This window comes from Phascolarctos cinereus, unplaced genomic scaffold (genome assembly GCF_003287225.1).
Source record: "Phascolarctos cinereus isolate Bilbo 61053 unplaced genomic scaffold, phaCin_HiC Scaffold_2;HRSCAF=192, whole genome shotgun sequence".
NCBI lineage: Eukaryota > Metazoa > Chordata > Mammalia > Diprotodontia > Phascolarctidae > Phascolarctos > Phascolarctos cinereus.
Genome location: NW_027555625.1, coordinates 43,354,721 through 43,468,760, shown reverse-complemented (window position 1 = coordinate 43,468,760; position 114,040 = coordinate 43,354,721). Strand labels below are relative to the sequence as shown.

General features: G+C 46.5%; 3 protein-coding genes and 1 non-coding gene across 6 annotated transcripts; 3 read left to right on the top strand and 1 right to left on the bottom strand.

The window, feature by feature from the left end:
- Positions 1–8,302: 8,302 nt before the first annotated feature.
- Positions 8,303–44,826, top strand: FCSK (fucose kinase). The gene is given in 25 exon segments (XM_020963544.2): positions 8,303–8,356; positions 13,805–13,913; positions 17,365–17,516; positions 19,810–19,860; positions 21,392–21,517; positions 22,077–22,149; positions 23,210–23,307; positions 23,662–23,742; positions 24,382–24,501; positions 25,359–25,518; positions 27,437–27,549; positions 28,826–28,927; positions 29,802–29,972; positions 31,336–31,406; positions 32,081–32,445; positions 35,072–35,282; positions 37,024–37,190; positions 37,309–37,530; positions 40,173–40,316; positions 40,493–40,612; positions 41,907–42,094; positions 42,250–42,349; positions 43,018–43,209; positions 43,212–43,240; positions 43,442–44,826. Coding segments are annotated over 24 exon segments (3,225 nt in total). The 5' UTR covers positions 8,303–8,356; positions 13,805–13,831; the 3' UTR covers positions 43,529–44,826.
- Positions 44,827–45,074: 248 nt separating this feature from the next.
- On the bottom strand, positions 45,075–76,433 carry COG4 (component of oligomeric golgi complex 4). 2 transcript variants are annotated; one of them, XM_020963545.2, is made up of 19 exons: positions 76,252–76,433; positions 73,742–73,824; positions 71,425–71,539; positions 70,389–70,563; positions 69,429–69,622; positions 67,135–67,240; positions 66,440–66,597; positions 65,594–65,652; positions 63,522–63,655; positions 59,666–59,784; positions 58,727–58,893; positions 57,368–57,533; positions 53,414–53,476; positions 50,319–50,435; positions 47,996–48,088; positions 47,009–47,092; positions 46,795–46,896; positions 45,972–46,100; positions 45,075–45,703 (listed from the first exon to the last, which is right to left on the bottom strand). In XM_020963545.2, the coding sequence occupies exons 1-19, from the start codon at positions 76,411–76,413 to the stop codon at positions 45,569–45,571; spliced, it is 2,361 nt and encodes a 786-aa protein (XP_020819204.1). In that variant the 5' UTR covers positions 76,414–76,433; the 3' UTR covers positions 45,075–45,568. The 2 variants fall into 2 exon arrangements, with proteins under 2 accessions (XP_020819204.1, XP_020819205.1); XM_020963546.2 differs by having other exon boundaries at positions 73,742–73,820; positions 76,252–76,325.
- A 488-nt stretch (positions 76,434–76,921) lies between these two features.
- SF3B3 (splicing factor 3b subunit 3) lies at positions 76,922–110,178 on the top strand. 2 transcript variants are annotated; one of them, XM_020963532.2, is made up of 26 exons: positions 76,922–77,049; positions 78,157–78,296; positions 79,065–79,391; positions 80,586–80,758; positions 81,269–81,410; positions 83,705–83,817; positions 84,655–84,792; positions 85,226–85,329; positions 86,934–87,099; positions 88,281–88,376; positions 90,943–91,015; positions 96,684–96,835; positions 97,317–97,472; positions 98,294–98,449; positions 98,883–99,026; positions 99,788–99,910; positions 100,298–100,452; positions 102,824–102,998; positions 103,539–103,744; positions 103,838–103,994; positions 105,221–105,346; positions 105,920–106,132; positions 106,598–106,696; positions 107,870–108,013; positions 108,719–108,823; positions 109,568–110,178. In XM_020963532.2, exons 2-26 carry the CDS (start codon positions 78,227–78,229, stop codon positions 109,706–109,708), a joined length of 3,654 nt encoding a protein of 1,217 aa, XP_020819191.1. In that variant the 5' UTR covers positions 76,922–77,049; positions 78,157–78,226; the 3' UTR covers positions 109,709–110,178. The 2 variants fall into 2 exon arrangements, with proteins under 2 accessions (XP_020819191.1, XP_020819192.1); XM_020963533.2 differs by lacking the exon at positions 76,922–77,049 and adding an exon at positions 77,805–77,894.
- On the top strand, positions 80,055–80,136 carry LOC144456075 (small nucleolar RNA SNORD111). Its single transcript, XR_013484981.1, has one exon. It is a non-coding gene; the product is annotated as a small nucleolar RNA SNORD111 (small nucleolar RNA).
- Positions 110,179–114,040: the final 3,862 nt, after the last annotated feature.

Sequence of the window (114,040 nt, the reverse complement as noted above, 5' to 3'; positions counted from 1 at the left end):
ATCGACTCATTTTGCAATAAGCAGACTAAGGCTTAAATGACTTGCCCAGGGTCACACAGCTAATAAATGGGTGAAGTGAAATTTGAACTCAGATCTTCCAGACTCCTAATCAAGGATTCTGCCCACTACTCCACACAGCCTCTCACAGGCAGTTGCTGGTACAGTAGCTAGAACTCTGGACCTGGGGTCAGAAAGTCCTAAATTCAAATCCAGCCTCAGACATTTATGCACAGCTAATGTAACTGTCAGGGAAGCTAGGGGGTGCAGTGGATAGGGCACTGGGCCTGGAGTCAGGAAGATCTGAGTTCAGAACCAGCCTCAGACACTAACTAGCTGTGTGACCTTGGGCAAGCCACTTAACCCCTATTTGTCTCAGTTCCTCATCTGTAAAATGGGGACACATTAGAGAAGGAAGTGACAAATCACTCCAGTATCTTTGCCAAGAAAACCCCATGGTCTTTGTCAGGACTTTATCCATGGGAGCACGCAGAGTCTGTTGTGACTGAACAATAACAATAAGGTAACCCTATGCAAGTCATTTGACCTCTGCCTCAGTTTCCCCCTCACCTGTAAAGTGAGGGTAAGAATAGTACTTATGTCACAGGATTGTTGTGTAAGTGAAATAATATTTAATTTTTTTTTAAGCACTAGGTACAAGGTAGCCCAACTCCCCTGAAGTGATCCCAGCAAATTTACAGGACACCAGAATGGGCAGATGCCTAGGGGATTCAGGTCTCTGCCTTTCCCCCCCCCCTCCATCTTCCCTCTTCCCAGGTATAAATAAAGCAAAGTTATTCTTTAGGCCACTGGGCAAAAGCCCAATTGTCCTCTGAGTGAATCTGACCCTGACCACGTGGTTGATTTGGAAAGTTGTTTTCCGTTGTCCTGAGAGAGCCCTCCTCCTGGATGAAAGGGACATCTCTCTGGGAGGCTGGAAGACAAAGAGAAGCAGTCCCCATGTGTCTCTTGGGGTTTTTTTTTCTTTCTATAAACTAGCTGCAGATAGCAGCATTCCCTGCTTGGGTTTTCCTCTTTATCTGACATCTGCAGTTTCAAACCTTTTCTCTGAGAATAGCTAGGAAATAGCTTTCTGTGAACTCACACCTACTTCAGGAAGCCTTTTGTGCCTTTATTTCTCTTGGGACCAAGAGATTATACAATTAGAGCAAAGGTTCTTAACCTGGGATCTGGAAACTTTAAAAAAATTTTGATAACTTACTTCAACATAATTGGTTTCCTTGGTAATTCTATACATTTAATTTTATGAATTTAAAAATGTTAACCTGAGAAGGGAAGGGTCCATAGGCTTTCCCAGATTGCCAAAGGGGTCCGGGACACACAAAAATTTATTGGGTACCAGGTCTCATCTCGCAATATCCCCAAAGGTTAACTTGACTTTAACCAAGATTAAGACTTATCTCTTCACTATTCTCCAGATATGCTGACCTGGCATTCATGACAATGAAAAATGAGACTTGGATCAATCCATTAAAAAACAATTTTATGTACTTATTAGGCATCAAGCTTGTGCTGGGTACTGGGGAGGCAACGACAAAAAAACGAAACAGTCTTTGCTCTCAGGAGTGTATTCTATCAAGAAATAACATGTAGACATGTAAGGATATAAGAAATGAATACAAAATAATTTTTTGGGGGGAGGGAGGATAAAGAAAGTCTTCATGTAAAAGGGGATACACAGGCTGAGTTTTGAAGGAACCTTGGAATTATACGAGGCAGGGGTAAAGAATGAGCAAATTCCAGGCCAGGGAGACAGCCAGTGCAATGTCATGGAGGGGAAAGATGGAGTTTTGTGTGTGAACAGAGAGAAGGTGAGTCTGGCTGGACCCAAGAGTATATACATGAAGGGGAGCAATATAGAAGGCTGAAGAGATAGGTTGGGGAGGGCACCTAAGTGGCGCAGTGGATAGAGCACTGGCCCTGGAGTCAGGAGGACCTGAGTTCAAATTCGGCTTCAGACACATAACACTCACCAGCTGTGTGACTCTGGGCAAGTCACTTAAGCCCATTTGCTTCACAAAAAAAAAAGAAAGAAAGAAAGAAAAAAAAAGAAAAGGTAGGTTGGAAACTTGATTGTAAAGGGCTTTAAAAGCCAAACAAGCATGCTTTAGGAGCAATGAGAAGTGTAGGGGATACCAAGAAAGGCTTAAAAGATTGCCCCTACTCTTAAGGAGGTCACAATTTAACAGGAGTGAAAACATACAAAAAACAAAATAAAGGATAAATTAGATATTCTCCACCAAGGGAAGGTGCTAGACTTAAGGGGCATCAGGAAAGACTTTCTGTAGAAGGTGGGGTTTTTGCTTTGACTTAGAAGGACACCGGGGAAACCAGGAGATTAGGAGCAAGAGCAAGTTAGGCTAACCACAGAAAAGATCTGGATTGTAGAGTTGGAATGTCTTGTTCATGGAACAGCAAAGAGGCCGAGGTCTCTGCAGCACTGAGCGTGTAAGGAGACTGGAAAGGGGAGAAGGCCAGCTTGTAAAGGGTGTTCAGCATCAGAGGATTTTATCTTGGGTAAGGGAGCCACTGAAGTTTCATGAGTAGGGGATGATGTGATTGTGGAAGATCAGTGAGAAAGCTCTCCCAGTGATACTAATTCTAGAACTCAGGTTGCTTCCTATCCCTGAACTGCCAGCTGATTGGTAAGTATTTCTCAACTGTCTTCCACACGCACTGCCCTACGGTAGATGTTGTGGAAAATGCAAACGTAGAAAAGATCATCTTGCCTTCATGGAGCTTACAGTTATCAGAGACTAGAAGGACCTCAGAGATAATGGAAAGCAGAAAAGTGAATCTCAGAATAACAGCCCGCTTGCTCCAATCAATCTCAGGAGAAAGTGACCGACCTTCACATCTGAGCAATGACAGAGCCAGCCAAACGTTGAGACCAAGGTCACAAAACTCAGATGGCAGTGGTGGAATTTGAATCTAAGTCTTTCAACTCTAAAACTCCTATTCTTTCCACCAAATCTCACCGAATGAACTGTGGCTATCACAAATCATGAACCTTTTAATACCAGCCTTGAAGAAATCTGTCTTCCCCATTGTTCTGATAGTAAACTGAAAGCAGAAACAATCTTTTTTTTTTTTCCTTTTTGGTGAGGCAATTGAGGTTAAGTCACTTGCCCAGGGTCACACAGCTAATTAAGTGTCAAGTGTCTGAGGCCAGATTTGAACTCAGGTCCTCCTGACTCCAAGGCTGGAGCTCTAAAGAAACAATTTTCATAAGAGGCAGTAGTGGAAAGGTGAGGACTCCCTGCTGATGTGCTGGACTGAAGGCTCCATCTAAATTTAGGAACACCTGAGGTCTCTGACATTTACTAGCTGAGCCACCACGGCTAGGTCACTTACCCTCTCCTACACCTTAGTTTCCTTATCTGTAAAATGGGGATAATAACAGCACCTGTCAACCAGGCTTCTTGTAAGGGATTAAATGAGATGCTATTTCTCAATCTCTTTGCAAATCTTAAAAAGCAATATACAAAAGCTCGCTATAAGCAAACAGAGGTTAAGGAAGTTGTGCAGGTCAAACAGCAAGTATCTGAGACTAGATTTGAACTGAGGTCTTCCTGACTCCAGCTCTAGCCTCTTAGCTGCCTCACAGGGTTGTGGTGGAGCTCAGATAAGACTCTCACACCTTAAGGGGGCTATATCAATGCCAGTTATTATTTCCAGCTCTTTGCCTTGTCCTCAAATTTCTCAAAGAAGGTGAGTCAAACCCCCTATTTCCCACATGACTGCAGCCATCTGCTGTTTCCAATGGCCCCTTACTGCTCCAAATGCCTCCAAGAGTTGAAAGGTGCTAATTAATGGATAACTACACCGATAATGGGTCCTGGGAATGTTTGGGGCTTTGGATTTTCAGTCCTGAGTTTGTTAAGCCTGTATTTCAGTTGTTTAAAGCCAAAGAAGTTAATTTATAAACTCAAGAAACTGCAGACTTTAAAAGGGGCTTTTAGGTTGCCCAGTCCAATTCCTAAGCAACGGGCACCAGGAATCCCCTTTCTGAATGAGAAATCCCCTCCATGAGGGGAACCCCCCCCACACAAGGTTACGGTTTCTTTAATTCCTTTATGATCTCATGATGACCTCAACTATGGGAGAATGTGCTTTCCTAGTTCTTTATCCCACCCCCTCTCAATAGTCTTACACTGTTTCCTGCCCCCCCTCCCCCCAGGAATGACCTTTTGCCAATACCTTACCTCTTTGAGGAGCAGCAGTGTACAATGGAGAAGAACACTGTCTCTGGAGTCAGAAGACTTGGGTTGAAATCCTGCCCTTGCTATTTACACCTGTGTGTCTATGGGCAAGTCACATCCTTCCTGGGCCTCAGTTTCCTTCCCTGTAAAAATGAAAAGGTAGGACTAGGTGGCTTGTGAGATCCTTGCCAGGTCTAAATCAATGATCTTGCCTTCTGGAAAACTGTCATGAATCACAGGGTCCTCAGGTTGGCAAAGACCCCAAGAAGTCATCTAGACCATCTCCCACCACGGCCATAACATGAATGAGCAAGGACCACAAGGAATCTAATCTAAGATGCTCTTCACTTTGGAATGTCTAAGAAACCACCGGTTCAGCTGTTTCCTTGACTCACATGCAGATTTGTATCTGCAGACTTTTCCTTCCCTGTCCCCATTGCAATAAGGGTGCTGCATTGCTGGCAGCAGCACCCCAAATGACAGCATCTCATTTCCCCAGTGCCTCCTGGGGTTCTAATTTGGGAGCATGTGGGTAAAGGGCAAAGTGGAGGGAAGGTAGGGGAAGTTCAGGTAGGTGGAAGATGGAAGGGCTGGGGTTCAAGGAAAGAGTATAGGGTAGCTGAAGTGAGAAACACTGGGGGTCTGGGAGGGAAAGGCAGTGCTCTGGGAAGAGAAGCACCCTCTAGGACAAGGGTTCTTCACCCTTTTTTTGGCCATAGATCTGTTTGGCAGCCTGCTGGAGCTTATGGGTCCCTTCTCAGAATAATATTTATAAATACATAAAATACACAGGATTAGAAAGAAAATCAAGTTTACTGGAATATGGTTTATTGAGTTATCCATCTGTCTACTTATCCATCTACCTACTTATCTATCTATCCATCTATCCATCCATCTATCATCTATCTATCTATCTATCTATCTATCTATCTATCTATCTATCTATCTATCTATCTATCTATCTGCCTGCCTACCTATCCATCTGTCTGTCTATCTTTAAAACCAAGTTCACAACCCTCAAGTTAGAAATCTAAACCATACAGGCAGGCAGCTCCTCCACCCCCACAAAGTATTTTATACTGTACTCAGCTTCTCTGAAATCAGTTGCTAAACAATGATTTTTCCCTGCATAGCCTTTGCAGGTATCTGTTGATTACCCACAGATATACAGCTCTCTTAATCACCTGCTATTAGCTTCTCCTCCCACCTTCTGACTAGAATGACTCTCCTCATTCCCAGGGGTAAGTTGACACTTCCATGGTAAGCTCACCTGGAAGGGTGGAAAGGAATAAGGATTTATCAAGCACCTACTATGTGCTTTAGAAATATCTCATTTGATCTTCACAACAACTCTGGGAGACAGATACTACTGTTTAGTCATTTCAGTTGTGTCCAACTCTTTGTGACCCTGTCTGGAGTTTTCTTGGCAAAGACACTGGAGTAGCCTGCCATTCCCTTCTCCAGCTCATTTTATAGATGAGGAAACTGAGGCAAACAGGGTGAAGTGACTTGATCAGGGTCATACAGCTAGTAAGTGTCTGAGGCCAGATTTGAACTCAGGAAGATGAGTCTTCCTGACTCCAGGCTCAGCGCTCTAGCCACTGCATCATCTAGGTCCCTAATATACTATTATGATTCCTATTTTACAGTTGGGGAAACTGACATTAGTTAAGTGACTTCTTACACTCCAAGCCCAGAGCTGTATCCACTAAGCTACCTAAATGTAATCACCGATGCTCAGTAGATAGCTGTTCAGTAGTTTCAGCCCCATCTCACAACCACAGAATATCAGAGCAGGAAAAGACCTGTTTTAGAGATCTGTTTTAGTCCAACATTGTAATTTTGCAGGAGAGCAAAGTGAAATGGGAAGTGACTTTCAAGGTCACATAGTGGGTGTGTGTGCATGTGCTATTTGATGGCTTAGCAAGGACCAGAACCCTTGTCTTCTGACTCCCACCCATTCTAGGACTCTTCCCCCTAGACGTAGGTGGAGTTGTTCAATCTTATCTGCCTTTGTGACCCCATTTGGTGTTTTCTTGGCAAAGATATTAGAGTGGTTTGCATTTCCTTCTCCAGCTCATTTTACAGATGAGGAAACTGAGACAAATAGGGTTTACAGGTGACTTGCCCAGGGCCACACACAGCTAGTGTCTGAGGCTGGATTTGAACTCATGAAGATGAGTTTTCCTGATTCCAGGGCCAGTGCTCTATGCACCACCTAGCTGCCCACCTTTATGGAGACCAAAGGATAAACTGGAGCTGGTGTATTGTACCTGCTCTCTCTACACCCCCCCCAACACGGTTTCTACTTTTTTCTCTTAGCCAAATCAAATCCACATTACCATTGCTTCTTTAAGGGTGTGACCATCAGTTTCCCTATGGCTCCACGCATATCACCAGTGATTTGGAGGCTGAGTTGTTAGGCTGCCGAGGGCCAAAGACCCCTTCCCTGGATACTATTTTCTGTTCTCTGATACCCGTCTAGTTCATCCTATCCCACTCATCCTTTCATTATGTCCTCCCGAATACCTGTTATATTGAGAACAGTATGTCCTTCATGTTAGACTTGTGCCCTCCTTCCCCAAATTTGTGTGTGTGTGAGAGTGTGTGTGTATGTGTGTGTGTGTGTGTGTGTGTGTATGTATGTATCCTTACATGGGTGCATTCCCCAATAGAATATAAATTCATTGAGGTCAGGGATGTTTTTCTCCATTGTCTTTGTATTCCCACAGTGCCTGGCCTCAAGCAAGTGTTACTATTGAATCAAATCAAATTATAAAGAAGAGCTTAAGCAGATTTTGGGCAGCTAGGGGATTGAGTGCCAGGGCTTGGAGTTAGGAAGACTTGAGTTCAAATATGGCCTCAGACACTTACTAGCTGTGTGACCCTGGGCGGGAAAGTCACTTAACCCGGTTTGCCTCAGTTTCCTCATCTGTAAAATGAGTCCACTCGAATATCTTTGCCAAGAAAACCCCAAAATGGGTTTAGGAAGTGTTGGACGGGACTGCACAACAACAAATGTCATCAACATAAGGTGAAGCAGAGTCATAGTTCAAAGAAAAGTGTGTTAGGTCTGTTGTGTACAGATAAGAGTCGAAACCAGCTGTGCTAGCCAAGAACGGTTCGACTTGAGAATGAACCGGAGCTTTCTGCTTCCCTGAATAAATCATCTAAGACTGTGTGATTTGTGAGCGATTTGTGAAACCGGGTCACGCCCAAAGCGATTTGTATAAAAGTGGTTCTCTCAGAAGTAGGGGAGCAAGATTCTGAGCATTTCCACCCCACCTTTGAGAAGGACTGAGCTGTGACAAGAAGAGGAATCATTGGCTCCACAGATATGTTGCAGAGGAGAGAAATCTCAAAAAAATGTAAAATCTTTCCCCAACTTCCCGCCCCATTGCCTGTTAATGCAGACACTAGAACACAGGGCGTCCCAAAAGGCTCAGTGTAGTTTTAAGCTACTGAGGCTTAAATATTCCCTGTTTTCTGACCGAAATATTTCCAGTAAACGAATTTTGTCTTAACCACAGAGGCAGGGTCAGGCATTAACTAGAGATAGCGATAAATGGCAGTTTCGCAAAGCGCTTTACACGAGTTATTCCAGTTGATAAATTTCGTAAATAAACTTCCTAAAGCCCAAGAAGAGGGGACCAAGCGGGCCTTGGGAGCTCCCGTAGGCTTAAAACAAGGCAATGATTGTAACTGCGAGTTGTTACAATTGCAACCCCGGTATCGCGCAGTCTGTCTGAAATTGATTAGTCTGGGGGAAACGTGGAAGTCCCGGGAGCTCTCGGAGCGAGGGGGTGGAGCCTGGCTCTTCGCGATGCTCTGGACGGAGGCCAAAGGGCTTTCTGGGAGTTGTAGTTTCTTTGTCTGCTCCAGGGGTCCTCTCTTGCCCCTCTTCCCTCCGGGCAGGTTCTGAAGCCCTTTGGGAAGGGCACCAACACAAGAAAATACACCTTATTCCTTCTCCCCGTTCTGTCAAAGGTTGCTGTTTAAGGCCCTTGGGGAGTCAAGGTCAAGACCAGGGGTGGAGGAGAACTCCATTTCCCAAGGTGCCCCACGCATATCCTTTTGGGAGGGAGGGGTCGGACTGAATTAAAGGGCCACGTCTCCAAAGAGCCTGTCGGTGGGAGGTACGTGTGATGGTAGGGGGGTGAGGATAGGGGTGAGGATAGGGGTGGGACTCCCGGCAGCTGCCTGGAAGCGGCGAGGCTGGGACAGGGGAGTATCTACTGCTTGGGTCCCTGGGATTTTAGCCCTCCTCCCAACCTCCCCAGGACAGAACCTGGGTCACCTGCCTGGCCCCAGACCAGAAGTTTGCACCTGGAGGAGGGGTAGAGTGGGTGTGGGACGTACTGGAAGTATAGACGCTGAGCAGAGCGTTAAATCTGGACCTCCCTTCTCTGCCCTCTTACCCTCTGCTTCCCGATCTGCTGCCCCCAGATTACACCCTATCTTGTAGGGTAGGGGGTGAGCTGTCTGCCCACTTCCCACTTCCTGCTTTTCCTGGTCTGGGCTTCTGGCTCCTGCGGAGTACGTGAGTTCAAATCCTGACTCAGCCTGTCTGATTTTGGACTACAGCCGTCATCTCTCTGAGCCTCAGTTTCCTCATCTGTAAAATGAGAGGGTTAGTCTAGAAGATAACGTCTAAGGTCACTTCCAGGTTCATTCGTGATCCTATAACCTCACCTGGCCTCGAGCTGCAAAATAAACATAAAAGTTAGTTTTAGAAATCCGTGCACTATATTCCAAACCTTCCTGCAAAACAAGCAAACACATCCGTACAATAATGTGTACAATTAATAATCTGTACGATAAATTTGTACAAACAAATCTGTGCAATATTTTTGAAAGCCTACTATAAATGACTTTTGGGTTATTCATCGTTTAGCATTACCTGCATCGTAATGGCTAGTATTATACCGCAGTTTTAGGCTTGCAAACCATACAAATAAATATTAGCTTATCTGATCATCACAACATCCCGGGGAGGTAGTTATTATGATCTCCATTTTACAGTTTACAGTTGCTGCCTTTTGCAGTTGAGTTAAATAACTTGCTCCGAATCGTGCAGCTATTAAGTGTCTGAGATCACGTTTGAACTCAGGTCTCTCGTGGCTTCAGGCCAGGGGTTCTCACCCCCTTCACTACTTAACTGCTTATTGAAGCTGCAGGTTGTGAGGGAATGGGTCTTAGAGATCATTTCATCCACCTCTACTCATTTTACAGATACAGAAACTGACGCCTCTGGTGGGAAAGGAGATGGAAGTAACAAAAAGTAAAGATGAGATCGTCTCCATCCCTTGAGCCCTTTTTCTCTAAAAGGCCAGTGAAGATGTGGAGGTGTGTTTGGAAAGCCCCATTGAAAAGGGTGTTATTAATAGCAATAATGCTTGAGTAGTAATTGCAGCTATCCAAGGCTAAGTTGTTAGGAGCATTATTATGCGTGGTAGAAACTCCAGAAAAGAAGCTAGTGGCTTCTCAGTCCTGTGCTGCTTGGCTCAACCTTGACCTTGACCTTCTTTAAAAATGCTTTTTGGGCTTTCTATATGCTGTGCCTGCTCTCCGCCTTTCTCAATAGGATCCTGCTGAGCCACGTCTGGGAGAGACCCACTTTGTCATCAGGAATCTGACTGGCTGGGTTTTCCCCTCTCATTCCAAACATGGAGGAGCTGAGGGAGCCAGCCAGGTTTGTCTTAGTCATGCTGGGAATCTCCCAGTCTTCCCCTGTATCCTGAGAGCCCCTGGAACAAAAGAGGCATAGCCACGTCTTCACAAGATGGGTACATTTTATTCCATCACTCTCTCCCTCCTTAAGGAGTTCAGTGTCTAATGACTGAGTGGAGACCCAGACGTTTCCTACACTGTCAGAGCCAGAGGGGACTTTAATCATAGAATGCTGATCCTATGAAGTACCTTAGAACATAGACTATTGAGACTGAACTGGTTTGACTTAAATTCATTCTGCTCCTGTTTAAGGAAGTGGGGAACCGTTTCCAGTCCAGATTTCCATTTAAAAAGATGATTGGGTAATTTAAGGAGTTGGAGGGGACCCTGGGTCCTGAAAGGCAGCTCCTCCCAGGAGGGAAAGGGTTCAGGCACTTGCTGGGTCTGCTTTCTCTGGACCAGCCTCCCAACTTTTGGAAAGGCTAAATACCAGAAGGTTGGGCTACTAATTAGAAAAGCTGTCAAGGTGACTAAAGAATCCATTTGCTGATAGAGGGACTTTTCTTGACTGTGTATCAATTAGCTTCCCTCCCACCCCTACCCTCCAATTTGCACAAACATTTCCAAATAAAAAACATTTCTTTTTACTGAAAATGACTACATGACTTACAGCCATATACCCTAGGTACCTTGGGGGCAGCTGGGTAGCAAAGTAGATAGCACTCAGGACCTGGAATCAGGAAGACCTGAGTTCAAATTTGACACTTAATAGCTATGTGACCCTGGTCTAGTCACTCCACCCTGTTTGCCTCAGTTTCCTTATCTGTCAATTGAGCTGGAGAAGGAAATGGCAAATGTCTCCAGTACCTTTGCCAAGAGAACCCCAAATGGAGTCACAAAGAGTCGGTTACGACTGAAATGACTGAAAAACAAAAACAACACCGTAAGTAGAGGTTCTTAACCAGGGTTCTGTGATTTTGTTTTCAAAAATTTAGATTTTTTTGGTAAACATAGTTCAGTAAAATTGGTTTCCTTTGTAGTAATTTGATTTTATGCATTTCAAAATATTATTCTGTCTGAGGAGGGGTTTTATCAGATGACCAAAGTGAGCCACAATACAGGAAAGTCTAAGCCCCCCGGCCTAGTGGGTGAGATCATTATATTAGTTCAGTTATTTATCTTGAAAAGTTTCTCAGAGCATGGAATAATTTGCCTGCACCTTTTGAAACTTCAGCAATCTGGGGCAGCTGGGTGGCGAAGTGGATAGAGCTCCGGCCTTAAAGTTAAAAGGACCTGAGTTCAAATCCAGCCTCAGATACTTGACACTTACTAGCTGTGTGACCCTCGGCAAGTCACTTCACCCCGACTGCTTCACCAAAAAGCAAAAAAAAAAAAAGAAAGAAAGAAAGAAAAAAAGAAAACTTCAACCAGGAGAGGCCTGTAAGGGATTGGGCAGAGGAAGGGGTTCCTGCCCTGGGGGAATAATTTGGACTTGATGGGGTGGGTCCTTCCACTTCCATTTCTGTGATCCACAGGGGCCTGGAGAAGATAGAATATCAGAGCCAGAAGAGACCTTACTTAGAACACAGGATGTCAGAGCTGGAAGGAACCTTCGGGTCATCTGGTCTAACTCTCTCCCACCCTCTAGATTTTCCTGTCCCAACAGGGACAAGTGACTTGCCCCAGGTCACACAGAATAGGTGATTTCAGTGTCATACCATGAAGAATGCTGGATGTGAAGTCCGAGAACCTGAGTTCAAATCCTTTTTCTGCTACTTACTGCCTGAGTGACTTTGAGCCAATCACAACCTCCCTGGGCCTCAATTTCCTTAAACGTAAAATGAGAAAGTAATACTAGGTGACCTAGGAGGTCCCTTCCACCTCATGTTGGGTAGGGGAGCAGAGAGACCAGAGCCCAAGTCACTTCCATCTCTGGACCATTTTCCTTATCTTTAAAACTGGGCTGGGGTCTGGGCTAGACTTCTCTCCAGTCCTTTGCTGCCTCTCATCCTCCTGATTCTAGGTCTTTGGTGGATTCTTAGCTCAGTGTTCTTTCTCTTACTGCTAGCAATGATTGGGGACTGGAAGATCTGAGTTCAATCCCACTTACTAGCTGTGCAACTGTAGGCAAGTTGCATATTTCATCATTTGTAAAGTGGAGGAAAACAATAGCTATAATATCTGCCTGGGAGGGTTGCTGTGAGAACGAAAGGTGTTAACATGTAAGTCACTTTGAAAGCGTTCGTGCACTATATAAATGCTAGCCATTACCTTTACTGTTGTTATTGATATTTGTAAAGTACTTAGCAAAATTTAAAACATAAAGTGAGTTGTTATTATTGTCGCTCTTCACTGTTCCCTGTAGTTGTGAGAGAAGGATATTTATCGTGTGCAGAACTGTCTTCTCAGGTCAGTCAATCAATCCACTGGTGTTATCGTTCGATCGTTTCTGACCTCATTTGGGGTTTTCTTGGCAGAGAGGGTGGAGTAGTTTGCCATCTCCTTCTCCAGCTCATTTGACTGAGGCAAACAGTGTTCAGTGACTTGCCCAGGGTCACACAGCTAGGAAGCGTCTGAGGCCAGATTTGAACTCAGATCCTCCTGACCCTAGGCCAGTACCCTCTCCACTGCGCCACCAAGCTGCCCTTGTCAATCCATAGGCATTGATTAAGCATTTATCATGTTCTGGGCACTGTCTGTGCTAGGCATTGAGATTAAATAAAGGCAAACACAGCCCCTACCCTCGAGGGCTCCCTATTCTGATGGAGGAGGCAACATGTATACACATAGCATACACATAAGACACACGGATTAGGTAATGTAGTGGCAGGTAACCTTAGCACATGTATCACATGTATATCATGTATACATATAGCGTACACATAAGACACACAATGGTGGGTTGGCAGGTAACCTCAGCGAGGAAGGCACCAGCAGCTGGGAGGCCCAGGAAAGGCCCCCTGCGGAAGGTGGAATTTGAGCTGAGCCTTGCAGCAGCCCAGGAGACAGTTTGGACTGAGCTCAGACTTTGATCTCTCCTTCAGACACTCGCCTGCCTCCTCGCTGCCCCTTACACGCGCCCCTGCCTGGAAGTCTTTAGCTTGGGCAGGTCCCTGGTCATTCCCCTGGCCACCTCAGGCACTGCCCAAAGGACTCCGCAGGAGTCCAGGGCAGGAGTTACCTCATGGTGCCCTTGGCCATTTTTCAGTATTTTCCTCTAGGGAAACAGGAGAAATTCCATTCCCAGTGGAGACTTTTTGTAAGAACTCAGGTGAAGGGGGGCTGGTAAATGGAAGTATAATTTCAGCCTTCAGCATGGGTGAGATGAAGAAGAATGTCCTGTAAGAGGAAGCTGCTGCTTTCAGTCACCGGCTCCTCGGCTCTGGGCCAGAGCCAGAAAGGTGGATGGATTCTCCAGTCTCTGGCCATGACTCGGTCAGGGCTGCTGCCCTTCACCTCCTGATTCTTGACTCCTAGCAGAACTACAAGCACAGGACCTGTCATGGAGGTGGGGGCAGAAGGGGAGGAATAGTGATCTCAGTGCCTTCATCCAAAGCCTGGAGAATTCCCTAGAATCAAACCACACACAGTGAATTGGTGACGTTGATGGAAATAGGACTTTGTGTTTGGAGGGGGTGGGGGGCCACCTCCTAGGGACTGTGGGATGTTTCCAAGGTATCTGGGAGGTGCACTTGTTTTGGAGGCAGAGAATGGAAGTAGTTTGGCCTCTGAGCATTTGCTTGGCTGTGGTAAGGTAGCTGAGCCTGCCTTCGTCCCAGCCCTACAGTAGACTTTCCATCATTCGATTTGAGCTTCTTGGTCTTTGTTGATTTATTTCCTTAGCTCTAAAGATCCTGTTGCCAAGAAGCCCAGGGGAAGCTCCCACCTCAGTCCTGTCTCTCTTGTCTTCCCAGGTCACGCAGCCAGGGCCTGCAGCTGGGATGGAGTGTTGGCAGGGTGTCGACTGGACGGTCATTGTGCTGACGTGTCAGTACAAACGCAGCGTCTATGCCTTTCAGAAAGGTAGGTGGCTGCCTCCCACTCTGATTTCTGACAGCCCCCAGGGAACCAGCCCAGCGCCCCCATGTCCTTTGGAAGGGCCAGGGAAGAGGGCACCCCTTGGACACTTCACATCACCATGCAAATTAGAAACAGCGATATACACTTATGGGCGTTCGCATGTATGCAGAGCACCGTTCTAGGTACTGGGGGAGATACTGGGTTGACTTTACATTCTAGGAAGGGGGTCAATCAGTAAGTGAACATTAATTAAGCACCTACTGTGTCCCAGGCACTGTGTGTGCTGAGCACTGGGGATACAAAGAGGCAAAAGAGGGCTCCAGCCCTCAAGAAGCTTCCAGTCTAAGGAGGGAGACATAAACAGAACCGTATAGCACATGCCAAGTGCATCAGAGCAGTGTGAAGCTGCGTCCCCAGCCCCCTTAAGTGGGGGGTCTTCAGGGACGCCTGCTAAGCAGTCAGCTCTTCCTTTTCCCTTGGCTTGGGGTGGGGTCTCAGGGGAGCCTTTTTCCAAGGTTAGGTCTGTCTGTCTTCTCCCTAATGTCGGGGGTGGGATAGGGCGGAGCAGCCCCCGAGGGAGGCCTAGTTCTTCAGGCCTCCTCTCTCTGGCAGCAGTCAGCACATCCTCTCTCCCCTGGAGACAGCTTGATGTAAAGACAGATCCCACAAGGGGCAGCCTCACATGATGGAAAGAGCACCGGCTCTAGGGTGAGAGGATGTGGGTTCAGATCCTACCTCTGCGTGACCTTGGGCAATCCACTTGCCTTCCCTTGGGCCTCCGTGTTCTTATTTGTAACCTGAGGGGGCTGGACCCGACAGCCTCTGACGTGCCTCTCAGCCTTAGAGCTAGGTTGCTCTGTTGCTTCGTAGGAGGGTGGACCTAGCATTTGGCATTTACCTGTAGGGGAGAGTGCCCTTCATTTGTGAGGCAGGGGAGATGATGGCCGTAGTCCCTAGGTGCTCAGCCTGGAACCTCCCTGGACGCTTCCCTCTGAGAATTGTGACTGGCTCCCTGGGCTTCTGTCTGCCTGAGGAGATGCTGTCACACCCAGGCCCGGCCCGAATGGGCGCTAGGAGTCATTGCCGATTGGCTGTCGTCTTTTGGGTTACTGGCTCGTTCTCATTCAACATTAATTAAGAACCTCCTTCAGGCCAGTCTCTGTGTTTCTGGGTGGTAGGGGTAGAAAGATGGGTGGTGTGATGGCTAGAGTGCCAGGCTTATAGTCTGGAAGATCCGAGTTCAAATCCAACCTCAGACACTTAGTAATTGTGTGACCCTGGACAAGTCACTTTGCTCCTATTTGCTTCAGTTCCTCATCTGTAAAATGGGGACACACTGGAGAAGGAAATGGCAAACCGCTCCAGTATCTTTGCCAAGAAAACTGACCCGCTGACTGGACAATAACAATAGAGGGACAAAAACTAGACAGCCCCTGGCCTCAAGGTGCTTACATTCTGTTGGGAGGAAACCCTGTTACACTAATCTGCTCTGCTAAGGGATGAGCCTGGACCTCTGATTTCCCATGTGATGGAGGCCTGGTGAGCACAGCCCTTCTACCCATCGCAGGTCAGCGTCTTCTCTGCAGCTGCATGGTCTGCAGTGGTGGTTCTCAGACACCTTGGCCTCGGGACCCCTTTGCACTCTTAACAGTTACCGAGGACCCCCATTCCCAAAGACCTTTTGTTTATGTGAGTTATAGCTATTGATATTTGCCATATTAAAAAGGAAAATAGGGGCAGCTAGGTGGCTCAGTGGATAGAACACCGGCCATGAAGTCAGGGGGACCTGAGTTCAAATCCAGCCTCAGACCAAACACTTGACACTTACTAGCTGTGTGACCTTGGGTAAGTCACTTAACCCCAATTGCCTTAATTAAAAGAAAACATTTTAGTGTTATGAAAACCGTTTTAACCTCATGGTCCCCCTGAAAGGCTCTCAGGGAGGCCCCTGCATCCCTAGACCACTCTCGGACAACTGTTAGCCTAAAGGACTGAAAGGTTAAGAGGCTTGTCCAGAGTCACCCAGCTAGGGTGTGTGGGAGGCAAGGCTTAACTGGACTTTCCCTGGTTTGGAAACCAGCTTTCTTCATCCTACCCCCTGCCTTTTAGAGAATTAAATACAAAATATAAGCCCAAATACGTAAGTATGAAAATATACACAGATTCACTTACAGAGGAGTCTTGGGGTGGGAGGAGGGCACTCACTAATTAATAGACGGCTTGGAAGAGCTGCTTTGCTGCCAGCTTCTCTGGAACAGGTGACAAACGGCTCAGGAAGACTTAGGAAAAGAGGGTGGGCTTTGAAGTTAGTCTAGCAACAGCCACATGTTTGGGGCAACCTTAATGCTGGTGTCCTCCCTCCAGGCCAGCCTCTTGCCTCCATCTCAGCCCCATCCCTCTCACCCTATATTGCCTCATCTGATCCCATCCCATCCCATCCCATCCCACCCCACCCCATCCCATCTCATTCTATTACATCCCACCTCATCCTGCTTGCTTTCATCCCATCCCATCCCTTTCCATCCCACCCCATCTCACTCCATCTCATCCCATCCCATCCTACCCCATTCTACCCCATCTCATCTCATTTTATCACATCCCACCCCATTCAGCTTGCTCTCATCTCATCCCATCCCACTCCATCCCACCCCATCTCATCCCATTCCGTCTTACCCTATCTTGCTCCATCCCACCCCACCCCATCTCATCCCACCCCATCTCACCCCATGTTGCTCCATCTCATCCCATCCTACCCCATTCTACCCCATCTTATCCCACTCCATCCTTCCCCATCTCACCCCATATTGCTTCATCCCATCCCATCCCACCCCATCCCATCTCATTCTATCACATCCCACCTCATCCTGCTTGCTTTCATCCCATCCCATCCCTTTCCATCCCACCCCATCTCACTCCATCTCATCCCATCCCATCCTACCCCATTCTACCCCATCTCATCCCATTCTGTCTCACCCCATCTTGCTCCATCTCATCCCATCCTACCCCATCTCATCCCATCCTATCACATCCCACCCCATCCTGCTTGCTCTCATCTCATCCCATCCCACTCCATCCCACCCCATCTCATCTCATCCCACCCTATCTCATCCCATCCTATCACATCCCACCTTATCCTGCTTCATCTCATCTCATCTCATCCCATTATATCCCATCCCATCTCTCATGCTAGAAGGTCTGGGGCGAGAGCTTAGTCCTTTAGTTTTTTTCCATCAAGATTCCCTCCGATCCTGTCATAAATCTGAAGATTCACTCTCCAAACCAACAGACCTTCCTTGGGTGGAGTGGTGACAAAGATAAACTTTCGGACATTTTTTTGCTGCAGCACATTTTTGTGGGGTGGGAGTAGCCCTACTGGGAGAAGACGAGCTAGAGTGCTGCCTGGAGGGGGCGGGGCAGGGGAGGATGACGGGATGGTGCCTCCGTTTGGTTCCAGAGCTGGAGGTGCGGCAGAAGCGGGAGCAGGTGCCTCAGGGAACCGTCCTGCTCACGGTGGAGGATCCTGAGGCCCAAGTGGGCAGTGGGGGAGCCACGCTAAATGCCCTCCTGGTGGCTGCAGAGCACCTGAGTGCCCAGGCGGGCTACACAGTGAGTTCAACACTACCCCCAACTCCCCCCTGCTGCTGGTCCAGTGGAAGAAATCCTGGGCCCAAGTTTAGAGAAATGGGTTATGGTTCTGGTACCTCCACTTAGTCTATGGGAGACCTTGAACAAGACCAGTTCTTCAGTCTTGGACCTCAGCTTTCTCATCAGTAAAATGGGTATGACAGTCTTTTGCGACTTACCTAACGGAGATGTGAGTGTCAGTGAGATAATAGATGTGGGAGCAGCCCAAATGTGAAGGGGACGCAAATCCTAGGGGTCATTCTTGTAATGGGAAAAGTACCGACCATGGACTCAGGAGACTGGGTGTGAGTTCCAGCTCTGCCACTTAACTAGATGCGGGACTAGGCAAGTCACTTAAACTTTAGGCCTCATGTATAAAATGGGGACAATAATAATTCCTATTACCTCCCTACAGAGTTGTATTAGCATACCATCCTGTATATATGAAGGATGAACTGTCTTTATTTTTGCTGGTTCATTTCCATTCAATTCAACAAACATTTATTAGGTGCCTGATGTATATAAGGTACTGTGCTTGGCGGGCACTGAGAATACCAGATAAGAAGGGAACAGACCCAGTTTTTAAGGACTTCCACTCTGTGGGAGAGATACAATGTGTACGTATGTAAGTATATACAGAGTGATAGGAGATGAGAGGGAGAAAAGGAGGGGATAGGTGGGGAGAGAAGAGAGGAGAGGAGAGAGAGAAAACAAGGGAGAGAAGACAAAAGAGAGAAAGAGGGAAAGAGAAGAGAGGAGAGAAGAGAGAGAGAGAAACCAGGGAGAGAAGAGACAGAAAAGAGAGAAAGAGGGGGAGAGAAGAGAGAGAAAGCAGAGGGAAAGAGAGAGAGAAACAGAGAGAGAGAGAGAGAGAACAGAAGTAGTACTAATAATGGTGGTGGATGCCAATAAGAAAGTTCTCATGTAGAAGATAGTATCCAAGCTGAATGGACGCTAGGGATTCCATGCAGCAGAGGTAAGAGGTACATTCCAGCCCGGGAACCACTTGTGCAAGGACACAGATACAAGAGGTAGAATATACAGGAAATGGTTGGCCGGTCACTTTTGGCTGGAATGGAAGGTATGTCAAAGGGAATAAAATGAAGAAAGACAAAAGACTAGGAAAGTAAATGAAGGATTTTAACTGTCAAGTTGAGGATTTTAAATACCAGGCTGCAAGATTTTCAGATTTTATCCCAGAGGTAACAGGGAACCATTGAACATTTCTGAATAAGGATGACATGATTGGATCCATTTTGAAACTACCAATTCAGCGGTTGTGTGAAGGGTGATGCAGACAGGAGGGAGGTGGGGAGATGAATTAGTCTAGGTGAGAGAGGAGGGTCTGAACTAGGAGGCTAGGTGGGGTAGAGCAAGACAGATCCGAGAGAGATTGTGGAGGTAGAGTAGTTAAGACCTGGCGAATGTGACTGGGTGTGGTTGTGTGTTGGGGGGGGAGAAGCGAGGGACCATGAAAATTAAGAATGATTCCAGCCTTGTGAGATTTATGGTGAGGGCATCAACAGAACAATGGAGGACTTTGGAAGAAGGAAAAGCCTCAGGTGTCGAAGAATAGTCTGAGATGGAAATAAGGTGTTGAATTTGCAGCGCCGTTGGGACATCGAGGTGATACTCGGCAGGCAGCCCGTAATTTGGGGCTGGAGTTCAGCAGAGAGATTAGGGCTGGATGTATAGAGCTGGCAGTCATATGGCAGCATTTATAGAGCATTTTAAGGTTTGCAAAGCACTTTAACTCATTTGAACCTCGCAACAACCCAATGAGATGTTATCATCCCCTTCTTTCGGAAAAAGAGGAAGTGAAATGGTTTGGCCCAGGGTCACACAGCTAGTGAGGGACTGGAGCAGGGTTTGACCTTGGATATGCCTGACTCCACATCCGACACTCTATCACTGGTGGTACCAAGTTGCCTGGAGACAAAAATGGAACCCATGGGAGCCAGTGATACCACCAAGGGAGAGAATGTAGCAAGAGAGGAGAACAGAAGCCACTTGGGAGAAACTCACTCTTAGTAGGCAGGACGGGAGGAGAATCTGGCAAGAAAGATGGAGAAGGAGCGGTCAGAGGGCTTGGAGAATGAGGAAAGAGCAGTGTCACAGAAGCCAGGGACAAGTGAATGTCCCTGTGTAATTGCTCAGGCCTCTTGCCACGCTTGTGTTTGGGGGCCTCTCGGGGTGGGAGTGTCAAGTAGAAGTGGGAAGCAGTCCAAAGGTGAGGCCTGGGTCTTAGGCTCCTTGTTGATGTATTTTCCCATAGGTGGTCACTTCTGATGTCCTGCATTCTGCCCGGATCCTTATCATGCACATGGTGAGTGGTGGAGGAGAGTGGGAAGATGCCCTAGATTGGGGTGTACATTTATGTATAGATTTTGGGAGGTCTATGAACTTGGGTGGGAAAAAATTATATCTTAATTTAGTGTAATTGGTTTCCTTTTGTAATCCTATGTATTTTCATTGTATGCATTTTAAAAACGTTATTCTGAGAAGGGGTTCATTGGCTTCATCAGGGTGCCAAGGGGGTCCAGGGCACAAATAAGGTTGTGAACCTCAGGAATAGATGGCCTATAGATGGCCATTCTGGGCATAAGGAGAAGGCTCAGCGGTGTGATTGAGAGCTAGGGGAGGGCAGGGGGAGAGAGAGAGAGGGACGGAGAGGAAGGAGAGGGATGAAGGAAGGGAGAGAGAAGAGAGAAGAAGAAGGAGGAGGAAGAGGAAAAGAGGGAGGGAGGGAAAGAGAGGAGGGATGGAGACAGGGAATTGGGGACTTTGGCTTTTAGCCCCATTTTTCCTCAAGGTAGCCCCTGCCTCTTCTGTTTCCCTATCTGCAATGAGGGCCCTTTGAATACCATGCTGAGGCACACTTACAGCCCTGGGTGATTGAGGAGTCTTAGATGTGTTAAATAAAATGTTTTGTCTTAGGCTGGCTCCCCCTGCCACGTTGTACACTCCTGCCCTCATCGTCCTCTTGGGTAGAGAGAGGGCTTCTGAGCACCTGAACGGTCCAGATTCAATTTGATATCCACTCAAATAAGCCAGAATAAATAAAGTCTTTTGTCTTCCAAAGTGGGAAAAATAGACAACATTTCTGATACACACACAAAGGATTTTTGGATTATCCATGGTTCTGTGTTATCTATCCAGGCTATTTCTCTCCTCCATCCAGGGAATCAAGAGTCAAATATGTTCATGAAAATAAAGGCGCCAACCTTGATTGGCTGAAAATAATAGGGATTCACAGCCTGGTGCCTTAGTATTGGATTCCTCAAGGTCAGGTGGAGGCTGTTTGGAGCTAGGGGACCCTAGAACACAGGAGAAGGGACAAGGTCTCCTTCTTCCCCCAGCCTCAGAGGCCTCTTTGAATAGGCCTGGGCAGAACATGATCACTTGTGTGGCAGGGGTACATTTTTTGATCCAGACAGATACTGGCCTGGGCGTTAGGATTTATGTAACAGGCTGGTCTGGCCTGCCTTGCACTGGGGAGAAGAGCCCACTGGTAAAAGAGTAAGGGGAGAGATGTGAAAAGGGAATTAGTCAGGGACAAGGGTTGCAGGTAAATGATCCCAAAGAATTCTGCCCAAGAAGAAGGAGAGAGAAGAGGCTCTCCAACAGTTAGAGGAAAAGAGTTTGAAATCCCCACCAGAAATCTGGGTCTGAGGAGGGAGATGGCAGGAGTAGGGGGTTCCCTCTCCTGTGAAGAGAAATGGCCCACGTCGGGAAGTGAATGGAGAAAGCACTGCCTTCTTACTCTCCCTTCTGCCTTCCCTCCACCCAAAGGGCAACCAAGTCCCTCTCTGGACTCAGTCCTGCTTCCTCTCAGACTTAGCTCATTCCTTTCCCAGGGCCGAGACTTCCCTTTTGATGACTGTGGCCGAGCTTTCACCTGCCTCCCGCTGGTGGACCCCACAGCTCGAGTGGAGTCTCTCACCTGTAACCTGGACGTGCTGCTATACATCATGACCCACAAGGTGAGGCCTGGCTTGGGGTCAGACTCGTCAGTCTCACCTGAGTGCTCACCCCAAGGGCTTTCTCCCTCCCTGAAATTTCCCTGTACCCCCTGCCTCACGCTGTCATGAATCAGGGTGTAGGGGGCCCATGGGGACAGCTCCAGGCATACACCGTATTTGTAAAGTATTTAGAGTAATAGCCATGCCAATAAATTCTGGTTCTCTTCCCTTTCCACAAGGAGGACTTCATTGCTAGAGGACATCTAGGGTTAAGAGGTGGTTGGATAATCTGGTGCTGGCTTCCCTACATTTCATCAGATCTATGTGAAGTCAGGGGCAACTGGACTGGAGTTAACCAGTTTCCATAATCATTGGAGAAGATGGCTACTAGCAGAACTGGAAGACCTTGTCTCTTCTTTTGCCTTCTTCAAGGCCAAGGGCTAGAGTGGGCCAGAGTCCAAAGGTGGCTACAGTCAGCTGGGGATGGAGTGGGAAAGGAAGGAAGAGAGCGTTCATGGCCCCACCCTCCATCCTCATCCATTCGAGGCAGCCTGCCCATGAGCTGTGCTCTCTCTTCCAGCTGGGCCGTGGTTCCCCACCTGGAGTATGGGTCTGCAGCACAGACATGATTCTCTCTATTCCGACAAGCCCTGGTAAGTGGATTTTCAGGTTGAGATTGGCCTGGGGTCTTTAGCAGAGCCAAGGACAACACATTGCCCCCATCCCAAGCTATGGCTCTGCTGTTTTCTTCTCTTTCTTTACTCCCTACATTCTCAGCCTCATTACACTATCCCTATGGAGGAAATCCTCTTTTCTTTCTGAAAGGTACATGGTGGTATTACTTACTCATCCATCAGTGCTGGGGTCCCCTCTTTTACTGAGAATCTCCCCATGGGCCCAAGAGCCCTTGACTATCACTTCTCTTTTTTCTTTTGTGCATTTAAGTTTTATTTTCAGTTCTAAATTCTCTCCCTCCCTTTACTTCCTTCCCCCTACTTATTGAGACCATCACTTTTAAAATAAAATTTTATTGATTTTTTTTGTTTTTGTTTTTACATCACCTCAATTTCTCCCTATATCTCCTCCTGCCTCCCAGAGACCCTCATATCAAGCATGGCTTTATTATTTTTTTTCAATCAACAAGAATTTACTCTCTCCCTCTCACCTTCCTCCCCTTAAAAACACAAAGCTGAACACCAGCCACAAAAGAATCACATACCCTTACATCTATATGCATCATCAGGAAAAGCAGATCGCCACATTGACCGCGTCCGAAAACTCCTGTTTTCTTGTTGCATCTGGAGGCCGTCCTCTCTCTAATGGAGGTGCGTTGCTGGTCCTCCATAGAGTCCTCGGGCCTTGCTCACTTTCACTCTGCATCAGTTCATACAAGTCTTCTCAGATTTCTCTGAATCCATCCATTTTATCATTTCCTACAGCACAATAATTACATCCCTCTTTTTGGCCATTCCCCAATAGATGGGAACCTTTTGAGTTTCTAGATGATTATTTTGGGCTACCATTACTACTATTAGACTGGAAGCTCCTTCAGGGCAGGGATTTTTTTTTTTTTGGCTTTTCTTTGCATCCCCAGCTCTTGGCACATGGTAGATGCTTAATAAATGAGTTGACTGACTGTTGATACAAAAAAAAATCTGTGAATTCTTTTTGAACCATTGACATTACTGAATAGCCAGCTTCCCTTCCCCTTAGAGGTCTGCTGGGATGACTTCCGAGGAGCCAGGGTGTTCTCTCTGCCTGGGAGTGTGACCTATGCCCAGGACCATGGGGTCTACCTCACTGACTCCCAGGTACTCCCTACCCCCAGGATACTAGGGTGGACCCAAGGTTGTGGTGGGAGGAAGGAGGGCCCCCGGGGTCCCCAGCAGGACTTTCAGCCCGAGGCCTTCTGTCCATTTCTCTTGCCCCAGATCTGCCACCAGCCCCTACTGTGTACCCGTTATCCCAGAACCTTTGGGGGGTTTCTGAGAGACCATTTGCCCTCATTCCATACTCCTCTACCCCAAGGGTGATTTGCAAGGAGAGGGTCTGCCTGCCTCCGATTCTCCACCTTACACAGCATCCCATCTGCTTGGCTGGAGGCCGGGGGTCTGACTTCCCAGTTCTCCCCTGTCCCAACGCTGCCCCCTCTTCCTTTGATGCAGGGCTTGGTCCGTAACATTTTCTACCAGGGCTCAGAGGTCCAGATACAGCAGTGTGTGAGACCCGACGGAAAAGTGCCGCTGGTATGAGAGAGGACCGTCGGGCTTGGGAGTCTGGAGAGATGGGTTTGGCATCTCAGCTCTGACCCTCAACAACCATGTGACTGCTGTGACCCTCGGTTTCCTTATCTGCAAAATGGGGATAATCCTTGCACGGGTCTCAGGATTGTCGTGGGAGTTTGCGAAGGGCTTTTTGTACACTAGCCGCTAAGTGGCGCCATAGTGCACAGAGTGCCAGGTCTGAAGTCAGGAGGACTCATCTTCCCGAGTTCAAATTGAGCCTCAGACACTTCCTAGCTGTGTGACCCTGGGCAAGTCACTTAACCCTGTTTGCCTTAGTTCCCTCATCTGTAAAATGAGCTGGAGAAGGCAATCCAAACCACTACAGTATGTCTGCCAAGAAAACCCCAAATGCTGCCATGGACAGTTGGACATGACTGAAACAGTTGAGCAGAACAGAACAGCTCATTTCACCCTCACAGCCTCCAGAGGGATTACTATTCCCATGTCATAGGGGAAAAAACCAAAGCTTAGAGAGATTATCAGGAGCTAGTGCAGGCTGGCAATGAGGCAGGACCACCCTCCCCACCATCACCTGAGCTCAGTCCATTCCCCTTTTCCGTTTCCAGGGGGGTCGCTCATCAATCCCTGCTCTTCCTCCAGGTCTCTGGAATTGTCTTCTTCTCTGTGGAAATTGCTGAGCGACTCCTGGCTACTCATGTCTCACCACCCCTGGATGCCTGCACCTACATGGGCCTGGACTCTGGCGCCCAGCCTTTCCAGGTAAAGTCCCCGTGGCCCTGTTCCTCCATCTTCTGTATCTCTACCTTCTTCTCTTTCTCTGTCCCTCCCTCTCTTTTCTTTATCCTTTCTCTTTCTTCCTTCTCTCTTTTTCTCACCATCTTTCTTTCTCTCTCTTCCCCTCCTTTCTTTTCTTTCTCTGTCTCTTTTTTCTCTCTTCCTTTTTTCTCACCATCTCTTTCTCTGTTTTTTTCTCTCTTCCTTCTTTTTCTTACCATCTCTTTCTTTCTCTTCCCTGCATTGCTTTCTCTTTTCTCTCCCTTCCTTCTCTTTTTCTCTCTTCTTTTCTTTCTTTTTCTCTTTTTCTCTCTCTCCTCTTTTCTCCATCTCTCTCTTTCTCATTTGCTACTTCTTTCTTTCTCTTTCTCAATTTCTTTATTTCTCTTTTTCCTCTCTTTTCTCTGTTTTTCTCTCTCTCTTTTCCTTTCTCTTTCCCTGTCTGTGTGTCTGTTTCTTCTTTTTTGGGTGGTGAGGCAGTGATATCACAAAAGTTGTGCCCATATAGTTTATCCTTCCTCTAAGCTCCCTGTGCCCATTCGGGGATATTACTGAGAGACTACTGAATGGGGGAGCCCAGTGGAGGATGCTTAGTACTAAAACTATGGCAGCACTGTTTTCACCTTATCCTAAATATGCCCAGACACTGACCTGACCATCGCTACTTAACTGGGGAACCCAGATGGGTAGACATAGATGTCATGATATGGCTGTCGACGTTGCTAATACTCAGCAGCCGTCCCCGCTCCCGCCCTGGTGTGTGGCAGATCTAGGCTGAGACTGGGGACTTTGGAGTCCCCTGACCAGTTTGTGACTTCTCTCACTCTGGCCCTTGCCCATAGCTGTCCCTATTCTTTGACATTTTGCTGTGCATGGCACGGGATGTGAACCGGGAGAGCTTTCTGGCCGAGATGGGTCAGGGTGACACGGACCAAACAAGGGGCCGACGGAATGCGCGGGCCGTGCTGTGGAAGGAGCTCCGGGACCAGCCTCTCAGCCTTGGTGGGTGTGGCCTAAGTCTGCTCTGATCGTTCCTAGGGATCGGGGAGCGCAGGGAGGGCTGGGAATGGGCCGCAGGAAACCGCAGCCCCTTTAGGAGACTCCCCACCATTCTTGTCTTCTTCTACATACCCCTCTTCTATATACTGTCTGATCCAGCTACACCAGACTTCTTGCTAAAACATGACCCTCCATCTCCAGTCTCCAAACCTTTGCAGAGGCTGTGCCACATGCCTGGAATGCCATCACCCCTTACCTCCCCTTGTTAGTTTCCCTGGCCTTATTCAAGACTCAGCCCCAAGCCCATCCACTCTAGGAGATCTTGTCCATTCCCTCCACCTATTAGTGGCCTTCATCTTTTTTTTTTTTTGGTAGGCAATGGGGTTAAGTGACTTGCCCAGGGTCACACAGCTAGTAAGTGTCCAGTGTCTGAGGCCAGATTTGAACTCAGGTCCTCCTGACTCCAGGGCCGGTGTTCTATCCACTGCACCACCTAGCTGCCCCTAGTGCTTTATCTTTAAGTTCCCTACCACCTCTTCTGAACATATATTTGTGGTTTGCATGTTGTCTCCCCCGCCTTAGACTGCAAGCTAATTGAGGATTTCATTTGTAGCCCCCAGCACAGTGCCTGGCACATAGCAGTTGCTTAATAAACGCTAGTCAGTTGAACGAGACTTTCCTTTTTTTTTTTTTTTGCACGAGGCAATTGGGGTTAAGTGACTTGCCCAGGGTCACACAGCTAGTAAGTGTCAAGTGTCTGGTCTGAGACTGGATTTGAACTCAGGTCCTTCTGATTCTGGGGCCACTGCTCTATCCACTGCGCCACCTAGCTGCCCCTGGATGAAACTTTCCAAGGAATGAAGTCTCTCCTTTCCTTTAGCCCGTGGCTAAAACAGTGTCAGTCAGCCAACAGGCATATATTAAGTGCCTACTGTGTGCCCTTGTTTGGATACCCTCCAACAGAAACCGCTGATTTATGAATCGAATGGGCAGGTGGTGCTCCAAAGGCCGTGCGTTCTGGGCTGTAGTGGAAGAGCACTGGGTTTGGTGTCCTAAGGACCTGGATTCAAATCTCATCCTTTGTCCTTATTAGTTGGGTGAGTACAGGAAAATCACTTTGCCCAGGAGCCTCAGTTTCCTCACCTATGAATCGGGCACAGTGGTATTTGCCATACCTACCTCGTTGGGCAGCTGTGAGTTGCCAGGGGGTTGAAGCGCTCTGCACATCTTTCAGCTCTGTAAGCGTCTGCCACCATCCCGTGGTCCTCCCAGAATGTGCCCCCGATGAGCCAGAGAATTGGCCCAATTCTTTCTTTCCTCAGTGACACCATAATCTTTTGCCTTTGTAGAGGGGGAGCTGTGATGTCCCAGAAATGGCCCAGGGATTCTTAACCTGGGCTAGATTTCTGGGGGTCCATGAACCTAGACGGGAAAAAGGAATTTACATCTTTGTTTTCACTAACATTGGGTTTCCTTTGTGTCCTGCGTATTTTAATTTACACATTTTAAAGCATGATTCTGAAAAGGGGTGCAAAGCTTCTCCAGACTTTCACCAAAGGGGTCTGGGTTACATAAAAAAAGAAAACCCCTGGTCTAGACAGAGGCAGCGGGTAGAAGGGGGAAGGTGGTATCCCATGAATATAATAATAAAATAAAATAATAAGAATAATCCTGTGAATAATAATAATATAATAGTGTACGTAGTGCTTTAAGGTTTATAAAGTGCTTCGCAGGTATTGTGTCATTTGGTAGCCTTCGCTCTTCATTTACAAGGTCTGGTCTTCCAGCCTTAGTTCTACGTTGACCTAGGGGGCTGGTTTGGGCCCTCAGAGGCAGCAGATGCTGCTCTGGGTAAGGGCTGTATCTGTCCCACCCAACCCTCCTGCCACCCATACACACCCGCAGGTCTGTGTCTCCACAGCATACATCCCGGATGGTGCCTACGAGTATATGACCTCGTTGGCCAGTGCCCACCTCCGCAGCCTGACGCTCCCCCGGGACCTCTTTGCTCAAATTGTGCACTCCCAGGTGGAGGTGAGTGTGCCTCCCTTCCCTGTTCATCCCTGTCAATGCAAAGTGACTGAGTATGTGCCTTGTACCCAGGGTGTGTGGGGTACTCAGGAAGGATTAGCACTTCTGGCATCAGGGTTGCTGAGCCCTTTTCAGGGCTGCTCATCCACTTATGGTGTCCCCCTGTCCCCCAACTCTCACCTGTGGCTCCAGGAAGCTGTAGCGTGTGCAGCGGTCACACCCTGGTGAAACTGTTTGGGCAGATGTGCTAAACCAGGGTGAGGGCAACTGACAGGCCTCAAACCCATTAGTGAGTTAGGGGAGTGTCTACCCCAAGCACTTGAAGACTTTGCCCCGGTGGAACGGCTGGCTGAGAACAGTTAGTTTCAACGGCCTCGAAGGCGGCAGAAGCAGGAGCTGTGAAGCGCTTAGAGCTTGGTCAGACATGGAAGACACCAAGGTTACCCCTGCATCTCAGGCCATCGCCAGCCACCTAGACTATTGTCCTGTCTCTGGACTTTGATGACTGTGGAAGAGAGAGTGAGGCTGATGACTTTGTGTGACTGTGCCTCACTCAAATCCAGTTCATGAGAAAGTCAACAGCATTGTGACCACATTGGTCTTCTTCTAAAATGAAGGATAAGCAATATCAACCACCCTGTGCAACAGAAGAAGAGAAACGGGGTCCCTGCCCTCAGAGAGCTTACTGTTTAGTTGGGGAGTCAACACCCATACACATATTATTAGACATGATATATTGCAATGTCAGATGAGTGATACAGACTCTGAGTGTCATGGGAATTCAGAAGAGTTCATTGTGGGCTGCTTCTTAATTAGCTGTATTACCTTGGGTAAGTCATTTCCTCCTTTGAGCCTCAGTTTCCTTCTCTGTAAAATAAGAGGTTTGTCTTGGATGAGCTCTTAAATCTCTAGCTCTTCTGACATCTTATGATAGTCATCAGGAAAAGCTTCCCCGAAGGTAGGACTTGAGATTAGCCTTGAAGGGTGGGTAGATGGGGTTGGAACATTTGGAGAGGAAGGGGCAGAGCCGTCTGGGCTGGGATAAGAGCATGAGCAAAGGCACTGAGATGAGATGAGAGCATGGTGTGTATGTGTGTGTGTGTGGTGGGTGGGTTGTGGGGGAGCACCAGGAGACAGTGTTGGAGAGGTTAGGCAGGTCCAGATTTGGGGCCTGACCCAGTAGGCAATAGGGAGCCAGAGAGGCTTTTGAGCAGGAGAGGGATTGGATGGAATAACCTTCCCAGGCCCAGTTTTGTTTCCTTCTCTCCTGCCTTTGCAGAAGCCTCAGTTCTTAGAAGCCGGCTGCTCTGTGGTCAATAGCCTGCTGGAGGGAGAGGTTCGCCTGGGCCCTGGGAGTGTGATTCAACATTGCCGACTCCAGGTAAAAGCTGTTCTTTCCCCATTTCCCTTCACCCCAGACCTTGAAGGTGCCTCCTGTCTGTCTCAATGAACAGGTTTGTCCAGGAAGGTGGAGGGGATTGAGGAAGGGGAGCCCCTCTCTCCCTGCCACCTCAGGCTGTCTGAAGAAAGAGAGAAAAGGGAGGAGGTCTGTGGGCAAAAGAGAAGGGCCTAGGAAAGGAGCCAGTGGGGCAGCCTAATTCAGTTTAAAAAACTACTTATTCAGTGAACAATTAATAAGTGCTTACTGTCTGTAAAGGCTGTTTGAACAGCCTGAGCATCAGATACTCTGGGTCCTAAAGGCCGAGATTGGCACCTCTGAATATCACTGGCCTTGGACCCTTTAATATATAAAAATAGATAAAAATCCCTTTAAGAAAAGAATTTGTTCTGTAAAACCTGGACTCAGTCAAAGTGTCTCACTCAAGAGCCTAGAAGGCCACATATGTCCTCGAGGCCAAAAGCTCTCCGTCCCTGGTCACTGTTGTATTCACCTAAAATAATGAGAGGCCTGCACAGTGCACCTGGTAAGGTGGGCTGGAGCTGTATATTGGGAAAGGTGTTACCTGCCAAACAGACATGTTTACATTTTGCCTAGAGGTAGTTGGGGGCCACCACCGCTTTCCGAGCTTTCCAAGCAGGGGAGTGACGTGGTCGGACTCATGCTTTGGGAGTAGGCCATTGGCGGTTTTGTTGAGGATGGATTGGAGAGAGGCAAGACCAGGTGAGAAGGCCAATCAGGAGGCCGTTGCAGTGATCTCCAGTGTCTCTGACCTCAGTTCTTCCTATCCCTGGGGCCAGTCCCAGGGGAGGAGAATTCCCGGCAGCCGCATCGCAGCTCCTTCTCTCCCAACCAGGGTCCCATCCGCATTGGCCCTGGGTGCCTCCTGCTCGGGCTGGACAGAGCTTCCTCCGGCGCCCTCCGTGGCTCGGCGCTGCGTGACATCATCTTCCAAGGACATCGCATCCAGCTGCAGAACACCTCCGTCCAGGTGTTCACTCTCACTGGGCGCCGAGACGACTGGCAGGTAGGGCCTTGCCCGGTGCTGCTGCTCTCATGGAGCGTTAGCACCAGAAGGAGCCTTAGAGGTCGTCTGTGCCAGTCCCTACTTCCTATAGATGAAGAAACTGACCCGGAGAGGTTACCTCGCCTGCCCAAGCTTATGTAGTTAGTAATTACCAGAGCCAGGATTCGAACCCAGGTCCTCTCACTTTAGTCCAGTTCTTTCTTCTCCACGGAGGAGGGAGGGAGACAGAAGATCCTTTCCTTATTCTGACCTAAAAATCTTATCACTCCACCTATTAGGGGCCTTCACTATCACTGAGGTTGGCCGGGGAATTGGCTCCATAAATTGGCCTTTTATCAAAGATAGATTAATCTCTATTAGGGGCTGCAATGAGCTGCAGTGGATAGAATGTTGCACTTGGAGTCAGGAATGCTTGAATTCGAATCCTCCCCTAGACATTCACTAGCCGTGTGACCCTGGGCAAGTCACTTAACCTCTGTTTGCCTCAGTTTACTCATCTGTAAAATGGGGATAAGAATAGCACCTATATCCCAGGGTTGTCTTGAGGATCAAATGAAGTAATATTTGTGAAGCGCTCCACAAAGCTGAAAGCGCTAGATAAAATGCTATGATCATTGCTTCTTCTCCTTGCTGGGTGAGCCTGGGGAAGTCACAGGACATCTCTGAATTACTCTTTCCCCATCTGAACAATGGGGATACAAGCCCCAGCCCCGTGGGTCTGGGGTACCCAGGTTATAAGGATGGTGTTGTCTCCCTAGACTGGCTTCTCCTGGGGATTTAGTGCCTGCCCTCGAGGGGCTTCTAGTCTAAGGGGGAGGCTGCCCCTCCCCCCCTTTACCCAGCAGGCTTACCAGTGACAAGCAAGACAGAGCTCAGTCCACATGGAGCCAGACTGAGTCCAGAACCTGGGAGGGCTTTTGCAGGATCTGCTCATCCTTGGCAGAACATTTTATGCCATCGTGGAATGTCGGCACTGGAGAGGATGTTAGTGAGACGTTGTTTAGCGAAATCCTTTCATTTTATGGAAGAGGAAGTTGAGCCCTAGAGGAGAGAGGGGACTCTTGAGTAAAACCCCATCTCTTTAGTGGCCATCTCAAGTGGCCGATTCTTTGGAGGGGAGGGAGGGGGGCAGCAGTTTGGGGCTAATTTGCTTGAAGATTTTTTTTAAAGAAATGCTATAGACGTTTTTCAGACGTTTCACCGGTGTATTGTTTGAGCCCTGCTTCCTGCGTCTGGGCGCCTTTCTTCCTCAGCCTGAGGCTGGTTGGGTACTCATCTCCATCCCTTTCCTGCCTTTGCCACCTCTACCTCCACCACTTCCCAGTTGTGTTCTTTTGACTGTTCCCATCTCTGTCCTCTCCAGAGCCCAGCGCTGGGGAAGGGCACGTATCTCAATGTGCCCTGGACGGAGTTCTTCCAGAGGACAGGCATCCGGTAAGGGCCATGGGATCCATTGAGGTAGCCAGAAGGCCTGGATGACCCCAGTGGAGGTTTAGGACCACTTCCCACTGGAGAATCCTCCCATCTCAGATCCCCGGGTACCACCTACCTTCTCCCCTTCCTATGCCATGAACTCCAGGTTCCTGAAACCTTAGTCAGGTCATCTGTCATGTGGACCATTCCATATTATCTAGACAGGCCTGGTTTCCTCCCCTTGTCCCTCGTATACCTTTCCCCTGTCATTTGGACCATTCCATATTATCTAGACAGGCCTGGTTTCCTCCCCTTGTCCCTCGTATACCTTTCCCCTGTCATGTGGACCATTCCATATTATCTAGACAGGCCTGGTTTCCTCCCCTTGTCCCTCATATTCCCTTTCCCCTGTCATTTGGCCTAGGGATGGATGTGAACATTTTCCCCTTGGCTGGGGTGGTGGTGGTGATAATGTGCCCCTCTGCCAAGGTGGGCTGACAGTGGTTAACCCTAACCTATGGCTCTGTACCTCTAGTGACATCCCATCAAATGGAATAAGGTCCTCGTGTTGACCTTCTGTCCCAAGGACCTTCCAGCTCTCCCCAGTCACCCTGGGCCTGGTAGAGGGGCCGAGTTGGGAGCAGACCCCCTCGCCTTCTCATGACCCTCTGATCCTCGTCTCTGCCCTGCATCAGGGATGGCGACATATGGGACCCAGACACCCCGCCAGTAGAGCGCTGCCTTCTCACTGCTCGGCTCTTCCCGGTCTTCTTTGCCTCCCGGTCCCCAGACCCCCAGGATGTGCTATGGCTGCTGGGCTCCAGAGGTGGAGACTCCCTCCAGGCCTGGAGAGCCGCCTGGCGCATGTCCTGGAAGCAGGTTCAGCTCCACTTGGACCAGGCTGCCACGCTGGCTTCTCGCCGGACCCTCTTCTTCCAGCAGGCTCAGGGGAAGGTGCGGCGTGTGCTGGAGGGGCGTCAGGACCAGAGCCTGCTGCCGTTGGTTAGGGCTGCCACCCATGAGGGGTGCCATGGGCTGCTGCTGACCACACTGGACCAGGGTGAGTAAGATTTCCTGTCCTCCATCATTAGATTCCCTCCATAGGGAAGTCTGTAAACATGTATTAAGCACCTACTATGTGCTACGCATTGGGCTACGTGCTGGAGATACAAAGAAAGGTAGAAAGTGCCTGCCCTCAAGCAGCTCCCAGTCTAATGGGAGAGACAACATGCAAGCAATGTACAAACCTGATACATACAGGAAAAATTGGAAATAATCAACAGAGTTTAGTACCAGCTTACGGGGGTTGGGAAAGGCTACCGGTAGAAGGTGAGATTTTAGCTGAAACTTGAAGGAAGTCAGGAAGTAGAAATGAGCCAGGAGAGCCTTCCAGGCATAGCAGACAGCCAGGGAAAATGACCATCCTCTGGGAGACCACTCCAGTAGATGGAGCTTAAGGGAATTCAGACCCCAGCTATTCCTTCTCCTTCTTAACTTGGGGTCGGTGAGTGATTTCCAGGGGTGGGGACCATGGTGAACTTGGATGGGAAAAAAGTATATCTATATAACCAAAAATAATTGGTTTCCTTGGTAATCCTATGTATTTTATTTCATGCATTTAAAAACACGATTCTGAGAAGGGATTTGTAGATTTGATCAGACTGTCAGTGGGGTCCAAGACACCCAAAATATTAAGAACCCCTGGTCTGGAGGCATCTTTTTCCCCCCTCCTCCTCCCAGGCACCTGGGCACACACCCCGTTGCCTTCGTGGAAAACCTCATCCTGACAGTGTCTGGTCCTGGGTGACGCTGGCGAGGAAGGAGAAGGCCTCTAGCTGGGTGTCTGCACAGGCAGCTCAGGACATCTGAGGCTGTGCGCGTGTATTTTTAGCATACTAAAAAGGGGTCTTTCATCCCAAATAGATCTTCCCCCTCACCTGTCACGGTGCCCAAAATCCCATCACTGGAAATTCATTCCTACTGCGCTTCAGGCTTTTCTAGAATCTTCCATTAAAACCTGACTATTTCTGGGAAGGATGGGAACATTTTAAAGCTTCTCCATGAATACCTGATAAGTAGGAGAGGAGGAAGGAGAATCAGGGGCCCAACGGAATGAGACGTGGGATGGGTTAGGGCGGAGGGGGTGCAGCAGAGGAGGGGGAAGAGAGGCAGGAGAGCATCCTTCACAGTCAGCTGAGGGTGGACCCTTGCCCGCCATGGTCTCTACTCCCTTTAGCTCCCCTGGGGAAGCCCCTTCTCTCTCTGCCACGTTCCTCCATCTGGATGACCTGACCCAGCCTGTACCCTGAGAGGCGTGCGAGCAGCATGAGTTCTGGGGCAGGGGAGGATCCTGAAAGTCTCTGCTGGGTGCCTGAGGGCAGACCTTGTCTAGGAAGCGGGCCACTTACCCCACAGGAAAGAAGGAGATGGAATTGCCTTGTAAGAACACCAGGCATCCACTCCCAAGGCTCTTTCACCCCAGTCCTTGGGTTTGTGACCTTTTAAAATTTTTCTATATTTTGATAACTGTATTTCAATATAATTGCGGCATCTTTCTAAACTTCGAGATTTGTGAAACACCTTACAAATATTGTATCATTTGAACCTCAGAACAACCCTGGGAAGTAGGGGCTATTATTATCCCCATTTTATAGATGAGGAAACTGAGGCCAGGTCATACAGCTGGTAAGTATCTGAGGCAGGATTTGAACTCTGGTCCTCCATACAGCACGTTCAGCATCCTATTCACTGAACCACCCCGCTTTGTCATCTTATGTGTTTTATTTTATGCATTTAAAAGCCTTATTCTGAAGTGGGAGTCACCCCTTTCTCATTTACCAGGCTTCCCAGTGGGTCCATGACACAGCAAGGGTTAAGATCCGCTTCCCTGGACCTTCCCGTGATCCATTGTGAGGCTTGTCTGTCCTCCTTACTCATTTGAACCCTGACTGTCCCTGCATTTCCCTTTGAGCTTAGGATGTCAGTCTGATGGGCTGATTAATACCTAGAGCAATGGATAGGGCAGGAAATGTGCCCTTCTGGGGAGTAGGGACAGTTTCATGCTTTGTCTTTGTAAATTCCCAGTACTGAAAACCCCCAGTGACTGGCACATGGTGGTTTAATAAACGTTTGTTGGTTGTTTTTATTTTATTGCTAGGCAGTCAGGGTTAAGTGACTTGCCCAGGGTCACACAGCTAGTAAGTGTCAAGTGTCTGAGATTGGATTTGAACTCGGGTCCTTTCTCCATGGCCAGTGCTCTATCCATGGCGTCACCTAGCTGCCCCAATTAACTGATTTTAGGTAGCAGATACATGTTTTATTTTGTTTTGTTTTCTAGTTTTAAAATTAAAAATTCCAATTTTATTTATTTTGCATATGTGTATTTTAGCTGGTGCCTTCTGGAGATGCTCTCCCTAGCTTTGTTTAACCCACTAGTCCACTAGAATGATGGGAATTTCTCGTAGGTAGAGGTGATATTTTGGGGGTGGTTCTGGGGTTCTCTTTAAATCCTATGCATAGACTCTCACTCCTCAACCTCTGGTGGGAGTAGGAGGAAGGTAAGCTTTTGGGCTTCTGCCTATTGTCATGGGTTGTTATGGGTGGTCGCTGCTGTTCTGCCTCTGGCCACCCATCTGGGAGTGACGGGGTCCTCTTGGCCCTCCCCCGACTCGTGTTCCCTCTTGCAGTTGCAGCTCATTCTGAAGATCCTGGTGTGGCAGCCCGGGCCTTGGCCTGTATAGCTGATGTACTTGGTTGCATGGCCGGGGGCCATGGAGGTCTTCGAAGTGGACCGGCAGCCAACCAGGAGTGGGCCCTGGCCTTCCAATACCTGGAGAGAGGGGACGTGGCTAGGGGCGTGGAAGAGCTTGCCCATGAGAGGACCAAGTGGCTGGGCAGGTGAACTTAGGGTAATGCCTGGGATGAGGAAGGGGAAAGCCACTCACGGGGATGGAATAATGATAATTAATAATAATAGTAACAGTGATGATAGTGATTGGAGGAAAGCAAGAACTGTCTTATTTGTTTTTTCTTTTTATCTCTAGCTCTTAGCACAGAGCCTGGCACGTAGTAAGCACTTAACATATGCTCTGTCTGACTGTCTTTCTATTTATCTACCTATCTAATCTGTCTGTCTGTCAGTTCTACTTTATCTATATCTATCATCTATTATCTATCTCTCCTCTATCATCTATTTCCCTCTATCCTCTGCCTATCTCTCTATCTTGTCTTCTGTCTTTCTCCCTTCCTCTGTCTCTCTATCATCTATCTACTGATTGATCTATCTATCCATCTATCTATCTATCTATCTATCCATCCATCCATCTATCTATCTATCCATCCATCCATCTATCCATCTATTATCTATCTATCTATCTATCTATCTATCTATCTATCTATCTATCTGTCTGTCTGTCTGTCTGTCTGTCTGTCTGTCTGTCTGTCTGTCTGTCTGTCTGTCTGTCTATCTATCTATCTATCTACCTATCTGTCCATCCATCTATCTATCTATCTATCTATCTATCTATCTATCTATCTATCTATCTGTCTGTCTGTCTGTCTGTCTGTCTGTCTGTCTGTCTGTCTGTCTACCTATCTATCTATCTACCTACCTGTCTATCTACCTATCTGTCCATCTATCTATCTATCTATCTATCTATCTATCTATCTATCTATCTATCTATCTATCCATCCATCCATCCATCCATCCATCCATCCATCCATCCATCCATCCATCCATCCACATCTATCTATCTATCTATCTATCTATCTATCTATCTATCTATCTATCTGTCTGTCGGTCTGTCTATCCACCCATCCTCAATCTAGCTTCATTTTGCATATTTCAAAGCATTTTTCTGTGTGATGGACGGTGAAACAATTTCTCTGGCCTGTCAGTTAACTGACCTAATCAATCAGCTAGTTGGGCATATGGTCCAGAGTAGAGCCCAGATCACTTATTTCTAGCCCAGCCCACTTTTTTTTTAAGTTTTTTTTCTAATTAAGTAAAATCTATTTTTTTCTGTCCTATCTCCCTACCCCATTTAAAAAAAAGAAAAGAAAAGAAAAAATCTTGGTAACAATTATTTGTAATCAAGCAAAATACATTTCTGCATTGACCACGTGCAAAAAACACGTTTGATTTTGAATGCTGAACCCATTTCCTCTCTGCCAGGTGGGTAGCTTCTTTCATCATTGGTCCTCTGGAGTTGTGATTGATCATTGCATTGAACAGAGTTCTTGAACCTTACAAGTTGTTTCTCTTTCCAGTGCTGTTGTTACAGCGTAAATTGTTCACTTGGTTCTGCCCACTTTGCTTTGCATCTGTTCATACAAGTCTTCCCAGGCTTCTCTGAAACCATCTCCTTCATCATTTCTTACTAGTACAATAGCCTTCCATCACATTTACATACCATTCCCCCAAATGATGTAGCCCAGCTTTGTTTTGCTTTTTTCACTTTATCAAACCTCCTACCATATAAGGGGAGTAAAAGGTGGGGAGTAGAACCCAAAGTGTCTTGGGCCTGAGGTGGTGGCATTCTCATCTGTGTAACGGGAGGAGGGGTGGTGCTACGTTGCCTCTGAGGTCCCTCTTAGCTCAAGGATTGTCTGATCTTTTCCTCCCGTCTGGTGTGTCTAGGCCAGCCCTGCTGGTGAGAGCTGCTCGGCATTATGAAGGAGCCGAGCAGATCCTTATCCGCCAGGCGGTGATGTCTGCCTGGCACTTTGTTACCATGGAGCCAGTTGAACCCCCACCTCGGGGGCATTGGGTGGTGGTGGAGTGCCCAGCCAGGGTGGACTTCTCCGGTAAGAACTACGTCCTGTGCCCCAGGGGCTGCTGCAGGGTAGGGGGTGTTCTCTCTTTGCCGCACCCAGGGCGGTTGGATCCCTGGGCCTCAGTGAGTCCAGGGATCCTCTCCTGCAGGTGGCTGGAGTGATACTCCGCCCATCACCTACGAGCAAGGGGGAGCTGTGGTGGACCTGGCCGTGCTGGTGGACGGGCGGAGGCCCATTGGGGCCAGGGCACGTCGAATCACTCCGCCCGAGCTGCGGCTGTCCATAAGGACCCATTCGGGCGAGGTGTTCACAGAGCTTGTGTGCCAGAGCCTGGAGGACCTGCAGGATTATTGTCAGCCTCATGCACCAGGTGAGAGCCTCTGTTCCCAGCCAGCTCTCCACAATGTGTACAGAGACAGGACTGAGGCCCCCTCCTTCCTCTGACTGTGAGTGCCATCCTCTATAAAATGGGGTGGAGACCCGATGATATCTGAGGTCCAAATCCTATGACTCACTGAGCCCAGGGTCCAGAAAACCTTATTTCAAATCCAGCCGCAGATACTTACTAGCTGTGTGACCCGGGGCAAGTCACTTCATTTCTGCCTGCCTCAGTTTCCCCATTTGTAAAATGGGGATCAAAATAGCACCTACCTCCCAGAGTTATTGTGAGGACAAATTGAGATAATAATGTTGTGATAGTGACTGGCACATAGTAGACACTTAATAAATGCTTACTCCTTTTCCTCCTCTCTTATTAACCGGTGGAGATCAAGCATTCATTAAACACCTGCTGTATTCCAGGCACTGTGCTAGAGCCTGGGGATGCACAGCCTCCTTATTCTCAAGTAGCTCACACTCTAATGAGGGAGACAACATGGGTTCTTATGAAGCAGAGAGGTGGTCTCGGAGAGGCAGTTAGGCATGCATTGTTAGCATCTGTGGTGAGTCTTAAAGGAAACCAGGGATTCCCAAAAGCAGAGATGAGGAGAGAGTTCATTCCAGGCAAGGGGTACTGCCAGTGCAAAGACACAGAGGTGGGAGATGGAGTGTTGTGTATGAGAAACTTCAAGAAGTCTAGTTGAGGGGTAGCTAGGTGGCGTAGTGGATACAGCTGAAGTCAGGAAGACTTGAGTTCAGATCTGGCCTTAGACCAAACACTTGACACTTACTAGTGTGACCCTGGGTAAGTCACTTAACCCCAATTGCCTGAAAAAAAAAATTTTTAAAGTCTAGGTGACTTCTGCATGCATGCATAGAGCTAGTGTACTCAGCTGCCTGGTGAGCAGACAAAGGAGAGTGAGGGATAAAAAGGTAGGAAAGGGAAGAAGAAGCCAAGCAACTTTCAGAGCCAGATGGAGGACTTTGAATTTGATTCTAGAGGCAAGAGGAAGCCTCTGGAATTTCTCCCCCCCCCATTTGAACCCTTCCCTTCTTATCCTAGATGCATCACTGTTATCTGGACAGAAGCTTTTTAGTTTCAGTTTCTTCTGCTGTAGACACAGTATTACATTCCCTTGGTTACTTCACTTGAATCTTTTCTAAGGGGGCCCTGTTCCCAGTGCCTTACTTTCCCTCGCTCTTGATCCCCTCTTATTGTCTGATATTCTCCCACTTCCTTTCCCCCGCTTCACGCAGTCTTATTCCTTAGTTTTAAAATTTCATTCATTTTTCATCCCTTTCCGAAAAAGGAATTCTCTTACTCTCTTCATTTTCCACCTTCTCTTTCTGTTTACACCCCTATTCTCTGACTGGAATTTCTTGAATTGGGGAAAGACACACTTTAAGAAAATTGGAGAGCTGGGCAGAGACATGAGGCATGGAGAATAAATAACAGTCTCTGAGGGCTTATGCTGGGGTGGCGGCTTTGGGAATGGAGAGGAGGTGTGCTAGAGATATTTTGGAGGCAGAGACAATGAGATTTGGCAACTGATTGGATGTGTGGTGTGAGTGAGGTGTCAAAAAATAATCGACACCAAACTTGGGTGACTTTGGGAGGATGGTAGTTGCCTTGATAGAAATAGAACATTTTAGAAGAGGAGAGGGTTTGGGAGGGAAAGAGGACAAATTTAGTTTTGGTTAGGCTGATTTTGAGGTACCTGTGGGACATTCAGTTTGGCCATTGACGATGGCTAGTACAGGAGCTCAGCAGAGAGACTAGGTCTGGATATATCTGGGAGTCATCTGAATAGAGATGGTAAGTAAAACATAGGAGCTGATGAGATCACCAAATCAGAGCGTGTAGAGTGAGGAGAGAAGAGGACCCAGGACAGAGGCTTGGAGGACCCGTCAAAGGAGACAGAAGGATGACACAGACAGTAGGAGGCCAAGAGAGCAGTCTCATGAAAACCCAAGGAGGAGATGGTGGTCGACAGTGTCAAAGGGTGCAGAGAAAGATGGAGGATGAGAATTGAGAAGAGGCTATCAGAGTTGGCCATGAAGAGATCACTGGTCACATTGAGGGAAACTAAGGAGAACTTAGGCTACTTCCTGCCTTTTCTCCGCCATCTTGGCTCCACTCCCATTGGTCACTTTGGAGAGAGTGATTTCAGTTGAGTAATGAGGATGGAAGCCAGGTTTCAAAGGGGTTAGAAAAGATTAAGAGGAGAAGTCATGGGAGGAAGGCGTGCAGGCAGCTTTTTCTAGGAATTTGGCTTGGAAAGAAAGAGAGAAGATGAAAGCTTGGGGGGGATGAGAGTTTCTAGTGAGGCTTGTTTTTAAGGACGAGGATACTTGTAAAGTGGTGCTTCAAAAATGGCTGCTGGCGAGTTTGTACTTATGTCTGGACGTCCTTGATGTATTGATCAATCATGCTGACTTTTTTCCTTTCTCAAAAAAATTGTTTATCAAATGGGATGACTCTTGGGGAGGGAGAGAGATATATGGGGTGTTCTGGTGAGGTAAGAAATAGAAGACCAATTTAAAAAAAGAAATGTGTGTTGGATTGGGTTGAATGTCTCGGTTTGGCTTGGGATAGACGGTTTAGCTCTCTTCCTCTCCTCCATTTCCTTTCAGGGGCTCTGCTGAAGGCAGCTTTCATCTGTGCCCAGATTGTGCAGCTTCCCTCCTCAGAGTCCCTGCAGACCCAGCTTCACCATGGCTTTGGGGGTGGCTTCGAGCTGCACACGTGGTCTGACCTGCCTCACGGCTCTGGCCTGGGTGAGTGGCCCCTCTGTTAGCAGTGGTGCCCTTGGTCTGTGCTCTGGCCCCACTCTGTCCACTCCTCCACCCCAGACTCTTGGCCATGGCCCTCTTTCTGCCAGTCCCTTCCCAGCCTCAGCCCTTTCTGCCCAGTAAGGTGCTAAAGCAGATGCTGCTTTCTCCTAACACTGTAGGCACAAGTAGCATCCTGGCAGGGGCAGTGCTGGCAGCCTTGCATCGGGCAGTGGGTAGAGCAGTGGACACTCAAGCCTTGATCCACGCTGTGCTACATTTGGAGCAGATGCTTACCACAGGTATGATGGGGGAAAGGAGGGAGAGAGGTTGGACCTTGGAGAAATGGGAGCTTAGCAAATGGCAGTGGGGTAGGGGCCCCAGCCCTTGTAAATGGGGCTCTTCTAGAATTTTTCCAAGGGCCATAAACCATCAAGCATTTATTAGGTGCCTACTATGTGCCAGGCACTATGCTAGTATGTTGGGAATCAAAGAAAAAAAAATAGCCCCTGCCCTCAAGGAGCTTATATTCTTATCACCCATGACCTGGCCATATCCCAGAATTCCCAATCAGGTTTGGGGGGGACCTTCATGTCATAATATGTATGTGATTTGCCTGGCATTTTCATCTCCCCGCATACTTAATGCTGCCCACCAAGTCTCTGGTCATTTTCAGCCCTTCTGGCCACTTCTTGGGGATGCTGAGGGACTGTAGACATTTGTGGACTCAGTTGTAGTCCCCCTAGGTGCTTGGCATGGGAAGACCTTTTCTGCTTCTCAGTTTCTCCTGGGCCCCTGTGCCCATACCTCTGGTCAGAAGCTGGAAATTTCACCTCCTTTACTTGGGAGTCCAGTGAGGGAGCTGTTCATTCATTCACTCATTAACTCATTCATTCATCAAGGATATATTCCTGGGCTGGATACAGCTGGTCCAGGCAAGTTACAGTGACAATGATCATATATATCTCATGTGTTTATAGAGCTTTATCATTTACAGAGTTCTGAGGCTCAGCAAGGGTAGGGGGTCCAAAGAGAGTAGCACGGCTTTGAAGTGGCAGAGTTTGGGCTTTGGCATCTTTTGGCTCTTTGCTCTTTTGCTCCTCTAGACTAAAAGCCCTGGAGTAAGAGGATGAAGAATTTTCCCTCTTTTAATTATGTCCTATTTATCCTGTACATGGCTTTCCTTGTAGATATTGGTTTGTGTGTTTTCTCCCCCGTTGAATTGTAAGCTCCCTGACGGCAGGGACAGTCTTTTGCCTCTCTTAAAAAAAATTACATTATTTCATTAAATATTTCCTAATTACACTTTTAAAAATTTTGAGTTCCAAATTCCATCCCTCCTCTTCCTTCTCTCCTCCACTGAGAAGGCAAGTGATATGATATCTACACATGTGAAGTCATGCAAAACTAACTCCTTATTAGCCATGTTTTTTTCCTCTTTTGTATCCCTAGCACTTAGTAGAGTGCCTGACGCATAGTAGGCACTTGATATCTATTGAATGAATGAGTCAGAGGATGAGAATATGGAGTCAGTGATGAGGCTTGGGAGATATGTCAAAAAATGTTTTACCAGTGACCGGGCCTTGGGACTTGTAGGAGGTGGCTGGCAAGACCAGGTGGGTGGCCTCGTACCAGGCATAAAGATAGGGCGATCAAGGCCTCAGCTGCCATTGAAGGTGGAGGTGGAAGAGATTTCGGTGCCTGCAGGCTTCATCCAGACCCTCAATGAGCACCTGCTTCTAGTGTACACAGGCAAGACCCGCTTGGCACGGAACTTGCTCCAGGTAAGTTCTTCCTCTTTGTCGACTTCTCCCGGATCCACTAAGTGGACTGAGGAGGATGGATGATGGGGAGTGATGCCTCATTTGGGACTTGTTAGTATGTCCACGCCTGACAATTTTCATTCCTTTTCCTTTTTCGCTTCCGTCCCCAACTGCAGGATGTACTGAGGAACTGGTATGCCCGGCTGCCTGCTGTAGTGGACAACGCCCGCGCTCTGCTGAGCAATGCTGAGGAATGTGCCCAGGCCTTCAGCCGAGGTGAGTCCTCTTCGAGGAGTGGGTGCCTCACTTGGGGAAGGTCAGGGGAGCTCTCCAAAAGGTACCTGATCCATTGGACTCTGGGGGAGGGGGAAGGAGGGGAACCCAACGACCTTTACCCCAGTGACTAGACAGACTTCAGTGAGAGCTGGGATTCAGGACTTTCAGGGGAGATACATGCTAGCTGCCATCATTATCACTCACATTTCCCCTGCAACGTGACAGACCAGTGCCAAAGTTTGCCCTTGGAGGTCTAACCATCTGGGGCCTAACGTGCCAATCACCCAATGGGCTCCTTAGACACACTAAGGAAGAAGCACAAGTTGGGAGGAGCCGAGAAGCAGGACTGAAGAGATCCCTGGTTGTAGTCATAGTTGCAGTCTGGCTTGAATTGGTCCATGCTGGTCTACCCTAGGTCAACAAGCTGATGGGTCCCAACCCTTCCCTGTCCCTAACCTATCCCATGTGCCTTTTTAGGGGCTGTTACCGGGAGTCGTGGGACTGGCTGCCCTGCCCCTAGAGAGGGGAAGTGGCAGTAGAGGACTCAGGAGAGATTCTGGGCCTCTCATAGCTGTTGTTGGCCCTGGGGACTGCTTCCTGCTCAGTAGACTTGATCTCCAAAGCTGTGAATGCCCTTGGCTGCCTATGTTTACTGTGTCCCATTCCAGGGAGCCTGCCCCTTCTGGGCCAGTGTCTGACTCAGTACTGGGGGCAGAAGAAGTGCATGGCTCCTGGCTGTGAACCCCAGGCTGTGCGGCATATGATGGACGCCCTGAAGCCCTATGTGTATGGCCAGAGCCTGGCAGGGGCTGGTGGCGGTGGCTTTCTCTACTTGTTGACTAAAGAACCGCGGCAGAAAGAGTCCTCGAGAGAGTGCTGGCCAAGACAGAGGTACACGCCGCTTCAGAACAGGGGTGTGGAATGGGGAAAGGGAATGAACAAGGCTGATTGGCTTAGCTGGGGTTTGAGGCTCCCCCCGAGTCACCCACTTTGACTGATAGATGATGGGAGCTGCTTTTTGTGCTGGGCCTACCCCTGGCCTTCTGTGGGGCCTCTCCACCTCCTAGAGCTTTTCACCTGCTTCCGTCCTAGGGCTTGGAGAACTACAGCATCCACTTGGTGGAGGTGGACACTCAGGGCTTCAGCGTGCAGCTGCTGGCCAGTGACCCTTCTGCCTGACGGCTCCTGGACTCCCAGGCCCTGTTCCAGCCAGACGCGGTTGTAATGCCAGGCAGGGAAGAGCCCGAACTTTATGCCCAGTGAGCCCTGGCTTTTTTACTTTCCTCATAGGAGAGGCAAACACCATTCTCTTTTGTTTCTCTCTGGGAGCCAGAGCCAGAAATCACTGGGACTTGAGATGGCGAGCAAGCCCATTCTTTGAGGAATGGCAAGGCGTTTGGGATTTCCCAGTCCCAGCGGACATTAGCATGGTCTCCATCTCAGCCTTGCTCACCTCATCCTCCTGTCATGGTGGCCTAGGCTCAGAGCCCCAGGGGCCTACCTTGCTGGCCAGTGATCACGAGCTGGTCTCCAACCCCACTGTTCTACTGATGTAAGGAGGGAGAGCTAACGTGAGACTGAGGGGAATCCCCTCTCAATGAGAACAGGCCATCCCTCCCCCAGGTTATGCTGCTAATTCCGTCACAACTCATTCTACAAGTTGGGTAAACTGACGTTTACTTGGGGCTTTGTTGGAGTTTAGCACCACTGGGCCCACTGTCCTCCAGCGCTTCTCTGGCACAAATGGATCAGGAGTTTAAAGAAAGCTTGCTGCTCATGCAGCACAGCAGTCTCATTTTGCAGATGATGTCGAGGTCCCTGGGTCATACAGGACCACTGCCTGCTGACAGCAGTCCGGACTAGCCACCCCCTCCTGACCCAGAAACCAAACCAATCATCCCCTCGTGTACCTGATTTCCCACATTAAGCAGCCCTGGGAATCTCAGTCGTTCTCCCTTCTCCAGGGCCCCTTCCATAGGAGGCTGGCTCTGTCTTGGGAACTCTAGAGCACAATTCTAATTTTCTGCACACCTTGGCCCAATTGTAGCAAGCATACTAGGGAGTTTATTTCCCTTCTGGGCTGGGTAATCCAAAGGAAGCCAGACTTCCCTCCCACCAAGCTTCAGAGAACTACTAATGTAGTAGCAACTCCGCCAGTAGGTGAAGGAGCAGGAAGCAGAACCGTGGTCATTTCAGGCACAGGGAGGCTGGGGTGTCCATGAGGCTGACTCACTTCATGCCAGCCGCAACAAGTGTGGTGAGATACTGTCTTCACCCACACCCAATTCTCTAGCCAGGGGCCTGGAGCTGGGGAGGGTACCGAACAAAGTCATTGCAAATTCAGGTTTTAACAAATGAATCTTGAGTCGTATATTCTAAAGGGGGCACAGGAACACACCTGCACAAGCTAGTGCCAGAGCCAGGCCTTTCAGATTGTGATTTTTAGTGGCAATAAACCAATCATTCTTTAGTAGGAAGCTTTTGAAAGTGATTTCCCCCTGTCTGTTTCATTGTGGGACACCAAGGCTGGAGTGATCTGCTCAGGACTCATCCCGTCAGAGGATGCTTTGCTGGGGTGGGTGGTGAATGGCCAAGGAGGCTTCCCCAGTCCCCACATGTCGCCATCTGCACCAAGAGGAGCAGGCGCTTTCTGTCCTCATTCTCTAGGCTGAGGTACCTCCTTGACCCCTCCCTTGTCCCTTCTTTAAAACCAGACACCTAGCAGTTTTTGAGTCTCAGTCTTTATTTAACGTGACCACTACATATAATGAAACATTCCTCACTTCCTCCATCTCCTGAAGATCTCTACCGTCCCCCCCAAGGACACTATCGGCCCAGCCGAAAAAGAGCTATAACTGTTTTCTCTAGTGTCTGAGGGGCGGTGGCTGTTCTCCCCACAGCAGAAAAACGGTCTGTGTTCTCCATTCTGGCCGTTACCATTCTCCTGGCCCAACGTATGGCTTTTTTCTTCTCTGCAGGAGTGTATATGGGGGGTCCTTCGTGGGTTTGGTCAAACTTGGGAGGCAGACAGATATCCACGGTGGCTCATTTACCTGCTTCTAGAAAGGGAATAGGCTGGGCCCCCAGACATTACTGCCATGCCAAAGAGATGGCCTGGCTGCACCAAATCCCGAGGATTTTCAGGCTGACAGCTCTCTGGGCCTCAACCACTGAGAGATTCCCCAAAACGCATGGAGTTGGGTAGGCTTGTCCTGCCAGCTACAAGCGAAGCCTCTTAATGTCTTCACTGCGGAAATCGATGCGTAGGGCCAACACCTGGCGCACCTCAGCAGGAGTCAGGCGCCACGTGAGCGGGCCTGAGTTGGCACCCCAATAATCCAGGATTTCTGTCACCTGGAGTGGAGGGCAGAGAAGCAAGTCAGCGGGGAGAAGGAATATCCCCACCGACAGTCATTGCTACCAAGGGGAAAAGCCCCATGGTTCTTGTTGGAGGGGCAGAGGGTTCTACCGGCCATGGCTCTCTGGTGGGACGTGCCACACAGCATGGCTCTAGGTCCCCTCTGTTCCCTGGTCGGTAGTCTCTTGAAACTTAGCTCCTTCCCAACCCATCCTTCCCTGGCAAGCTAGGGGAGCTTTCGCCAGTCCCAAAGCCTCCACTTACCCTTTCCAGATTGAGGATGGTTGCCATCTGGGAAAGCCTGGCAAACTTGTCTCGGATGGTCCAGGTGGTCACTGTGGTAAGGTAAGCCACAAGGGACCTCAGCTCCTTGTCAAACTGCAGGCCGCCCAGCTGCAAGACAAAGGCCCGAGGAGGCCCCTTCAGGTTAGAGGCCTGGGCTTCTGTATGTATGTTTGCTCATTTCATCCAGTAAATGAATGGGGTGGGGGTGGGGGTGGGGGTCAGGCATGTAGAGACTTCCAAGCACAGCCCCTCCCCTCATGGAACACAGCCATAATAAAGCATGCCAAACAAGTTGTTATGTGAGGCCCAGGAGGCTCATTATTTATGGACCAGAGGAAGGAGGACAAGTTTTATGGAGGACGTGGTTTTGAGCAGTTTTAAAGGGTGAACAGGAATTAAGCAAGGGGTACCGGCCCTGGAGTCAGGAGGACCTGAGTTCAAATCTGGCCTCAGACACTTAACACTAGCTGTGTGACTCTAGGCAAGTCACCTAACCCCAACTGCCTCACCAGAAAAAAAAAGAGGAATTAAGCAGGGACAGAAGGAAGGAGGGCATCCCACCAGGCAGGGGGATCAAAGGCATGGAAGGAGCACAGGACACTTCATGTTTGAAGGACACAGCGGGTTGGTTGGTGTGGCCGAGGCAGAGAGTGGAAGGAGGGGAATAAGAGGGGAGAAGGCCGGAAAAGCAAGCAAGTGTGAGCTTGGAAGTCAGGCCAAGGAGGCTGGTCCCATGGGAGGGCCTTCCCTCGGGAGAGAAGCTGGTGGGCAGGGCTCTGACCACATGCCACAAGGGCCTTACCCTGTTGAAGGTGGATTTCAGCACCACTTTCTCCAGTTCAATCGCAACGAGGCTAGTCATGAGGCTGGTGAGGCTGTCGTAGATGACGGGGGAGAGTGCGACCTACACAGAGAATGGACATCAGCTTAGGGCACCAGGCCCTGCAGGCTGAAGCTGCCCCGACCCAAGGCCCCGCAGGGAACGGCTCTAAAGTTCTGAGGCCCGGGATGCTCACCTTGAACTCGGCCATTTGCTGCTCGAGATTAAGGATGAACTGCTGCACCCACGGGTCATTCGCCTCATAGTCATTGAATTCTTCCTAATGTTGGGAAGGAAAACAAAGCTCAGTGTCATGTCTGCCTCCGGTCCACAGGACACAATGAAGTCTGCTCCACCAGGTAGCCCGACATCCCTTCGGGGCTCTCTGACATCACTGCCTGCTCCCCCAACTCATGCTGCTAAAAGAGTCTGGGCTCGCAGGCTGATGGCAGGACTGTAACGCCCCAGTTACGTGACAGCCAAGAAACAACTCATCCCTGTAGCGTGGCTTTGAACTCGGCTCCTGCTGCCACTACTGAAGGCGCACATGAGCACTTGGCCACACGATATGCTGCTGGGGCTCTGAACGCTTTTATTCCTTCCTTAGCATGTGTGTTCTAGGAGTGAAAGTACTGGACTAGGTGCCTGTAAAGTTGGGAACATGTCAAGAGAAACCTAAAAGCTTTCTATAGACAAGGGGATGAGGCAATGAGAAGCTGCAGAATCCCCTTCAGATGTGCCCTCCTAATTAAAACCTCCACAAGAGCACTCTCTATGCAGAGGAGACAACTTGCTTCCCAATGAGTGACGGGGGATGTGAGAACACGAGGCAGGCAGGAGAAGCTGCCAGCAAACCAGCGGGATCAAAGCAGCCCCGTGAGCAGGCCCTACCAATACTCTATGGCCCAGTCACAGGGATCCCAGGGCCATCCCAGGGGGTCACAAACTGGACCTGAAGTCAGGAAGAGGAGGGTTGAATTCCTGCTGCAGAAACTTACTATCTGGTGACTGGGCAAATTGTTTAACAGCAGCCTGCCTTAGTTTCCTCATCTGTAAAATGGGGATAATAATTGCACCTCCCTCCCACGGTTGTGAGGATACTTGTAAAGCGCGTTGTAATGCTTCAAGCACTATCTAAATGCTAGCTATTGCTATCATCACCATGTCCCCAGTACAGAATTACCTCCTCAATGTTGTGGGAGACAGAGAGGAAGATGTTGATCCAGGGCTTCACCTGAGGTTTGATGGCAGTGCTGTTCAGCTCCGTCAGGCCTTCCTGCATCAAGGACAAGACAGGATGAAATGTCTCTGACAGATGAAGGCTGCAAGATCCCCCCCCCCCGCCCCGCTCCTCCTCAGGGACTGCAGCCTATGATCCAGGGACACAGTGCTCCCCTGCAGGCTGATTGGCCAGGGTCTTCCACTGAATCTGCAGTGAGGATGAACAGGACCATCAAAAGCTTGTCGACTAAACAGGTTTTGGTGAACCCTTTTATAGAAGCTGTAGACTTTGGGATGTCTGATGACGCAAAGCACTTTATTTCTAAAGGCAAACAGCTAGCCCGACTGAGCTTCCCCTTGGATTTCATGTAGGCATTTCTGACCCTCCTGTTACCATGTGCCTTGGGACTCCTGGCAAGCTGAAGTACCCCTGCCCCAAGAGAGAATAAGAACACTGAGCAGGCAGGAAACTAAGGGTTTAATAACATCTTACAACACACTCCACAACAAATTCAAAATCGACATACAACCTAAATATTAAAGACCTTTCAGTACTATAAAAAATTTGGAAAAGAAGCAAATCACACTTTTCAAAGCTATGGGTATAAGATACATTCTTAGTTAAACAATGGATGGAAGCAATTACAAAAGATAGAATAATTCTGATTACATGACATGAAAAAACTTTTGCGCAAACAAAATTAATGTATCAAGAAAAGAAAGTTAAGTGGTCACAATTCTCAAAAAAAGAACTGTACGAAAGGAAGTGGTCACAATTCTCAAAAAAAGAATGGTAAACTATTAAGAACCATATGAAAAAATGCTCAAAATCACTAATAAAAGAAATGCAAATCCGAAGTTTCACCTCTCACCCAGCAAATTGGCAAAGATGGCAAAAGATGGGAATAATCAATGTTGACGGGGTTGTGGAAATACATACACACTAATGCATTGTTAGTGGACTTGAAAATTAGTATCGCCATTCTGGAAAGTAATTTGGAATTATAAAAATAAAGTGGCTAAAATGTCCGTATATTTTTTGAGCCAGAGATTCCCCTTCGAGGCATATATCTCAAAAAGGTCATGAAGAGAAAGGTTCCAAGTACACTAAAACGTTTATACTGCTTTTTGTGGCAGCCATGAACTGCAAGCAAAATAGATTCCACATTAATTGGGGAATGGTTAACTGAAATACTGCAACGCTTTAAGAAACGACAACCGTGATAAATACCGAGAAGCACAGAAAGACTTATGGGAACTGATATAACTCAACATGTCCCAACTCAACTCAATATGGTCATTTCAAACTGGATGTCCTCTAGTTCTCTCCAACCAGATATATGTGTCCAGAACACATTATACATGATATACAGTGAAGAAAGAAGAGCCAGGAAAACAATGCACATGATTAAAACCATGCCAATGGAAAGAGCAACCACCAGAAGAGAATAGAAAATGTATGCTGCAAAATTATAAAGAGCAAGTTTGGCCCCACCACTCCTGTGCAGAGGGGCCCACAGGTGTGGAAGATGCACATGCCAGACTTTTTAGTGTATTGATCAGTTTTGCTGTATTTTTTTCCCTTTCTTTTTTCTATTAGAAAAACTATTTTGGCACCAGTTGGATTGCTTTTACTTAACTTTTTCTCTTTTGTTACAAGGGTGGGGAATTCAGCAATGTAATCTAGAAATGTGATGTAAAAATAAAAGGCATCAATAAAACTTATTTTTAAAAACACACACACCAACAACTGAGGCTTTATTCCTAAGGACCCATATGAGTTCAATGACTGTGGTTCCCAGCTAGCCAGGTTAAAACCAATCAAGTCAGTGGGTCAATAAACATTTATTAAGCACCTACTATGTGCCAGGCACTGTGCTAAGTGCAAGGGATACAAAAAGGGGCAAAAGACAGTCCCTGCCCTCAAGGAGCTGAGTCTAATCGGGAGTCAACATGCAAACAACTGGGTGTAAACAGGATAAACTGAAGATAATCAACAGAGAGAAGGCCCTAGAATTAAGAGGGATCAGGAAAGGCACATTGTAGATGGTGAAATTTTAGCTAGGACTTGACGCCAGCAGGTGGCGATGAGGAGGGAGAGGTTCCAGGCATGGGAGACAGCCATCAGTAGCAGTGAGGGCTGCCTCCTGCCACCACTGCTTCTCTCCTAAGCTGTGTGGAACGAGGCCAGTAACAGCTTTCTCAAGGCAACAGATGGGCTCCTTCTGCCCAAGGGGCTCGTTGGTCCTGGTGGGGAGGGTGATGCAGCCTGGCCAGGCACTTACCTGTAGGAGATCTCGGAATTTGTTAGATACAGCAGCCAAATCAGAGAGGCAGCTGTCAAACTTGGCCTGGGCCTGCTCCCCTCCAATCCCTTGGCTGAATAGCTTGGTACAGTCACTCTGGGGAAGAGAAACAACCTTAGAGACTATAAATAGTACATATTTAAGTATGAAGCAAAGAGAATGCCAATCTCTGACAAATGAGGGCGACACCAGCCCTCCCTCTCATCCCAAGTGGCTCTAGGAGGGGATGGAATGTGTTAGAAAGGGAATGAAATGCGACTCAAGAAACTCTCCTTTTCCTCTCCCCAATGGCCTCTGCACCTCCATTTCTCATACTGTGAAATGGGGCTATTGATCTCAGAATTGTAGTAAAGAGACAAACGAGCTAGGAAAAGATGCTACATTTGTGTTCCAAGTGTTCACACCCGGTAGCAGCAGGACATAAAGCTTCTGGTCTTGGCTGTGTAATGGAGAGACAGGCCCACCGTCCTGGGGTGCTCGGAGCCTCTCACTACTTAAGAACAACTCAGATTTATAAAGCATTTTATTTCCAGACATTCCCAACCACCTTGTGAGATAGGCAGCGTAAGCATTATCATCTCCGGTGAGACTCAGAGAGTCAGGTGACTTGTCTGGGGTGAGGACATGAATCCAGAGTCCTTTCACTATACCTGCTGGCTCCCTAGGGGAGACCTGCCTCTGCCATTACTAGTCATGTCACGTCCGGTCACATCTCTGGGCTTCTGTCATCATCTGTGAAGCTGAAGGGAATGGGCCCAATTGGACGATCTCTAGCCTTTAGGCTCTAAAGCAAGCCTACTGTTGGTCTAATCTATGGCTAGATGATCCACGAGCACCTTGCTGCACCAGAACTCTGTACCTCCAGCCTTCTAAAGGCCTTTTAGGAGACTCTATGATGTTCCAGTTCTCACCATGGAAATTCTCTTTTGTCTTTTCCTCTTTGGTGGCACCAGGCTAACCAATCTGTTAAATCTGAGTTTGATGATTTCCTGAATGGGTTTATCATCAAAATACTATGACAACAGATGAAAGGGAAAAGTCAGGAATTCTCAAAACAGAGCAGTGAATTCTAGAGAGGAACAACTGAATGATCTTTTAAATCGCACTGATACATTTGAGAAGGAGCCCCATGCCCTCCAAAGTACCCACCGAGGTTTAGAGTGCAAAGGTGACAGGTCTAGCTGCCCTTTTGTTTCTTTGGACACATCTGACATGTTGACACTATCTCTGCCCGCTCCTTCCCAGTCTCCTTTGCTGATTCATTACCTGAGTCAGAACCACTAACTAGCTATACCCTAAAACCATATGCTGAGCACCTAGTCAGGTCATTAGCTCACATGAGTTTAAGTATCCTCTCTATAGGGGGCAGCTAGGAGGCACAGTGGATAGAGCACTGGCCCTGAAGTCAGGAGGACCTGAGTTCAAATCCGGCCTCAGACCAAACACTTGAAACTTGCTAGCTGTGTGACCCTGGGCAAGTCACTTAACCCCAATTGCCTAAAAAAGCAAAAAAAAAAAAGTACCCTCTCTATGTAGAAGATGACCCCCACATCTACACATCCAGCTCTAATGTCTCTCACAAGTTCCAGGCCCACACCACAAACTGCCTATTGGTCATTTCAAACAGAAGTCCCGTAATTATCTCTAATTCATCATCTCCCCCCCAAGTCCTCTTCTCTTCCAAACTTCCCGATTAGTGTTGAGGGCACCATCACCCTCTTGAGTCCAGCAGGTATGTTGACCTCGAATCCTCATCTGCCCTACCCCACGTGCCATTTTTTATCTCCACCACATCCCTAGCATATGCTCCCCAGACTCCCTCCCATCCACTCATTCATCCCCACATCACCTCTCACCTGGACTGCTATTTGGGCTCCCTCCCTGCCTCAGGCCCCTCTCCCACTCTGAGCCATCAGCCACGCACCTGCCAAAATGATTTTCCTAAAGCACAACACTGAGCATGTCAGCCCCCTACCTGACACTCTAGTGGCAATAAACTCTAATCTTCAGAACAAAATATAAATTTCTCTTTGGGATGTAAAGCTCTTCACAAGCTGGCCACTTTCCCAGCCTTCGTACATGCAACTCTCCTCTATGCACTCTGTGATCCAGACATGACTGCTCCGTCTCTGTGACTCTGCATTGGCTGCCCTCCCCAGGCCTGGAGGCTCTCCCACCTCACTGCGCTTCTTGGAATCCTTGGTTTTGTTCCAACTCGGCTCCAGGGCCAGCTCGCTCCTTCTACCTGTCAGTGCAGTCTGCAAACCACCTCTGATCCGTTTTTTAGATATTCTGTATCTACTTATGCCGTTTCCCATTAGACTGCAAGCTAATGTTGAGGGCAGAGACTGTTCTACTCTCGTCTCTGTATCCCCAGTACCTAGCACAGTGCCTGGTACACAGTAGGTGCTTAACAAATGCGTTGTGATTGATTTTAAATCTGCACCCCAGTATCCTTTCTGCACTTCCTCCCAGGGGCACCCGAGGCGTCCCAGTGGCCACTGCCCTGCTGACTTCATCTCCCAATGCCCACACTCCCCTCTGGCTTGCTCTATTCCACAGCCAGAAGGAATCACTGCCACTGTTTCTCCTGGTCCAGCACTGCCTCGGGGCTGCAGAGCAGCCTTCCTTTCATTAGCCTCATGCCAAACACCGCTAAGTTTCCATTCATGATGAGGGCAGGAAGGTCATGTGGCTGATTCTCCTTTACTGATCCTTGACAAAGTAACTGCTACGGGATATTAGTTTGGCTCATAAAATGTTAGCAACCAGCTTTCCCTAGAGGCTGGTGAAGAGAGGCATGGTGTAGCAGACAGAGTGCTGGGGCTGGAGCCTGCACTGGTGGCATGAACCTGGACAAGTCACTTAACCGGCCTCACCTACAAAATGAAAGGGCTGGACCCAGTGATCTCAAAGGCCCCTTGCAGCTCTACATTTATGATCCTGTGATGATCAACCACAATTAATAAACAACCTTCCTCACCGACGTGCCTGGCAGCCTGCTTTATACTGGAGAAAGCCACAGTCCCTACTGCAGTAGGATCAGGGGCTCAAAGTTGGCCATTCCAACATACCTCCAGCGTCGTCTTCAAAGTGGAGATGTTCTCACTACAGACTTCCACATTGTTCAAGGTCACCTGGAGAGGGAAGAAAGACGAGCACAGCTGCCTAGGTGTCAGGGCCCACAGCGCATTGCCCCACAGGAATGGCAGACAGACACATTTTCAGTGGCAGGGGAAGACAGCTCCCTAAGGGGACAGACAAGGATTCGCCTCACCTAGAGGGGGCGCTTTTCTGCTAAAAGGGTAGAATAGTCAGGATGAGTATCTGACAAGGCCAGGAAACAGGTTTCATTCCCACAGGGAGGTCAGCAATGACTCAGTGAGGGCAACACTCCCGCTTCTGAGGAGTGACTGTCACCACATCCCTTTTCAAACGAGCTGGGCCTCAGACATGGGCTGGATAAGCCCCGGAGGTCCACATCACCAGCCCCCAGGTCAGGGTTTTTGTGGTTCCATTCCTTCATTTGAGACCTAATTAGTACAAGGGCCCAAACAGGGTCCTGGGAGAGACTACAAAGATCACTGAGATACCACTCTTGCCCTCCTAAAGCTTCTCATCTAGATGTGAAACAGGACATGTGTACAAGTAATTCTAATCATAGTATCTGGAAGAAGTTCTCATTTTGTTTTTTATTTTTTGGGGGGGGCTAGGCAATGGGGTTAAGTGACTTGCCCAGAGTCACACAGCTAGTAAGAGTTATGTGTCTGAGGCCAGATTTGAACTCAGGTCCTCCTGAATCCAGGGCTGGTGCTCTATCCACTGTGCCACCTAGCTGCCCCAAGAAGTTCTCATTTTGAAGATGAGAGCCAAAGGAAGCCTAAATGGAGGTCAGCAGATGATAAAATGATGCCAAAAGGTACAAAGTGCTATAGGAATTCAGAGGAGGAAATCACTTCTAGGTAGGTGGCCCAGGGAAGGCTCCACAGAAACAGAGGCCAGATGAGCTGTAAAGATGGCTAAGATTATGTCAGATGAAGGGAGAAGTGAGGGCATCCCCAGAAGAGAAAGAACATGACCCAGGGAGAGGATCGGATGAGCACAAGGCACACGGCAGGGACAGTGGTGAGTCCAGAGTGATGCGGGTATGGTCAGGGGAGCAGCAAGAGATAAGTGGAAATACTGGCAGTTGCCAGATGGTGGGGGACTTGAGCATGGTCCCTGAGGTATCCCTGAAAGTTTGTGAGTTGGAATGATAAGACTGGAGTCGTACTTAAAGAAGCTTAGTCCGGTGACTGAACAGGATGGATTGGGGCATGAGGAATAAGGGGAGGGAATGGGATTAGAGACAGGAAGAGCAGCCTAAGATTACTGCCACAGTCCAAGCAAGAGGTAAAAGAACTGAAGTGGGATGGTTAGATGGAGGAGGCTTGAGAAGCTGGGCCCGGGGCAGCTCAAGGCATTAATAGACCCCAAGGGTGATCTCTGATCTCTGAGCAATACAGGTAAAGGGACACCGACCAGACTTTCCCATAGGACCTTCTTGTTCCTGTCTGTCAAAAATGAAAACCAGTGTTGGTGACCCAGACCTCTGTCACTGCTCTGACTGCATGAAGCCTCATGCTTGGTGCAGGGGCATGGGGAGGGGGAAGGGAGCAAGGGGAATCACCTTCTGTGATCCTAGAGGCAGGCTATCACCTCACAGTGGACAATGAAACTGACTGCTTGGTCATGATGACTGAAGGAAAATAAGCACAAGATGCTTTCAGGGCATTAAGGGCTATCTGACAAAGGCAGACTGTAGAGGGACGACAGACTGGGGCAAATATTTTGGAGAACAATTTGTCACTAAGAGTCACAAAACTCATCCAAACTTTCGACCCAGTGATTCCACTGTTAGGACTCTATTCCCAAAACATCATAAAAATGGAAAAACGATCTATCTATTCACAGCTGCTCATTTGTAAGAGCAAATCTTTTTTTTTTCTTTTTTTGGTGAGGCAGTCGGGGTTAAGTGACTTGTCCAGGGTTACACAGCTAGTCAGTGTCAAGTGTCTGAGGCAGATTTGAACTCAGGTCCTCCTAACTCCAAGGCCAGAGTTTATTCACTGTGCCACCTGGCTGCCCCTCTAAGAGCAAATCTTTCCAACACTTGGAGAAAGGCTTAATAAACTATAGTACACTAATAGAATAGAATACTATAGTGTCATGAAAACAATAAATATGAAACATATAACGAAATATGGAAGAAAATCTTTATGAAGTGATCAGAACTGTAGATATCATGACTATAATTATATTTTAAAAAGATGAAAAGGAAAGGAAAAAAAGAGGAAAATGGTGCCAAAGGTAGTGGATTTTGGACAGATCTGAGAAGGATCCACAAAACATCTCATTTTGCTTATTACATTATTTTGGCTCTGCATTATTAAAGGTTAGGTGCTTTGTATAAGATTTTGCCCTGTTTTATGTGTTTTACATATATATATATATATACACATTGTTTTTGTTGATAGTTATTAAGGTTTTTTTTAAGTATTTTTAAAAATTACCCCCTCAAGTCATTCAGTTTTCTTAAATGGCTGCAAATAATCTGGAAAAAAAAGTGAATAAATTCCTGTTTTAAATGCTATTAAAGTTTTAAAAAAAACTTGCCATGAAGGAGAAATGCAATTGTGTTCATATGAGACTGACTTCAAAGTTTCTTTTGCAGTGAGAATCCTTCCTAGGGGTTAGCTCACTGGGCTTATCACTTTGCTCACAATGAATGATATGTCAGGACGATTGGAGGATTTCATCTTGGACAGCCAAATGAGACAAGATGACAAGAGAAATCGAGAGCTGCAGTGGGAGTGAAGACATTTTAAGTATTTCGCTTCAGGATAACTGGAGATTTGTCACTAAGCATTTAACACAATAAAACAAATGGCCTTGATCATCTTCATTTGCTTGTCTTCTGGCTTCTGTCTCATTAAGCCTCTGTGCAAAGAGATGGGGGCCCTGAAGCTAAGGCTTATGCCAGCTTCTGACCATATGTGCTACACTATACATTTTCCACACACGGGACCTCCAGAAAGGAAGCCTATTTGGGGCTAATCTCTTTCATCCTAACAGATGGGTCATCCCAGCTTCATATCTAGTGAGAGAAAAAGGTCCCCTTCCTAGCTCAGGGAGACAAAGGGTAACTGTGGGCTCCCCCCAAGTAAGAAATGAGGAAGCATCAGTATACAGACTTTGGCCTCTGCAGAGTTGGAATGACTGGAGCACAGGGATATCAGACTCAGACAAATGTGGGTAGGCATAGTTAAGACATAAAAGAGAAAACAGCATACTATGTACGACTCTAAAGCAGAGTGAAAATCAGTGAACTGAACAAGGAATTAGGACTCTTCGGCTCTTTCTTCAGTGGTAGGTCAGCTGTTACTTTTTATAAATCCATTTCTCCTTCTTATAAAATGTGGCTAAGAGAGTCATATCAGCAGTGGCAGACTGACTGTTTGGAAATGCGTTCTATAAACAGTGTTGTGGCGTCCAAAGGGATCTGCGAGCATGCCCACTATGCTGGGCTCTCCTATCAGAGATCTGGTCGGGAGTCTTGGCACACATGGTACAATTAGCGTCTGTGGACAGACGTGAGGTTGAGACTGTTTACAGGCTCACTGAAGAGCTCAGAAGGAAGCCCGGGCTCAGCATTCAGAGAGAAAACTGCAGAGCTGAGAACTGTTGGCAAAGTAAAGGCTCTGCGGTCATGGTCCAGGCGATTTGAGGACATGTTTGTGGGAAGACCCTGAGAACCTTGGGATAGGCCAGGGGATGCAGCCTTAGGAGCTCATACTTCAGACAGATGGAAGACTCCTCCATGTCATTTTGCAGAAATTTTATAAGAACAAAGTCTTGGCTTTCAGCCTCTCCCAAGAACATTGACTTTGCTAGAGGTCGTTTGCTTTTATTTCCTTTCCACCCTGTCCACTCCGACCCAACCCCAAGGAACAGAGCCTGGCTCCAGCGGAGCTCCAGGTGCACCCTACCAGGAAGGAGAGCTTGGCCTCATCTGTGCTCTCAATGCCTTTGGTATCAAACTTGCCCTGCTGGAGGCTGCTGTGCATGATGTTCACGGCGCTTGTCACCCCACGCTGGAAGTCCTGGAAGGTGGTGGCAGGGAAACCCATCCGCAGCTTGTTACACAGAACCTCCCTGGTGGGCAGGAGGTACAGAGTCAGAGCAGGGAGTGAGGGCCCTCATCCTCCACTCTTGATGCCCCTGACCACACCGAGACCTCTCTCCCACAGCCTCAGGGGCTTCTGGTGCCAACCTGGATCTCCTGTGAGCTTGGCTCTTAAGTTACAGAACTGCTGATCTGTAACGGCCGAGGTGAAAAGAAAGACCCAATCCAAAACATCAATTACGGGGAAAGGTAACAAAACAAGACCAACCCCTCACTGAAACAGATCCTCAGCCATCAGGTCCTAGATGTTGGCAAACCAGCTTCCCCACTGGTTCCCAGCAGTCTGACTACCCCCTGGACTTGGCTTTGCCCGATGACCAGCCATCACGCTGCTCTTGTAGTGTGACCAGGGTGTGGTCATCCCTGTTAGTACTAACATTTTTCTATGGCCATCTAACAGGGATGCACCCCCCCCCGCCCCTTTTCCTGTGTCCTCTGCCCCCAAAAGCAAGAAAATGTTGCTGGTTCTGATTCTATCTATACAAGCACCTTAGGAGTTAGTGATGAAAATCTCCTCCTAGAAACAGAAGAGATGGCAAGGACGACCCATAAAAAAGACTGGTCTTTTCCCAAAGCTTCCTCTCTTGCTAGCTAACTTCCTGAAACAATGATTCTCATAACTGAGGTTTGAGGTTGTGCCTCAACCTGAAAGAACTGTTCTCTCTCCCCTTGCCTTGTGTATCTTCTTTCTACCTTCTTTCCCTCAACCAATCCAGCCCTGTCACATGACACTGACTTAGGGATGGCTGAGTACTATGGTCAAAGGCTACCTGGCCTTACAGTCACACTGCAGAACTGAACTGAAGGCACTGGAAAAAATGAAGAAGGAGAAATGGATCAAGAGTAAATGAACGGGGCAGCTAGGTGGTGCAGTGGGGAGAGCACCGGCCCTGAAGTCAGGAAGACCTGAGTTCAAATCTGGCCTCTGACCAAACACTTGACACTTACTAGCTGTGTGACCCTGGGCAAGTCACTTAACCCCGACTGTCTCCAAAAAAAAAAAGAAAGAAAAGAAAAGAAAAATCATAGTTCAGGGATACAAAAAATCCTCGCAGATTCACATACTCTGCCTTACCCACAGACTACCCCTTATGTAGCTGGTAATATGAGCTACCCTGCAAATCAGAAAAACACAGCATCCCTCTAAGGAGTTCGATAGTACCTGAAATCCGATTCCAGCTCTGTGGTGGAGAGGTTGATCATGGCACAGAGGCAGTCGATGCTAGAGCTGGACAAGGCCCGCCCAATACATTTTTTGACAATGTAGAACACATCATCTACCATGCTGGAAGTCAACTGGCCCTTCTCATAGGTATCCAGAGCTACTGCCTAAAAGGCAAGGGGTCAAGGTGAAAGGATGCATTAGAGACCAACACAGCCTGAATACCACTGCTGAGGGATGGTCCAAAGTACACCTAGGTAGAACGGGGTGCTTGAGCTGCACACTGAAAGAAATGAGGAATTCTGTGAGATGGAAGTGAGGAAGTACCGTGAGGGCATGAGGGACAGTGGTGCACAGGCACAAATGGGAGGTGGAGTGTGGTGCATGAGGAACAGAGCGAAGGCCAGCGTGGCTCCATTCTAGAATGTGGGAGGCAGGAAGCTAGAATGAGGCTGCAAAGACTGGTGTAGACCGGGTTGGGAAGGACTTTAAAAAGCTAAACAGAGGAGTCTAAATCTGATTCTAGAAGCAATGGGAGTTTACTGATTAGGGGTCCAACATGATCAGACCTGCACTTAACGGAAATCAGTCTGGTAGCTGTTTGGAGGATGGACCAGAGTGGGAAGAGATCTGAGGCAGGGAGATGATTCACTGCCAGCACCCCCATTCAGGGCCAGCCAGGACTATGGGGATCTTCTCCCCTTCTGTCTCTCATGCAGACAATGACCTGGGGATCATGTAAGCTGATACTCTGCACAGACAATCTGTGATATGTAAAAGACAACTTGATAAAACTATCAAGCTGTGGATCCAGGATCTGCATTGCCTCAGCAAGAATTCTCAGTACCCATGAGCCCCTTTCCTACAAGCTAAAGAAACATGCATCTGTGGGGACGGAGCTCCAAGGCTGCGAGGGAAGCTAAGCTGCGCCATGCCCACCTTGTTGACAGTCTCCCGCATAAAGTACTCCTCCATGGTGATATAGCAGCCGATGAGCTCCTGCATGGTGCAGCTCAGAAGGCAGTTGTTGAGCAGCTTTTCCAGACCCTTCTGATGCTCTACGGAGACAAGCAATACGGCCGTGATGAGGAAAGTGGGTGTGGGGCTCTGCTACTTCAGAAAGAAAAAAGAAAATGCCTCCTTTTCCCAAACTGAGAGCTGATGAAGGGTTACGTGAGAAAGTCCCAGGGCCACCTGGCATTTCGTCAGATTCACAGGCTGGGTGAGGGCCCGAGCCTGGGGCAGCTCGCGCCCTGACTCGAATGGGAGCACGCTGGTTTAGTGCGCCCAGCCTGTGATCATCTCTACAACCTAAGAATGGGACATGCAGGCTGGCGGGGACAGGCCCCTGCGCTGCAGGACAGAGCACGCGGTGGGAGACAGAAGACTGAAGAGAAAGAGGGGACGCGACCAATCGCCTTTCTACGGCCGGCAGTGTAGCTTCTACTTTTTGGCCACAATGACTTTCTAAAACTTCAAATCAGAAGAAACCCTGGAGCTCTCCAGAAAAAAGAAGACATCTGAGACTGTATCGAAAACATTTCTGTTCGTCCTTCATCTTCAAGAAGAACCAGTGACGATGGGGTGACGTTCTGACTTGCTCACGGATTGGACCAGAGCAAGGCAGAGATGCACAAAGTCGTCAGCCTCACTCTCATCCAGAGCCATCAAAGTCCAGTGTCGGGACGACTGCTGATGGCTCAGGATGCAGGGGATGACCTTGGCATCCTCCACGTCTGACCAAGCTCTAAGCGCTCCACAGTGCCTGCTTCAGTTGCCTTCATGGCCATTGGAACAAACTGTTCTCATCCTCCCATTCTGCCAGGGGAAGTCTTCACTTGCTTGGGGTACACATCCTCGTAACTCACCATAGGGTTTGAGGGGTTACCCTCAACTGGGTTAGCCTGTTGGCTGAGACAGTTTTTCCAGGGTGTGGCCACTGCACACGCTACAGCTTCTTGGAGCCAGGAGGGACCTGGGTGACAAGTTGACACCTCACTTCCATCTCACAGAATCCCTCATTTCCTTCAGTGTGCAGCTCAGGCACCCCCTTCCACCTAACTCTCCCTAATGCCTCCTAACTGTAGTGACTGCTTTTCTCTGCCTCCTACATTTGTGCATACACATGTGTGCGTCCATGTATGTTGTCTCCTCTGAATGAAAGTTCTTTAAGAGCAGAAATTGTTACACTGTAGGCACTGGCAAATGGTAGGTACTTAATAAACGCCTGTTGATCAATTGGTGTCTGTCAACAAAGAACCCTAAAGTATGCTCTAAGATAAGCATCCCTGAAAAGGGTTTGGCAAGCCCTCACACCAGAGGTGCTAGCTCTCCTTGAATCCTCCAAAGTAAGAGAAGAACCATTAACCATTGGCTAGAGCTGGGGACACGGCCAAAAACTATGGACTAATTGCTAAGCAGAAACATAATAGAAACTAACGAGCCCAGTTTCCACTCTGATTCTGGAAGGCACAAAGACCACCACGACCCTGAAAATGACCCCTCTCCACTTAGTAAAGTAAACCACAGGAACAGCTATCATCCCCGGGAGGGGCAAAAGGAGCATCTCACTACTAGAAAACCCTGGGTAGCAGATCCACACCATTGGCCAGAACAGGAAAACAAAGTCACTGGACAATTTGAGACAACAATAACAATGTTAACATCTCACGTTTCAATAGTGATTTAAATATGAATACAGTGATAAGCTCCTTAGGCTCTAAGTATCTTAGGAGGAGACTTGCTTATGTTTAGTAGTAGGCTACCAAATGCAGTAGTAGTAGTAGTAGCAGAAGGCTGCTAAATGAGCTCAGTTCCATGAGCTGAGCAATTATATAACAGCTGCCAACAGCTAAAAGCATCATACCCTAGAGCCTCTTTTTAATATTAATTCAAGGCTAGACCTACCGAGGCACGTTAACCAACCAATCAATCAATTAACAAGCATTTATTAAGGACCCATGTGCCAAGCCCAGGGCTAGGTGCTGGGGATACAAAGGCCTACGATAGTTCAGGTAAGAGAAGAGAAGGGCTGGATCAAGGTGACGGCCATGTGAACAGAGAGAACCTGGATGTAAGTGATGCTGAGGAGGTGAATGGACAGAACATGATAACTGACCGTTTGTAGGCAGTGAGGGAGAGTGAGGAGCCAAGAGTGAACCCGAAGCCACATACCCAGGTCAGTGGAAGGCTGGGCCAAGAGAAGCTGGGTCTGCCAAGAGGGACTCCGCAGCTATTTCCCCAATATTTGCTGAAAGATGCATGCCTTTTTAAGCATGGGAAAAGCAAAAACATAAATGGCACTGGACTATTTCTTTACAGATATTTATCCCTGTGAAAAACATACAGCAATAGGAGCAATGACCACAAAACAGAGCAGTAAAGGTCACCAAATCTCAGAGCTGGGAGGCACCTCACAGGCCACTGGGGTCACCCCAAACTTACACAAGAATGTCCTCTACGACCTGCCTGACAGCAGCCCTCCAGCTTTGCCTGCAGACCTTCAACCAGGGGAAGCAAACCTCCCCTGCAGCAGGCCTGTTCCCCCATGGGACAGCTCTCCTAGTCAGCAAGTTTTTCTTTAGCCTTTGCGAGGCTAAAGTCGCCTCTTTCAGCTTCCACCTGTAGTTCTCAGTTCTCTGAGGCCCTCTGAAGGCCTGGAAACGGGCCATCAAGTTCTCCCTAAGGCTTCTCTTCTCTGGACTGACCACCTCCCAGTTCCTCCAACTGACCCTTCTAAGGCCTGGACTCGAGGCCATCACTGTCCTTGTTGCCTTCTCCAGATGCTCCTCAGCCTGTCGCTCAACAACCGCTCTAAAATGGGGCACCCAAAACTGTGGTTTGACAGGAGCAGAGAACAGAGGTCCTATCTATCACCTCCTCTGTCGTGGACATCACGGCCCTCCTAACGAGCTAGTGATTGCAGACTTTCACGGCTGCCAAATCAAACTGTCAATTCATAATGAGCTCACAGTCTACCTACACCCCCAAATCTTCCTCAGGTAAAATATTGTCTAGCCATTCCCCCCTCATCTTGGACTTGCTTCTTTAAATCAAAGTATAAGAACTTACATTTATGCCTTTCAAATTTCATCTTATTAACTTCAGCCCAATCAATCAAGCAGTGAGTATTTATTAAGCTCCCTTGTGCCAGGCCTGATGTCCCAGCTAGGCTGTCACTATATTTCTGAATCTTCTCTCAACTGGAGTCCCCCCAAGCTTTGATCCCCAAACCTACAAATTTGATACGGATGTCATCTGTGCCTTTATCCAAGATAACTGATTAATGTCCATGTAGTGTGATATGGGGTAAAAAATACCAGACTTTTACATTCTGGCCCTGGTTCCTCCACTCATTCCCTTTGTGACCAACCTCATCACCCCTGGGAGCCCGAGTTTCCTCCCCTACAAAATACAGGGGCAGTTCTACTGCCCCTTTCACCTCCTCCTTCCTATCAGCCTAGAACAGGGGTGGGGAACCTGCAGCCTCGAGGCCACATGTGGCCTTCCAGGTCCTCAAGTGTGGCTTTTTGACTGAGTCCAAGCTTTACAGAACAAAATTTTTTATTAAGGGATTTGTTCTGTGCAGTTTGGATTCAGTCAAAGGGCTACACTTGAGGACCTAGAGGGCCACATGTGGCCTCGAGGATGCGGGTTCCGCACCCCTGACCTAGGACTTCTTCCTCAGAGCCCTTTTTCCTAGGCCAGCACAGCTAAGCAGGTTTCTTTCATTTTATATCAATAGTGTGAGACTTCAGAAAGTCCCGCTCTTTGCCCAGTCCTCAGGGAGTCTGACCTTGCTTCACTTCTTCTGAGGCCATGGAGTCGCCCACCTCGAAATCGGAGCTGATCCTTTTTTTGAGGAAGCGTAGGTACAGCTCGCTTCGTGCGTTCATCAGAGTCACCTCTGTCAGAATAGGATCCAGCTCCCTGGGAAGCAGGGAAAATGTTAGGGTGGCAGGACACACAGGTGTGAAGAACACAGTCTGACCCCACCCCGTCAGAGCCCCAATGACCAGGACTCAGCCAGATAGCCGTCATCTCACAAAGGAAGCTTTGACAGGTCAACCACTAACTACAAGCAGTCTGCAGGGCTCCTCAGCACCGCTGGCAGTCTACAATCCCAACAGGGTACTGAGCAGAACTGACAAGTCTCCTTTGCTTTGCTTAAGCCATGGAGACAAAAAAGTTGTCTTAAGTGCTGTTGCCCTAAAATCAGCTAGCCCTGGCTTGTCTGGGTCCCAAATTTTACAGCAGGAGATCCTATCCATGTCAGGCCACCTTATGTTTGGTTTAGTTCTTCCCATTTCCCATCATCTCCTCTGATGCTCTCTACAATTCTGGAAGAGACACGGCATAGGCCAGGTGGGAAAAGCAGAGAGGTGACTCATGTACAATGACAGTCTGACAGTGGCACAGCCAAAGCCCTAGGGGATTCAGGCCTCTTGAGTCAGTTCAGTGCTCTCTGCCTGAACCACCAGGCAGGTCTCCCACACCTCATCTCAATGGAAGAACTCCATGTCTGTGGAGCCCCTGCGCCTTCGCCGAGCTCCCCTCTACTAGGCAGGATTTGTCAGGCTTCTCAAGGGACCATCATCAAGTGTCTCCCCTTAAGGACGAACCATAGACACACAGCTGAAAAGGGGTACCATGAGCAGGAAGGCCTGCGCTGACTGGGCAAATGTCTTTCCCCATTTTCAGAAGAGCAGAGCTATTTGACAGTGCAGCTATATTTTCTATACCACTTCCCTTCAGGAACACATAGAATCTCAAACTGAATATTCTGTGCTGTGCAGGAGGAAAGGCAGCTAGGGCCACATACTGACTTAGAAAACCACACATTTACATTTATCTACTGTATTCTACTGTATTTTTTTTTAGATTTAATTCAATATTTCCCAATTTCATCTGGGGCCTCCAAGAGTATGAAGGCTTTTGGTATAGGATGGAGGGCTGGCTCTGAAGCAAGGAAGACAAAGGCTCAGATTCTGCATCTGATACAAATGAAATGTGTGACCCCAGCAGCTCCCTTAACCTTTTAGTGCATTTATTAATAAATGCTTTTTCTCTCATTCATGTCTGTAAGACTGTAATATACAGATGAGTTGCTGGTCTACATGAGAGGCAGTTGTGTCCATACCAGGACTTCCCTGCACTGATGACATCTTAAGTCTGGGGCAGTTCCCCTCCCTCTCCAAGCCCCCATCCCCCAACGCCCCATACCACTACTCAGCTAGGTTACTTGGGGCAGATCACTAAACTTCCACAGAAATCAGATTTTCACGTGTCATGAAAAACTTCTGCTTGCCACACATATCTCCTTACTCTTCTAGTACCTTCCACAGGGTTCCCAGGTCCCAATTTTCAGTGACAGAGAATCAAAGCAGAAGGTGTCAGGAAAACTGAGAACTTTTTCATTAGCTACATGCTAATAATCCTGGACATTTTAGAGTTAACCTTTTTTTGTTCCAAATTCAACTTAGTAAGCAGAAAAAGATTTCCCTCATACTGATAAAAGTGGTTTCTCATGAAAATAAAAATAAAGTATAGCAAATAATTTTTCTATAAAAATGTATGTCCAAACAAATAAAAACCAAGAACATGCTGTATAGTCTCAAAAATTCTAATAAGTACATGTAAACAGGAAGAGACTAATACAACATATTTGGAGAAAGACACAGAGAAATATTATTATGCTTACCTCCACCATGAAAAATAACTCCATATGCATAAAGCAACAATGCTAATTAGGAATAAGAAACACTTCTAAAAGATGGGTTTGAAAAAAAAAAAAGATCACATTGTCCTGAAAAAGTTTTGCATCCTCCTGTTGCATTCCTACAGGCTAAAGAAGGGAAGGTTTATTACCTGGGTTCAATCTTCTCTGCTGCTGAGCTCCTCATCATGCTATTCTGGACCAGCTGGAACTGCAATCACAAGAAGGGAGGAGGACACCATTACCCGGGTCCCCCCCCCCCCCCCCCCGGCTACCTCGCAACAGGCTTATTTATCAGGACAATCTTGGGGCACACCCTGCTGGTCTATCTCTTGCTTTCTACAATGACCAACTAGTTGGTTAATTCTGGTTCCTTGTGACGCCCACGCATTCTCAGATAAATCTTACACTCAAAATGACACAGACAGAGCAGCAACTGACTTGGGAGTAGTGAACTCCAAAGTCTAGGACTCCCTGCTGCAAGGGCTGCTAACACCAAATTCTGCAATAAACGGCACCATGTCTACAACCTTCCTTTTCATTCAATCACATTCACTCACAAATGAGAGAGCGGTTTTGACGGGATTTGTACAACATCCATGGGCTCTGCAGAGTACCTGTATGTACATGATCTCATTTCAAGAACTCTATAACAGCCTTGGCACGTAGGTTGGGCAGGGTGAGGAAGGTGAGAATGAGGGGTCAGATGACTCTCCCAAGGTCATATAGCAGTAAAGAGGAGCCAGGTCTAGACACCAGGCTCTAGTGAGGCCACATGAACAACCTGACACTTCTCATGTCTTTCCTTCTCAGGCCTCAGCTACGGAACATTCTTTTAGAACAGACAAGTGCAGAGTTTTAATTCTACTGGAGTTGTACAGAGGTGCAGGCCTCTTCTCCTGTCCCCTCCACGCTGTTAACTCTGAGTCCGCCAGGGCTGAGGTAAGCCACTCCTGTGGTGTGGTCTGCTTGGCATCTGCCCCACTCTCACCCTTTACCTGGCGGTGATAGTCCCTCTGCTTGATGAACTTGTCTACCACCTTCTCCACCTGCCGGTCACACTCCAGCTGCAGGTGTTTGATCAGGGTGTAGAGGCGGCCGGGCCCATAATAGGTCTCCACAATAGGCTGGTGGGTCTCAACGATTCTGGCAATTCCTGGGTGAGAGAAAATGAAAGGCTGGATTTGTAAGTTCGTAACACACACACACACACACACACACACACACACACACACACACACACACACACACACACACACACACGCCCATTTTCCTCGTCCCCTCAAACTCTAAACTCTTTCACCCAAAGTTGAGCCAGACTACAAATCTAGCAATAACTCAGTTCTTATTCCCTGGTCAATGTTACTTTCCTTCTAGTAATTTAGTTCAGGACTAAATTGCCTTAGCATTTGTTTCCAGTAATTATAAAAGGTCAAAACATCAGATGAGCAGTAGGACCTGACCAATGGGAAATAAAGAACTACCTGCCAGGAAGGAATAATTTCTCTAAAAAGTCAATATATAAATTCCTTCATTCCTGCTTGGCTTAGAGCAAGTTATGCAGATTAGGTTAAAAATAAGATTAGTTCTACTGGAAAAACAAAAAGGGGAGAGAAGAAATCCCAAAACGCATATCTTCAATAAGACAACAGGAGTGTCTGAATTTTTCAGAAAGGTGGGAAGAGAGGGCTACCTTCGAATAGAAGTGTTAGGGTATCTGCAAAAATGACCGCTGCTCTTCTGTCACTCATGTCTGTCCCCAGCACGAGAAGCAGGTTTTCTTCTGCTTTGTTTGCCACCTAAAGAAAAGCAAAACCCCAAATGATAACTATATCTTCACCTGAGCTACTACTGCTATTCTCCCTGGCACAAGGCCCCTGGATCTGCCTATTTTTTCCAATTTCACCATTTCTCCAATGGCCAACACAGGGAAAGAAGGGCCTAGAACATAAAGGCAGTTCATCTTTAATTTACAGAGATTAGCATTTTCTGCACGTGTGTGTGTGTGTGTGTGTGTGTGTGTGTGTGTGTGTACATGCGCACATATACATATATCAATGGATCCGTGATTCTGTCAATGTGGGTCTCCCTTCTAGCAACAGAGACCACAGCCCATTCATGCTTTCTCATTCTGTGTGATGCAACAGAGGCCTTCCTTTAGGCCTTTATGCATTTTGGGGGCACTAGTGAAATACTCAGGATGTCCACTTGCTATGGGACTAGACCATCTCCTTTTCTCCTCAGACTTTTATTTCCCTGACAACATGCCTTATTCCTCTAAAATCTGACTTGCACCCAGCATTCACTTCTCCATCACCCTGTGAGTCACTTACAACTCTGACACTTCCAAGACTGTGGTGGTCCAAGATTCATACATATAGTACATATATTTTCATACATGAACAGTATTACTGGGAGAACACTGGTGTGAAAAGGGGAGTTTTTTCTGCCGGAGAACAACTTCGCGTCGTTAGAAGCACTGCACCATTTCCTACACAGAGTTCATCCTGCTCTCTCCCTCCTACTCAATTCTAGACTCAACTCGCTGTCTGTCTGCAGCGCCTCTCCAAATGTAGTGTTGCTGCAGTGATGATGAAAGCAGATTACAGAAATGCTGACTTATGTCATGCCTACTCCCGGCCTGCCTGGTTACCTATGAGCGCTCTTGGGATGACGTGGCTTTGTGGGGTCTTTTGCCAAGTTTTCTGCAGACTTGTTTTTGCCTTTCCTGATCTTCACTCTTTCCTGAGATGCTGCTCCTCATAACCCTCTGCAAACCACCTCCAAAATGTTACATAATGAGTTTGTGTTCTAAACTCATGGCATCTGGCTGTCCCCTATCTATGCTTGACAAAGAACTCAAGTGCTTGCTAAGATAATTTCTGTGCCTTTGGGAATTCTCACCATGGCAACTACTTTATAACAGTTAAACTTTTATGGGAAATAGTCACACTCAAGGCCTGAATCTTGTCTTTTTTCCATTTCCTGTTTTTCAATGTCAACGGCTTCTCTGAATAGGTCAGGCTGAAGCTGCTGCAACTGTATGTGTTTTCTCCTTATCTTTTGTCCTCCTTCCAATATGATATAATTTTAAACTTTAGTTTTCTGAGTTTCACTATGTTCTAAAAAGACACAGTTACTGCCAGGCAAAACGCCTCAGTGGTCTTCCTAAGTCTGACTTGTCAATTCTACTCAATTAATGAGAAAATCAGGGGATAATACTAGGAGAAATATTTCTAACTGACCGGGGCAGGAAAAGCTCCTTAAACTCAGGATGCTGATGGAGAATTTCTAGTAAGAAGGGCTATTCTTAGTGAGTCATTTATTCATAGACCTATTATATCATAGACCTAGAATTCTAAGATAATTATAAGATCAACTTTGTAGGTTTACCTCGTCCAACCCCTGCAATCGAGAGATGAAGAAACTGCGCCTCAGGGAAGCTAAATGACTTGCCCAAGGTCACCCAGGCAGTTAGAGTGAGAGGTGGGGTCTGATTGAAGGTCCTCTAACTCCAGAGCCAGCACTCTGCTTCACTTTTCATCCAGGAGGTGGAGGAAGAGGGGAAGGGGAGGGAGACATTTCCCCTACGTTGGCAAACATGGCCCTTGTTTACTACCCAGAGCCATAGGACCTGTCTGTTTCACCTAAATGCAGCCTGGCACAGGACTTTACAAAGCTTTGACTCATTAGGAACTCTGCTGATCCTAAGACAAGCAGAGAGCTGAAGGAGAAGACTGGATGTGCTGAGGATAGGCTAACACTATGGTCTGTCTCTTAAGTTTTCCAATAGTTCTTCCTGGCCTGTGGGAAGAGGTGGGTGTCAACGGGTATCCAGAGAGTGCATGCATCCTGCCTTGGGGATAAGCAAAAGGTGAAAGAAGGGTGGGATGCCTCCTGGGGACAGGGAGTACCCTCAGACACTAAGCTCAGCCCATTCTAGCTCAGAGCTCCCGTCCCTCCCAACCATACCACCTGAGCTCATACTTGCTTGCACAGGTATTCTGAAAATTTGCTTAACCCTTCCTCGTGTAAACCCAACAAAGGGAAGATCTTGAAGAATCGCTCCACTTGGGGCAGATCCCCTTCCTTGGTGGCGACATCAAACTTTTCTGTCACAATGGCCTTCAGACGCTGCTCAGCATCCTGAAGCAACTTGAGGTTAGCATCAATCATACTGCCTGTATGGAGGGTGGGAGGAAAGACAGGAGAAATGAGAGAAGGAAAATAAAGGAATACCTTACTATCAGGTCCAAGACCCTTAAGAGTCTGGGCTCGATCATCTTATCCTATTATCAGAGATTTACAAGATCCCTAAATGGGAGGGGGAAAGAAAGTCCAGTCTGGTCCATTCTCAGTTTCATTTCTACTCTTACATATGGCTTTTCCAGACCTCTCCCTAAAACTGTGTTACTTCTGTATTAAATTGCCTTTCAAGACACTTTTTCTTAACAAAAACACCAGGAAAGCTGCAAAATTTACCTAGTAAGAAAAGGTGTCTAAGACTTGGTTTGAAAGATATTTTATCGGTACACACAATGGTCATGGGCCTAATGCCAATTTAAACGGTGTCATAATAACAGCTTAGTGACTGTGCTCCAGAAGTATCATTTTCTTTTGTAGCTTGAAGCCAGGAGAAAAGCACTGGGAAAAGATGGCCAAACGGCCTGCATCTGCATCCCAGCTTTGCTACTTACTAGCTGGGTAACCTTGAATGGGACATAGTGTCTCTGGGCCACCATTTCCTTATCTGTCCACGAGGGAACTGAAGCATAGGAACTCTGATGATCTTTCCAACTCTAAAGCCTATAATTGTATGACTTTTGGTTGCCCCATCCCACTCAATTCCATCCTCTAAGCTCACACATGCTTGCTTTGTTCAGAACTAACAACTGAATTGGAAATCCAGCAGCCAACACTACAGACACAACTTTGGGGAGAGCTCACCTTCTTTGCCCTGCCGGCTAAGCTCAATGACTGACTTGTCCAGAGACAGGTAGCGGTGGATATGAGCAGCTGCTTGCTCATAATCTTCATTCCTCAAAGCCGTCTGAACCCCATCCATACAAAACTTCAAGTCCAAGATGTCGTCAGCTCTCTGGATGGCTTGGTAGAGGCGATTCTATAATGAGACCTGGTGTTTAGAAACCACTTCCCATGCCTATGAAAATGAATTTCTCCACAAGATAAGGGCCGGGGGTCTCCACAAGATAAGAGCTCGGATGAGTATGACATCACCTTCAGTTCCCAATGTTAAGTGTGTGGTGGGAGCTCAACAACTACTGTTTTAATCAATCACAGATCAATAATTCAAAGCAATATTGATAATGATCAATATTAATATGAGGAATAACATTATATTTATATGGTCAGCTCAACAATCCATTTTAATAGAAGCCAAGAATAAAAATAACATGAGTAAATATATTTGACATGAAATTTGCATTTACATTAAAATATGGCTATATTTATCTGGGAACACATATCTGAGGATAATTAATATCCTGGAAATGAATAACACTTCAAACAAAGTAATGACATCACTATGAAGTATGAAGGTAGAGAAAAGGCTGAACTCCATCTCCAGGTCAGACTCCCAGAGAGAAGGGACTGACCTCACAGTCATCTAGTTCAAACCCCACCTGAAGAGGAATCCACTCTATCTACAACAGCCAGCCTGCCTCAATTTGGAGATCTGCCATGAAATGGAACTGACTGAAGCAGCCCATTTTATCTTTAGATAGCTCTAATTATTAAATAGTTTTTCCTTAGGTGGACCTTCACTATAACAACTGAAGGCAAGCAACCATGTTCAGAAAAGATTAACACAGAATTTGAAAATATGGGTTAAGAAGAGTTATCCCATCATTTCCAGGTGGGGAAACCGAGACTGAGAACCCAAACTTAACGGAGACATCTCCTGACCCTCCGGCTTTTCTTCTAGGCAATACTACCTCCAACAACAAAAACATGATTTGATTACCTTGGCCAGGTCAAGCTGACGGACTTTGCTGGAGACATTTTCTGCCAGGCTACAAGTGAAGGTGATCATTCCAGCCAGCTGCTTCGCATCTCCCTCAATCAGCTGCAGGTTGGGGCTGCAAACACATATGAACAGCAGATATGCAAAAGAGCCATAATATTTAAGTTTTAGGAGATATTTTGTCTGTGTTTTCTCTACTCCCTGGTCATCCCCAGCACAGCTCTGGAGTCAAACCCATGGCCTAAGGCCACTGATGTAGCTGCAGCATAACTGAGTGTGGCCCAAACCAGATCAAAATGTCATTGGGAAATGCTTAACAAAATAAATAAAAATACAATAGAACAAAGATGATGTTAATATGTGGTTTTCTGAGTCAATCTTCAGTCTGCAGAGATCTTCATGTATGGTTTAGTGGTCCCTGCTTCTGAGTCTGACACCATCGATATACACACGTATGACTAAGTAAAATACATACATATATATATATATATGTATATATATACACATATATATATACAATATATATACACATATATATACAATATATATACACATACACACATATATATATATGTATATATATACACATATATATACAATATATATACACATACACACACATATATATATATATCTCTCTCAGGGAGGGAGGGTTCTGGCTGAAAGGCTCTATTTAGAAGGAGGGGCTTGAGCTAAATATTGAAGAAGCAAGGGAGTCTATGAGGCAGAGTTGAGGAAGGGGTGCCCCGGAGGCATGGAGGATGGTCAATGCATGAAGAGAGGGGAGGAGTGCTGTATGTGTGAGGAACACAGAGAAGGCCAGTTTGACTGGACTACATAGTGTGGGAAGTGCAGTAAAGTATAATGGGGTGGGAAAGACTAGGTATAAAACACTTCAACTTCAATCTGATCCCTGAGGTGATAGGGAGCAACAGGAGTTAATGGAGGAGGAGAGTGAAGTGGTCAGAACTGTGCTGAAGAAAAAAATCACTCTGGCAATTGTGTGGAAGATGGCCTGGTCTGGGGAGAGACATGAGGCAAGGAGATTGACTGGGAGGTCACTGCCAGAGTCTGACAGAGGTGAAAAAAAGGTATGGCTGCGATTGTACATGAAAGGGGAAGGACACAAGAGAAGATGTGGCAGGAGAGACAGTAAGATTTGGAAACTGATTGGATATGAACAGAGAGGGAGTGAGGAAAATGATAATGCCAGGGTTAAGAATGTGTGAGACAGAAAAAATGGTGGGGTCTGACAGAAATAGAGAAGGCAGGTAGAGGAGGGGTTTGGGGGGAAATTTAATGAGTTCTGTTTTAGAAAGTGTGAATTCTGAGATGTCTCTGAGACATCTAATTTGAAATCAAGAGGAAGAAGTTAGTGAAGTGGGAATAGAGTTCAGGAGGCAGACTGGATCTAGGTATATAAATCTGTGAGTCGTCTGCATGGAGATGATAATCAGACCCAAACACAACCAGAAATTTATAACAAAGAAACTAACAAAATCGCTAATTTATCCAATGGAAACTTCAAGGTTTATGTCTTTCTTTTTTTTCTTTTTTCTTTTCCTTTGTTTTTGGCTAGGTAATGGGATTAAGTGACTTGCCCAGGGCCACACAGCTAGTAAGTGTTATGTGTCTGAGGCTGGCTTTGAACTCAGGTCCTCCTGAATCCAGGGCTGGTGCTCTATCCACTGAGCCACCTAGCTGCCCCGTTTATGTCTTTTTTGCTGTCGTTCAGTCGTTTCAGTTGTAGCTCACTCTTGGTGATCCCATTTGGGGTTTTCCTGGCAAAGATACTGGATTGGTTTGCCATTTCCTTGTCTGGCTAATTTGACAGATGAGGAAACTGAGGCAAACAGGGTAAAGTGACTTGCCCAGGGCCACACAGCTAGTAAGTGTCTGAGGTGACATTTGAATTCAGGTCCTCCTGACTCCAGGGCTGGACCCTATCCACTGAGCCTCCTAGCTGCCCTTTACATCTTTAATTCGATAAAATTGGTTTGCTTTTTAATCTTACCTATTTAAAAACATTCTGAGAAGGCGTTCCTAGGTTTCGCCTGACTGACAAAGGAGTCCATGATACTAAAAAGGTTAAGAAGCGCTGACTTCGCTGACTTTGCCTAACTCCCTCTCTTCACAGATAGGACACTGAGGCTCACAGAGATGAGGCGGCTTCTTTAAGGTCACACAGGGACTAAGGACACAGCAGGGATGGGGTTTCCACAAAGCAGGTTCTCTGACTCCACATCCAGGGCTTCTTCCCATTCTACTCCCCTGTGACAGGAGAATCGTCCCTGACGAGCCAAAGGGGCTCACTCACCCCATCCGATGCAGGGTGATCATCTTGCTCTCGATTGTGCTTTGCTGCTCCAGAAGGGCATCCAGCTCTTCTTCCACTACTTTCTGAAACAAACAGCAAAGCTCATGTCATTTCCAGGTTCACACCATCTCTGAAGAGACAAGCTCAGATCTTCAACATTGGTCATGTACTTAGGGGAGAGAGGGACAGCGAGAAGAAATGCACAGCAACTACAAACATTATTTTCTAAAAGCCAAAAAGCACGGTCCCATCCAATTCCATTAATATAGCTTAGTCTGATTTCAAGGGAAAACTCACCATAAACAGTACGGAAGTACATTTGGTATATATAAAATAAAACTCTAATAGCCCCTGGAGACTCCTACAAATCTTGACAAATTCAACAAATGAGGTACTTAGCATGGTGGTTAAATGCTAGGTCAAATGTACCAAACCTGAAAAAGCAGATAATTGCTTTAAAAATCTTGTGTGGGGTACACTTAACTGCTGTAGTTGGTGCTCATAAAGGTTTGATCATCCCCAAAGAGATCAATAAGTTGGCATGGGCTTAAACTAGCCCTTTACACCTAACTTTAAACAGAAGCTTTGGCTGGGTGCTAATCTCGGAGCCAGGAGACCTAGGTTTGCTGCTTACTGTGTGACCTCAGGCAAATCACTGAACATCTCTGAGCCTCAGTTTCCTCCTCTGTAAAATAAGGGGAGTGTATTAGATGGTTTTTAAAGTCATTTCCAGCTCCAGATCTATGCTCTCATGATCTTTTCACTGTTCCCTATGTAGCTGCCCAATCTGGACCAGAGGGAAGGATTCTTACTTCTGCTAGGTAAAGAACATGACAGACAGGCAGTAAATAGTGAATTTGGTGCATATGATGAGAAAGTAAAGTTCTCAGCTTGAGAGGTCTCGAGGCTCCAATTGATAGACTCTGGCATTTAACAGAGATCTATCTAAATCCAGGCAAGAGGCCTCAAAGAGTTTCACAGAACATTTGGGCTTTTGGAGGACAATCTGGCAGTACATAGCAAGAATGGCAAAAATAATAATTTTTGACTCAATGATCCCATTATTGGGAATATACATTAAAAGTGTTATTAACAGTTACAGATATTCAAATATATGTTTATAAATATTCCTGTGTACCTATACATACATGTGTACATATGTATATACACCCACATATATCAATATTATTTATGATTGCAAAGAACTGGAAATACATCCAACAGTTGGTGAATGGTTGAATACACCATGGTACATCAGTCACTCAGTCAGTGAATAGACCATGGTATATCAATGTAATAGACTGCAATGATGTCATTTAAGTATGAGGAATATAAAGAAATGTGGAAAAACTTTTGTGAAGAAGTATTAGTGAAAAAATAACAAAAACAACAGAATGCATGACTATCAAAGGTCTATGTGAAAGGAAAAACATAAGCAAAGACAAATGGAGGAAGAGACACAGTGATGTTAAATAACATTATTGTGTGTGGAAACTTTCAAGTGTAAACGACTGTGAGGCGGTTTTGCAGTTTAAAGTGCACATTGCTATTTTAAAATCAAACAAATCTGCAGATTCCCTCCTTTCCACTCCTAAAAGACTTGAAACACAGGGCTCTCAGCCGGGTGAATATATCCCTGCCTAAGACAGGACTTAGGAAAAGCTAATTACTAAGATAAACCCAGGGAGGGGTGGAAGGGGAGAGGGTGATGGAGGAAGGGTGAGGGAGATCTTTTGATCCCAGGGTCGGAAAAAAGCCTTGAGGCCTCAGTTGCCAGTACTTAGCGCATAGCAGGCACTTAGCGTTTATTGAATGTAATGACGTCTGCTTTTCCTCATAATATACTTTCAAATACTTGGAAGTTCTACCACGTTTTCTTTTCTTCAGTCTAAACGACCCCATTTGGTGTGTGCAGGGGCTGGGTGTCTGATCTTTTTTTCCTTTTTTTAATGTTTGGAAAACTTTCGACGTGACTGCTTTCCTTGGTAATCCCAGCGCATTTTACGTTATGCATTTAAAGGCATCGATCTGAGAAAGAGTCCAGGGCTGGATTCACCAGACTGCCGAATGGGGTCCACGACACTAATCAATCAATCGGCATTTATTAAGTGCCTACTGCGGGCCGGCGCTAGGGGTTCGGAGGATGACCGGGCCTCCAGGGTCGTCGCCCAATGGTCACTCCCAGGTCGTCCTTAGAATGTGGCCCCCGACCAGATCGCAGGAGGAGGCTGCCGTGCCCCCCACCCCCAAGACAGTCCCGAACGATGACAGGAAACTTGACGTTTGCGTAGCGCTTTAAGTACCAGAAAGATTTTATGTAGAGGGAAACTGAGGCTGGGTGAGATTACGTGAGACGCAGCAAGCGGGGCTCCCTGATTCCCCCACCACACACCCCTCCAGGCCTCGCCCCCTCCCAGCCGCCCGTCCCCGAGCCGTCCCAGGGCTCGGAGGCGAGAGGGAGGCCCGGGCCTCCCGGGGAGGGGCGGGGAGAGGGGAGGTGGGACGCCCACCTCCTCACTGCAAAGACGCTCGTAGACTGCCTCCAGCTCCTGCAACTCGGTCAGAGAGCGGATGAGCTCGGCAGAGAGCTCCGAGCAGCAGCCGCCTCCCATACCCTCAGCCGCCACCGCCGCCCCTCCCAACAGCTTGACCGGGGAGCTCCCGTCCGCCATTTTGGTGCCGACACCGCAGTTCCGGCGGCGCAACGGAGGACCCCTCCCTTCTCCCCTCCCCCGCGGGTGTGGCTGCCTAGGTAGGTGCCTGTAACAATAGGAATGGAGAAAAAAATGATTTAACTGGGGCTGTTCCCGAAGTCCTCGTGCACTTTTAAGCTTTTAACGACATAGATGAGCGCTAAGACTTTTGGGCACCCTGTATAATGATAATAACAAGAGCAGCAACTGTCATTTTTATAGCGCTTCAAGGTCGGCACTGCTTTGCATACACAATCTCACTCGGTGTAAATGCCAGACGCTTCCGTCACTGACATATAAAATGGTGCACTTTGATTCCTGAGTATCTGTGCCTCTGCTAGGAGGGAAGGAGGAATTTCATATTGTTTTTAAATAATTTTCAAAATGACGGTGGGGGAGGGGCTAGAGGTGGACCACGGATCAGGCGCGGTGTCGGCTACCTCCTTTCCCTCTGGCGCGGGACCGAAAGGTCCTCGCTCGGCGTCTGCGCACTTGGCTCCTTTGGGCGGCGAATGTAGGAAGCTGGCGGAATGGAGCTCTTGGCGGCTTAGGCCCTGTGGCGGGGGGGGGAATCTCTATCCGTCGGATATCTGCGCCATCCTGCCCGCCCGCGGGGTAAGTAGCGACGTCGCGAGGCCCGTGCACCCCGGGGGACAGGAGGGATGTAGGGGAGCTGGTCCCCACCGACGCTTCGAGGGCTTGGCGGGCCAGGCCGGCGGCGGGGGCGGGGGAAGCTAGGCCTCAGGCCGTGGGCCTTATTCGGGGCAGTGAGGAGGGGGCGGCAGGCGTGGCGGGAGGGCTCCCTGCGCCCCTTCGGGTTTTTTCTGGCCTGAGCACACCCCGGGCTGCTCACTGGAGGGGGGTGAGGGGCCCCCCGGGGCGAAGGTCGGGCGAGGAGGAAGGCCGCAGGCCCGCGAGGGGGCGGGAAGTCTGGGAAGGGCCCGGGGCGAGCATTTTGGCGCAGCGCGGAGGGGGAGACCGCGGAGGGATGACCCGAGCCCGTTATCCGGCCGTTGCTGCCCGCCTGCAGCGGGCTTGGGGTGCGGGCGGCCGAGACCCCGTGGTGGCTCCTTGGTTCAACCCCCACCACCGACCCTTGCTGGCTGTGTGACTGCGGGCGAAGCGCTTCGCCTCGGCCAGCCCCGGTTTCCTGATCTGTGAAATGGGAATCCTAGTAGTACCGACCTCCCAGACTTGTAGTGAAGATCGAAGAGAGCGAGATTAGTAAAGTGCGCGGCGTAGTATCCAGGCACATAGTAGGCACTGTCATAACGTTTGTTTCTTTCTTAGAAACAACCCTGAGAGAGATAGGTGCTGTTGCCTGCTTTTTACAGATGGGGAAACAGGATGGAGGAGGTTAAGGGACTCCCCCAGGGTTACGTAGCTGCTACCGGATGTCTGAGCTGACTCCAGGTTCAGTGCTCTGTGCAGTGTGCCTCTGGACATTTGATCCAGCTCAGGTACTCTTTTAAGATGGAACGAATTTGTTAATCTTCTCTTGAAGAGGGAGTGCTTCTTAGTGTGGACACTATGCTGCATCCTTGGTTTAATATTTTTGGGAAGAAACGAGAGCTTGGAAAGGCTTACGTTACTTTCTCCTTCAAATTATTGGAGGGAAAAAAAAACCTAAAAATTTTTGTTTTATGCACCCACCTACCATCCTGACGAAGCGGGGGTTTGAAACTAACAGGTTTGTGTTTTTTTTTTTTACATATTCTTTAGTGCATGTTGGAGCAGGTCTATACTGAAACTTGAATTCAGAGGTACTGTGTGACCCTGTTACTTTGCCACCATGTTCCTGTACAACTTGACCTTGCAGCGAGCCACTGGTATCAGCTTTGCCATTCATGGCAACTTCTCAGGTGAGTTCTCTAGCCATGGTTTTTCCAGTTTGAAAACAAAGTAACATTTCTATTTTTGTCTAACCAACTAACAAATGATAAATTTTCAGTCATCTGGTGGGATTGGCTAGAGCTGGCAGTTTGCAAATGTAAATTAGCCTAATCCGCTTCAAAATCTCTAAAATTGGTGTAGTAACAGGTCACCTCAAGGTTATATTTTCCTGTCTCCCAGGATATTTCCAAAGTCATTAGAAGTTGGGTAAGTGTTCATTGATCCCCACAGTGTTGTGGGAGAAAGAAAGACCACCAGTGCTTTTGCTGAAGGAACTGGTCTAGCTGGGGAGATAGGATGTATAAATTGGTCCGTAAGAATTCAGCACTTACTGTGTGTTAAGCTGGATTGGAGGGAATTAGAAAGAAAGTGACTAGTACACGATCTCAAGGAGCAGAGACAGACACGTGTATATATATATAAAATGGCGTATACAGAATGTGTCCACAATGAAAATGAAGTGGTTTGGGGAGGGAGGACACTTGCAGCACTGGGGATCTGTGTAGAAGGTAGAGCTGAGTCTTGAAGGAAGCCAGGGATTTCCAGGTAGTGAGAAGAAAGTACATTTCAGAGGACCCTCATTGCAGTGATGTAGAGACCTCTTAAAATACATACAATAAAACGAATTTGTAATGCATTTTGTTATTTGCCGTGGTCTGTCAGCACTTCTGTGTTCCTTTTTCAGGTAGATTTTGTTGATTGTTTGTGATCATCTTCTTTCCTCTTTGGTAATCTAGGGACCAAACAACAAGAGATTGTTGTGTCTCGAGGGAAGATTTTGGAGCTGCTCCGGCCTGACCCCAACACTGGGAAGGTGCACACGCTATTGACTGTGGAAGTGTTTGGTGTTATCAGATCCCTCATGGCCTTCAGGTTGACAGGTGGTACAAAAGATTACATTGTCGTTGGCAGTGACTCAGGCCGAATTGTCATCCTGGAGTATCAGCCATCCAAGAACATGTTTGAGAAGATCCATCAGGAAACTTTTGGCAAGAGTGGGTGCCGCCGAATTGTACCTGGACAATTCTTAGCTGTTGATCCCAAAGGCAGAGCTGTCATGATTAGTAAGTGATTTTTGCAACTGGGTTCTATATAGTTTTGGTTGTACTGATGGCTTAGTTTAAGGTGAGGTTGCTATATGCTGGGAATTCTAGTTTCTGAGACTGTGTAGGTTAACCTGATTAGAAAATGGGGAATTTCTCTTGATAAGATATCAATACACCTCTACAATTTGTTTGCTTGTTTCAGTGGTGTCCAGCTCTTTATGACCCCATTTTGGGGTTTTCTTGGCAAAAATACTGAGTGGTTTGCCATTTCCTTCTCCAGCTCATTTGACAGATGAGGGAACTGAGGCAAATAGGGTTAAATGACTTTCCCAGGGTCACACAGTGAGAATCTGAGGTCAGATTTGAACCAAGGAAGATGAGTCTTTCTGACTTTAGGCCTGGCATTTCCTTCACTGTGCCACCTAGCTGTCCTACTGTATAATTATTGCCCAATTCTAGTTATTGATGTGTAAAATGTGTCATATCCCAATAGTAGAGTAGTGACTTCTGTCTTTTTAAATGGTAGGGTCAACATAAATCCTTTCTCTGCTTTCTGTAATTTTCATAGCCACCCATCGTCCTCTAGAACAAGCTTGTCTCATTTTAGATGTGGTAGAGAGAGGGAATGACTGTTTTAGGGAGGAAGTTGGCTTCTTTGACCTTGGGTATAAATGTTTTCATCAGCCTGAAATGATGATTTACATTCATGTCTCTTCTCTGAGATTTTTTCTGGAGAAAATATGTTGTATAACTGATCAGGCTTTGAGGGGGAAACTCTCACTGAATATTCCTGAAATAATGGGAATAGTTGATCTTAGACTGAAAATAATTTTTCACTAAGTCCCAAATTACCTTAAATACATAGGAACACACAAGCCAATTTTTAAAAGAAGTTGCTAAGTACAAACAGATGGAAAGTATGGTATTGTAGATCTATTGTAGGAGAGAGACAGTTGTTGAAATGATATTTATGGTCAGGAATACCTGGGGTCAGGTCCTGTCTCTGACACTTAGAAGTTGCATGATTGAGTCTCAGTTATCTCATGTCCAAGGAGGGGCCTGAACTAGCTGGCCTTGGAGGTCCCTTTCAGCTTTACGTTGCGTGATCCTGTCATCTTCGTGGTATGTGAGCTCTGCATAGAATTCTGTAATTGTTGTTTTTGATGCAGACGATATGGGGTGCTCATGTGTGTGTTTTGTCTTCACCTTCAGGTGCCATTGAAAAGCAGAAATTGGTTTACATTCTTAACAGAGATGCTGCTGCCCGGCTTACCATTTCCTCCCCTTTGGAAGCCCACAAGGCCAATACTTTGGTTTATCATGTGGTTGGAGTAGATGTTGGATTTGAAAATCCCATGTTTGCTTGTCTGGAGATGGATTATGAGGTAAAGGACACCGTAGAGTAGCTTTCCTTCTCTTCCTTTGTTTCACATTGGGTCAGCATTTTTTAGAGAGTGCCTTCTGCTGTGTAGCTCCTTGTCTCGCCCTCTCCATAGTGGGCTGCTGCCTTTTACTCTGAAGTGTTTAGGAATTGATTTGCATGTATTAAGTGTTCTAGGCTCTGATTTGAGCCGTCTACCCAAATCAGTGAACGTTCATCTTGCACACTGAAGACACAAAGAGAGGCAGAAGACATCCTTGCCTTCAGGGAGCTTCTTGTCTAATGAGAGATGACAGGCAAAGCAGCTGCACAAACAAGCTGTAGATAGAAGAGGTTAGACAACATCAACGAGAGGAAAAGTGATTTTATAACCTCATAATGCAGACACTGGGGAAAAACCCATTGTGAACCCCCTGAGATATAGAAGAAGGGCCTGCCTTCATTCTGCCAGGCAGGTGTACTACCACGTGGCTCCAGCTTGGTTTTGTTCCTCTCTGCTTTTTGTTCTTTGCAGGAAGCAGACAATGATCCAACGGGAGAAGCGGCAGCCAATACCCAGCAAACCCTCACTTTCTATGAGTTAGATCTAGGGCTAAACCACGTGGTGCGAAAATACAGCGAGCCCTTGGAGGAGCACGGCAACTTCCTCATCACAGGTATCATCTCCCTCGAGCTGCTTCCTGCCCCTCCTCAGCTCATGGCCCATTTCTCAGCCTGGCCTGGCCTCAGGCAGGCTGGAGTGAGGGAAATGAGTTTAGCGTGGGAGTGATCCGGAGAGGTGGGAACCACAGAGTTGATGAAGTTCCCTGAAGTCGTGAATATGAAGAAATCAAAGGGGAGCGCTAAAGATAGGTTTTGGGTAGGAGGGAGAGCAAGGAAAAAAGATGCCCACAGGAAGTTAAGTGTCAGTGAAACCCAGTGTGGGAAGCATTTCAAGAAGGAATTTGTTACCGATATGATGTGGAGGGGGAGATAGCAGAAAATGAGGGTTGAGATAAGGCCCTTGGATTTAAGAAGATCACCTTGAAGAGCATGGGATCATAGGTTGACATCTGAAGGTGTGCCTTATGTAATGATTTCAGTAAAATGGAAGCTAGATTACGGTGAGGTCTGGAGGGGGAATGAATGGATAGAAAGTAGATGTAGAGCACATTTTACGTGATTATTGAGTGAAAGGAAAGAAATTTGGGGGTAATTGGTAGGGTCAAGTGGAAGGAGTGAGAGTGTGTGTGTATGTGTTAACACGGGAAATCAAGGTGTTTATAAGGCAGGAGGAAAGGTTTTTGAAAATGTTAGGGAAAGGGGGGTGGGGTTCAGTTCTTGTTAATTTGTCAGGAGCTCCTCTCCTGCTGTCCACATAGGGTGTCATACTCTTACCTGTGGGTGCTTTGCCCAAAGGAATATAAATTTTGACGGCTGTATCCTTGCCAGATATCTTGGGGTTTTTGGTCTAGATTTCTTCCTTAAAAGACCTTGCCTTAAACCAAATTCACTGTGCTTCATTGTTTGGCCAATGACAAGTCCCGGTCCAGGTCCACTTAGTGGCCTGTTTTTAGGCCTTGATGACTCAGTGAATATAAATAGTAATTGTTTCTTTTGGCCAGAAACCCTAAGGGACTCCCCCTTCCAGATTGATTTTTTTTTTTGATTAGGTAAAAGGGGCCATTCGTTGACTTTTTTCTTGATTAGCCTTAATCGCTGAATGGGCAGTACCTCAGTCCAAGTGAGAACTGAAAGATCTTAGATTTAAAAGACCAAGGTCTCCCACTGTGTCTCTAGCTGTACTGATTTATATCCTGCCCATTGGACACAGATGGCTCTGGAGGAGAAAGTGAGGCTGGTGACTTTGCACAGCCCTCCCTCACTTAAATTGAGTTCACATGCAAGTCATGGCATCACCTTCCTAATGTCATGGTCCTCCTCCAAAAGGACAAACAACAATATGTCAGGAGATAAAAGCTGTAGTCTGGCGGCCACCTGTGGCCTTCTAGGTCCTCGGTGTGGCCTTTTGACTGAGTCCAAGTTTTACAGAACATTGGGTTCAGCATTAGAGAAAAGGAATGGTGCTAAAACAAGTATTTTAGAACTGGCAGAGATCTTAAGGGTTATATTGCCCATCACCCTTTCTCCTTAAATTTTTTTAGGTGAGGAAACTAACTATTGGGGAAGGGGAGGTAGGAATTGTGTATTTAAGAAGATGAGAAAGGAACCTTTTCTTTGGGAAAAGTTACTGTCCTTTGAAAATCTACATTATCCCGAACAAAGATTTTTTTTGAGCACCTTCTGTATTTAAGATTCTGCCAAGTATTACAAGGGATATAAAGGAATATGGTACAGTTCATAGGATTCTTGCCTTGGAGTTTATCATCTCTTTTGAATTAGGCAAAAACTAATTTAAACTCATTTGGAGTATTTTAATGGTCTCAGAACACATGTATATACAAGTACTATATTGAGAGAGTTTGAGGGACCAGGTGTATGTCATGAGAAGTGGTTCGTGACTCTGATCTGAAAATAGAGGAGAGAAACCTCATAGATTTAGAGCTGGAAGAGAGACCTTAGAGGCCATTTAGCCTGACACTTTCCTTTACAGGGAGGGAGCTGGCTTAGAAACTAGTACAGATGAAAACTTGGCAGGGAGTTGAGGATTTCACATGTCCACGTTGTATGCTCCAGCCTGTTGTCATAGCCTTTGGATTTGTGAGGATTTTGTTCTGCCACCCGTTTCATAGGTCCACAAACATTGCACTTGACTCTGCCCTTATCTAACCTTAAAAAGGTGCATATTGCATTTGTATGTCAACAAGATAGACTATTATGATAGTGAGCTTAAGAGCATAACTCAGTGGTAAATTTCTCCTTGTCAAGCCATGGTCTGCCTTTGGGAGAGGGAATTGTTAAGATTTTGAGATTCTTTGGCCTCATTAACATGTTTTGCTTCATCCTACAGTGCCTGGAGGCTCAGATGGCCCAAGTGGTGTATTGATCTGCTCTGAAAACTATATCACCTATAAGAACTTTGGTGATCAACCTGATATCAGATGTCCCATTCCTAGGAGGCGGGTGAGACCTTTTGGGACCAGGGGGAGAGCTATTTGGGAATAGAAATGGAGAAGGAACATAGAAGGAAACAGTTTATTGTATGTGCTAAGAGAACTTATTTTTATTATTGTTACCAAAAGGGTAACAGCAAATTGATAGGATTTGCTAGGTCGTAACCTTCAGTACTACATGTTGAGTACTTGTAAGGTTCATTACCCTGATGTAGAGGAAATTTCCTGCAATTTGGGAAACAAGAAGATGCTTGGGTAAGCTTTTGAAAGGTGGTCTCTGGATTTCGGTGTGGGTGAAGGGAACTTAGTTGGGGAAATTTGAAAAAAATTTAATGAGATATAAATTCTCACCAACAATAACATCCAGAACTTGGGGGAGGAGAAAGTAAAAGAAGTAATAGCTAGATGATTGATAGATAATAATGCCTTGTGTCATAAGCCAGTTGTATATGATGGCTTTGCTCTTTGCCTGAAATGATGAATTTCATGATGATTTTCTGAATTTTTTTTCCCTGGAGACAAAAACTTACCTCTCTGAATCTGATCAGGCTCTGAGGCCCAAATATGGTTGAGTTGTTACAAAATGACACACTGGCCACAGTCTTTATAAGTAATATTGTTGAGGCAGCTATTGGTGACGTGGGGCAGTAGAGTTAGAATTCAGCTGCTTTTCTAGAAGATGTTCAGGAGTTGTTTTTTGAAAAGGTAGATACTTGCTTTGTTTTCCTTCTCCAAAGTAGTATTTGCTGTGGCTAAAATGTTGGCCTCTGTTTCAGACCTGTTATTCTTCTGAGAGGAAAAGTATCATTTCTAAGATCTTGGTTGGTTGTTTGTTTGCCTTTGTTAGAATGACTTGGATGACCCTGAGAGAGGAATGATTTTTGTCTGCTCTGCCACCCATAAGACCAAGTCTATGTTCTTCTTTTTGGCACAAACTGAGCAAGGAGACATTTTCAAAATCACTTTGGAGACAGATGAAGACATGGTAAGTAGATTAAGAAGGGAGTGAGATGTCATTTTTATCTCTTGGAGTAAATGTACGTGATGAATGTGCTTGGCTAAGGTGTTTTTTGTCACGTCCTCCTGCATCTTGATTATATCTTTCCCTTCATTGAAGCTTATGTAGCTAGTTCATTCTCTGTTGAGTTGGGATGTCTGTTTAGACATCTGTTTCTGGATGAAGATTGTCAGATTTATAGAAGTTAATTGAAGCAGAGAGCTGCCTCTCTCTACTTCATTTTATGTTGGGTAGAAAGAGGGTGGTGGCATGCACCATGTAATAGCTGGAAGAATTGTTTGATCTTCATTTCAACCTCCTAGTATTTTGGGTGCTACTGAATTTTTTCATAACATACACTTGATGTAAAACCCCCAAGTGGTCCCCTAACGTGTCACACATTTCTGTTTTATCCTTTTAGGTTACTGAGATCCGACTGAAGTATTTTGATACTGTCCCTGTGGCTGCTGCTATGTGCGTGCTCAAAACAGGCTTCCTCTTTGTGGCATCCGAATTTGGAAATCAGTGAGTAACTCTTACCCTATTTGATCAGTTTTACCAGAGAAGATTGTGGTCAAGGACGGTTGCAAAGCTTATAGATGGATAACCCTTTACTACAGTTTTAAGTCATCATTAGCCTCTGACTCACTCATTCCAATGGCCTTTTCTCAGTCTTTATCTTTGTACCATTTAATCCTTACTACAGGCTCCTCCTTGAATTCCTCGTGTTACTGCTCCCTCTCTGACATGTCCTTCATGGCTCCTTGTCATCATCATCTCTAACTATGGGCATTCTTCCAGGTTCTGACCTTTAGCTTTTGTCTATACTTTTTCTATGATTTCATTCCTTCAGTCAGCATTCATTGAAATACTTTTTACTAGGGTGTCTTGTTTGGCTAAACCAAAATTATTTCTTATGTGATCTTGTACAAGTCACTTATTCTCTCTTCAGTTTCCTCATCTGAAAAATGAGTCTGATCTCTAAGGTCTTTTGCAGCTTCACATCTATGTTGTAGTGAGCTTTCCCTCCAGATCGATTCCTCCTAACTTTACCATTTCTGTGAATAACATGCCAGTTCTCTCCCACTAACCTGGTTTCCAAACCTCTGTAGAAATGCATGTGGCATTAAGAATGAGAAGAAATTGATCAGTACCTGCCAGCTCTTTGTAGTGTCTGTTGCCTAGACCATTGCAGTGGACCCTCTTAACTGTTTTCATTGTCTCATCTCTAATCCATCAGGAGCACAGACTTGAAGTTAATCTTCTAAAATGAAGCTTTTCATTAAATAAGGTCAGAGTTCAGAAATCTTCCTGTGTCTTCTTATTGCGCAAATTGAGTTATTGAGGACCCAGCCTGTTCTGAATGTATCTTGTATGTGAGTTAGCTGGGAGCCTTTTCTATTATACTAGCCTAGGGTTTAGTAATCTGGGATTTAGATTTACTAATTATTTGTTTGATTTGGGGGCTTGATATTTGACTTAGTTGACCTCTTTGCTTCTTGTGGGTTCTAAGTGCATTTCATCTTTGTAGCCTGAAGTTAGAGAATGTTGCTATTGGCAATTCAATTCTAGTTGTCTTCTGTTGTTTTCCCTTCCTTTTGTTGGTTTGCCCTCAAACCGATACACCATCTATTAATTAGGCTGGTAGGGTAAGGGTAAATCAGTCATGGTGCTTATTAGCAGGTTGAATTAACCTTGTTACACCTGGTCACTTCCCAGTTCTCCATTCCAGACTTTTGTTTTGCAAAGTAAATTAATTTATAGGGCCCTGTAGGGAATATGTGGAAGGGGAGAATAATGACTAGAATGAGAGTCTGGCCGTCCTTTGGATTTCTTTTATTCATTCTGCTTCACTAAGATTATATGTGTCACATTTATTCAACCTTTAAAACTATCACTATTTCCTTCTTTGATTTTACTATACTTTTCAAAGAGTACAAAAATTCCTTCTGCTCTGCTTAATGATAATGAAGAAGACCAAATCCTGAGAAGCAGAGCTTTTTCTAGCCCCACAGAGCAATCTCTGCTGAAGTAACACAGGACGTTTATGGAGCGAGAAGGTGTTTTTGCTCTTCTTCCCATTTTCTAGCAAATGCCGTAACCAAATTTTGATTCTTCTTCCTCCACAGTTACCTGTATCAAATTGCTCATCTTGGCGATGATGATGAAGAGCCCGAGTTCTCCTCGGCCATGCCCCTGGAAGAAGGAGATACGTTCTTCTTCCAGCCCCGGCCTCTCAAGAACTTAGTGTTGGTGGATGAGCTGGATAGTCTCTCCCCTATTCTCTTTTGTCAGGTACCACCCAATCCTCCTCTTCTGTCCTGAGTGTGTGGGGGGGAAGCACCACCAGCTCGGGTGGACATGCACATTTTTTTCCCTCGCTAGGTTGGGATATGCAAGACTTCAAGAAGCCTTTCTTAAGGGGGAAAAAACTGTAGGTACTCTTCTAGGGAGCATGGCAGTGTTGCTTTGAGGGGCTTACTTAGAATTTTGAACCCTCCTTTAAATAACCCTTTAAACTACTGGGGGTGTGGGGTGGGAGGAGAGAGTATGTGTGTGCGCATGTACCTGTATGCACACACACATGTAGATTTATCATTGCTTCTAATTGTATAGAAGCTTCTTGAGGGCAGAAATTTTTTGAATCTCATACCCAGTATCTTGCACATAGTAGGCATTTAATATGCAATTTTTAAAAAATTGAATGTCATTCCCTAGAAATAATCATTTCCCAGGGGAGGGACACAGACAACTACTGGGGAAAGTTTTGGTTCTTATAGAGGTGCTTCAAAAGTGGAATTTTCTAGCATTCAAAATTAAAGTTATGAGATACCAAGTCAGGTTTTACCAAGATAATCAAGACATGGTTAATGTTTGGTCCAGAACATTGATTTCAAAGAGGTCTAGAAAGAGTTTCTAAGTTTGTGTGTGTTTTAATGTAGACTCTTATTTTCCCTCTTGAGAAAGGGATAGACCTGAGAGCAACAGAAAATGACACCAAGGACCACTGTTCCCATTTAGCCAATTAGTTTTTTTTTTCCTTCAGTGACTTGGAGAAAATAATTTTCTGCTTTAAATCCACTTTGGATAGTTTTGTAGTTGAAAGGAATGAATGGAGACTTAATAAAGGAAGGAAAAAAGTACCTTAGTAAAGTGTAGCATACCCTAGATTGGAGGGAATTTCTCTAAACCTCAGGTAATTGAGAATCTCTGAGCAGGCTGTGTTCAGTTTTATCCTGTAGTTGACTGAATGAAGAATTTGTGCTGGTCACAGAAATTGAAGACATTTTCAGTGAAAGGGTCTCTCCTTCCACTCCAAAATGGGTGTTGCCTTTTGGGAGCTAGGGGAACCATATTACAACAGTGAAATCATGTCAGTTTAGCTCTAGCTGAGTCAACTTGACCCTGTTTGGTTTGGGTGATAGTCAGAGAAGTATATCCTGAAAGGTATATCCTAACTGTGTCACTTTGTGCAGATTGCTGATCTTGCCAATGAAGACACCCCACAGCTGTATGTAGCTTGTGGCAGGGGCCCACGATCTTCTCTAAGGGTTTTAAGACATGGACTAGAGGTAAGGTGGATTGCCAGCTTATTTGATGGGATCATGGGATAACACTGTGACAGAATATACTTTTACTCTGGTTGTAGTCAGGAGAGTTAGGATTTGGTCTGTTGTGCAAAAAGAAAAAAAATGCTATTTTCCAGGTGAATGATCTCTTCCAGCCCTGTCTTATCCCATTTCTATCTGAGTTTGACACCCCTGCTCTACACTAACTTCTCCAAAAACCAGAGGTTTCCCTAGGTCTAAGGCCTACAAGGGAAAAAAAGCCTGGGGTCAATGAGACAGTGGTGTGAAAATTTGACTACTAAGCACTAACATCTCTAAGTCCATTCTGAATGCTACAGGAAGAATTCCAACTGCATCCTTACATAATATTTAGCCAGACGGGTGGTTCATGCTCCACAAGATGATGACCCTGGAAAATGTCATTAAGAGCCCTAAGTCATCCTTCTGTTGGTGATTCTTTTTGAGGGTTTTTTTCCCAATATTCACTTCCATAAGCTTTTGAGTTTAAAATTTTCTCCCCCTCCCTCCCTAAGACGATGTACAATCTGATGTAGACTCTACATATACATTCTTATTAAACATATTTTCACATTAGTCATGTTATAAAGAAGAATTGGAACCAATAGGAAGAACCACAAGAAAGAAGAAACAAAATAAGAAAAAAAAAAGTAAAAAAGTAAATAGTATGCCTCAATTTGCATTCAGACTACGTAGTTTTTTCTCTGGATGTGGGTAGCCTTTTCCATCATGAGACCTTTGGAGATGCTGAAAAGTACTAAGTCTGTCAATGTTAGTCATTTGTCACACAATGTGGCTGTTACTGTGTACAGCATTTTCCTGGTTCTGCTCACTTCACTCAGCATCAGTCCATACAAGTCTTTCCAGGTTTTTCTAAAGTGTGCCTGCTCATTATTTCTTATAGCACAATAGTATTCCATCACACTTAGATACAGCAACCTGCTCAGCCATTCCTCAGTTGATTGGCATCCTCTCAATTTCTAATTCTTTGCCACCACAAAAAGAGCTGCTATAAATAATTTTGTACATGTGGGTCCTTTTCCCATTTGTGTGATCTCTTTGGGATATAGACCTAGAAATGGTATTGCTGGGTCAAAGGGTGTGTACATCTTGATTGCCCTCTGGGCAGGTGATTCTTTTTAGAAAGGGTTACTTGAATTGGTTCCACTGTGGTGGAATATATACATGTGTCGAGTTTTGGGTCTTAGTCTTCCAGAAAAAATGAAATATTTTTTGAATTTGTAAAACCTTTCAGCAGGCTGCTGATGTTCATTGGCTTTATGTATGGTCTTCTATCCATAACATTTTCCTACCTACCTTTTAGGTCCATGTTTATCATTAGTCCCCTCCCTCATTTTGTCACTTCAGCTTATTTCCAATCCTGCCGTCCTTCTGTTCTACCTCTAAATTTAAACATAACTTAAGCCTCTTTAGTATTGTCTGTGATGAGGTTGTTCTCCTACTGTGCCAGGTCTTTAACTCGGGAATTAAATCTGGTCCTGGACTTAGTCTGTTGACTTAGTGCTCCTGATGACATTTTTCAGCATCATCTTGTGCACTGTGAGCCGCCCCTCTGGCTAGATGTTATGTGTAAGGAGGTTGGAATTCTTCCTGTGGCATTCAAAATGGACTTAGTCATGTTAGTGCTTAGTAGTCAATATGTTGTATTTTCATACCACTGTCTCAATGACCCCAGGCTTTTTTTTTCCTCTTGGAGGCCTTAAGACCTAGGGTACCTCCCTTGGTTTTCTAGAAGTTAGTATAGAGTAGTTGGGGTCAAAACCGTAGAGAAATGGGAGGCACACATTTATGGGTTTTTTTATTATTATTAATACATCAACACATTAAAATCAGATAGGAACTGCATTTTATCTAGTTTGGACTGCACTGGGCAGTGTTGTGAGTTATATGTGGCCGATAGTGTTCGACACCTCTGGTGGAGAGAACAGATAAAAATCACTTATTTGCTACATTTAATTTTTTAAAGAACCTCTGTTGAGCATATGTCATTGCTCTAAGGATGCTCCTCCCTCTAACAGGTCACAGTCCTTCTAGATAGTCTTTGTGAGTTACTTTTGCCCCAGATAGTCTTTTTTTTTTTTGGTAGCTAAGCTGATGGTGCTGAATTTCTGAATGTAGCTACTTTGGTTTTCACCTGATGGACAAAAGCCATGGTTAGGCCTGTACTCAAGCTTTCCAGCTTAGCTGGCCTTTCAGAACATGTTATTGGTGGCCTTTGAGAAGCCAAGGCTCCCTCTACTTCATAATTAGGGGGGAAAGCATTATGGTACTGTTCGTATGTGTTACTTTTGAGCAGCCCAGCAGAAGAAAAAGTTAATAGTGAGTCCCGATATTAACCGCCGTAGTGATACCAGTTCATTCTCTCTTGGGTTCTCTGTGTCTTGCCTTTCTTTGTCTGCACTCAGAAACACTCCTGGCAATTACAGAGAAGATCCCTGAGAGTTGACCTTGAGTGTTTGCTGTCCAGTCAGTGGGCAGCAAGACCATCCTCCTTTTGGCCAGATTCAGTCTTTATCTCTTTTTCTGCCAGGTGTCAGAAATGGCTGTCTCTGAGCTGCCTGGTAACCCCAATGCTGTCTGGACTGTCCGGCGTCACATTGAAGGTAGGTAACTTTTTCCCAGTAGCCAAATACAATCCCTTGTGCAAAGGCCCGCAACCCTAAAAGGCTGCAGTTATGATGCTTCTGATTGTCACTTGACCCAACACCATCTGTAGTCTTTTCATGTTCTGACTTTTCTGTCTTGAGGCAGCTCCCACAGTAATTGGAGATTGCTTAGACAAGATGCTTTCTAGTGGCTAGGAAGGGAGTAGCCACCTGTTAATGCCACACAGCGGTATGCAGGACATTACTCATTGCACCAGACAGTGTTCCCTGCAGGGATGGATCCCCCAGGTTCCAGTGAGATACATCCCAGTATATTTTCCTTTACCTCAAATTTCAGCTCCAAGGCAATAGTTGCCTCTCCTCCTCATTTCCTGTTTTGATAACCATTATTTGGCCATCAAAGCAAAATGTGCCTGATAGACAGTAGTGACTTGACAAGTGGGCGGAGCTTCCAAGAGTCAGTTTGGCTCGGCCGGAATGGTTATATTTCAGAAAACCAGACTCTGAACAGAACATTCTGCTGAGAGTGGGGAAAGACCTAATGGTTTGGCTGAAAACTGAGACCCCTTATGGAAGGTGCTCTTCACCATTGCTCCTTGCCCAGAGGTTGAACAGGAAGGAAGAGGCAGTAGTACTGATAGAGCTTGTTCCTAGGAGTTTCTGGCCCCGGGGACTTGAATCCAAATCTTCCTGTTTTCTTTTGTTACCCACCTGTTCTCTCAAGCTGTCCCTAATGGACCACCTCATGGGAATACTGTCCTGAGGGATGAGTGAGGTAGAATTCTTTCTGGGGTTGTTCACTCCTTTTGTGGAGGGAGAACTTAGCTGCTAGGTGAGAGAATAGGCAGGCAGCATGGGGTGGTGGAGTGTTACCACAGCTGAGTGTGTGAGCCTCAGCTTTGCCCTTTTGTCACTCTTGGAGGGAGCAAATCACAGCCTCTCCGAGCTTGTCCCTTCATCTCTGCTTGCACTGTGTCTACCTCATGGGGTTGTCATGAGGAAAATACTTAACGCACTTCTAGCCAGGAGGGACGACGTTTCCTTCTTCAGTGTCTGGTTTCAGATTGTATTGTTGTTACACTTCTCTCTTGGCTACTTAATGTAGATATGATAAGAAATTGCTTGGGACATGAAAGAAAGCAGCAGGACCATGGTGAATTACTTTACTAATTTTCAGACTTTCTAGGAATTTCCAAAACCATTATAATGCTGTTTGTAATGCCCCTTGAAGTGAATTCAAGGCAACAAGAAAACCCATTCCTTTGACTTGGTGACTTTCTGGTATTGCAGGTTTTTTGAAAAGTACTGTGTGAGAGATTACACTATCTTGACCTGACCCAGATCACTAAGATGTGGGGATTTGTGGGAGAAGGATATTAGTTATGGTAAATTTGGACAAGACTGTGAGTCCTGAGCCCTCTCCCAGTAAATAACATGGGAAGTTCTGATTCCTTCCTGCCTGTGATGACAAGGCTTTATGAATTCATTGGTTTAGTGAATCCATAGTATGTGCAGTTTATTCATGAGTTCATTGGTTCAGCAGATACATGCTATGTACAGTGCTCTCTCGTAGGCACTGTGGAAGTTAGAAACATGAAGGAGACTTAGGCCCCGCTCTTTACAGAACCCAGAGTCCATTGAGGGAGAAATAAGACGATACATAACACAAGGCCACGTGTGGTACCTCCCGTAAGAGGAGTCTTGAGGGCTCTGAGGATTCAGAAGCTGAAGAGAGACCAGCACGGTGTGGGAATGATCCTTCGGCTCACTTGTGGTTGAAAACCAAAAATGAAACAAAAGTGTTATCCATACAGGCTCTTTTTCTCCGGAAACCCCAGGCTATAGTTGTGTTGCTGTGCCACATGCTGCAGTCGTCATGGCAAACACTAACCCTGGCTGGTACTTGGTGATACACACTACCAATACCGAGCCTTTTTTTCTCTTCCGCAGGTGGCTGGCGGAGGTGCTGATCACCACAGGTGTGTACCTACGGCTAGGGTCTGCTGTGGGCTCTCACAGGCTCCCCAGGGAGAGGAACATGCAAAAAGTACTGGGGCTGCCCTGCCAGCAGAGCAGCTCCCAGAGAGTGACTTTGCAGCTGGACAGCCGTCTGTTGTAATGATACTGTGAACCCACCTGCCCAGATCTTCAGTGGTCAGAGGCAGACATTAGTTGTCTTCTACTTCCTCCTTCTCTCACAGCTTTTAGGAACCATGATTCATCTGGCTGTCCCACTAACCCTAAAAAACGTAATCTAGAAAACATCCGGTTTACTCTTTGTAAATACTTTGTAATTGGCACAGGCTGAAAAATTGATCCCCGGAGCAGACTTGTTGGGTGTATTAGGGACTTGGTTGAAGCAGAGGAGGAAAGAGCAGCATGGTAGCAGATTATTTAATTGAAAAGCAGAATGTGCAGTTGATGTGGTTGTCCAAGAGAGGGTGAGAGGGGTTTGGGTATTTCCATTCTTGTCTTCAGTGCTCAGCCGAAGCCTCTGGGCAGAGGGCAGTCGTGAGCATTTCACGTTGGCAGTGTCTCCTGCAGCTCAAAGAGAGACTAAAGTCTTTTCCACCAGCCTGTGTGACAAGGTCTCAGCCAGAATCTGGACAGGGAGCTGGCAGGTAGTCCCAAATGCCTTCTTGTGCTTAAGAGTTTTCCTCCTTAAAAGCTGGCCCTTATAGGGTCAGCGAGTTGGCTTGAGTAAATTTCTGTTTGGGACTTAGAAGTTTAACTGGGCCTATGAACTGTGCAGGTGAACAGGCTTGATTAGTTGGTTAATATTAATCCCATCGAGCAGGGTAACAAATATTCGTGGTCGGCCGTTGTGAATGAAGCATGTTCTTTTACAAAAATTTAACTGTTACTTTGGAGCAGCTGAGGGCAGGGAACTGCTCTAGCTCTTCTTGGCTATAGTTGAGGGTGTGGGGGCTGTTTCTCATGGCATTCAGTGTCAGGAATGTGGAAGGGGCCTTCTTTTGTAGTGGGGAAAGCAGTGGTCTCTGCTTCGATACCAATTAAATGTCCTGAGCTTACTGAATTTACTAGCGGGAGTATAAAGGCTTGGCAGCGGTGGCACCATCCATGTGGCATGAGACCTCAGTCCTGGAGCCAGGCTTCTGATTCTGTGTTTAGCTCTGTTGTGCGCTGAGTGGGCTTTGTCCCTTTCGCAACAAAGATGCGGTTCCTTTTACTTTCATGGAATGGACTTTTACTAAGCCCAGTCACATGATTAGAAATCCTACCCAATTAGAGCTCTTTAATTTCTTTCATTTACTTGGACACACTGCTCCTTTAGGATTAATTGCCATTAACTAGAAAAAAGAAAATGTCAATCTTGTTTTTAATTAAGCCATTCCAAGCACATACAAGAGCTTTTAAAAGTGTGCCAGGAAGCTCTGACCAAGGAAGAATTCTCAAGGTTTACATGTAGCCAGGTTCATCAGGCGTGTGCTAAATAGAGTTGGACTTTGAATGCGTCCTTTGCTTTTAAAAGCAGAATGGAGGAAAATCCTGTCCTTATAAGATATTTCATACTTGGAATAGTTTGGTCATGTGAAGCTCTCAAAGCATCTGGCATCTGTCTCCACTTAATCAGAGGTACTGAAATGTAGTTAGTTATTTGTCCAAGGCCATTCATTCTTAGTGTTGTGTTAGAAAGAAGTAAGTCTGTAGGTTTCTGGTCTAACCACAGACAGTACTCTCTGGGAAAGAGACTTCAGAATTTTCCTTGCAGTTGTAGCTGATGATACTGAGTCATGAATGTCATATTCATAGATTTCTTGTATGAATAATTTTCCTTCTCCATATACTTAAATGTGTATGCGTGGAACAGAAGATCTGTCATTTTTTTCCTATTAGTCTGTCTGTCAAATACAAAACTTGGCTTGTATGCATGGAATCTAGAACTGGAAGGGACCCTGACAACCATGTGGTCCAGTTTCCTCATTTTACAAGTGAGGAAGCCAAAGCCCGGAGAAGGTAGAGATTGCCTGACCTCCCGCAGGTAGTAAGTAGTAGAAACTACCCTAGGTTCCAGTACTCTAATCAGTACACTCAGTTGTCTTGGGAGTAACATTAGCTCAGGTGACATGAACAGAGTTCTACAGAGACCAGTGTTGGGGGTTTGGTACAAATATGACCCAGGTAACCCGCTCGTAGAGGAAAACTGTCTGTTAGACACAGTCAGCGTTTCCTAGCTGGCCATCTCAGAAGTGCTTCTTGTTGATTAGAAAGTAGATTGGATGGTAATGTGGATGGCTCAGTGCAGCCCCTCATCACTGATGGAAAAGCTATTGTAAGTATGTGCACTGTTGTTAGGAGGGTCATCTTTTTTTTTTTTTTTTTTTGGCTGGGCAATGGGGTTAAGTGACTTGCCCAGGGTCACACAGCTAGTAAGTGTTATGTGTCTGAGGCCGGATTTGAACTCAGGTCCTCCTGAATCCAGGGCCAGCACTCTATCCACTGTGCCACCTAGCTGCCCCAGGAGGGTCATCTTCAAATGATAAAGTTGGTCAAGGTGGTCTGAAAAGTGCCCAGACAATTCAACTTTAGTTGTTCACTAGCTACTCTGATTATACTATACCCCTGCCTCAGTGCTTTCTTATTTATCTGTCAAAAGGATAAGGTCCTTGTGAAAAAGAAAAATATCTCAACTATTATTTAAAAGACATGTCTTTGTACAAAATTGTTTAGGTCTTCTGTGTTTTCAGTTACGAACAGCTGAATGGGTGGGAAACCAGTGGCCTATAACTTGCTGGATTGCATGAAGGAGCGTTCTTTTGGAGTGAGTGTGTGTGTGTGTGTGTGTGTAAAGGTCTCTGACCTCCCGAAGAATCTCATTAGTGTTTGTTTATTCAACTGCATTTCTCTAAAGGAAAATTGTCCTGGTAGCCTTGGTCTGGGGCAGTAGGTCGTTTTTGGTTTTTGTTTTGTTTTGTTTTTTTAATAGTGAAAAATCCTAATTTTATTTCCTGGAGAGGTCAAGGACTAACAGTACAAACTCCTTCTGTGACCCCAGTCAACCAGTGTTGCCATATCGTTCCTCCTGGAAGAGACTGGCAGTCTTTCCATTACTGATTTACTTGTTCTCTCCTGCCCTTTAAGATTATGTTCTCATGAAGTACTCTACTTAGCTTCTATGGAGAAAAGTAATATGGAATCCTTCCTGAATCTAACTATTTCTCCTGTGGAATGAGCTCTTACTTGGTAGCCAGTAAAAAGACGTGATCCCTGTTTACTGTGTGGAAAGTGGGTTGCTTTACAGTTCCTTTAAGCCATTGTTACTCTTTTTTCTCACCAGAGCCCTGTGTCAATAGTAAGCAGCCGTATCTGGGGAGGTGTTAGTTTTCAGTGGCATTGGAGGCAAATATCAATAAATTTCCTTTGCCTGAGATGCCTTTGCTCAGATTGAGAAAATCGGGTCACTTTGGAAGCAGTGTTCCCCAGATTCTTGCATAGTCTCCATCGTTTTGATGATCTGCTCCTGGTTATCTTGTGCTACTTAATATTTTAATTGTGTACTGATGACCACAGATACTAAGAGCTGTGCTCTTGACAGGTTGCTGGAAGAGGAGCTCTTTATGTTGTGTATGTATTCATTTGGGGTTACAGATGTTGTCTGCATCAAACTAACTGTCTGCCCTCTTCCTTCTCCTTCCTTCCTTAGATGAATTTGATGCCTATATCATCGTGTCTTTCGTGAATGCCACCCTGGTACTTTCTATTGGAGAGACTGTAGAAGAAGTGACAGATTCTGGCTTCCTGGGTACCACTCCAACCTTGTCCTGTTCCTTGTTAGGAGATGATGCTTTGGTGCAGGTGAGGAAACTCGGAAACTTGAGGACAAATCCATTTGTTCTGTGCCCTTGTCACTCCAATTTGGGGCACAGATTTTGAAGACTTGCTGGAGAGTAGACCAGGCTAAGAGAGAATACTGTATCAAATTTTAAACTCTGAGATATTAATCACTCAGATTTTGGACCAGGAATTTTTCTCGAGGCCTCAATTACTCTTATCTATTAAACTATCCTCATCTCAGGAGGACTTTGTAAGAATGTTTTATTTTTCATTTATTTACTTATTTTTAAGAATGTTTTAGATAATTAGATTTGAATATCTCAACTTGGGCATGCAAAATATAAACTGTGATTTGACACTTGACTTCCTTTGGGGCCTATGAGCCCTGCTTTTATAACTTCAGAAGTTATTGGCCTGAGTTGGCAGTCCTGGTATTGGGGATTGTTTTGGGCAGTGGCCAGAGTGACTTTAAAATGTGTTTCCCTTTTGCTCTTGCTTCCAGGTATATCCAGATGGCATCCGGCACATCCGAGCAGATAAGAGAGTAAATGAGTGGAAGACCCCGGGAAAGAAAACTATTGTGAAGTGTGCAGTAAACCAGCGGCAGGTGGTGATCGCACTGACAGGAGGAGAGCTAGTCTACTTTGAGATGGATCCTGTAGGTTGCTTGACCACCGCCATTCACCTTCTCAGATAGGACTTAGTGTAGGACACCTGCTGTCAGGGTTGTGGGCCTTGGTTCCAGGCTGCTTAGGCAGCTGGCTACAAGAGAAGAGAACTCAGGAGGGTGAGTGGCTGGAACCCCGCTCGCCCTGGACTCCTCCTGATTAGAAGGTTTCTACGGAAACCTTTCTGGGAATCCAAACGAAAGTGTGCAGCTTCCATCTGGTTCTTGCCAGCTTTAGAGAAGTCAGCACCTTGAACAGCTTCATACCATGCTTCCCTTGAGTTTGACTTTTGCCCTCTTCTCCTCAAATATATGAGCCTTTTGTAAGGATGCAACATTTAATTTCTGTAGCGTGGGCCCACTTCTCACAATAATCCTTCCCCCCAAAAAAAAGGAAGTTGGTAATTCTTATTTCCTTTGAGGGCTACAGTGTGTGGATGTGGCTACTTCACAGTATACACTGCTTTGTTTGTCTATAAATCTTTTGCTAATTTTCTTTAAAAATCAAGCCTTAAAATCGCAGTTTGCCCAGAGGTTGAGTTTTTTGTTGTTGTTATATTGTTGTTTTGTTTTTCTTTGTTTTTTTGTCTTAGGACCCCAGACTTGTAGGTCTTTTGATGATCATTGTGTCCATTTTTGGTTAGTGTAATTTATGGGAAAATGAATGTCTGTCAGAGAGCTTGAACCTAATGTCAGTGGGTATCAATGGTACCAAACCTCTGTGCTGATTAAATCTTGGGTATGGTTATGGCGAGAATATTCCTCTGTCCCCATATGCAGGTAGTGATATTTCCCTGTCCTTATGTCTGCAGTCAGGACAGCTGAATGAGTACACTGAACGAAAGGAGATGTCTGCAGACGTGGTATGCATGAGTTTGGCCAACGTGCCTCCTGGGGAGCAACGCTCTCGTTTCCTGGCTGTGGGGCTGGTAGACAACACTGTTCGAATCATCTCTTTGGACCCTTCGGTGAGTGACTTCCATGTCTCCAGAGTAGATTGGAGCTTTGACTGAAGGGGTCGCCCCAAATCTGATTTTCCATTAGGGGTATAGACCTCCCTAGGGTCCAGTGTGGAGTGGATCATGATGTTGATGTGGGTTAGAGTGAAAAAGAGTTTATGGTGTCTTTGTTAGCCTAGCTCCATCCTGATAGCTTTTTACAGGTAGCAAGAAGCCTGTATCTTTATAGGGAACTGGGAAGCTTGCAGGTCCCTAGCACCCTCATGTTGGTTAGCTTAGTCACTAGTCCTTAAGCAAAAAGAAGCCAGGATTTTCTCAGCCCTATTTTTTCCTTGGAAGGCTTCCTAAGCGGGCCAGAGAGCCTCAGACTTTCTCTGGACATGGTCCCAAGTGAGTCATTCCTTGACATCCGGACTCATCCTGTCCTTTCTATCTCCTCTAGGACTGCCTCCAGCCACTGAGCATGCAGGCCCTCCCAGCCCAACCAGAGTCGCTGTGTATTGTTGAGATGGGCGGGGCCGAGAAGCAAGATGAGCTAGGGGAAAGGGGGTCCATTGGCTTCCTCTATCTAAACATCGGGCTTCAGGTAAGGGGATGGCTTAGAATGCATGTCCTCAAGCACTTTGATAGTTGCTCGTGTTCGCTTTATTTAACTGTGTCTCCTGTGACCCGTCACTACACTAGGGGTTGGTAACTCAGCTGAAGAGGGTGGAGAAACTTAGGTCATAGCTTAGGAGGGCTCCTTTGTGGATTCCCTTTTCTGATCTCCAGCCAGTCTGCAGAGAGTAGCTCCAGGATGCAGGCTTGCATTTGTGAAGTTTGGCACTCCGTTAAAAGAAGTCTGTTTTAAAAACATCTACTGGAAATGTTTTTGGGTCACTGGTCAGGTCAGAGGGACCCTTTCAGAGTTCCCACACCAGCATTTGGAGCCAGGCCCCCTGGTTGTGGATGGACTTGTAGAACAAGTTGCCTTATAGCTGGGTTGTTAAACTAGCTGTTCCCAGAGTGTGTAGCAGGCCTCCCTGCCCAAGGAGAAAGGATAGTGCACGAAATTAAATTGCCCCAAATGTCTTGAAAATTCGTTTGTTGGGCCGTCCTGCCTAATCCAGGGCCCTGGTCTGTCAGCTGGGTGAGTGCGCCTGTGAGCAGGAAGAGCAGAGCCTGTGTCTTCATCCCAGCTGGTCTGTTTTCTCTCTTAGAGAAATAACTAAGCAAATAAGCTCCAAGGTGAGGCCAGGGTCTGCAGAGAAACTTGCCCAAAATGAGTTTTCTTGTGTCACCACAGATCATGCGAGGTTCTTTTTGCTATAACCACAAACTGCTCCTCTCCTCCACTCTTGTGCTCAGAATGGTGTGCTGTTAAGGACTGTCCTAGACCCTGTCACTGGTGATCTGTCTGACACCCGTACGAGATACTTGGGCTCTCGCCCCGTGAAGCTTTTCCGAGTCCGGATGCAGGGCCAGGAAGCGGTAAGTGAAGCAGCAGTCAAGCCTGCTGGTATAAAAGGGCACCATGAAAAGTAGAAGATGAGAGAACATGTCCCTGAATACCTGCAGCCTCCAGGAATGCCCCATATCCCATTCTACTTGTAAGCAAAGAGCTGGTGTTGGGGTAGTTTTTCTTGTCTTTAGCAGGCTCCTTCAGGAATATGAGAAAGACATAGGACATAAAGGCCTAGGTGTCTTTCATAGGGCTCTCTTTCACTTTTGGACGTTCTTCAAGGTTTTATAAAATTGTGTAGTAAATTCTACCATCATCTGCTTGAGCTGCTGCTTCAATATTTATAGCAAAGTTAACAGCAACTTACCCTGGCATTAAGTGTGACTGGTGCTCAGAGTGGACACTTCTTCATTCAGGTTTTGGCTATGTCAAGTCGCTCGTGGCTGAGCTATTCTTACCAGTCCCGCTTTCATCTGACGCCTCTGTCCTATGAGACCCTGGAATTTGCATCTGGGTTTGCATCTGAGCAGTGTCCTGAGGGCATTGTGGCCATCTCCACCAACACTTTAAGGTGAGTTTTGCAACCTAACAGAAGTACCAAGGAGGTAATTTACCACAATGTTGGTACACTTAGAGTGTCTGAAGAAGATAATATTTAGGGGCATTTGTTTCCCAGTGTCCGTTGATGTAGTTGAAACTCTTAGAGGTTTGGCTCTTCAGAAATTCTAGTGTCTTGGAGCCAAGTTTCAATATTTGGAGTTTGGGTTTTATTTAGCATCCTAGAGCCAAATTTTAGTTTTTATCAAGGCAGTCCGTTCCTTCTGGAATCTAATAATGGCTCCCCATTGCCTGCTGATTAAAGGCCAAACTCATTAGCTTGGCATTAAAGCCATTCTACAATCTAGCCCTTACCCATCTTTTCAAGCACATCTATCATTGTATCCCTATGTAAACACTAACCACCAGAGATAAAATGGTCTAATCACCATCCCTTGGCCATGCCATGCTTTCTTGCCTTCGGTATCTTTGCTTATGCCATCCCTTCTACTAGGAATTTCCTCAACTCACTTACTGAAATTCTAACTATCTCTAAAGGCCCAGCTCGCGCTTCCTTCCTGGAGCCTTTCCAGATTACTCTAGCCAGAGTGTCTCCATCTGAACTCCTGTAACCAATTGAATGGCACTTCATGTATGTCCCCCGTTGTTATGTATATATGTGTCTTTACCCCATTGAGTCCTAAGCTCTTTGAGGAGAACAATTTCTTGCGTGTTTTTGTTTCCCCAAAGCACTTGATAACAGATTTTTACATGTAGTTAGCACTTAGTTTTGTTGAATGAAAAGACTCACACAGAGTTAATGCAAGTTGGGACAGTTGTCTCTTGCTTGGGTCATGAGGACACTTGTCATTAGAAACCGACAGCAACAGAATTAAAAGAGAGAATGAGCCCTGGAATTGTTCTTGGAAAGCCTTGGTCTTCCTCATGTGATCGCTTTTCTATTAAGCCAAAGCTACTGTGCTTTCTAAACAACTGTAGACTGATGGAGTTGGATCATTTCTATCCCTCCCTTGCCCATTCCTCAGTGGGTGCAGAGGAGTTATGCAAGAGGCTGTAAGAACTGGAAATAAGGTGGCTTTTGGAATTGGTTGGCAGTGCTGTTTCTTTGTCATGTTCTTATATACGTGGTGATGGAGGAATTAACCTCATTAGGTCTTTGGGAGAGGAAGGGGTAGCACAAGTTTGGAAATTCAGTGGAATGTGATTTACTGAAATTATAACTAGAAGAAGGAACATGGGGATAGAGTCTTGATCTGTCCCTTTAAAGAGCCCTTTGACTAGAAAAAAGCTCATTGGCTTAATCTGAAGAGATGACTGCACTGTTAGTGGGAAAATGTTTTTGTGTGTTTTATTTTTGCATGGTGCTATGCACCCAGTTGAGGCGAAATAGGTCAAATATATATGCATGTATACACACACACACACACACACACGGATAACTCTCAGAAGTGGGGTTTCTTAGTCCTGTTTGAGTGACATAAATATCTGTGTTTGCAGTTTAGCATAGAGCAAAGGTTTGGATATTTGCAATAGCAAGATTGCAGGACTGTTTGAGGTGATAGATGAGTCATCAAGCCTGGAGTGAGGCCCATGAAGGCTGACAGGGAATGTGAGGATGACTTGAGTAGGGAATCAGCCCAGTTTAAGTGTCCTTGTGCATCAGAGTGAGGAGAACTTGCCCAAGTCTAGTGCCCTTTTGTCTTTAGGGCATACGAGAGTGCTAATGGAGAATTAGGTCTATGCTTCCCTTGGGCTGATTCCTGAGTTCCAGAATGAATGCTTACTGTTAAAAGTGTGTCCTTTTGTTCTGTTACTTGTCAAAAAGATGGTCAGGCTCACCCACCCTCATGTTTCTGTCCTCCAAGTTGGCGGTTCCCCTGTGTCATTGATGGCTGATGTCCCAAAGCTGGAGTAGTTTGACTTTAGTGAAGAACCCACTAATTATATTAGGAGTTGTGATCAGCACAAATGTTAAAGTGTTCTCAGGTCACCTTACCAGTTAAGATCAGTTTCAGAATGGGTTCTTTGAGTTTCGGTGTGTATTTGTAGTGGTGAGGAAAATATTCCAACCTAAGAGGCAATTATCATGGCCTTGGGCAAGAAAGAGACTCCCATGGAGCAGAGGGACCGGAGAGGCAGCTGCCAGACATGGGATGGTCCCACTGCAGTGATGTGTGGGTTCTGTACATGTGATCCCTTGGATAGCCACATCTCCCTTATCCAGGATCCTTTATTGGTTTGTGTTACTTATTGCTAGCACTAGAGACAGGCATAAATGCAGGGCCTCGGCTTTGATAGATCTGGGTCTATCCCAACCCGTTTCTGGGCATGTGTTCCTTTTGAGTGGGTCACCCGTTCATGAGCTACCCTGTCTTTCTCTCTAGGATTTTGGCTTTGGAGAAGCTCGGTGCTGTCTTCAACCAGGTAGCATTTCCCCTGCAGTACACTCCAAGGAAGTTTGTCATCCACCCTGAGAGCAACAACCTTATCATCATTGAGACCGATCACAACGCCTATACTGAGGCCACAAAAGCACAGAGGAAGCAGCAGATGGCAGAGGTAATGATCCCTCCCGGCCCTGGAGTAGAGCACTGACAGCTAGATATGGCCAGAGTCAAGATGTTTGACCTGCTTGCTGATGGAGGTGCATCCTGGACCAGCTGCCTTCATAAACAGCACCAAAGGGGTCTTAGACTTTATCCAGGCCAGTTCCCTAAGCACAGGCCCACAGAGCGTAAGTGACTTGTCCACGATCACCCAAGAATAAAGAGTAGAGCAGAAGTTTCAAACTTAGGTCTGAGGCCTCAGCACAACACAGTTTCCCCCATGTCGGATCCTGGCCTAATCAAGACAGCTTTCATTTTCCTTTTCTCTTTGCGCAGCAAGAATCCAGACAGAACTACAGCCAAGTAGAAGCCCACTGTACCCTGGAATAGGGGAGGCAAAAGCCTCTCATTTAGGGAGATTGTTCTGCCTAAACAAATTCCCTTTGCACTCCCCAACACATTTTTATTTCTTTCTTGACCTTAATCTTTTTTCCCTCCTCACTGGACTCCTATTCACCGCTTTGTGGCTTTTGCCTTCCGTTCTGTACTATAGGAAATGGTAGAAGCAGCAGGGGAAGATGAGAGAGAGTTGGCAGCTGAGATGGCTGCTGCCTTCCTGAATGAAAATCTCCCAGAATCCATCTTTGGAGCCCCCAAAGCAGGCAATGGACAGTGGGCTTCTGTGGTCCGGGTAATGAATCCCATACAAGGAAACACACTGGATCTTGTCCAGCTGGAACAGAATGAGGCTGCTTTTAGGTAAGGATCCTGAGGAACTTCAGAGTTGCATAGAAGGGGGCTGGAGATTCCTGGGTTGAGACTTACCCCTGAGGCCTTCTTCTCTATCCACAGTGTGGCAGTATGCCGATTCTCAAATACTGGTGATGATTGGTATGTGCTGGTGGGTGTAGCCAAAGACCTCATTCTGAATCCCCGCTCGGTGGCTGGAGGCTTTGTCTATACCTATAAACTCGTGAACAGTGGAGAGAAACTGGAGTTTTTGCACAAGGTAAGAAAGAGCCCATCTAGTGACACTTTTACTTTGTAGTGACCTTCTTCATTGTTGTTAGTCTAGGACCATTTCAGTGACTGACCGAAGCCCCCTTTTGAGAGGACGGTGGCATTTTTAAGAATGTTGGGGTTTTCCTACTGCAGTTCATTCACACACACACAGGTCCAGGCAGTCCCACCCGAAGCTGCTGGGTATTTGCTGCCCACGCTAGGGAGAGGCAGATTGAATTGGCCCCTTGTTTACTGGAGCAATGCATGACCCAAGACCAGCCTTTCCAAACAAATGGTATTGTCAGACTTGCCTACATTTGATGAATGTGGTGCCTTTAGCTCTGTCCTTAGGTGAAATTGCTTATCTTGTGTTTTCTCCTATATGTGATACTAACCCCTTTTATGATAGGATTCAGTGAATTTTTTTTTCCAGATGAAAAAGCCAAGCCCAAACAGAATAGTAAAAGTGCACAGTCCCCTCTAGGTTGTCTGGCATCTAGCTGATTATCTTCATGAGTACCCTCTTTCCCCACACCCACACTGTGCTTAACCCAGCACTTCCTGTTATTTGGAGGCAGCAGCTGAAGCCAGCTAAATTGACATTTCCTCTCTAGAAGAGGCTTTTGGAGTTGAGGTCAGAATTCCCAGATTGTGTGCCTAGTTAGGTCATTGATTTCCTTGGTGACTCACACAAAGTATGAAACTTCAGTACCTTTGTTTCCCGTTTGCAAAATAGAAGTTGACTCTGATTCTTCTGTGTGACTTAAAGCAGAATAAGACTGCTTAGCAAATTCCCCTTTTGGAAAAAAAAAATTTTAGACAAAAGCATGAAAGTATAGCAATCTGTTTCTCAAAGAAGCAAAAATTATAGTTGGCAATGTATCTTATTGCCATGTGCCTGGGATGTGTGGGAGGGCATTAATCTCTGGGCCTCAGAGCCAGAGCTCATGGCTGGAATTAGACATCTGACAGAGAGCTGTCAGTCAATTGATAGGCATTAATTAAGTGCCCACTACTGCCAAGCATTATGCTAAGTACTGATACAGATAGAAAAAAATGAAACCTTCTCTACTCGTAGATAGAGAGATAGTAAGATAGAGAGTAAATACAAGGGAGTTGAATGTATGGCATTTTGGGAGGGAGGGAGGGCATTGGCAGTTGGGGGAACGAGAGAAGGTTTCCTACAGAAGGTGGAGCTTGAAATGTATTTCCTTCCTCCTCCCTCTTGTTCAGACACCAGTGGAAGAGGTCCCTGCAGCCATTGCCCCATTCCAGGGCAGGGTATTGATTGGTGTGGGGAAGCTGTTGCGTGTCTATGACCTCGGGAAAAAGAAGTTGCTCCGAAAATGTGAGAATAAGGTAACGTGAGGGTCGGGGGAGAGTAAGAAAACTGAAGTAGTGGATCAGGATGTTAGGGAGAGGCAAGTTTGGGGTGGTGGGTGTAAGCAATAGTCTGTAGTTCTCTTGAAAGGCTGATCCAAAACCCAGTTTCTGGGATGTTAGGGAAAGGTCATTCTTGGGAAAGTTAAGAAGGTGGATTGGCATACTAAGAGGAAATAATAGGAATCTGTTACTCAGGATCTTGGTGATATGGTTTAAGATGTCGATCTGGTGTTAGCTGTCCATCAACAGGCAAACATCTCTCTGGTGCCTTTGATGTCATGTGCCAGGCACTGAGTGGGTAGAGAAAAAGTTCTAGAGAGACCGGGAAGACTCATTACATGGGGCATTACATCGGTACCATTCCTAGGGCTGCAGAAAAGGCTGAGCTCTGCTCACTATTTGCTTAGAACTTTTGACCTAAGACATGTTGGTGCTGTCACTGGCTTGCAGCTTTTGGGCCGTGTGTATGCTCTGGTCAGGGACAGGTGCAATCTAGTGGGCGCTACCTGTGCTCTTAGGATTCATTTGCACTGCCGTCTCCTCTCACAGCACATTGCAAACTACATCTCTGGCATTCAGACAATTGGACACCGGGTCATCGTGTCTGATGTCCAGGAGAGCTTCATCTGGGTCAGGTACAAGCGCAATGAAAACCAGCTCATCATCTTTGCTGACGACACCTATCCCCGCTGGGTCACAACGGCCAGCCTCTTGGACTATGATACTGTGGCTGGGGCTGACAAGTTCGGCAACATTTGTGTTGTGAGTGTCCTTGCTGAAGGGTTTCAGCAGGGTGGGAGAGAGTTGTCAGGCTGGTGGGGGACGAGACAATAGAACAGAAATCTGTTGCTTCTGGTTGGGTTTTAAAGTAAATTGTAGCTGAGAAACATTTTCATCTACTCACATTGTACACCAGTGTCATTTATACTCACAACGTTTTTACTGACTGGTCTGTTAGCTACAGATTAGGGGTTTTTTTGGGGTAGGGGGTTGGTGGTTTTTTGGTTTTTAGCATTTTTGCTTTGTCTACAGCCTAATTTTTTTTTAAGCCTAATTTTTTTTCATGTGGGCATGTGCTCAAATTCCGTGACTTTAGAGCTATGCTATCATCTACTAGCTGCACAGGTCCCTGCTTAGAGTAGCTCCCCAGCAGGTATGCTGCCCAGGATAATGCCATGGTTCACAGGGCAGAGAAGAGACCCTTTTTTGTGTCTTATTTCCTGGTAGGTGAGGCTCCCACCTAATACCAATGATGAAGTGGATGAAGACCCGACAGGAAACAAGGCCCTGTGGGACCGGGGACTTCTCAATGGTGCCTCACAAAAGGTAATGTTTCTGGGCCTCCGGGGCCATGATCAGTCTGGCAGGTCCAGGGTCTAGTCCTTTCCTCTGGTAGAAAAACCTTAGGAGCTGTCTGCACACGCCTGCTCCCAACTCCATTAGAGCCACGGACTTTACATAGTGCCTTAACTTTACAGACACACTCATGCCTGAGAGCACAGACCTTGATATTTGAGCCCTGGGCTTCCTTCCCCCTCTGCGCTTCTTTTTTACTGTCTGTAGATTTTGGTACAGGGATTGATGAATTAACGTCTGTAAGTCGCACTGAGTTCCCGGGGAAGGGGGGGGGATCTAAATGTGGGGAAGGGAGGGATGTAGTTTTCTTAAAGGATCCTTCAGGGCGCCTCATGTTGGCCTTCATTTCCTTCTCTCTTGCATCATAGCACACTGGCCTTTTTTGTCCAGAGCTGTGGTTTCACTGGTGTAGGGAATTCCCAGGAATGATTCTTCTGTGATTCAGCTAGGCAGCTGTCTTGCATCTTGGAGTTTTGGCAAGTTGTGTGGGGCTCTAAGAGGTTAAGCAGTTGCTTAAGGCCACACAGCCAGTGTGTTTCTGAGGTAGAGCTCAAATCCAGGTCTGAGTCAGCCTTGAGTCTGGCTGTGCAACCTTCCCCTTCCTGGATCCTCTTACATGCTTACCTGAAATTCTGCCGCTTTCGTCTCTGGCTGTTTTCCCTGCCTACTTTTTTTTCTTTCTTAAAAGTATGTATACCTAGTTGCAGTCAGTGTCTATACAGTTCTGTTTCTGTGGCCAGTCTAACCAAAAGCATATTAAGAAGCCTGTTTCCTCACAGCCAGGGATGGCTTAAGGCTTTCTTGAATTGCATTTTTCTGATGATTAGGGGAATTGGAGCATCTTTTCATGTGGTTATTGGTAACTTATTTTTTCTGTAAATTATTTTTCTTGCAGTTTGACCATTGCAGAGGATGTATTGTTAATCTCGAAGATCTGCATCAATTTCTTATGGATTTGGAATGTCAGGGTTTTAGCTAATATAATTACTTCAAACATTTTTTTCCCCATTCTTTAAATTCATTGAGAAGAGCCCATCACTTGAAGAGTAAAGCCAACCTCACCCTCTTGGGATTTGAGACTTTCTTGGTAAGCCAGAGCAGACTGTACTAAGAGGACACAAATTGGTGTGATTCTGTTTGCAGGCAGAAGTAATCATGAATTATCATGTGGGGGAGACAGTACTTTCCTTACAGAAGACCACACTGATCCCAGGAGGCTCAGAATCTCTTGTCTACACTACCTTGTCAGGCGGGATTGGGATCCTTGTGCCTTTCACATCCCATGAGGTGAGAGTACATTCTTCCTTGATGGAGTAATTTCCTGAGTCTGCAGGGAGCCACTGTCTAGAAAAGCAAGTCCAGAAAATTCTTTCCCACTTAGCAGTTATCAGGCCCCATGCCTCATTTCAGGAAGACAAAGGGAGCAGCCATAGTCTATTCGATGGAGTGTTAAAAGTTGGGTGGGTGAGACAGTCTGGCAGGGAGGGTCCTGGAAGCTCTTCTGAACTGGATATTTGAAGGGTTAAGGGTGTGCTCTGGTGTGGGTGCAGGTTTCTCTTCAGTTTGAACCCCATTAAGTCTTCCCCTAAGGTAAAAAAAGTCATCACACCTAAACCCTAGCCCCGCACATTAAGAGAGAGCATTAGTCAACTGAGTTTGTGCTGCTCTGTTTGTAAGAACAGCTTGAGGCCAAGACCTTAGTTTATGTGCGAATTGGAGCCAGAGGCCTCCCCGGTCACAGCATGCCTGCCTCTTGATGAGCTCTAGCCCCTCAATGGATATTACTGCCCCTGCCCTGAGGTAATAGAAAGAAAGCAAGCCTTGGAAAACCCAACAGAAGCATGTTGCTCTTTGAAGCCAGAGCACATGTATTCTGTAGTCTAAGAGATGAGGACAGAGAAATCAGGGATTCATTTAGATGTTTTCTCAGCATCTCCAATCTAGGAAGCCACATCATGGGATTCATTTTTCTAGTTTTTGTTTCTTTCTCAGGATCATGACTTCTTCCAGCATGTGGAGATGCACCTGCGGTCTGAGCATCCTCCTCTCTGCGGAAGGGACCACCTCAGCTTCCGTTCCTACTACTTCCCTGTGAAGGTGGGTCTGCACTGAAATGGAACTCCCTCTTTCCCACCCTTTCTTCTAATTCTACTTGACCTGGGCCCTCTTTATCACCAAAACAACTTGATTTCTTCCTACTGAATGCTCCCTCCATTAAGAATCAAAATAATTTTGAATGATTGAATTGACAAAGGCAGATGTGGCTAGAGATAGCCCTGCTCTGAGTGTGGTAGTCTGCAGCTGTATGCGTTTACAACCTCTGCTCCCTCAGGGGAATTGATTAATACAGTCCTGTGTTCAGGAGGGGCATAACCAGTAGCTGCCTTATCCTTTTTTTCTGGCCAAAATTCAAGAGTCTTCAGCTTCTTTTTCACCTCTTCTCTGCCCCATGCCCAGAAACAGTTCTTTCAGATCCCATATCCATTTTTAGGAAGCACTTACCTAGGCATTAAGGGCTAACTTAAGGCCCTGGCCCTAGTCGTGTGATCTTACAGTCACACCTCCGGAGCTGGAAACAACCCCGAAAGACCATTTAATCCCATCTCCTGATTTTACAAGGGAGGAAGCTGAGGGAGGCCTAGGAAGGTTAAATGTCAACACACAAGTAGTAAGCGTCAGAAGTGGAATTTAAACCCAGGTCCTCTATCTTGTATTAAAGGTTCCATGAGAGAGAAGGCTTTTCTTAATTTTTCACTGTGTCTTCATTTGCTCGTAGTAATTGTTCAAATTCAGTATCAAATTCAGCATTAGGGTGCTGATATTCTCTTCCTCCTTTCTTAGAATGTGATTGATGGGGACCTTTGTGAACAGTTCAACTCAATGGAGCCCAACAAACAGAAAAATGTATCAGAAGAATTGGACAGGACACCACCTGAGGTCTCAAAGAAGCTAGAAGACATCCGTACCCGCTATGCTTTCTGAGCCCAACAGTGGGCATGTCAAAGACTGTGTTCTAAAGAGAGTTCTGAGGACATACAGGTTGTTGTTTACCCCCTCTTCCCTCCTTTTTTTCTTTGTGATCACTTTGCTTTGATCCCATGGGACAGGAGGAAGGGGCAGTTATTAAGATCTTGAAACATTTAAACTGAGAGATGATTCCATGCACTCTTTGCAGTGATGCATGGCCCTGGCCCAGCCTGGGATGTCCCCTCTGTCCCAGGCATATTCCCTGCTTGAATTGCTTTTCCCTCCCCACCACACCCTTCTTTTTTGTACACACCCCTCATTTTTAACTGGTTTTCTTGTAAATATAGTTTTGTACAATGTTGACCTTAGAAGGTGGTGAATGGGGGCTGTTGGGGAGAGCTGAAAGTGGGACTGCTCATATAGTGCAAATACCATGAATTGTACCACTCTGGATCAGAAGAAATACAAGCTCATTCTTTTTACAAGTGCTCTCTTATTTTCTTCCTTGTGGCTTAAGGCTAGAATCTACAAGGGAGATTTATTTCACCCGTCAGCAAGATCTAGGTGGCAAGATTTGGAAATAATTGTTTTTTTTTCTTTTTTGGTACTTAATTGGACTTTAGCGGTCTTTCCAATTTTGTTCCCTTCTAGATTTTTCCCTACTTTCCTGCCATTCTTATCTGACATGGGCCACAAATTACTTCGTAGCTCTCAGATTCAGAATACAAATTGAGTGGAGGTTTATGACATATAATTATCATTGTAAGGCAGATCGGGCAGGTAACACTTGACTTCTTCTAATTGGCTTGAGTTCAAGTTACCTAGTAAGTTAGGTGGATTTCTTGTCTTTCCAGCCTAATTTCCTTCTTTATTATTTGGTGAAACAAAACCTGCTGCCTTGGCGCCATAGATATTTTACATTACTTCCATCAGTGGGTTGCTTTTTGAGAAAACAGTGGCTGGCTCTCCTTGAAGGAGATTTCTCACAAACACTCACTCCAAGGTGGTTTCAGATCCCAGTGCTCACAAGGAAGCCAGTGCCATTGGCTGTCAGGGTAGTGCCAAGTTCTGGAAGTCACATTACTTCTTTCACCTTCCAGGCCAAGTCACATAACTGACTTTGAACCAAAAAACAAAGGGGCCCCTGTTAAAAGGAACATAAGCCTTCTCAAAACAAGAACCAGTCATCAGCAGCCATGCCGTTTCCATTGGATTCAATAGTTTCCAGGTGTGATGGGAAATGGCCTTTAAGAAATAGATGTAGAAGGCGGCCTGTGGGGACTGGGAATTTGCTGATGGCCTTTTGGCGTCACCTCCATTCTTTCATGGCAGTAAGGATTGGCACCAAAGTGCCAGCCTAAACACCCTGCCCCACCCACATCATCCAGTGTCCCTCAGCACTTCTCAGCCCATGGCTTGGGACTTCAAGGAGAGAGTTCACTTTTTCTGATTCAGTAAAATGGTGATGGTACCCACTCCGGCATTGCCCTCCAAGGCATACAATATTATGTGGCTGCTGCCCAGACCTCTGCTGACAGGCTGTCTTGATTGCGGGATTAAGTGAGTCTGCCGCAGCTTCACATCTCAAAAGAACCAGTGTTGTTATTGCCTTGTGTTTTAACCTACCTTCCGCCTTCCATCCTCCTTAGTCTGTGATTTCTCCTGATGACCAACAGTATTTATACGTAGGAAGGAAAGCAGAGACGAATTTTCTTTCTCTAGCTTCCTTGTTACCCACCTCTGTTTGAGCTTGGATACTGGAGCACTTCTGTCTCTCCAACCTCTTTCCTAACTAAAGATTTGACCCCAAGTCCTCATTTCATTTTTCCCACTGTCAGCGGGGGCATTCCCCCTTATTTGTTTATTAGTTACGTAGGAAGGGAGAGAACACATTGCCTCTGTGTTGACCTAAGGAGCTTGAAGTACCACCCCATCATTTCCCTTCCTCTCCTTGGGGAGACCATTTCCTCGCTTGAGAATTTAGTTTGTATGAATTATTTTAAGTTGATGACTTCAGCCTAAAGCATAAACAGTGCTACATCAGTCTGCACTGCTGCCATCACTAGAAACAGGATAGCTGTCTGGGAAAATTGAAATAAGGTCTGAAGGCTAAAGGGATCCTGCTTCAGCAATGCCATTCCTTCACCCGAGGCCATTTCGGGTTTGTAGAAGGTAGCATCTTTGCCACAGGTGCAAGGCCAACTACACATCCATTCATTCATTCATTCATAAGACTATAGATTGTAGATCTGTTTTCAACTCGTGCTAACAGCTGTTGGGAATTTTTCTATATGAATATTCCAGCTAGCTCAGTGGATTTGGTTGAGGGAACAGTTGTCCAGCAGCCAAAGCAGGAGTTGTGATTCAGCCCCAAATCTTTCCATTACTCATGCATCCTGTCCTCTTAAAGGAAGTTCTGGATAGTGCTAAGGGTCTTGTCCCTGTTCCATGTGGGACTGACTCAGCGAAAGCAAGCAATTTAATGGTCTCCCAGTGATATCAGGAAACCGAAGCTTTCTTATCCCGGTATCTGAAAATATTCTCCTCTCTGTTTGCCCTGTTCTGTTCCTCCAGTACATCAGTCATCTAAGTACACCAAGAGAGGATCAAAATCAGTCTCTTGCGGTTTTTCCTCAGAGCTGTGGTTCTGCAGATAGTTTCTTTTTGACGTTCTTCCAAAAGAAGCATTCCTCCACAAGTTGAGATTCAAGTTGGAACTGTGGCTGCCCCATTGTTTACCCTAAGTTTGGGTTGATGTCGGAGAAGCTGCCACCAGAGGTGCAGAGCTCATGTTCTTGACCCTAGAGGGCAGAGCCTGGGACAGTGGGCAAGGTGAAACAATCACTTGAAGAGGACATTCTTGGTCCTTTGCTGCTGGGACTAGATGACCTCAGAGGTCCACTCCAACTCACTCTCTGGCCCTTCTATTTCTGGGGTTATTGGATTCACATGACATCATTAAAGGATGGAGCCTTTGGGGATCTGCTATGTGACAGCTGAGCTATATCCAAACCTGAACAACTTGAGGGCTTGCCTGGTGTTAAGATCTTAAATAAGGATGAGAAGGAAGATTAGGACCTGTCAGAAGGGACGTAACGTGGCCTGGCTCCGGATTTGCAGGTGGGAGGTGGTGTGCCGGCCAGTAATAGGTCCGAGGCTACCTCATTCGCCAAGCAAAGTCCTAAGCATAGCCAAAGCTAAACCCATCTGGGCCCTCCTTCATCTGCCCATGCCTGCCAGGCAGACTTGAACCGTAACATGCTTACAGGTTACGCTGGATCTACACTTGTCTGGTGGGAGAAGTCTCCATTTGTATCGTGAGGTATGTACTGAGTGAAATCTGATCTCCATGGTTCTCACCTTTAACCATCAGCTCCACCTTGGAAACAAACCAGTCAGCCCAGCTGCACGTTGGCGGAGTGCCCAGGACCTGGTAGAGAGTTGTGTTCTCAAACTGTCTCATCAGATAATGCCTCTATAGTCAGAAAACAAGAGAGGAGCTGCCTAGACCCTGGCAGAAAAACCATGGGAGCAAGTGGAAAGTGAGGAGCAAGCAGAGACAGGTGGGCCTGCAGGGGTGTAAGGTGTTCACAGACTTGGGGGGGTGCAGATCTGGAGAAGGGTGTGGTGGGGAGTGGGTGAGCCTGTCGGCCAGAGACCGACTGTGGTTAGATGAGAAAAGCAGCCGTGTCAACAATGCAGAGATTGTGATTTGAGGACCATGGTGGCTGGGAAAGGCCTTTAAGTGACCACAGAAAGGGACTTTTCTCTTGGCCTCACAGGCACTGCTCCTAATAAACTGGAACCCTGCACTTCTCAGCTACTGCCTAGCCAGGTAAGCTTCCAGGTCACACTCCCAATCCATCTGTTAGCCTGAAGCTCTTCCTTTTTCATTTGCACAGTGCACTGGCCCTCAAATGTTCTCATTTCCACTGTCAGAACTGTTGAGGAGTCATTTGCCAGATCGTGGTGATTTAAAAAAAACATACAAACAAACAACTTTCTGCTTGAATGAGCCCTTGCCAGTGACAAGAAGAAAGAAGCAAGAACACCTGATAATCTGTGATACTCTGCCTCAGCCATGAGCAGTCTCCTCTACGCATTATCTATTGTCAGGGACTCGATTTGGGACTTCAGTTACTTTGACTTCCTGTTAGTGATCTTGTCATTCACAATGTTGTCGTGTGTATTCCCTTCATTCTTCCATCATTTTGCAGTCAGTTCAGACAAATGTTTTTCTGAATTGTCATTTCTCACCGCACGATAATCCATTCATACACTCTAGTTTTTCCACCATTCGCCAATCGATGGTTATCCACTTTTGTGGCAACAGAGATCTGGAAACAG

Excerpts from the sequence above, each read along its gene's own strand:
- COG4 (XM_020963545.2), bottom strand. The coding sequence starts at position 76,413 with ATGGCGGACGGGAGCTCCCCGGTCAAGCTGTTGGGAGGGGCGGCGGTG. Across the intron at positions 71,540-73,741 it reads ATCACCCTGCATCGGATGGG|CCCCAACCTGCAGCTGATTG; the intron begins GTGAGTGAGCCC and ends ATGTGTTTGCAG. Across the intron at positions 59,785-63,521 it reads CTCAGAAGAAGTGAAGCAAG|AGCATCAGAAGGGTCTGGAA; the intron begins GTCAGACTCCCT and ends TTGTCTCCGTAG.
- SF3B3 (XM_020963532.2), top strand. The coding sequence starts at position 78,227 with ATGTTCCTGTACAACTTGACCTTGCAGCGAGCCACTGGTATCAGCTTT. Across the intron at positions 78,297-79,064 it reads CATTCATGGCAACTTCTCAG|GGACCAAACAACAAGAGATT; the intron begins GTGAGTTCTCTA and ends TTGGTAATCTAG. Across the intron at positions 103,995-105,220 it reads AACTGGAGTTTTTGCACAAG|ACACCAGTGGAAGAGGTCCC; the intron begins GTAAGAAAGAGC and ends CCTCTTGTTCAG.